Raw genomic sequence first — 144,179 nt, 5'->3', positions numbered from 1 at the left:
TGGGAAAGGTATAAGGAGTCATTCGAGGGCATGCAGGGAGATTGTAGCCAGGTGGGGGCTGGTCTCTTCTCCCAGGGAACCCTCAACAGTACAAGAGGATACAATAGATTGGAATGGAATTGAATAGAATAGAATTAACCAGGTGGGAAAAGACCTTTGAGATCATCAAGTCCAACCTATCACCCAACACCATCTAATTAACTAAACCATGGTCCCAAGCACCCCATCCAGTCCAGGGGAGGTGGTGGAGTTGCTATCATTGGAGGTGTTTAGGAGGAGAATGGATGGGGTGCTTGGTGCCATGGTGTAGTTGATTAGATGGTGTTGGATGATAGGTTGGACTTGATGATCTTAAGATCTCTTCCAACCTGGTTTATTATTCTATTCTATTCTATTCTATTCCTATTCTATTCTATTCTATTCTATTCTATTCTATTCTATTCTATTCTATTCTATTCTATTCTATTCTATTCTATTCTATAGCTCCATCTTAACTTTGCCACTAATTTGGTATAGTTAGGTCACTTACACTCTCCATTCTCCTGCCCATAGAGAGATGACAATTCTAATGACTGCATTATTACATAAATACTGAAAGATTTAATGAGCTAATGTTTTCCCAACACAAGAAGTATGTGAAGTACTCAGCAAATGCTGAATCTTACCACCAGTGCTGGAACAGCAGTGAATAACCACAGTGCCAGCACTCCCAGCTAGTGAAGAAACAGTAAAAAGCTGTTTCATCAGAGACAGAACCAAAATTAAAATGTGTTCAATCTTTACAAGCCAGTTATGGTATCACAATTCTGTATTTCATAGTTTCATAGTTTCATAGTTTCATAGTTTCATTCAGGGTTGGAAGAGACCACAAGGATCATCTAGTTCCAACCCCCCTGCCATGGGCAGGGACACCCCACACTAGATCAGGCTGGACAGAGCCTCATCCAGCCTGCTCTTAAACACCTCCAGGGACGGGGCTTCAGAACCCAGACACTGTGGAAGCACACAAGCTATTTGCTGCTTTTCATAATCAATACAATAACCCCTTCAACTCTACAAACACATCTTGTTGCTCCTACTGGTTCTTCACATGCAACTTGCTGTGAAGCTTTTTAAAATCTCTATGCCAGAAACAATGAATGAGTTTGGATGCCCTGTGGAGGAGAGTTTTACAGGCTCGGTTGATAAAGGCTGTGCTTCAGCCTAAACTGGTTTTCCATGGCAGATTAACAACTGAAAGCTACCAAAAAATAACTCAAATAGTAATAAAGTAACTTCATTTAGCCTGGGATGAGTTATACTTCAAGGATCTGGCCATAAACTAAAAGGAAGCTTGCCAGGGGAGGTTATCCTCAGGAGCTCCCTGTCTTACAAAAGCCAGTAAAATCACAATGAGTTCCTCTGTTAAACCCTACTTCCAGCTCAGGAGTTCCTTTATTTCACAACAGCTCTGGAAAAATGAGACCAAGAGCATCAGCCTCAGCTGCAAAGGTATTTTAACAAAGGTATTTTACCTACCCGGATCCATGTTGAGTATTTCCGTTTGTGTACTGTGCTTAAGGTAGCTCAAGACCCAGCTACAGTTCACAAACACTTTTTCAAAGCCATCTGAGTCAATGTGTTTGCCAAAGAGCACTGCCTGACTAACTAACATCAAGATCCTCTTCAGCAATACAAATCTTGGGAAGAATAGGCTTTGTGTCTTGCCCAAGACTTTGCTCTGATTGCCAGCAGCCTAAACTCATAGCATAGCAAGGACCAGCAGCTAGTCTTGTCCTTGTAAGTATCCAAAACATTTTCCTAACTTTACTCATTGCATTGATCCCATTAAGATCAGGCTGTTCACATCAGTAAGCATACACATTTGGTCAATGAAAAGCTTGTAAGATTATGTCCTGCACTAGAATTTGCAAAACAGCACTGCAGCCAGAATGTGCAGCTCTTTGCCACCACTGCTACTCATCCACTTTACCAGATAACCTTTGCTTGCAGCGCTTGTACCTGTACTCCAGTTTGAATTAAGTTTGTGCATCATTAACATTCCTATGGCTGAAATCCCTCGTGCATTTTCAGTGATTAATAAATAAGTAAATAAATAAACATAAGCATTAGCTGGAGAAAGGACATTGAAATTCTTGAACATGTCCAGAGAAGGGCAATGAGGCTGGGGAGAGGCCTTGAGCACAAGCCCTATGAAGAGAGGCTGAGGAAGCTGGGATTGTTTAGCCTGGAGAAGAGGAGGCTCAGGGGAGACCTTCTTGCTCTCTACAACTACCTGAAGGGAGGTTGTAGCCAGGTGAGGGTTGGTCTCTTCTCCCAGGTAAGCAGCACCAGAACAAGAGGACACAGTCTCAAACTCCAACACATCTAATGCTTGCACACACTTTTTGATATCCCAGACCTGGCCTCCACTCCCTAAGTACTTCCTCTTCTCCCTTCTTCACCTGGACACGTTCTTTCACCTCCAAAATAAGTATGCATGCAGACATTACCTTTCTTCTTTATACCCCATCATAATACACAGGTCTCCATTAAGGTGGTAAATGATGGCAGGTGTCACAGGAAGGAGTCTAAGACATGGTCAGAAATAGATGATAGTGCTCCTCTGCTGCCAGAGTATAGCCCGTGCCTATTGTGTGGGTTCACAGTATCACTTAGGTTGGAAAGGACCTCGAGGATCATCGAGTCCAACCTGACACCGCAGACCCCATGACTAGACCATGGCACCAAGTGCCACGTCCAATCTCCCCTTGAACGCCTCCAGGGTCGATGACTCAACCACCTCCCTGGGCAACCCATTCCAATGCCGAATGACTCGCTCGGTGAAGAACTTCCTCCTCACCTCGAGTCTGAACCTCCCCTGGCGCAGCTTGAGACTGTGTCCCCTTGTTCTGGTGCTGGTTGCCTGGGAGAAGAGGCCAACTCCCTCCTGGCTACAACCACCCTTCAGGTAGTTGTAGAGGGCAATAAGGTCACCCCTGAGCCTCCTCTTCTCCAGGCTAAACAATCCCAGCTCCCTCAGCCTCTCCTCATAGGGCTTGTGTTCAAGGCCTCTCACCAGCCTTGTTGCCCGTCTCTGGACACGCTCAAGTGTCTCAATGTCCTTCTTAAACTGAGGAGCCCAGAACTGGACACAGTACTCAAGGTGCGGCCTAACCAGAGCAGAGTACAGGGGCACTATGACCTCCCTGCTCCTGCTGGCCACACTATTCCTAATGCAGGCCAGAATGCTATTGGCCCTCCTGGCCACCTGAGCACACTGCTGGCTCATATTCAGGTGGCTGTCGATCAGCACACCCAGGTCCCTCTCTGTCTGGGAGCTCTCCAGCCACTCCGACCCCAGCCTATAGCTCTGCATGGGATTGCCATAGCCAAAGTGCAGCACTCGGCACTTGGACTTGTTGAAAGCCATCCCATTGGACTCTGCCCATCTTTCCAGTCGGGTTGTTGTCACTAAGAGCCACTTGATGCCATGGTTTAGTTGATCAGATGGTGTTGGGCGATAGGTTGGACTTGATGATCTCAAAGGTCATTTTCAACCTGGTTAATTCTATTTCATTCTAAGGACCCCAGTGGAATAATATTTTTTTCTTATTACTCACTTTATTATACCATTTAATTTCATTAGGTTTATAGATGTCATAGAAAAATAGAATGCTAAGTGTAGATGAGAAAAAATCTATGGTACCTCCACAAAGTCTATCCTTTCAGCATCGCTTTCAGGAACCACATTTTTCTGATTATACAACCACCCTCCCATATGCAATATGATGAGACCAAGCCCAGTATGGTAACATCAAGGAATTAATCTGCTCCCATCTTTTCTGCTACCAGTTTAGGAAAGTTGCTGGAAGGTGTCCAGAGAAGGGCAACAAAGCTGGGGAGGGGTTTGGGGCACAAACCCTATGAGGAGAGGCTGAGGGAACTGGGGGTGCTTAGCCTGGAGAGGAGGAGGCTCAGGGGAGACCTTCTTGCTGTCTACAACTCCCTGAAGGGAGATTTTAGCCAGGTGGGGTTTGGTCTCTTCTCCCAGGCAAGCAGCATCAGAACAAGAGGACACAGTCTCAAGCTGTGCCAGGGGAGGTTTAGGCTGGATGTTAGGAAGAAGCTCTTCATAGAAAGAGAGATTGGCCATTGGAATGTGTTGCCCAGGGAGGTGGTGCAGTCACCATCACTGGAGGTGTTTAGGAAGAGACTGGATGGGGTGCTTGGTGCCATGGTTGAGTTGAGTAGATGGTGTTGGATGATAGGTTGGACTTGATGATCTTGAAGGTATTTTCTAACCTGGTTAATTCTATTCTATTGTATTGTATTCTAAGGTCATTTACTTAAATGCAACTTTGGAATACAAGTATTTTGACCTCAAGTGCTTTGAGCCATCTGCAGGCAATGTCCTCACAGGATCAGGTGAGTATAGCCCCATTTCCACAATGACATGATGAACAGTATTATTTGATCTCAGTCTTTTAATCTTTTCTAATGCTTTTGTGTCTTTTGTCTACTCCTCCTGTTACCTGGTGTGCAGTGTGCTCCTTAAGAGATCCATGATGCATTGTCTCTCAGAAATAGCAATTAATTATTAAACCTGTCTCTATAACAGCCTTCCAGGTGTTGAGACAATCTGTAAGATAAGCGCTGATGTTTATCTCTGTAACACAGCACGACTGGGTGAAACGTGGAAGCCAAACTGCTGCCAAGTCATTTTATGCTTTTATTTTTAGGAATTGCCTTACAGTGAAAAGTGGCCTTAAAAAAAAAAAAAAAAAGGGTAGAGTTGATCTGTGGTCAAATCCTCCCCTTTGTTCACTTTTGTGCAGGTGTGTGTCACCATGCAAAACCTCATGCTTATTTTCGTATTGCACTTATTACCTCTGCTGTGTAAGCTGTCAGGGGCCAGAAAATTTGCACCAGACTTAGATCCATTGCCTGCCGTTTGCAGGCTAGTTGATTTCTTGTAGGATTGCACATGCCCACACACCTTTAAGGTTGTCCTTGGGAGGGGGTTGGGGTGGGCACTTTTCTGCTACATATTAATGCACCTTCCTTATGAATTGTTTGCTCTCTAATGAGTTGTGAATAAACTTGCTATGTTTCTTTCTGGCACTTAACTTAGGGTTCCTCTCTGTTCCAGCTAGCTGCCTACTTGCTCTCCACTAGACAAATTAAATCAACCAGTGTGTTCAACAGGAAAGGCAAGAGTCAGTGAAGGGAACAGCAGGTTCTGCAGAGGCAGGACTATTCACCAGCTCCTTTACTTTATGTATCTGTAAGGCGTTGGTCATTTGGAAACAATTCTGCAATAGACAAATGTGAGAATTATTAGCTGAAACTGTCATGAATCAAACATATGCTCAGCTTCTAGAAAACCTGCTCTTCTTCCTCTACCTGCAGTAAGAGCAGGAGATGGCAGGCTTTGCAACTTTCTCAATTTTCTAGCTCTCTGTTGGCACAGCTACCTTGTTTCAGGAGGTTTTTTCCCCCTTGGCTAAGCCTTGTGCCTTATGGCCCGTGATGGGTTTCAAGCGAATTACAGTTTGCAAAGTCAGCTTTTTTTTAGGCTTCAGACTCTGAAACTGACTCATGTAAACTGAAAGACCCTGAACATACAGAGCAAATTCTCTTTCATATTTCTCAACTGTCACATGATCATTAGTTATAAATAGAACAGAATTAACCAGGTTGGAAAAGGCACTGTCTAATCAACTGAACCATGGCACCAAGCACCCCATCCAGTCTCTTCCTAAACACTTCCAGTGATGGTGACTCCACCACCTCCCTGGGCAGCACATTCCAATGGCCAATCACTCTTTCTGGGAAGAACTTCTTCCCTCATCCAGATCATCAATAAAGATATTGAACAGGATGGGGCCCAGCACTGGTCCCTGGGGGACACCACTAGTGCCTGGCTGCCAGCTGGATGTGGCACCATTCACCACCACTCTCTGGGCTCAGCCCTCCAGCCAGTTCCTAACCCAGTACAGAGTGCTGCTGTCCAAGCCAGGGGCTGACAGCTTGGCCAGGAGTTTGCTGTGGGGGATGGTGTCAAAGGCCTTGCTGAAGTCCAGGCAGACTACATCCACAGCCTGCCCCATATCCACCAGGCAGTCACCTGATCATAGAAGGTGACCAGGATGGTCATATAAATAACAAATGCCACATGACTTGCAAAATACATAGCCAACCTATTTAAGAATGCTCAGTGCTCATGAGAAGCTCAAAGTATTTTCAATCTCTATAACTGCTTTCAGCCCTTGACTAAAGGACTACCTATAGGAAGGAAGGAGAAAGGTAAATACCATACATTATAGTCTTAAATGTGAAGATGAAAGAGGAAATAAGCCAAAGGCAGATCTCAGACAAGATCCTAGGAGGAATGATGATGCAGCAGCCATCGTGGTTGCAGTGCTTTGCAGAAAGGCTGTGCTTGCTAGCTGCTGATTGCCAGGCATTGAGCAGGATTATTCCCTGCCAACTCCATTTGGTCCACAGCTCTGTTCTCAGCCCCCAGGAAAGGTAGGAGGAGGCAGTACAGGTCCTCCTGCTTCCCAGATGAGTCCCACTGCTTACTGCCATGCAAGTCTGCAACGCAGGCAGAGCATACGTAGCTTGGCTCTATGAAAACATAACATGACTCTTCTTCACCAGTTCACTAAATCAACATGTTTCAGAGTCTGCTAGGGCAGTTCAGGCTGAAAAATATTCTTTGGAAGGGATGAGTTTATATAGAATAGAATAGAATAGAATAGAATAGAATAGAATAGAATAGAATAGAATAGAATAGAATAGACCAGACCAGGTTGGAAGAGACCTTCCAGATCATTGCATCCAACACCACCCAACCAACTAAATGATACAACCAAGCACCCTGACAAGTCTCCTCCTGAACACCTCCAGTGATGGTGACCCCACCACCTCCCCAGGCAGCACATTCCAATAGCCAATTACTCTCTCTGTGTAGAACTTCCTCCTAACCTCCAGCCTCCCCTGGTGCAGCCTGAGACTGTGTCCTCTTGTTCTGGTACTGGTTGCCTGGGAGAAGAGACCAACCTCTGCCTGTCTACAACCCCCCTTCAGGTAGTTGTAGAGAGCAATAAGGTCACCCCTGAGACTCCTCTTCTCCAGGCTAAGCAGCCCCAGCTCCCTCAGTCTCTCCTCATAGGGCTTGTGTTCCAAGCCCCTCCCCAACTTTGTTACCCTTATCTGAACACGCTCTGGCAAGTCAACATCCTTCCTAAACTGAGGGGCCCAGAACTGGACACAGGACTCAAGGTGTGGCCTAACCAGTGCAGTATACAGGGGCAGAATGACCTCCCTGCTCCTGCTGGCCATACTGTTCCTGATGCAGGCCAGGATGCCATCAGCCCTCCTGGCTGCCTGGGCACACTGCAGGCTCATGTTCAGCCTACCATCAACCAGCACCCCCAGGTCCCTCTCTGCCTGGCCGCTCTCCAGCCACTCTGACCCCAGCCTGTAGCACTGCATGGGGTTGTTGTGGCCAATGTGCAGAACCTGGCACTTGGATGTGTTCAATCTCATGCCATTGGAGTCTGCCCATCTGTCCAGCCTGTTGAGGTCCCTCTGCAGAGCCTCTCTACCCTCCAGCAGATCAACTCCTGCCCCCAGCTTGGTGTCATCAGCAAATTTACTGATGATGGACTCAACGCCCTCTTCTTCTTTGAGGATGTTTATTTATTATTGCTTTACTAATAAATTAGGCTTTTCCTGTGATCCGCAAGATATCAATATTGCATGTGCTCATGGACCCAAAGCACATATACTGAGCACTGTGTATTTTAAACAGCTAGTGTTTTGTTAACAACAACTAAACAAGCCAGGGAGCAGCCTGAACTTCCAAGTAAAATCAGAGCACAAAAAGGTTAATTGGTAAAGTGTCACAGGAGCCATTCTGCAGTGAGCATTTATGATTTACAAGTGGAGTAGTTATGGAGTGCTGATTATACTGAGTACTTCAAAATTTTAATGCACCAAACCATTATTTATCACTGCTTTAGCATCCAAACCCCTCCCATCTTAAATATAGCAACATGTAATCAGACTTCTTTAAAAGGCCTATCTCTCCCAGGGAAAGCATTAATATTACAAATGACACCACAGATATCTATGAAGGATAGGGGGGAACAATTCACCTCTTCCTCCCTCATTATATACTTCCCATAGCTATTTGCCTGGAGCTGTTTGCCCATTTGCCTGTGCTGCCCTCTGGTTTACATCGTCCTCTTCCTATGAGGAAAACAGGACCCACAGCATGGGGACCCTGAGGTTGTCCCCCAAGCATAAAGTTCCTCTGATGTCCCTATGTACCTTTTTCGCCCAGCATGCTCTTTGGACAACACCTTTACCAAAATGGGAGGTGCTGGTATTGAGCAAGCTCCCACCAACCACATGTGCCCAGTACCAAGGACATACCACCCCACACAGAGGGTCCCCACACAGCCAGGGAAAGCTCCTGCAGGAGCAAGACTCGGAGCTTGGCTCAGAGTCTGCTGAAAAAGGTATGCTAGATATTCTATTGTGTGTTTAAATGGTATTTATAGGCACCATCAATCACACAGGCCCTAAACGCATTAAATCGAGATTCATTTAAAGACCAGCGTTCTCCCATTAGAAAAATGAAATCATTGTAGTCCTCACCTAAATCTCATGGATTCAAATAGGTCTCTGATTCTCAGCAGGGCTTGGTTGATGCTCAGCCTCAGACCCCACAGAAGTGGGACACAGGCAGCAGGAAGCGAGCTGAGCTCAACCTTTTGTGTTACAAAGGACAGACCTCACAGCACCCATTTGTTCATAAAACCAAGATCCAGTGGAACAACATCACTGCAGAGATAACACAGAACAAGCTACAGCCAGCCCCCAACCCGCAGAACGGGTAAAAATCAAAACAGAGCACATAAGCACAGCCCCATCTCCAAAGCAAAGAGAACTGACCTCCTGCACCACCCTTAAACTCTAACTCCCCCTGTGTCTCTGACCATAATTGGGCACAGCTGGGCTCCCTCTGCTTGCCTCTAGCCACGAGAAAGTCTGAAGCACCAAACAGAAAACATATGTGAACTACAGACCTTGCTAAATGAACTCTAAGCAGCATTTTTCATTCCTGATGTGGTGGCATTTTAAGCAACATTAGATTGTTTGTAGTGGTGCAGTTTCATGGGCAAACACTTGCTCCGTGGTCATCTGAAGATAATTTATGTAGCTATAGCAGATGTCCTACAGCCCAGCACACAGGGATAGCAGCAAGCAGTGCTGGCATTCTGAGGTACAGTAGTCAGTGGATATTATCTTGTTACCTTGATTTTGAGTTTTTAGCTTAAAATTAGTCATTTTAGTACACAGAGTAACCTATGTTTGGGTTTCCCTGGCTACTCATGCTTTTATTTGCATTTGCTCATTCATCAGAGCTGCTTGAAGAGTAAACACAACCCATTCTCAACCAAAGAAGCATTTCACATTCTCAGTTTACTAGAGAAATGGGGCTAGAATAGAATAGAATAAACCAGGTTGGAAGAGACCTCAAAGATGATCAAGTCCAACCTATCATCCAACACCATCTAATCAACTAAACCATGGCACCAAGTGCAACATCCAGTCTCTTCTTAAACACCTCCAGTGATGATGACTCCACCACCTCCCTGGGCAGCACATTCCAATGCACAATCACTCTTTCTGGGAAGAGCTTCTTCCTAACAGCCAGCCTAAACCTCCCCTGGAGCAGCTTGAGACTGTGTCCTCTTGTTCTGCTGCTAGGTGCCTGGGAGAAGAGACCAACCCCCACCTGGTTACAACCTCCCTTCAGGGAGTTGCAGACAGCAATAAGGTCTCCCCTGAGCCTCCTCTTCTCCAGGCTAAGCACCCCCAGCTCCCTCAGCCTCTCCTCACAGGGCTGTGCTCCAAACCCCTCCCCAGCTTTGTTGCCCTTCTCTGGACACCTTCCAGCAACTCAACATCTTTCCTAAACTGAGGGGCCCAGAGCTGGACACAGGACTCAAGGTGTGGCCTAACCAATGCTGAGTCCAGGGGCACAATGACTTCCCTACTCCTGCTGGCCACACTGTTCCTGATGCAGGCCAGGATGCCATTGGCCTTCTTGGCCACCTGGGCGCTCTGCTGCCTCATGTTCAGCCTACTATCAACCAGTACCCCCAGGTCCCTTTCTGCCTGGATGCTCTCCAGCCATTCTGACCCCATCCTGTAGCACTGAATGGGGTTGTTGTGGCCAATGTGTGGAACCTGGCACCTGGATGCATTCAGTCTCATGCCCTTGGACTCTGCCCATCTGTCCAGCCTGTCAAGGTCCCTCTGCAGAGCTCTCCTACCCTCTAACAGCAGAAATGAAGCAGAAGTTAGTGTGACTTGTTGAAGAAATGCTGCTGCTTATTCTCTACATAACTAACCTCCAAGGGCAAAGGAGTGAGAAGCACCACATGGGCTGCCAATTTGCTTTATGCATGCAAAACCTCCACTGCAAGTTTCAGCAATCTCTGCACCTCTCGTGCAACAGGGCAGGTTAGTAGTTTGTGTAGTTTGTGTTTTCTTTATTACTGTAATTTGGTCCTATACCTCATAGCACCACTGCTCCTACCCCCCACCTTTTTGTTGTTAACTGGTCTGCAGAAAGTCAGACACAGGCAGCTTTCTTCTACAAACAAATCCAGTTAGCTAAGATTCTACATAGATTAATGTTTAAGAGATGCCTGGATGGAAATCCTTTAGGTTAGAGAGTTCCATTTCAAAATTATATGAACAAACAGCTCATTGAATTTGGGGACTATCTGGTAGAGACCACCAGGTAGTTAGTCCTTTATTATCACCCTTGGAAAAGGGAGGGCCAGATAAGCTAGGATATGACCCACTACCAGCAAGGACAGGTATTTAGGTCACTGTGTCATAGGGAAAGATTCAGAGCAGAACCTGAGCAGCAACCTGCATGCAGTGCCCCAGATCAAAGGAAAAAATTGGGACACCTTCAAAAAGGTCTCTGGCCACGGATCAAGGAACAGCAAGCAGGTCCAAAGGCAAATATTGCGCTCAGCCTTTTTCTCCCTCTGGATGGACAGATGGCTGTCTTGGCTGCTGTTAGGAGAAAGCTGATGAAAAAAACCTTTGATGAAGAATTCCTAGGATTTTGTAGGGCCAAAAATAGGGAGGGCAAACAGGTGCAGAGGGCATGCAGACAGCTGCATGTACAGCCATAAATGACTTTGTTTGGTTCTACTCTCATATCTTTTCATCCAGAAAAAGAGTCAAAGAAAGGAGAAGAGAACAAAGATTTCTCTTCTAAGGCATAAAACACAAATGAGGCAGACAGCAGTGTGGATGCAAAGGTTTCAGACATTCATATCTGGGACTGGGTTAGGAGAGATCTGAATCCAGCTTCATCAGGGTGAGTCATCTGCTCGTCTGCAGCTCCAGTTGAATAGCTGCTATAGCTCTTGCAAATAAAAGTTGTCAGCTCATAAATGCCAATAAAGTGGGCACTGTAGACTTAGAATAATTGCATGAGATCATCCTGGAGGAGCAGCTACCCAGTAGGAGTCAGTAAGGGTCAGAAATGCTGTCAGTCACTTCACCACTGCTTTCTAGTGATGACTATTTAGACCCATGTGTCTCCACCAAGGCACCGTGGTTGTCACCTGCCAGGCCAGTGATTATATGGTGTCACAGAGCTATAATATGTGAATGTTTCCATGGACTATGAGGTAGGCATTTCAGGACATCCTGTTTCAAGTAAGTGTTGTGTGGTAGTTTTAGGCTATGCCTTTAAAATTTAGTTGCAGGTTTCAAGCAGAAAAGTAGAAAAATATAAATAAATCACTGTTGGGTGTAAAAAGGAAAACAAAAGATTATTCTAAACAAATTCATTGGATGAAAGTCTGGGATAAGAGAAGCTGTATCATAACAATTCTTGGTTAGGCCACACCTTGAGTCCTGTGTCCAGTTCTGGGCCCCTCAATTTAAGAAGGACATTAAGACTCTCGAATGTGTCCAGAGAAGGGCAATGAGGCTGGGGAGAGGCCTTGAGCACAGCCCTATGAGGAGAGGCTGAGGGAGCTGGGGTTGCTTAGCCTGGAGAAGAGGAGGCTCAGAGGAGACCTTCTTGCTGTCTACAGCTACCTGAAGGAAGGTTGTAGCCAGGAGGGGATTGGTCTCTTCTCCCAGGCAGCCAACACCAGAACAAGAGGACACAGTCTCATACTGTGCCAGGGGAAGTTTAGGCTGAAGGTGAAGAGAAAGTTCTTCCTAGAGAGAGTTGTTTGCCATTGAAATGTGCTGCCCAGGGAGGTAGTGGAGTCACCATCCCTGGAGGTGTTAAAAAAGGGATTGGACATGGCACTTGGTGCCATGGTTTAGTAGTCATGAGGTGTTGGGTGATAGGTTGGACTTGATGATTTTTCAGGTCTTTTCTAACCTTATTGATTCTATGATTCAGATTTCACTTCAATTCCCATTTCTTTTCCCTTCTCTTCTGACCTTGGCTGGTTTGCTTCACCCTGGAGATAACGGTGCTTCTGGCTGGCCTTGCGATACACTAACACTGCTTTCTCTCAGCTTCTCTTTGTCTCTGGTACAGGGGGGGTTGGGAGGTTTGGGGTGGCACAGGGGGCAGTGCAGCAGCTTCCCTGGTCTTTTGGACCAAGGGGGTTTTCATGTTGTTTGCTAATTGTAAATGTCTGTATAATATTGTAAATCCTGTATATTTTGTGCATAGGTCTATTCTATTCTATTCTATTCTATTCTATTCTATTCTATTCTATTCTATTCTATTCTATTCTATTCTATTCTATTCATTGCATTCCATTGTAGAATGTAGGTTTTGCTTGCAAATACAGCTTCATTTGCTTCTAAATGAGTTAGTCTGGCTGAAGTTAATGCTGGGGGAAACTTCAACCCACCACACTGTTGATGTATTAACAGCTCGCTTCAATGGAGTCCTCAACTGCTCCTGAGGTTACTTAGTCCTGCAGAAAAATCAAATAAGAAACCACCTGAGCTCTCTGAACTATGGCTTGGATACCACAGGGTGCCACAAATCCCACAGAAGTGGCAAGGGCTCAGCCAAGCAGTAGCAGCTGCTTTGGATGCTAGCAACCCACATTTTGGCAACCTTTGATGTAAACAGCATGAATATTGGGGAAGAATTGTAATGCTGCAAACGTCACCATTACACCAGGGCTTCTGCCATCGTCAGAACAGTATTATTGTACCCAGTACATCTGCCACTACCAGCCCTGAGCTACACAGAATAGAATGGAATTTAATGCAGTAGAGTAGAGTAGAGTAGAGTAGAGTAGAGTAGAGTAGAGTAGAGTAGAGTAGAATAGAATAGAATAGAATAGAATAGAATAGAATAGAATAGAATAGAATAGAATAGAATAGAATAGAATAGAATAGGACCAGACCAGACCAGGTTGGAAAAGACCTTTGAGATCATCAAGTCCAACCTATCACCCAACACCATCTAATCGACTAAACCATAGCACCAAGCTCCCCATCCAGTCTCTTCCTAAACACCTCCAGTGATGGTGACTCCACCACCTCGCTGGGCAGCACATTCCAATGGCCAATCACTCTTTCTGTGAAGAACTTCTTCCCAATATCCAGCCTAAACCTCCCCTGGTGCAGCTCAAGACTGTGTCCTCTTGTTCTGGTGCTGCTTGGTTGTGAGAAGAGATTAACCCCCACCTGGCTACAACTTCCCTTCAGGTAGTTGTAGACAGCAATAAGGTCTCCCCTGAGCCTCCTCTTCTCCAGGCTAAGCACCCCCAGCCCCCTCAGCCTCTCCTCATAGGGCTGTGCTCCAAACCCCTCCCCAGCTTTGTTGCCCTTCTCTGGACACCTTCCAGCAACTCAACATCTTTCCTAAACTGGGGGGCCCAGAACTGGACACAGGACTCAAGGTGTGGCCTAACCAGTGTTGAGTCCAGGGGCACAATGACTTCCCTGCTCCTGCTGGCCACACTGTTCCTGATCCAGGTCAGGATGCCATTCCAAGAAGTCCTCCAAAATTTGCAAAATATGAGTTTCTGTGGAGCCATTGCTGTTTTTTTACTGGCATGCATTAACTCTAATTGGTTATTGTTTTCCTGTCCAACTCTAACCAGTAGAGCAATATCCAACAAGGGTGTGCTGGAGAATGGTATCCCATTATATCAAGAAGAATATATTTATAATGACAAAAGATTGAGGTCACTAAATGAAAGTGTTTTTCATACTGGAGGGATTAATATGAGACACCAGCAGAAGGTTGGTGAACACCATTTGGGGCCTGCAATAGAAGCACTGCAGGAAGAGCTATCTCATCAAATCTCCTCTAGTGAGCAGTGAACATTATGAGAATATTAGATCAGGGCCACTGTGGTCATTTTGAGCAATTTTGTATTTTAAAATGGCTGAGAAAATAGCAGGTTGAGAGAGAGCAGGAGAACAAAACCAGGGTTCCAGTATTAGCAAGTTTTAGCCTGGAGAAGAGGAAGCTCAGGGGAGACCTTACTGATGTCTACAACTACCTGAAGGGAGGTTGTAGCCAGGAGGGGGTTGGTCTCTTCTCCCAAGCAACCAGCAACAGAACAAGAGGACACAGTCTCAAGCTGCACCAGGGGAAGTTTAGACTGGAAGTGAGGAGAAAGTTCTTCACAGAGAGAGTTGTTAGCCATTGGAATGTGCTGCCCAGGGAGGTGGTGGAGTCACCATCCCTGGAGGTGCTCAAGAGGGGATTGGACGTGGCACTTGGTGCCATGGTGTAGTTAGTCATGAGGTGATAGGTTGGACTTGATGATCTCTGAGGTCTTTTCCAACCTTATTTATTTTATGACTCTAAGTAAAATTTTGAACTGAAGTGATGATTATATCTTGAATTTCTCAATATTCAGTGCCAGTTTCTACAGCCCTTGCTTCTGCAACTCTGTAATTACAGGGAAACTGATATTCTTGTTTGAAAGTAAAAGATGCTTCCAGGCTTGAAAGTTTTAAAAACATTAACCAACCACTCCGTACTAAAAACAACAACAACAAAAGCAAATAAAACCCCCACATCAAACTAATTATTAAACCCCATCAACCTCTTAGGTTTTCCATCAGCTTATGATATGTGGTGGTCTGACTTGAGCTGATAGCTTCTCATCTGGAGAAAATTTAGGTTTCTTGACAGGGGGGTGACTAAGAGGGAGTATCTGTTTTTAAAAGATAAGAGTAAAATATGGTGGCTGTGTGGTTAGTAGGAAGGAATAGCTGTAGCTTTCATGATGGGGTTTGGGTTGTTTGGGGGTTTTTTGGTCAGTTTTCTGTTGGGGTTTTTTGTTGGTTTTGTTGTTGTTTGTTCACATTTGGTTTGTTTTGCTTTTTTTTTGTGAGAGATGGAAGTAGGGGAAAGATTAAAAGTGGATCCTAGCTAAATCTTTAATGACTATCTTTACACTTGTTCCTTATCTCTTGTGTTTCTTAGACACCTCTATAGAATAGAATAGAATAGAATAGAATAGAATAGAATAGAATAGAATAGAATAGAATAGAATAGAATAGAATAGCATTAACCAGGTTGGGCTCATAGGGCTTGTGCTCCAACCCCCTCACCACCTTTGATGCCCTTCTCTGGATACGTTCCATCATGTCAACATCTTTCCTAAACTGGACACAGGACTCAAGGTGTGGCCTAACCAGTGCTGAGTCCAGGGGCACAATGACTTCCCTGCTCCTGCTGGCCACACTGTTCCTGATCCAGGCCAGGATGCCATTGGCCTTCTTGGACACCCGGGCACACTGCTGCCTCATGTTCAGCCTACTATCAACCAGTACCCCCAAGTCCCTTTCTGCCTGGCTGCTCTCCAGCCACTCCAACGCCAGTCTGTAGCACTGCATGGTTTCAAATGTCTGGGAAATGCATCACTGCCTGGAATATGTATACACATGTATATATGTGTCTGTACATATGTGTGTTTTAAATACCTGGAAGCCTTTAGCCACCTAAGGCACTGTAAGAAGCAGCAGCCACAACATGCAGGAGTTACAAAATAAGAACGTAGCTGCCATAAATCCATCTCTAATCTGCCTTTAGTTACACAGGCGAGTGAGGCCTGAACGCTGAGACAGCTCCGTGCTGCAGTGTGCTCCAGCGAGCACAGAGGAAGCAGCGGGACCTGATGACACAGGACTGTACAGTACAGAGGGTGAAGTGAAGGCTATAATTAGGAAACCACTTTATTGTGAAGCAGGCAGTCAAATGAAAGCAGCTGATGGAACCAGCTGACTGCATCCATATTGACAATTGCCTGCTAGCTTCATTAGCATCTGTCATCTTTACCCCTCCCCCACCCCAGCACATCTCTGAATGTACAGAGTAAGATAACCTCTCTTTGCACCCTAAAGACCAAAATGCTTAGTTAAATTGCTTCACTGAGGTCCGCTCAAATTAGTGAGTTATGTTGGCCACCGTGATGGGGGAGAATTCCACCTCTGGACACATCTATGGCAAACAGCCAAGAAATGATGATTGCATCCTGCTCTTGCTTCAAGCATGCTCCCTCATGCGTGAAGGGTATAAAGAAAATGGAGAAAATGCAGCTAGACAGGAGTAGATCCAGACAAGTGGACTAGGCTCAAGCCCAGCAGAAAGTTAAATGGCAATAAATGCAAGACACTTGCACAGAACTATTCTTCTCAGAGCTTAAAATACTCTTATATAGGACAGTGATTTCAGCACTCCTGGTTCTTGTGAGAAGGAATCAAAGTCCAACAACCTGTTGTCCAGCCAGAAAGACTGGAGTAGAGAAAGAGAACAAGATGCTCCTTCAAGGTCTGGCACAGAAACAGAAAACAAGTCTGCTAATTTTTAGTGCTTAATTCTAAAAAAATGTAGCTTACATGCCTAAAAAAGTCCTTTGAAGTGTCTAATCCATCTCTCTTTCATGCCTGGTACTCTGTACCACTTTCCCCTCCTGGGGTATTTTGCACAATTTGGCTTGGAGAAGCTAATAGCCTCTCTGGGTATGCTGACTGGACTAGCCCCTTGCTTTTCAGCTTGGCTCTTAATGCAAGCAGACATACATGTAGGAAGAAGCTTGCCCTTTTCTGCCCTTCATGTACCTAGTCTGAGCCTACAGGATTTCTGATCTCCAGGGCTCTCTGCCTAGCAGCCTGTAAAAGCATTCCAAATTTACTACTCTTTTAACTAGCAAAGAAAATAAATCTTTCTTGCCATAGATGCTAATGTCTGTGTCCTTAGAAATTCAAAGCAAGGCTGCAGAGAGAGAAACATTCCCCATGTGATGATTGAAGCACCAGTTCATGAAGGGTGATGTCAGCACATGCTTTCAGAATGGCAGAGCACTTTGCATTTATCCTGTCCTTGTTTGTGCTCCATCTGGATGGTCTCCAGTGGAAAAAGGAGAAGCTAATGCCTTTCTAATACGCTTGTGGATTCCTTCAGTTTCACACAGGGAGCAGGCTCTGAAGCATCTAACTTTTGCTTGCCCAGTTCAAGAAGATAAAAGAAACTGAGGGCTGCTGGTGTTTGCATCCAAACTAATTTATAACTAGAATGTCATAGCAAATAGTCAGTTGGGGCAGTTCCAAGGAGCTCAAAGGAGAGCAGAAGGCTAAATACTATCATCTTGTGATTTGGTAATTTGCAGAGGTGACCCTGTTTCTCATCAAGTGAATTCATTCCAGCTCATAATTGCTCTCATATAAAATCACAATAGCTCAAACCCCACAACTGCTGCATGAGTAAGATACAGGGTCCTGCTAAAAATTTTCTGATGGGAAGACACGCAGGGTCCCCAGCTCCATAGTACTGTTTGCAGGTTAGAGGATAAGCAGGGCCACTACTAGGCTTCCTGCTGCAGCAGATCTCCTTTCCTGGGATGGAGCAGCACATGGAGTGCCACACTCTTCCCCTTTCCACAATCCCTCATCCTCTTGCAGCAATAGCACTGCTAGTTAGGTCAAGCAAAACAATTTAGTGAAGGTGTGAGCTATAAGCATCCCAGTGTAGATGCTGGCTCCTGGGAGGCAGCCTTGTGTGGAAAAAAGACCTTTCCCCCCACCTCCTTTTTCTCTAAGTCCTGGATGTTAGAGTCAGTAGGAAAAGCTTAACCCATCAGTATGGTCACACATATGCCACAACTGCTACCGTAACTATATTGCAGGGTTTATCACAGAAGATGGCTACTGATGGTTTGGTACACATTGGTACTGTTGAGCAGTGTGGATGACAACTCTGTGTAGTGGTGGTTTTGGTCTGTAGTCATTCTCATAGTTACTTGGTACAAACTGCTCATGTTGATCAATACAGGAGTGAGCTCTGCAAGGACTTGATGATCTTTGAGGTCTTTTTCAACCTTACTGATTCTATGATTCTACGAAGCTGCCCCTTGAGCACTGAAGTAACTTTGAACATACTGGAACCATTCAAAAGCAACAGCTTTTCTTTCTTCCCAGACTTGCTCATGGTTTTGAGCTACTTCCCATTTGAAAAATTGTCTAAAAAAATATTAAGGGTTCCAAATCAGTGATATTTTTCAACTACATCTTTTCAAATTTAAATCAAAAGGCAGACATCCCACCCTTCTGAATATTCTGAAACTGAATAATCTTTGAAATAGCTTAACAGTCCTTCAAAATCACATCCTGAAACAAAGAATTTCACTGCAGGTCTGCTTTCCCCCCGTCATTTCTCTTCCACCAAGAAAAAAATTAAATAAAAGCAAACAGACCGATGATGCAAGAAAAAAATAATACAATTTGGGCAACACAATCTCTTCTCCATGGGATTTTTTTTTCCAGTGTTCTAAAGGACATGCTTTCACCATGTAAACAAATCTGAGATCAGATTCCCCCAAATCCTGACTTTTCCTAGTCTAAGCAGTGCGCAAGGATCCCTTCAGAGCTAGACAAGGAGAGAGTGCAACCTGCAGCTTTGCATCTCACAGGCTGGAGGCGGAACCTGGCAAGCTAATTACTGGGTGTGGGTAATGCAAGTGGGAGCATGATGGGAGAGTAGTGAATTTCTCTCTCCTCTCCATTCCCCACCCTGTGATAATCAGCCTGGGCCTCTGCCAAAGCCCTGTTGAAGGCTCGGTGCCCCTGTGTGGATGCAGACCACCAGGGCAGACGATCGTCAGTGACCCACACACTGCAGAGCTTGCTGCTCCCCACCACTCTCTCCCCACTCACACAGGCTGCCAGCGTTTTGCTGCATTTGCATTCATGCTAAGGCAAAATAACAGGCGTAAAGTTGGCACAGTTACCAGTCTAGCTATATTAGCAATGGAGTGATAAGTTGTGTAGTAGTTACACAACTGGGCTGTGTCTGTGGAGCCAGGACTTCTGGGTTTAATTTCCTGCTCAGTCACTGACTCATCACGTAGCTTGGGGCACATCACTTCGTCTCTCTGCACATAAATTTCATCATCTGTGGAGGGGGATAACATGACTACCTCACAGGAATGGTAGGACACACAGATTACCCTCATAAATACTGGTAAAATGCTTCAGCAAAGGCATTGAGTATTTCGTTACTGAGTAAGTAACAGCCAGGGGAATGCCCTAATTGCCAGGCTTGTTTACTTACCTTGCAACAGAGATCTCTGGCTGCAGTACCAAAAGGATGTCTGAGGTAGAGGAAAGGGTGAAGAGGTTGTTTGACTAGTGTAGCAGGAAAAGGTCAGTTCATGCCACAAAAGGTGATAAATGTTATGCCAAATGCTGCAGGCATTTGTGTCATTTTCAGCCTAGATGCACAAAAAGCTTCTGCAGGTGACAGTGACACAGATGACACAGATGACACAGATGTCTAATCCTGTTAAGTATGGTCAGCAAAGTCCCATGTAATTTCTTGGGAATACATGGTCAACTCTGCTTTTGGATGTAAAAAGCATTTAGGTACCTGAAGCTCTGTTTTTTCACCTTTCCTGAGGTGTTATCTTCTTGCCTGTGGTGAGCACCTGTTCTCCACTTGAGGCTGTCTGGAGTTCATGATTTAGGTGTACCAAGCACCTTCAGTCCCCAGAGAGTCTGGAAGGAATACTCAGGGATGTTATATGATTCATATAATCCCTTGGTTTTGCTATGGGATGTTAAAGCTGTACCCCAGGCTGCAGAGACTCTGTTGCAGTCGAGTGAGCTTTCTGAGGGTCCCAGCATCTGCACTGAAGTAATAAAAGAAGGCTGCTGAGAAAGCTAACCAGGCAGCAAGTCTTAGAAACTCTCTGAAGATGCACCCTTGATTTCTGTTGGCCAATCTACTCCAGCTTTGTCCTCCACATTTATTCCTAACTCCTGTGTTTTACTTTGAACTGAAAGCTGATACAGAGGATGACTATTGGCAGCCTGTCAGCAGGGAAGTCATTGTGCCCCTGGACTCAGCACTGGTTAGGCCACGCCTTGAGTACTGTGTCCAGTTCTGGGCCCCTCAGTTTAGGAAAGATGTTGAGTTGCTGGAACGAGTCCAGAGAAGGGCAACAAAGCTGGGGAGGGGTTTGGAGCACAGCCCTGTGAGGAGAGGCTGAGGGAGCTGGGGTTGCTTAGCCTGGAGAAGAGGAGGCTCGGAGGAGACCTTATTGCTGTATACAGCTACCTGAAGGGAGGTTGCAGCCAGGTGGGGTTGGTGTGTTCCCCCAGGCAACCAGCACCAGAACAAGAGGACACAGTCTCAAGCTGCGCCAGGGGAGGTTTAGGCTGGCTGTTAGGAAGAAATTCTTCTGAGAAAGAGTGATTGGCCATTGGAATGTGCTGCCCAGGGAGGTGGTGGAGTCACCATTGCTGGAGGTATTTAAGAGGAGGCTGGATGAGGCACTTGGTGCCATGGTTTAGTTGATTAGGAGGTGTTGGATGATAGGTTGGACTCGATGATCTCTGAGGTGTTTTCCAACTTGGTTAATTCTATTTTATTCTAAATTCTATTCAACCTGGTAAGTGCAGGCAAAGCCCTGGTGGGTGGAGAGCTGCTGAACTGGCCCGTTCCTGTGACTTTAACAGAAGGTACTGACGGCAATACTGAGTCAGTGCTTGAGCACAGAACTACTGTCTGCCTCATCTACCCACTTTGAAGCCTTTACACAACATTTTTTTTCTGAAATGTCCAAGCCCAACTTCCCTGCTGTTGTTACATTGAATCACTGCTGAGCAGGCCTGGCTGCTGTTTTCCTTGGGGATTATCTCCAGTCATAACCTACGCCCATTGGGGCCCTCGGATGATGCTCCCAGTCACTTAAGCATGGCAAATGGTAGCTATAAGGCTTTCCTTCACTTCTGGTTTTTCACACTAAGAGGATTTTTTTTTTAAATCCTTGATGGTTATGAGACAGACATGTAAAGGTATCAGGTCACTTTCCTTCTTCACAGCCGTAATAATGTTACACCAAAGAGAAAGCGCTCTGAGATGTTTGGAAGCAGCTGATTTCTCCAGCTGAAAAAAATCACTCCAGGGTCATTCCACAGATCGATGGCAGGAATTCCTGATTGCCTTTCTCTGAACTATGTCCCTGCACTACCTCTAGTGAAAAGGGGCTATTAAGTCCTTCTTGTAAGGAAGACCTGGAAACCACATGCATCCTGTCCTGAAGGGACAAGCCCCAAAACATGCTCTAACCCAAACAAGGGGCTAGGCACCTGCGAATGTGCAAACCTGGATATTTCCTGGCCCATTTTCCAGATGATCCAGGTAAACCTGTAGCACGTGTAATTAACCTTGTAACACACCTGTGAACTGTGTGTGCCCCTAGCCATGTTGGAAAAGCTAAAAGCCATCTTTACCCTCATGTCCCAGCTGGCTCAGAACAAAATTTAGCTAAGTGAGACGTCTAGCTGTTCTAACACAAAGTGCTGCCATGAAACCCGAGACGCACTCTTCCCCATCTCTATGTAAGACAAACTTGACATGAAAAACTGCAGGTTTTGCAGCTGTAACCTATGGTTTAGGACCCCCACCCCATTTCCTGCATGCACACGTGATATACAAAGATAAATCAGCACTGAACTACTGTGTTGAGTTCCCTTTGCAATACCCAATACTCATGAAAGGCTCTGCACGAAATATCTTTTTATTCCTGCCCAAGCCTAGACCTGTATGAGCAGTGGCTAATCCATGCTCCTAGGTGGAAAGAAGACTCTCAAGAACAACATTTCAGAATGAGAGGATATTGTGAGCCCTCAAGATCCACCAGGATATTTGCTCAGGTTCCTCACTTGTGAGGCTAATATGTTATAATGTGTAAGGTAAAGATGTTATTAAATGGGCTGGAATACAGTAAATCTTGTATCCTGCATTGCAGGTATGAGGCTATGCTTCCTTCCAATTACTGAGCTTAATAAATGCCAGCAGTTGGGATATCAGGTAGATAGTTAATGACCCACCATGAAGACAGGGACAGAAAGACAGCAGTGATGCACTGCACTGGAACAAGATGCAGATGCTTCTTTTTTGCATTTCAAATATATTCCCACTTGGGGCTGCATTCAGAGCTCCCAGACACATCTGTGGATAAGATTTAGGCAAATAAGAATCTTACTAGTAATAGCTCAAACTTTGAATGCAGATCAAGGGAGAGGTAAGTGCAGCTGCAGCCTCTGAAACCTGACTATACAACTTGCATTTTACCCACCTCTTCTTTTCTTACCAAGGACAATGACAGGAGTGAAGCCTGAATACCCAGGTGCCCAGGTGGTCAAAAAGGCCAATGGTATTCTGGCCTGTATCAGGAATAGTGTGGCCAGTAGGAGCAGGGAGGTCATTGTGCCCCTGGACTCAGCACTGGTTAGGCCACACCTTGAGTCCTGTGTCCAGTTCTGGGCTCCTCAGTTTGGGAAAGATGTTGAGTTGCTGGAAGGCGTCCAGAGAAGGGCAACAAAGCTGGGGAGGGGTTTGGAGCACAGCCCTGTGAGGAGAGGCTGAGGGAGCTGGGATTGTTTAGCCTGGAGAAGAGGAGGCTCAGGGGTGACCTCATTGCCCTCTACAGCTACCTGAAGGGTGGTTGTAGCCAGGAGGGGGTTGGCCTCTTCTCCCAGGCAACCAGCACCAGAACAAGGGGACACAGTCTCAAGCTGCACCAGGGGAGGTTCAGACTCGAGGTGAGGAGGAAGTTCTTCACCGAGCAAGTCATTCGGCATTGGAACCGGTTGCCCAGGGAGGTGGTTGAGTCATCGACCCTGGAGGCGTTCAAGGGGAGATTGGACGTGGCACTTGGTGCCATGGTCTAGTCATGGGGTCTGTGTTGATAGGTTGGACTCGATGATCCCCGAGGTCCTTTCCAACCTAAGTGATACTGTGATACTGTGATGCTTAGCCTGGAGAAGAGGAGAGGCTCAGGGGAGACCTTCTTGCTGTCTACAACTCCCTGAAGGGAGGTTGTAGTCATGTGAGGAGTTTCTTCTCCCAGGCAACATGTGTCAGAACAAGAGGACACAGTCTCAAGCTGTGCCAGGGGAGGTTTAGGCTGGATGTTAGGAAGAAATTCTTCTGAGAAAGAGTGATTGTGCATTGGAATGTGCTGCCCAGGGAGGTGGTGGAGTCACCAGCACTGGAGGTCTTTAAGAGAAGACTTGATGGGGTGCTTGGTGCCGCAATTTTTTTTATTAGATGGTGTTGGGTGATAGGTTGGACTTGTGATCTCTGAGGTCTTTTCCAACCTGGTTTATTCTATTCTGTTCTATTCTATTCTATTCTATTCTACCATGTATGTGAATGAGTAGATTTAGGAACCACAAAACACTTTATTCCTTGAAGTGTTTTAATTTTCTGTGCATTTGCATTTCTGAAGTAAAAATGTAGTATGCCTTTGTGACAGTTTAGGCTGTGCCTTTAAGCTAGGAGCTACAGCTGGGGTAAAAAGGAAAACAAAAGATTGTTCTAAACAACCGCTTAGACGTGAAATGTACCCTAGCAATATCCCACATTCTTGTCTCACTCCATCTTTTTCTGCTGTCATGCATGCTGCTCCTGGACAGAGAGACCTCTTATCATCTAATGACCTTGAGATAAGCATACTGACTTCTTAACAACACTTTGAGCTAACTAAAAACCCCTCCAATATTTCTCCTTTTCTCTTTTCTTCTAATTAGCCAGAGGGAAAAAGGAGGGAGAGGTTGGGGGGAGAGCAAGTTGGAATCCTCCTGTTCAAGGAGGATTTCTGTGCTGTTTGCTCTTTTGTAAAACACTTGTACCATATTTTAAATAGTGTATATTTTGTGTATATTCATTGCATTCCATTAGTGCTTGTAAAGTACAGCTTCTTCATTTGCTTCTCCAACTGACTTCATCTGAGCTGTTGCTTGATGTGGGTGGGTTAAACCATCACAGCCTCACTCACAAAAGAAGTTACATCAGTGCAAACCCCACTTCAGATTCAATACAATAAAAAAATTGCAGTGTTTGACATAGGAAATAAGGAAGATCTTGGAAAACAAGATCACAAAGAAGCTGTGCATTATCTCCTGTAGTAGTAGGTTGTATGAATTGACCCACAAGTATAAAACAAGGCATGTTGAATTTCCAGGATCAATGTCCTTGAACCCCTAATGAGAATTTTGAAACCAAAATTTGCAAATCCTTCCTTGGAGAACAGCACTGGAGACTCCAGTCTGGGAGATCTGAACATGCCACAGGGCCTGTGAGAAGGGTTCAGTCAGGCTAGGTTGCCAATCAGGTACCTCATTTTTCTTTAGACCCCCTATTGCATGCTAGCAAAGAAATTCTTCTTCACAGAGTTGTTCTAGAACCAGCTGCTGCACAGAGGTGGGCAGGGGGACACAGGACTGCCCTGGGCTGTTTAGCCCTGGAGAAGAAGTGATGGACCTGGCCCTGCCCAACATCTACTCCCAGACAGCTGGAGCCTGCAGTTGAAGGCAGTGGAGAAGAAGATGTAGTCATTCTAGCTGTGCTGCCCCTCACTGCACCAGGGATGTCAAATGGATGACAGTCCAGGTTGCTCTGAAGTTGGCTTAAAGATGTTTCCATGACATTATATTTTCCTGCATAGAATGACCATAGCATCTTCATCTTAACAGTCTGCCTGGAATCTACCTTGAAACTGCAGCTGTTCTTTATCTCACCTTGCTATTGGGGAATACCAGGTCACAATCATGGACTTGTGTCTAACATTTTATATACAGTTTTAAAGTAAAGAGGGCAGATGTACAGCTAAGGTACCAAGATGAATGAACAAATTTCCTCATTTCATGCAAGCAACTGACATCCTGAAAAATATTAATGAAATGGAGAATTGTGCCCTAGAATAAAAAAGCTTTAATAGTTTGAACTTCATCCTCCACTGGACTGATCTGCAGAGGCTAATGCTGTATTACATTTCTGATCAGATTATTTGTCCCGAAAGTCCCTGGCTGACCAAGAAGCTTCATTTGTAGCCAACAGGTGGTTTGTTTTTTTGCATTCTGCTGCTCTTTGCATCACAACAGAGAGCAGCCTCTCCAGAGACAGGTGTTTGTTCCATTTGCTTTATAGAGCTGTCTCTTTAGTGTTGTTTTCTGTGTTATGTGGGTGCCTCTTGGCTCTTCTTCCTGACACAAGCCAGATGAATAAAGAACCCACCAGGACTCCAGCTACTGCAGCCACAATGACAGCCCAATAAGGGACTGAAGGTTCAGTTTTCTCCAAGTTGAGATATGAATTTCTGAATCCACTGTTTCTCAGTGTGGAAAGAAATGGTTTCTCCTACAAAGGGAGAGCAAAGGTTTTAGGACAACGAACCACATGGAAGGCAACATTTAGTCAATATCCCATTGTCCCTCCCCAGAGAAAAGCTGTCAATCTTTAGATAGACTATCAACTGTTTCTGCCTTCTGTCTATCTTAGCTCAAACTCTTTGCTGCCCCATTGCCTGAAAGTTCCTAAAACAAGCAAACAAAAAAAACCCCACCCCTAAAGTAAGCATCTCAGAGACTGATGGCATCATCTTCAAATTTGTTTGTTACTGACAATCAAATGGAAATACACAGACACATTAAAACTGGCTTAGAGGAGATCTTTTCTACTGCAGTGAGGAGAATGTTTTTTTTTTCATTACAATTTAAGTAGCTTTTCCTGTGTGACAAAACCAAGAGTATATTTAGCTATTTAAAGCCTTCACAAAGGTAATCCTTTAAAGAATTTTTCCCAATAAGAAGAAAGGAGAAAAATCAAAGTAGTAGATGAAGAGTGTGGACATCTTGGCCCTTACTTACTGGGTTTGGACACTTGAGTTTTGATCTGTCGCGGGTAAAGTTGTTGTAAGTCTGTTTTTCTCCGACCGGCTCCAGCTGAAGAAGGCAAAAGCATGGTGAACATAATGATAGGTTTTTTTTTTTCCTCCTCAGAATCTCCTGACTTAGATAATTACACCTTTTTGTTCATTCTTTTGGTGATTGCAATAATGAAGAAACGTGGTTGAAGATGCACCACAGGAAAGTTTTCAAATGTTTTAACACTCCTGAACTGAAGACACTGAGACTCTGATGTACTGTCTGCAGAAAAACTGTCAGGACACAAGGAGCAGGAGAAGCCTTTCCTTATCTTGCACTGAGTGGAGGCGAAAATAGCTCTGAATACCACATACTTTGAATATTCTGCTAAAACAAAGTGGTTCACTATATATCCAGTTCTCCCCTATACACATCCCAAATGAGAGTATAAACCACAAAGAGAGAGAACCCACATGACAGATGTTAGTCATGTTACTTAGCACGATACTGAAAGAAAGGTGCTTAGGTGTCACAGTGATGGAATTGACTTCAGAAATTATGCAGAGTTACAGAGACAGGATGAGACGGTGCCAACCTTTGCAGTCTTCACTCAGACAAGAAATTCTGGGAGGTTTAGCTGAGGCTAAGTTCACAAGGTTGCAAGAAGTGAGTTAAATGCAGCTTTTCACACTATCAGTTGTCACCTACGTTGTGGCAGCTGACCATAAGCTCACCCTGAGTCCATTTCAAGCTCAATATACATGCAGGCTAACGACACAGCATTTGTGGTTGGCTGGAGGGCACATCCCATCAGTTACCATAGGTAGGCTAACAAGCAGAGGCTTGCTCAGTTATGTCACCTGAAGTGTTCACAACTGTGTATGGACATGCCTGAAACAATGACTTCAGGACTAGCCCACAGAGACTCACAGAACTGTCATCCAACGCTTCTGGGAATTCAGTGCAGAGGAGAGCAGGTGTTTCTGCTCTTGTCTATGTATGCATTTACTGTCCTCAAGTGATTAAAGTGTCAGCTGCGTTGGGGAGAAAGGGAGAAATGATGCCACAGCAAGCCCAACACAACACAGAGAAAACAAATCCCATTCCTAAGATTCCCATACGGAAAAACTGAGTTTCTTTAGTTCTGTTAAAAACAAAACAAAACAAAACTAAAAGAAAATAAATAAACCCAGACCAAATCAAAACAAAAAAAAAAACAAATAAACCCAGACCAAACCAAAACAAATCCAAACAAACCAAACCAACACAACACAACACAACAAGGGGGAAGAGGAGGCTGTATCACCTTTGGAAGGAGGGGAAGGCTTCTCGAGGTATGTTCAAGGAAGCTGTTAGATTATGTAGGAATAAAATTAGGGAGGCTAAGGCCCAGCTGGAACTGAAGCTGGCCACCTCAGTCAAAGACAATAAAAAGCATTTTTATAAATATATTAACAATAAGAAGAAGGGCAGGAAGAACCTGAACTCCCTGGTGGACCTGGAGGGGAACACAGTTACTGAGGATGAGGATAAAGCTGAGGTCCTGAACACCTTCTTTGCCTCTTTGCCTCAGTCTTTGCCTCAGTGTTTAACAGCAAGGCAGGAGTTCAGGACGAGTGGTCTCCGGAGCTGGGCGTTGGGGTCGGGGAGCAGAGTAATACCCTGGAAATCCATGAGGAGTTAGTTCGGGACCTGCTGAGCCACTTGGATATCCACAAGTCCATGGGACCAGATGGGATCCATCCTAGGGTGCTGAGAGAGCTGGCGGATGTGCTAGCTAGGCCACTCTCCATCATTTTCCTCCAGTCCTGGCTCACCGCTGAGGTCCCAGATGACTGGAAATGGGCCAACATGGTCCCCATCCACAAGAAGGGTCGGATGGAGGAACCTGGAAACTACAGGCCGGTCAGCCTGACCTCAGTGCCAGGGAAAGTGATGGAGCAGATTATCCTGGCAGCAATAACTGCGCACCTGAAGGATGGCCAAGGGCTCAGGTCCAGCCAACATGGATTCAGGAAGGGCAGATCCTGCCTCTCCAACCTGATCTCTTTCTATGATCAGGTGACCCGCCTGGTGGATGTGGGGAGGCCTGTGGATGTGGTCTACCTAGACTTCAGCAAGGCCTTTGACACCGTCCCCCACAGCAAACTGCTGACTAAGCTGTCAGCCTGTGGATTGGACCACTACACTCTGTGCTGGGTTAGGAACTGGCTGGAGGGCCGGGCCCAGAGAGTGGTCGTGAACGGTGCCACATCCAGCTGGAGGCCAGTCACCAGTGGTGTCCCCCAGGGATCAGTGCTGGGCCCTGTCCTCTTCAACATATTCGTTGATGATCTGGATGAAGGGGTAGAGTCAGTCATCAGCAAGTTTGCAGATGACACAAAGTTAGGGGCAGATGTTAGTCAATTAGAGGGTAGAAAGGCTCTGCAGAGGGACCTCGACCGACTGGTCAGATGGGCAGAGTCCAATGGGATGGCATTCAACAAGTCCAAGTGCCGAGTGCTGCACTTTGGCTATGGCAATCCCATGCAGAGCTATAGGCTGGGGTCGGAGTGGCTGGAGAGCTGCCAGACAGAGAGGGACCTGGGTGTGCTGATCGACAGCCACCTGAATATGAGCCAGCAGTGTGCCCAGGTGGCCAGGAGGGCCAATAGCATTCTGGCCTGCATTAGGAATAGTGTGGCCAGCAGGAGCAGGGAGGTCATAGTGCCCCTGTACTCTGCTCTGGTTAGGCCACACCTTGAGTACTGTGTCCAGTTCTGGGCTCCTCAGTTTAAGAAGGACATTGAGACACTTGAGCGTGTCCAGAGAAGGGCAACAAGGCTGGTGAGAGGCCTTGAACACAAGCCCTATGAGGAGAGGCTGAGGGAGCTGGGATTGTTTAGCCTGGAGAAGAGGAGGCTCAGGGGTGACCTCATTGCCCTCTACAACTACCTGAGGGGTGGTTGTAGCCAGGAGGGAGTTGGCCTCTTCTCCCAGGCAACCAGCACCAGAACAAGAGGACACAGTCTCAAGCTGCGCCAGGGGAGGTTCAGACTCGAGGTGAGGAGGAAGTTCTTCACCGAGCGAGTCATTCGGCATTGGAACCGGTTGCCCAGGGAGGTGGTTGAGTCATCGACCCTGGAGGCGTTCAAGGGGAGATTGGACGTGGCACTTGGTGCCATGGTCTAGTCATGGGGTCTGCGGTGTCAGGTTGGACTCGATGATCCTCAAGGTCCTTTCCAACCTAAGTGATACTGTGATACTGTAACACAACAAAGCAGAGACTGAAAAATTAAAAGAGAAAGATGAACCATGGCAAAATGTGATTAGGGAAGGGAAGAAAGCTAACAAGTGGAAAGATGATGAGAAACAAAACAGAATGCCAAGTTTTGCTGACTGTTTTGGGGTGCTGCTGGACTCATAGGAGTCCTGATCCCCGTGCCTGCCCACCAGCTAATGTTGTAAAGACTGAATTTGGTAGTTTTATTGCATCTTAAAAGGAATAGCTCAAATTCTGATGTGGTTATTTGCATGATGTGTGGCTGCACACATCTTATTTGTAGATAATTGTAACAGTCCCTGTGCCAGGGCTCTCGATAAGGAGCCTGGCACACAGCCCAGACAAGGGATGCTAAGGTGCAGAAATCTGTAGCCAACTGCCCTTGCTTCATCTCTTTGTGCTCTGTTCCTCAGAGGCATTAGCTTCTGATCTTCGAAAACGACAGTATCTGCATGTTCATGAGCATGCAGGGCAACTTCTGGAAGAAACACACAGCTTCTCCAGAGTATGTGGCAAGCATGGAGGCAGTACACAAGCTCAACACGCTGGCTGTGTGCTCGTCTTCTGGGGCAGGGTACTGATGAAGTGAATTTGGGACTAGTGGGGCACCCTTAGGACCACAGAATCCTCTGACTTCAGAGGGCAGGAGCATGCTTTTCTTTGCATGTAGGTAAACAAAAAAAGGGCAAAGAACACCATGGTGAGGGAAAGGCTCCTTAAGCCATTGCCATCCCTCCATACCCATGCAGTGGCCAGGCACAGGCTGGCCCTTTACGTGTGCTGAGAAGAATCCATGTCATTTGGCTGTAAGCCTCCAGCCTGCTGAGCTTTTCAGGGAATGGGAAAACAATACAGCCTTACAGTAAGCTTGCACGGCCTCACCATACATGGACTGAAAGTAAAAACCAGAGTTGTCTTATAAGAAACAGATTTAAATAGTAAACAGTAAAATCTTCAGCTGGCATTGACCAGCAGCTCTCTGTGGAAGGGAACAGTTGGGCACTGCAGCAGTAAGAACATGATCTCTGCCACCTGAGTAGAAAGCTTTGTGTCGCGTAGGAAATGAGTGACAGTCTGGACAGAATAAAACTCTGGTGGTATAGAAAAAGGACTGATGATGATTCAGGAATGAGTAGTGGCCAAAAGGAACACCACATGGCAGCAGAACACAAATTTAAGGCTACCATATGTCCAGGTATTGTCGCCTTTTCTTCTTGGAACCTCAGCAATGCTCAGTTTGAATGTTTTCTACATTTGCCTGGGGTTTCCGGGCCACCACCAGCCCTGTTTCAGCTACCGCACAATGAACCCTACCAGACTGCTGTCATCTGGAGTCCCAGACAACAAAGCCTGTTGGAAAGCAGGCAGGTTTGGCATGCATGCACAAATCGGTTACCCAGAGCATGTGCATGCATTGTACATCTTCTGCTTTCTCTAACACTTGACCTACAGCTCATACGCTATACTGAGCAACTGCACAGCTTTCTGCCTTGCATCTCCCAGGGCTTTTGCTCCAGTTCATTCTGGAGAATCATGAGGTCCTCACTTTGCTCAAAACTTTATTTATGCTGAAAAGAAATTCCCCTCCATTTATGCCTGTTCATTCTACAAACCAGGACACAGGATAGCTGCTGTCACAATGTGTGTGGGCACCTGTGTCTATGAGACAGGAGAGGGAAAGATTGCTGTGGCATGAAAATACCACAGACTTCCTTGCACCATGGGGAACACAACAGTTCTGAAAGCAGCTGTGGCTTTGCAGTTATCAAGTCCAGCATGTGTCTCTTTTCACAGAATCACAGAATCAACAAGGTTGGAAGAGACCTCAAAGATCATGAAGTCCAACCTGTCACCCAACACCTCAAGACTACTAGACCATGGCACCAAGTGCCACATCTAATCCCCTCTTGAACACCTCCAGGGATGGTGACTCCACCATCTCCCTGGGCAGCACATTCCAATGGACAACAACTCCTCTGGGAAGAACTTTCTCCTCACCTCCAGCCTAAACCTCCCCTGGCACAGCTTGAGACTGTGTCCTCTTGTTCTGGTGCTGGTTGCCTGGGAGAAGAGACCAATCTCCACCTGGCTACAACCTCCCTTCAGGGAGTTGTAGAGAGCAATAAGGTCTCCCCTGAGCCTCCTCTTCTCCAGGCTAAACAACCCCAGCTCCCTCAGCCTCTCCTCACAGGGTTGTGCTTGAGGCCTCTCACCAGCCTCATTGCCCTTCTCAGGATATGTTCAAGAGTCTCAATGTTACAGACTTCCAGCACTATTCAAAAGCTATCATTTCCCCTACAACTACAGAAGGAATGTGACTGCAAGCAGAGGCATCATAGGTATGACTTCAGCCCCCCCCATTTCTGTAGTGACTCTGCTAGAATTGCTAGAGTGGGTGGTACAACATGTCCGCAATATTAATGGCAGAAAGAATAGATCACATGCAGTTTTGCCTTATAAATCTAACAGAATTCACTGAAGAAGGCAAGCTCATTCCAGATTGGCTGGAGAGCAGCCAGGCAGGAAGGGACCTGGGGGTACTGGTCGATGGTAGGCTGAACATGAGCCTGCAGTGTGCCCAGGCAGCCAAGAGAGCCAATGGTATCCTGGCCTGGATCAGGAACAGTGTGGCCTGCAGGAGCAGGGAAGCCATTGTGCCCTGTACTCAGCACTGATTAGGCCACACCTTGAGTCCTGTGTCCAGTTCTGGGCCCCCTCAGTTTAGGAAAGATGTTGAGTGTTGGAAGGTGTCCAGAGAAGGGCAACAAAGCTGGGGAGTGGCCTTAAGCACAAGTCCTATGAGGAGAGGCTGAGGGAGTTGGGGTTGCTCAGCCTGGAAAAGAGGAGGTTCAGGGGAGACCTTATGGCTGTCTACAACTACCTGAAGAGAGGTTGTAGCCCAGGTGGGGGCTGGTCTCTTCTCCCAGGCAACCAGCATCAGAATAAGAGGACACAGTCTCAAGCTGTGCCAGGGGAGGTTTAGGGTGCTTGGTTGCATGGTTTTGTTGATTAGGTGGTGTCAGATGATAGATTGATTAGACTTGATGATCTCAAAGGTCTCTTCCAACCTGGTTAATCCTCTCCTCTCCTCTTCCTCTCCTCTCTCCTCTCCTCTCCTCTCCCTCCTCTCCTCTCCCTCTCCTCTCCTCTCCTCTCTCCTCTCCTCTCCTCTCCTCTCCTCTCCTCTCCTCTCCGAACCTCTCTCTCCTCCTCTCCGAACCTCTCCGAACCTCTCCTCTCCCTCCTCTCCCTCTCCTCCTCTCCTCTCCTCTCCTCTCTCTCCTCTCCTCTCCTCTCCTCTCCTCTCCTCTCCTCTCCTCTCCTCTCCTCTCCCCCTTCTCTCCCCCTTCTCTCCCCCCTTCTCTCCCCTTCTCTCTCCCCTTCTCTCCCTCTTCTCTCCCCTTCTCTCCCCTTCTCTCCCCTTCTCTCCCCTTCTCTCCCCCTTCTCTTCTCTTCTCTTCTCTTCTCTTCTCTTCTTCTTCTTCTTCTCTTCTCTTTCCTCTTCTCTTCTCTTCTCTTCTCTCTCTCTCTTCTCTTCTCTCTTCTCTTCTCTTCTCTTCTCTTTCTCTTCTCTTCTCTCTCTTCTCTTCTCTTCTCTTCTTCTCTTCTCTTCCTCTTCTCTTCTCTTCTCTTCTCTTCTCTACACATTTTCAGGAAACCTACATGACTGAAAGTTTAACTGTGCTAGCTTTTTTCCTTCTTTATTGACCAAGTTATTGACCAAATGAGAAGGGACATTTTTATTTTTGAATGAGCAAAAGTCTTGCACTGTTTTATGCAACGTGATCACATCAGTTTGTGTCCCTAAGCAATGCAGACTAGAAGGGCCTCAAGAGTTGAGAAGCTTCCCCCCTCTCTTTTCAGGATATCAGTTTTATATATTGTTTGTTGTTTTGTTTTAGACATCTTGCTCATGATCTTTCCTAGAGACTGCTACCATAAACACAGAGAGGTCTAAGTCATAACCACTTACCATATTATTCCAGAGAGCCATGGCCATCTCAGCATATCCTCTTAGACTGAAATGAAAGCAGTCTGCAGCAAAGAAACTCAGGTCTGGGTTGCCATTCTGTATAAAAGCAAAAAAGTATTTCTCAGCACAATTTAAACTTTCAGATCTGTAATGTTTTATCGTATAATGCACTGCCTTCAGCATACCCACCTCACAATTCTGGTATCTCTCTAAAGGCTACACATGTGCTTATATTTTGACAATGGAAATAAACTCAGATACTCCTAACTGAATACAGAGTACAGAATTAACCAGGTTGGAAAAGAGCTTTGAGATCGAGTCCAACTTATTACCCAACACCATCTAATCAACTAAACCATGGCACCACGTACCTTATCCAGTCTCTTCCTAAACACCAACCTCATGAGGTTCAACAAGACCAAGTGAAGGGTCCTGCATCTGGGTCGAGGCAATCCCAGGCACAAATACAGGCTGGGCAGTGACTGGCTGGAAAGCAGCCCTGAGGAGAGAGACTTGGGGGTGCTGGTGGACAAAAAGCTCAACATGAGCTCTCAGTGTGCACTAGCAGCCCGCAAAGCCAGTCAGATCCTGGGCTGCAACAGGAGAAGTGTGGCCAGCAGGTCAAGGGAGGTGATCCTCCCCCTCTACTCAGCCCTGGTGAGACCCCACCTGGAGTACTGCGTCCAGTTCTGGAGCCCCTAGTACAAGAGGGATATGGATGTGCTGGAAGGTGTCCAGAGAAGGGCCACGAGGATGATCGGAGGGCTGGAGCACCATCTCCTATGAGGACAGACTGAAGGAGTTGGGGCTGTTCAGTCTGCAGAAGAGAAGGCTCCGAGGTGACCTAATTGTGGCCTTCCAGTATCTGAAGGGGGCCTACAGGAAGGCTGGGGAGGGACTTCTCAGGATCTCAGGTAGTGATAGGACTAGGGGGAATGGAATGAAGCTGGAGGTGGGGAGATTCAGGCTGGATGTGAGGAGGAAGTTCTTCCCCATGAGAGTGGTGAAGTCCTGGAATAGGTTGTCCGGGGAGGTGGTTGAGGCCCCGTCCCTGGAGGTGTTTAAGCCCAGGCTGGACGAGGCTCTGGCCAGCCTGATCTAACGTGGGGTGTCCCTGCCCATGGCAGGGGGGTTGGAACTAGATGATCCTTGTGGTCCCTTCCAACCCTGAGTGATACTATGAAACTATGATACCTCCAGAGATGGTGACTCCACCACCTCCCTGGGCAGCACATTCCAATGGCCAGTCTCTCTTTCTGGGAAGAACTTCTTCCTAATAGCCAGCCTAAACCTCCCCTGGCACAGCTTGAGATTGTGTCCTCTTGTTCTGGTGCTGGTTGCCTGGGAGAAGAGACCAACCCCCAACCTGGCTACAGCCTCCCTTCAGGTAGTTGTAGACAGCAGTAAGGTCACCCCTGAGCCTCCTCTTCTCCAGGCTAAGCAACCCCAGCTCCCTCAGCCTCTCCTCACAGGGCTGTGCTCCAAACCCCTCCCCAGCTTCGTTCCCCTTCTCTGGACACATTCTAGCAACTCAACATCTTTCCTAAACTGAGGGGCCCAAACTGTGGAGTGAATAGTGCATCCTGGGACCTTTTGTGTAATGCAGCCTGCTCAACCTCACACAGCAATTCTAGTAACAAACCTAAATTTATCATTAAACTAACAAATCACATCTCTTATGTGAACTCTACCACTGATCCTCACTCCATCTTGCAAAGAATTGATAGAAAATGGTTTGCTTATTCTGGCTTATAAAACTTCCACAGCTCAGAGTCACAACATTTCAGGGGTTGAAATTTTGCTGCTTTTTCAGGCAGGGCTACTAATTGTGGGCTTATATAGTTGTCACAAATGTCTTTCACAGGGAAAAAAATTCCTCCTCAGTATGGCAACCATTCCTTGGGCTTGAAAGCTGACAGAACAGAATGGGAGCGATATGGCAAAATAATCAGTATTGTGCAAAACCTCATGGTTTTGATTAGCATTCACCCTGATTAAATGTACAGCATACACAATGCTAAGATGGCTAGAAGTCTGCTTCCTGTTTTCAAGCTGTGATGAACCATGCATGCAAGCATTGGTCTACATGCGAAGGAAACGTAGGCATACTCCAGCACCTCAATTAGAAAAATATTGGGGTGAATACCAACGAAGCCCACAAACAGGAGAAGCAAGAGGGGAACGTACAAGCAGCTTAGATGAAACCAGAAGGTGCTTAGGTCTAATGTGTGCACACTACAAACGATTCCTAAAGCCATTCTGAGTCACAGACAGCACAGTCTTTCCTGTCTTCTCCTCTGTCACTCTCCTTGCAACACGCTGTGCTGCTAGACTGTGCGAGGAGAAGAAAACACAGTCCTTCTGACATGGGTCTTACTGCCTTAAAGAATTCAGGGCACCCTGGTCTTTGTGTAATGGGAAAGGAGAAGAGGACTTACGCTATCCAGAGGCAACAAAGTGTTGCGGAAAAATGGCTGAATGACAACTGCGAAGTCCTCCCGCTCTTCGTACTGACCGCTGTAGATAAGCTGCATAGCTTCAGCCTGTACGGAGTTGGATGGTTGGGAACAGGAAAGTTACTTACAAGGTTCATCTTAGAATGTTTGTCAGCTATCAAAAACATGCATATTAAACTTCTTTCAAGGTAGGCAGCCATAAGTCACCAGTATAAATCCAGTTGAGTAGTTGTGACAGTCTCAGGCTATGCCTTTAAAATGTAGCTGTAGTTCTTTGAGCAGGACAGTGAAGAAGTACAAACAAATCCACAGTTGGGTGTAAAAAGGAAAACAAGAGATTATTCTAAACTAGTTTCATTGGTCAGATGTGAGATGTACCCCCAGCAATATCTCACATTCCACTTCATTCATTTCTTCCCTTTTTCTTCTGACTGCTGGCTGCTTCGCTGGAAGGATTTATCCAACAACCTTGAGATCACAATAAGATTGAAGTTTACAGAGAATTGTTTTCTAAGGAATAAGATCAACACCTTTAAAAGGGACAAATAAGCTCAGAAGGCCAATCTGAGACTGAAGTGCACTTTCTTTTTTCAGAAAGATATGCTTGAAGTAAAACAAACATTAACAAATCACCTTCCACTTCTGAAAATTACGCCAATGGACATTCATAGAGATAACAGAAACTTATCCTTGTGACTGGCCAGCGTATGGATATAAATGTTAATGTTGCTAATAACATCTCAAAACATTCCTAACCTCACTTTCATAGTTAAGGAAATTGGCCCCCTGCATAGGTTTATACAAGCATCTTCCAACATGCATTTCTTTTGGCATCATCGCGTTCATCGAACAACATCCGCTGCCCAGAGCCAGTGTAGAGTAGAGTAGAGTAGAGTAGAATAGAGTAGAGTAGAGTAGAGTAGAGTAGAATAGAATAGAATAGAATAGAATAGAATAGAATAGAATAGAATAGAATAGAATAGAATAGAATAGAAATTGTCAAGGAGCCATAGAAAGAGGAGTATGTCAGACAGTCAGCAGTTTTTTGATAACTTACCTTGCTGCAGATCACGGATTAAGTCAAAGAACATGATAGTTTGAGAGTAAACTTTGAGCATCATAGAATAGAATAGAATTAACCAGGTTGGAAAAGACCTTCGAGATCAAATCCAACCTATCATCCAACACCATCCAATCAACTAAACCATGGCAACAAGTGCCTCATCCAGGCTCTTCCTAAACACCTCCAGGGATGGTGAATAGAAGACTGGACAGCATAATGTGAACTTACACAGTGATTCCTGTATTCACAGGATGGAATGATGGGAAAACCTTCTGCTCCAATAGCTGTTTATAGCCTTCGTTAAATTTGAGTGAATCTTATGCTTGAGGCTATGAAAAGTTACTCTCAGCGAGCTGACCCATGGTAAGCTATCAATGTGCACATTCTCAGGCCACAGCAAAAGAAAGGAGCATCAGCTTGGTTTAGTTCATTTTCTCTGCTAAGAGTAACCATGAAACAGCTGACGCAAGGTAATTTGCCGCCCTTGCAGTGACATGACATGTTAATTCCTGTGAGCTATTCATTGGATTCATAATGGACAAAGACATATCAACAGAACAGCTGTCATCAGTAACTCCTTTTCAGCTGTCAAAACAGCAACTGGAAACAAAACCTGCCCCAGTCTGCCTCCAGGTCACAACTTAGGTCAAATCATAAAGCCACATGGAAAGGCTTGCACTGCTGCCCACTGGTTAGCTAGCTGCAGTTTTAGTTACACTGGAGCCACACTCTTTCCCAGTCATATGGTCTCTGTCCTGCTGAGGATATCCATAAGACCAAGGGCAGCAAAGAAAGCAGTATCAAAAGACTCAGGTGACAATAGCCAGTTACAGAATCAAGGTATTTATTACCTGAAAATCTCTGTTAACTCTCTTAATTTCTTGTAGTTCGGAAGAATTTTCCTCAGGGTTTAAGACACATGGGCAAACATTCCTTCAATGAAAGAAATGTCAAATTAGAAGCCAACCTGGAGTAGCCTATACAGTTCCTCAGCAACATGTGTCTGCTTCAAGAAGCTCAGGATAGGTACTCAAAGCTCACACCCCCAAAGACAGCCATCTCATTGGCTTAGTAATAGATACTTAAATAAATTCTTATTGACTTAGTTTTTAGCTGGTTTAGTTTTCCACATGAATGCCTGCCATACCTCGTAATAACTGCAAGATCCAAACTCAGGTAAAACACAAAAGTGTTTAGTATGCCGCACTTTAGCAGGAAGTCACACGTTAGAATAAAGATCTCCAAACTCCTATACCTAGGCTTACAGAAGATTTTCAGAAACCCAGGGGTTCAAAGATAGAAAGGACAAATTGTTTATGTATTCTGACTCCTTAGATCACTGCGGTTTAGTCTGTTACCCCCACGTCAAGCAGTAATAAACTGTGCTGAAACTCACAACTAATACTAAAATGCATCCTCCAGGAAATGTGCTTGACATGAATATGAAGACATCAAGCAAGATGGTCAATTCCTTATTTCCCCTTCTGGTACATTCCAGCAGTGAATTGCTTCTATTACTTAAAAATTGTGCCTAGTTTCATTTGAGTTTATTAGCTTCCAACTACTGGTTTGTTACACCTATCTCTGCTAGACTAAAGAGCCTGTTTATGTCCATCCTGACTCCTGTAAAGGTACTGATGCTTTTTACAACAAGTCCCTCAAATCTTTAGCTAGGATTCTCATCTCCATTAGGTGCAAAAAGCAGTTCCTGATTGGGCATTCTGCTTTATGCATCCCATCCTGCATCACAGGTAATGCAGCACTGAATACATGGAAAAGTGTCACGTATGTCAGCCCGTGCTGCAGAGCACTCAGTGGCCGGGGTCAAAAAAAGGCCTTGAAGTTCGGTAGTACATTAATTATATGGTAGTACATTAATTATATGTTCTGTGACATGCTGCATCAGAACTGAGAAGAAACATGATGACTCTGCTATCTACAAGTGCATGCCTTCTAGGTAAAGTATTGGAAGAAGTAATAGGAAGTTAATGGGAACTAGGGCATCAGTTAAAGGCTGCAACAAAAGTAGCTTGGAAAGCTCAGTGAGGATGTCCTTCTGTAGAAGCAATTTAGGTTGATCCAAAAAACCCAGGACTTTAAAAGCAAAGACCTTTTTTTCCTCACTTACTTTAGTTTCAAAGCACACTCTGAAGAGCTTGCTGCTATCTGACGCAGTCCAGACATATCTAGTATGTCCACCATGTTGACAAAGACTCTTGGGAGCTGCAAGGATTATAACAATCAGACATATCAAATCACAGAACGTGATACAGCTACAAAGTGAGAAAAAGATGTGATCCATAGGTCAGGGAGTCTAGTGCAAACCTCACCGACTACAGCCAATGGCATGTGCAAGGACGACGTGTAAAGGGAGAAGGAGGGAGACATACAGTGGCTGTCAGCCAAAAAATTCCTGGCAGCTAGCATGAACACTGCTTCATTCCCTGGGCCATTTTCCATTTTCTCTAGGGCAAATGAAAATCTGTATAGTTGCCTTAGCCATCAAAACTGGCACTAGGATTGTGCTATGTTTGGTCCACAGCAAAAAAACCTGTGAAACACAGAGTTTTCCTGAAACTGCAGCCCACTGTCTCAGGGTAGAATAGAATAGAATAGAATTAACCAGGTTGGAAGAGACATTTGAGATCATCGAGCCCAACCTATCACCCAACACCATCTAATCAACTCAACCATGGCTGCAAGCACCCCATCCAGTCTCTTCCTAAACACCTCTAGTGATAGTGACTCCACCACCTCCCTGGGCAGAACATTCCAGTGGCCAATCTCTCTTTCTGTGAAGAGCTTCTTCCTAACAGCCATCCTAAACCTCCCCTGGTGCAGCTTGAGACTGTGTCCTCTTGTTCTGGTGCTGGTTGCCTGGGAGAAGAGACCAACCCCCTCCTGCCTACAACCTCCCTTCTGGGAGTTCTAGAGAGCAATAAGGTCTCCCCTGAGCCTCCTCTTCTCCAGGCTAAGCAACCCCAGCTCCCTCAGCCTCTCCTCACAGGGCTGTGCCCCAAACCCCTCCCCAACTTCATTGCCCTTCTCTGGACATGTTCCAGCAACTCAACATCTTTCCTAAACTGAGGGGCCCAGAACTGGACACAGGACTCAAGATGTGGCCTAACCAGTGCTGAGCCCAGGGGCACAATGACCTCCCTGCTCCTGCTGGCCACACTATTCCTGATACAGGCCAGGATGCCATTGGCCTTCTTTGCTGCCTGAGCACACTGCTGGCTCATGTTCAACCTACTATCAACCAGTACCTCCAGATCCCTTTCTGCCTGGCTGCTCTCCAGCCACTCTGACCCCAGTCTGTAGCACTGCATGGGGTTGTTGTGGTAAATGTGTAGAATAGCTCATAGAATAACAATAGCTCACAGAATTGTTGAAATGCAGTGCTGAGGAGCAGTCCAACTCCAGCTAATTCAAAGATGACCTTGCACAAAACAGAATCCCTTACAGTCCGTCAGAGGTGAGAAAAACATTGGTGTGCTTGCCAGGAACATAGCTTTAAGGGTATCTTCAAAGCTTACCTCCTCATAGAAAATATCCAGCATGTCCTGAAGGTGCTTTACATACTTCTGCACTGAATAGTTTTCCTGTGTAATTTTAAATAAATAAATAGGATCAGCCTTCTTTCAGGACCTAAGTTGAACTCTTCCATCTGAACAAAGAAGTCCATAGACTCTGGTTGCAAGGCAGTCCAAGAAAAGACATACTGACTCAGTGCTCTTTTTCTCTTTGTCAGCAAGTATATTTTTCATATCAAGAGGTTTATTGCCACATGCACACAGGTTATATAGTGCTCATGTTTCTGTGTCACTAGCATACCCCTTTAATGTCCATAGAAAATCCCCAAGATATATGATAGCTCTTGGCAGAATCTTTGCCTGACAAATGCCTACATAAATCACATTTTTTTTATTTCAGATTGTCTTTTATGGGACCCAGACCAGACTGGTTTGCCTTATAAACACAGTAATAGCTTGTTTTTCTAAACTGACAGTGCAGGGAAATTGATGTGGAGGCTGTCAGGCCACACAAACCCCAGAGGCAAAACAGTTACATGAACGTAGTTATAGAGGTGTAGCTGTCAGGGCAGAGGCTCTAGGGAGGAGCCTCTAAAGGAAAATGAGCAAAACTGAGAACAGTTCCTTGTCATTTCAACAAGATGAGGTCCAGACTTCCAGCCTGTGCCACAGGAGCCCTTTTGGACAAGATAACTACTGACAGCTGAAGACATCTTTTTCACTATAAATTGATGTTCTTTCTGTAAGTGTCATTCTGAAGCAAGAATTAGGCATCCTCAGTAATTATTTCTTGGAGATGCTTTCCAGAACAAAGTTTCTCTTGTGCCCCCATAACAACATACCTAAGACATCATGCTGTTTTGATTGCTTCATCCTGTTAAACTGGGAGATCTCTTTGGTTTATCCTTGGTGATCTCTTTAATATGGTTCCTAAATAATGCATTACTGCAGAGCTACAGTGTTCCAATATTAAAAGCTGTGCACTTGTTTCTGATACAACACAGATGAAAGGAACAGGACTTCTAAGTGCTTTTTAAACAGAGGAACTTTGGCTCAGAGAGAGAGAAAGGTTAAATTTCCAGGGCTGGCCTCTTGCCAAGTGCCTGGATAAGCATACCTAATTTGGAGATACAAACCTTGTCCAAACAGTACTGGCATAGGTCGTTGCCTCCAATGAGGACAGTGATCAGCTTCCAATCTTCCTTGAAATTAATTTCCTAGTGGCACATAAAATTAACAGATTGCAGCATCCACTGCTTAAGCATGCAGAGGTAACGCTCACAAATGGGGTTAAAAGGGTTACAGACAGCATAGCAGACTAGAAAAAAAAGGCATGCTGAGTTAAGCTGGCAAAAGGAAAGCATCTGTCCAGGGGGGAAATGTGAACTGTTTGATATTCTGGTTGCAATTCACCTTGACTTTTGTATGGAAATCCACTGCAGCACACAAGATCTGTCAGGGTAGCCAAGCATGGAAATGTCTCTGTGGCAGCAAGGGTCCCTAAATAAATGTCAGCTTCAGAGCGGGGTAGGACAGGAGAGATTTACCAGCTGCAGCTGAACACTGCAGGCAGTGTGAGAATGAAGCAGTGTGGGAGTGGATGCTGGAGTGACTCAGGGAGCTGTGGAACTGGAATTACTGGGCATCCCTGCCAGATGGGTGAGTGTTACCCTATGGCCAGAAGGGGCAAACGGTGCCCCAGGAAACAGACAGCTGGATTAACATAGAAGAGTCCGGGAGGCTGGTGACTTCACTGAGCTCATATAAGGGCAGCTGCAGCACCCACGTCACCGCAGGCTAACAATAGGAGCTGCTGAGAGCTGGATCTCATCAAAACATTTTGTAACATTCAGTACAAAGAAAAGAATCAAAGGCAGCTATTTTTAGTGTGGTGCATTTACATAACAAACATCTGTAAAAGGATCCCACAAATAGAGGAAGGGCCTGGGAATCACCCACAGGTCTGAATTCTCCTTAACCAGCACTTTGCTCAGAAAGCCTTTCACAAAGAGGAAAAGAGACAGGAACTTCCCCGTTTTCTTCTTTTGAAATTCATAAAAAGCAGTGAATAAAACAAAGCTCTAGAGCCATGGACTATGTTATTGAAGAGCTGTGCCAGCTGCTTTTACTCTGCCAAATGATGGTTAATGCAGAGTAACTGACAGTGGGGTTGGCATGCAGCATCCACCCAGAGAGCTGGCATGGAGAGACACATGCTTTGACAAATCCTGCTTATTCAGTACCTTCCCTTTCCATTCAGCCTCAGCCAAGGAGCACTGGGCACTCCCATTCCTTTACAATTCCCTGAACCAACAGCTCACACCCAAACAGTCATCCACTCAAATTCAGCCCACACTTGGAGCAGTGCAGCCTTGTTTTTCTCCCATATTTCCTCTCCCCACCCCAAATGACAGCAGCTGAATTAATAAATTAGTAATTAATGAATATTAATAAATACATATTAATGAATAACTATTAATAAATATATTGTTGACTAAACTGATGGACTTTTATCAGTGAGTCACCCTTTTGGACCTCTTTGTAGCCCTCAGCGGAGCAGGCAAAGAAATCTGGTTCACAATACTAGATTGCCTACTAATTCCCTAAAAGCTTGTGGCATGTCAGTAATTCACCCAACCCCTGGATTAATCTGGACACCAATTAATCACTTGCATGTTCAAAATCAGAGTTTCAGAGGGCCTAATCTCCTGGGAAGGCTTCAGTCATCCCTCTTCCCAGTACTGTCATTTCCCAGACCTGAGAGTGAGATTCACCTTGGTTACCAGGTGCCTGCTCCAGTGTCTTTACACTCAGATTTTCTGACCTCCATTCTGAATGCTGCTGCTTAACTAGGAAGTCCTGTGATCCCTCTCAAAACCTTCAGATCTCTCCTCTTCCTCACTACCATCCTTAGAGTTCCTGGCCACACTGCCTGCATGGATTCATACAGGCAAATTAATCCCTGGCACATTCATACTGGGAAGCACACCAGAGGCAAGGACACCAACTCTTTTTTTCCACCAGCAAAGCATTCTTCACTACTTAAGCACCACATTAATTAAAGTCATCTCCCAGTGACCACAGGAGTACTCAAGGGGTGGTCCAGGTTCTACTTACCGAGCTGCTTCTCATTAGCTCCACCAATTTATGTGCTTGGACTGTCATATTGCTGTAGAGGGAGGACAGAAGCATTTTAGAACAGAACAGAACAGAACAGAACAGAACAGAACAGAACAGAACAGAACAGAATAGAATAGAATAGAATAGAATAGAATAGAATAGAATAGAATAGAATAGAATAGAATAGAATAGAATAGACCAGGTTGGAAAAGACCTTTGAGATCATCGAGTCCAACCTATCACCCAACAACATCTCATCAACTAAACCATGGCACCAAGCACCCCATCCAGTCTCTTCCTAAACACCTCCAGTGATGGTGACTCCACCACCTCCCTGTGCAGCACATTCTAATGGCAAATCACTCTTTCTGTGAAGAACAACTTCTTAGATGCACTCTCTCAAAGTGTATTCTTGATCTCCCACTCCTCATTTCAGGGAATTTTAGGATCAATAGAAATCAGTAGATGAAAAGCAATGCCTCAAAAGGACAAGGAAGGACCAAGATCAGCAGCAGTTCCAAAATGTGATCTAAAAGTGCTCCAGCTAGGATGGCTGCCAAGTGGCAGGCAACTGGGATGATTTTTTCCCATGTCAGAGTTAGCTTAACTGTGTTTTGTTTGGGGAAAAATCACTAATACCCAGATGCACAGAGATATTTAGTTGCATAACTCCCTCAGAAATCTAGTGAGGGAGTTAGGTGCTTACACAGAAGCTGGGCACCTAACCAGCCTCCCTGATCTGGCCTTAAATTCCCACAGCTTGTCTTATGGCTGGAAGGTACTGCTTACGTTGTGGAACTGCCAGGCTGGGGAGCCTCAGTCCAGCTCTGAGCAGCATTCAACACCTACAGGCCAAAGCATAAACCACACTGAGACACCAGCTGGAAACTTGAGCTCTTGATATACTAGAAAAAGACTGTAATTGAGCTAATGAGCCCTGCCTCTCTCCAACACCTACACATATGCAGTTACATTATTTGAACTCCCAGAACCTATACTGGTCACCCTGAGTCTTTGGTCAAGGCACCCATCAAGTACTTAGTAGCTACACAAGCTTTGCTAGCTATCCTGAAAACCAATTACAACCCAAATTTAATGACTGTTACAGCAGTCACAGAATGTCTTGGGAACAAATCCCATGAGTATCCACAGAGCAGGCACAGCATATGTAATACAAATTCTTAAACATTTTGGTTCTTAACAGACTAGTACAGTTTTTTATTCATGAGGAGAAAGGAATTAATTCCCAGCTGCATCCTTCTATGTATTGCAAACACCAATCTTTTTAAATGCTATTAAGGTAGCAGTGGGCTTCTATTTGTTAGTTTGAGGCACATTTCCCAGAAATCAAGAAGAAAAAAATGAAAGATGCTCCTGCTGCCTTTTTTTTTTTCCATTTCAGATATGGCCTGACCATGAATCAGAGCCTTGTATGCTAAAGGCTGGACAGAAAAAAATACTGGTGGAATTAGAAGCATAACTAAGACATTGGCTCAGAAATTCTGGGCAGGAGGAAGAAAGGGAAGGATAATGGAAGGAAGTTTATCTCTAACTTAGAAAGCAATACAAATAAATTCCCCAAATACTGCATTAAAGAAAGCAACAAATCACAGAAACATACTCACTACAAGTAGGCCTTCAGTACTACTTTAACCTTAGCATGCCCTTCAAAGAACATCTGCCAATCCATTAGTTCTCACCCCTCTCTCCTCTCTCAGATGTGACTGTGCTTACCGTGCTGTGGCCCCTCCTTCTGCAACGTTGAATCCAGCTGTTTCCCTAGAGCTGCCAGTGGAGAAGCCAAAGAGGTTTGGACTGAATGTTTTCAGGATATCTTAAAAGAAATAACACAATGTTTAACCATCCACAGTACAACCAGCAGCATTGTCTCTTGCAGAAGCACAAGTCAACTGAGTGGTGAGAATATCGACCTATCTTTTCACCATGACCTTATAGACTAGACTAGACTAGAATAGAATTAACCAGGTTGGAAAAGACCTTTGAGATCATCAAGCCCAACCTATCACCCAACACCATCTAATCAACTAAACCATGGCACCAAGCATCCCATCCAGTCTCTTCCTAAACACCTCCAGTGATGGTGACTCCACCACCTCCCCGGGAAATACATTCCAATGGCCAATCACTCTTTCTCAGAAGAATTTCTTCCTAACATCCCACCTAAACCTCCCCTGGCACAGCTTGAGACTGTGTCCTCTTATTCTGGTGCTGGTTGCATGGGAGAAGAGACCAACCCCCACCTGGCTACAACCTCCCTTCAGGGAGTTGTAGACAGCAAGAAGGTCTCCCCTGAGCCTCTCCTCTTCTCCAGGCTAAGCAACTCCAGCTCCCTCAGCCTCTCCTCATAGGGCTGTGCTCCACACCCCTCCCCAGCTTTGTTGCCCTTCTCTGGACACCTTCCAGCAAGTCAACATCTTTCCTAAACTGAGGAGCCCAGAACTGGACACAGGACTCAAGGTGTGGCCTAACCAGTGCTGAGTACAGGGCACAATGACTTCCCTGCTCCTGCTGGCCACACTGTTCCTGATATAGGCCAGGATGCCATTTGCCTTCTTGGTCACCTGGGCACACTGCTGGCTCATGTTCAGCCTACTGTCAACCAGTATCCCCAGGTCCCTTTCTGCCTGGCTGCTCTTCAGCCACTCTGACCCCAGCCTGTAGCACTGCATGGGGATGTTGTGGTCAATGTGTAGAACCCGGCACTCAGGCATACGTGCGGTGGAGAACCTAGTTACTGTCCAAATTTGAGCCCTACAATTATTTTTCCTCAAGCCCTTGAGGAGTCAGTACCTGGCAGCCTGAAAGATGTGCAGGTCCCAGGCTGCTCACTGATCTTGAATTTAAGTGCCAGAGTAATCATGGTTACTTTCCTTCATTATCAGGAGCAGTTGCTCCAGATAAGGCCCTCTGCCTCCTGCTCTTCCAGCTATCCATCAAGACAGTATTTATCACAAAGAAGTAAATTTTATTCATTTTTCTAGGTTTCAGCAAAACCTCCAGCAAGGAAGCATGATGCCTGAAGGCTGCTATTGTTGCTGTGTCTGTAGTGCTGTCTGAAACCTCTTGATAGAATCTCATTTATAATGCATAAATGAAATGTGCCTTGTATTTTTCTTTAAACACGGTGATGTGCATGGTACAAGACAAAAACATATCAGATTTTATTCCCAACAATGTCAGATATTGTCAGACTGCTCCACAGCATGGATCACATACAAATAGATGAACCATTGTGAACCAAGTCCTACCAGTTTATAGTCACACTGACCATTTAGTGGTTTCTATGGCAACTACAGGCACCAATTACATGAGGACAAGAAATTGACCTTTTTTTAGTTTTCTTTTCAGTGCAAGTGGCAACTTGAAATGATCAGAAGGAACCACAGCCTTGTCAGCAGTCCTAGCTAGATGGACCACTAATTGTTTCATAACCCTTCATTTGCCCACAGTCATTACAGTCAGTCACCAGAAAGTACAGAATGAAATAAGGGAGGAGCAGGTCAGCCATGAACTTCTGTCACCTTCAGCACATTTATTCCTAATCACATCAGTCAAAAGGACAACACAATCACATGCAGATCCCATGATGTGGACAGGCTGAATCAACTTTACAGCTAGTCAAGTCAGTCTGGGTTTCAGCTGTGACTCACATGCTGAAATCCTCAGTAGATAGGCATCCTTCACTGTTCACAAGGAAAGCATAACCATTTCCAGATGCTTCCTAGCATCCACCTAGGCTGCTTTCAGAGTAATACTCACCTTTCATTTTCCTCTGAAAAATAGAGAAAAATACTCACTGGGTAAAGTAGTGTGGGTCTCCAGGGTCACATCACCTCCAATACTACAAAGGGAAAGAACAAAATCACTAAAGAAAGTTAATCCTGCAACCATCTGTCTTATTGTCACCATATGTTGCTGTAGCATCTCGGGAAGGGGAAAAAAGAAGACTACAAAGAGGACTTAAGAGATAAACCACAAGAATTCAGGGAAAGTATTGAAAGTAGATTTCAGTACTCCCACATCACATTAAATCAAGCAGGGCATCAGCTGAGATAGAAGCTATGCCTCCAGACTGGAAATAGAAGCTGGGCTGCCCATCATGGAAAGGCATATTTCCTCACCAGCACTGCTCCATGTGGCACTGGTGTGCAGTAATGCATAGATGAGAGACTATTAAATGCTCATTAATCACCTATGTAGGGTTCTACAATGCTGATTATGAAAAGAGCCTCTGCCTCTATCATTCAAAACTTGACAGTGTTAACAGCCAATACATTCATATATCACTTCTGGCTGCTCCTCCTGAAACTATCTACACCTGCAGATAGGTACAAGGGGAGAAGGAAGGATGAAGACAAGAATGTATACACGCACACAGGTTTATCCAACATACTTCTGCCCATGCAAAGCAGGCAGTTTCCTTCCATTCTAGCATGGATATTGAGGTTCACATCCACTCTGACATTCTTTCATTGTCCACTTCACAACAGCAAAGATGTTTGGGGCATCTTACTTGAGTACTCATGCAGTGCTCTCATCATGTTCATGAAACCCACACTCACTCAGACCGTCTAACATTAAACACTGCTTTAGGTAATCACAGCAACAGCAACATTTTGAATAAATTCCAGAGAGACTAGCAAGAGGCTGAGAGAATAATTCAGAAATGAATAATCCAGTGCTGTCAGATACACAGGACCATGCTTGTAACAGTCAGGTCTCATTTTAAAAAAGGCAACAAAACCCCTACAAAAACAGCCACTACCCTCCTTCTGCAGCCCATCCCATCCCCACCCCCCCCATCCCACCCCCACCAAGGATCACTTCCTTTTTTAACCATTCCTGACTCTTCCGATTGGCAAGCAATACTTGCTCGCAGCATCCTACCCCTGCATTTAGATACTGAAGTATGTAACTACACAATCAGGTGACCCACACTTTCAACTGTGTCTGTGGAGAGAACAAAAAGGGGAGAAAACAAACCCAGAAAACCTACAACATCATCATCAACACAGCAAAAAGAGAGAAAATCAAAACTGAGAGTTTTCACCTCCAGGAAAGTCCCCTCAATTCACTCTGTAGGTCATTTGGTATGGCTCCTAATGCAGTCTGGAAAGGATGAAAAATATAATGTATGAAATACTAGATAAAAAAAGGACTCTAAGTTTAGGCAAGACAGCTATCGTGGTTGGAAAATGCTGCAGCATTTTGCTAACTTTACTCTGCATTTAGCCAAGCTTTTGCAGTTATCTCAGTGTTATCATAAATGGTCCATGTCCACATTCACCACCATGCACTGGCCTCTGGGCAGACCCCCATCTCTCACGTTTCAATCCACAGGCTTCTCCTTCTATACAAAAGCATCTCACAGCATAATGCAGAGGATCAGAGAAAGTACAATCCAGTCAGAACACATCAGGCTCTCAGTTCAAAGAATCATAGAGTCAAATAAGGTTGGAAAAGACTTCAGAAATCATCAAGTCCAACCTATCACCCAACACCTCATGACTACTAAACCATGGCACCATGCACCCCATCCAGTCTCTTCCTAAACACCTCCAGTGGTGATGACTCCACCATCTCCCTGGGCAGCACATTCCAACGGCAAATCACTCTTTCTATGAAGAACTTCTTCCTAACATCCAGCCTAAACCTCCCCTGGTGCAGCTTGAGACTGTGTCCTCTTGTTCTGGTGCTGGTAGCATGGGAGAAGAGACCAACCCCATCCTGCCTACAACCTCCCTTCAGGGAGTTGTAGAGAGCAATAAGGTCTCCCCTGAGCCTCCTCTTCTCCAGGCTAAGCAACCACAGCTCACAGGGACCTCTAGCAAGGTCAGCACCCTGACTTTGCATTCAGGACAGCAATAGTGAAAATAAATCCTCATGCAGCTTTATAGTTTCTTAGTAGTTTCACTTAATTTCGTATTCTTCATAAATCTATGGTATCAGTTCAGCCCTAAACACTGGCTGCATTCAGGGCTCTCATGGGAAATACCAGGAGGAAAATCAATGCCTCAGTGGACCAAGACAGATCTTTGCTGCTGCAGCCCTTCTGTGTCAGGGATGGTTAGGCAGTGTCAAGTCTCCACTGCTGCTGACTGTACAGCCCTTTGTGTGTGTGTATGTGTATGTAAGTGTGGCAAATACTCTGCCACTTTTTCTACCTGCCCCTAGCAATAAATCTTTTAACAAAATCCCCAACCACATCTTGCTGTGGTTATGGCAACTGATAGGAATTGCATGAATAATGGCAGTGTTGAAAACGGCCTTGCTCAGCACTTGAGACAGGGACTTCAAGCATAAGAGCCTGACCTTTATGACTAGGGCTCTGTGAGACATTTTTGTCCACTAAGAGATTCTACATTTTAAAAACAAGAGGTGTGTGCTATTGTACAAGTCCAGCACTAGATGTGAGGGACAAAATCAAGCAATTAATTTCAAGAGTTATGGTAATGGATAGGAGAGAGACTTGTGGGTTATTACTGAGGTCTTCTAGGAAAAGCTGCAAGTTCAGCAGTGGGGGAGAAAGCCAGGATTACATCAGGTCAAGAAAAATCAGCTTTGGAGGTGAAATGCACACCTGCCTGTAAACAAGCCTGATCACATAAGGGCTTCAGGCTGTCCAGCTCTCTCTGAACCCTTCAGGAGCTGAAGCTGCTGGAATGAGCACTAGTTTGGTTCATGAGTTAAAATTCATGAGAACTGTTGACACGAATGTTTGCTTTCATCCCATGCCAGAACAATTCTGCAGTGCTGTGTAATTCTGGAACTTTTTCTCAGAAAACCTCAGTTCAGGCCTGCAGAATTCCCTGCTATTCTTTTTCTGTGCTTTCTCTTCTCAGTTTGCATTTCTTGGTACACAAAATGCATCAATTCAACTGGAAGATGCCTAAACCAGGAACCAACATTTAAAAGCAAAAATCTGAAATACAGAAGTACCAGAATTATCTCATCTTGCAATCAATTATTTCCAAAGGACTTTTCATCAATGTCTAAAATTACATGAAAGATGACAATTTCATCATCTTGGGTTTAGTCAGAAAAGATTATTCCTGTAAGGTGGACATTTCTCTTTTCAAAAATACTTGAATAAGCTGTGTGCTCCTGTTTCTTTCTGGCCTGAACAGAAAGGGACCTGGGGGTACTGATTGACAGCTGATTGAACATGAGCCAACAGTGTGCCCAGGTGGCCAAGAAGGCCAATGGCATCCTGGCCTGCATCAGGAACAGTGTGGCCAGCAGGAGCAGGGAAGTCACTGTGCCCCTGGAGTCAGCACTGGTTAGGCCACCCCTTGAGTCCTGTGTCCAGTTCTGGGACCCTTGATTTAAGAAGGACATTGAGACACTTGAACGTGTCCAGAGAAGGGCAATAAGGCTGGGGAGAGGCCTTGAGCACAGCCCTGTGAGGAGAGGCTGAGGGAGCTGGGGCTGTTTAGCCTGGAGAAGAGGAGGCTCAGGGGTGACCTTACTGATCTCTACAACTCCCTGAAGGGAGGTTGTAGCCAGGTGGAGGTTGGTCTCTTCCCCCAGGCAACCAGCACCAGAACAAGAGGACACAGTCTCAAGCTGTGCCAGGGGAAGTTTAGGCTGGAGGTGAGGAGAAAGTTCTTCCCAGAGAGAGTTGTTAGTCATTGGAATGTGCTGCCCAGGGAGGTGGTGGAGTCACCGTGCCTGGAGGTGTTCAAGAGGGGATTGGACGTGGCACTTGGTGCCATGGTTTAGTTAGTCATGAGGTGTTGGGTGACAGGTTGGACTTGATGATCTCTGAGGTCTTTTCCAACCTTATTGATTCTATGATCCTATGATAAGTTGGATTACACAATTCCCAGTATCACTCATATCTCTTCAGGCTATTTTTTTGCAAAGGGACACGGGTAGATGAGGTATGGGGTTTTTGTCAAGCCAAAACAATTTGCTTTCTATGTGATGATACCTGACACAACCACATCTAAGCAGAATTTGACAATTGCTCTTCTCATTCTCAGAGCAAGAGAGATACAGCAGTACTTACAGTCAGGGAATCTCCCAGTGCCCCTATGACCTTGATGTCAGCAGGTTGTAGCTGATGTACTAAAAAACAGTAGGAGCAAAACAAGCAAGATTATTGACAATTGACACAAAACAATGTTTAACAGAATAAACATACAAGTTTTTAGTCCCAAACTGATGGCATTTTTACAGACTTTTAGGGAGAATGAGCCTCAAGTTCTATGTCAGTTAGGCAGAAGACATAACCTCTTGCCTTTGCTTGCAACAGTGTACTCAACCAACATGGAAATAAATGGAATTTAAAGCATCTTAGGAACAAAAAAAGTAAAAACAGAGTAGATATCATTAGGCACACATTCAATCTCTGTTAAACTAATTTTGTGGTTTGGGTTGTGACCAATAATCCCTGTTAGCAATCTCCCCATAAAACCTTCCAACAACACACAGTGTTCCTATTGTGCTGCTTATCAGAGTAGGCTCACCAGGTAGGTTTAACTTGCTGAGCCACTAAGCTATGTAAATGATTTTAATCTGCCATGTTGCTGAAGACAATAGTTATGCTCACATTTATCCACAGAGGACACATCTGCTGCGATATAGAACTTACTGTGTATGGCAAGACAAACTTTCTTCCTCTGCTACTAAATATATGTCAGCCTTTATTGTTTATTCTCCTTCTAGGATGTACACTTTTAAGACCTTGCTGTTTTTAAAAACAAAATGTGAAATCTTTCCTGTTTGTGATTTTAGCTTGAAACCTCTTTCTCACCTGATATTGGGACATGACTGGATGGAGCCCATTCAGAACATGACAGGTCACTGCCCCAGTTCTGAAATGGCAAATTATAAAAGCATTCACCTTAAGGTTAGAAGATAATACAGTATTCATATAAGATCTATTTGTACAGTCAAGGGCAAATCCAAGTGAAGACACAGATCCTAGTTTACTGCCTGCATATCTCAACAGTCCTTTCCTCTTTGTGAAATGCTGTCCAAACATCAATTACTTTTGGTGACATGTTTGTGCCAAAGCATAAAACTTTTACAACAGCAAAACTTTTCACCTAGCAGTAGTGCTTACAACAAAGTTCCATAAGGAGGATTATTTTCTATCTTCCTCTACAGCCTGGAGGTTTTGTCCATGACCTAGAAGGAGGAGTCCCCAGGTCTCTCTATCTGAAAAACCCAACAACAAAATCCTCTGCCAAGTTATGATATTATATTAAGGAATTTTATTATTATTTCCCAGATACCTTGCTAAAATCCTATTATTTCCCTGGAAAGCCAAAGAAGGGCTTGCTTTCACTGAACATAATATCTGAAAAGGAATTCTGAAGCTTCAAAAGATTCAGTAAAGAGAACTGTTATCTTCTAAATAATTGGACTTTACCATACATTTGCAGGTGATAAAATGGCTATATTGTTTAACCAAGCAGCTGAAGAAATCAAGTCAATCACCCATCATGGAACAACTAGGTTCACTAGCAAAGACAGCTGATGAATGTGCCACCCATGCATTTTTGGTAGTGTGCAACAGTATTAGCTAAGAAGACAGTGAGGGGAAAATTGCGATTGTTGTAAGGGGCAGTTCCTGCAACAGCAAAGATATTTGCTAATGCTAATCTAAAAGTCAGCTCTCCTTGGAGTGGGAGGTTAGACAGAAGGTGTCCTAAGGTCCCTTCCAACCCCAATTATTCTATAATTGCACAATTCTACCATTCAGAGAAAACCAACATGGACCAGTGGTCTTCAGAAACATGGTTAGTGGTAAAAAAACATTCAGATAAATTGCTCTGCTCTTAAAAATGGTATGATAGGCTTTACTATCAGACACTAGTACTCACACCTGTACTCAGCGCTGCTTAGGCCATCCCTTGAGTCCTGTGTCCAGTTCTGGGCCGCTCAGTTTAGGAAAGATGTTGAGTTGCTGGAATGTGTCCATAGAAGGGCTACAAAGCTGGGGAGGGGTTTGGAGCACAGCCCTGTGAGGAGAGGCTGAGGGAGCTGGGGTTGTTTAGCCTGGAGAAGAGGAGGCTCAGGGGAGACCTTATTGCTCTCTACAACTCCCTGAAGGGAGGTTGTAGGCAGGAGGGGGTTGGTCTCTTCTCCCAGGCAACCAGCACCAGAACAAGAGGACACAGTCTCAAACTGTGCCAGGAGAGGTTTAGGATGGATGTTAGGAAGAAGTTCTTCATAGAAAAAGAGATTGGCCATTGGAATGTGCTGCCCAGGGAGGTGGTGGAGTCACCATCACTGGAAGTGTTAAAAAAAGAGACTGGGTGAGGCACTTGGTGCCATGGTTTAGTTGATTAGATGGTGTTGGGTGATAGATTGGACACGATGATCTCGAAGGTCTTTCCCAACCTGGTTAATTCTATTCTATTCTATTCTATTCTATTCTATTCTATTCTATTCTATTCTATTCTATTCTATTCTATTCTATTCTATTCTATTCTACCTAGTTAAAGCCTGATTGCATAGGCTAGAAAGGACAGCTGCTCTTATTTTTACATTACAGAGGAAACTGTTCTTTTACTGTCTCTGCTGTTTCTTTCCTTTACCCTATCACTCCAAAAGCTGCTGCTGATGAGATTGAGTGAAAGTGTATGGATTACCTATTAAAACTCTAGCTCTACAGATAAAAATCTCATTTTAGTGTTGCAAACTGTGTCTTGCTGAAAAAATAACAGCTGTTGTTCTTTGTCACCCTCAAGGCTCACAGAGATTTTTTATGCTTTGCCTAAGCATGAGGACCCCTCAGAATGCTGAACTAACTCAGCCCATCCCCAGTCACAATTTGTAGGTCTGCAACCATTTGTCAAGAGCAAATAACTGCTTCATTTCTTCAAGTCCTACATAAAGTCTGCTTCTGCAGTTTACTTAATCTATCTTGTGGTTGTTGCTCAGTCACAATGGAAAGTGAATGCCTTTGGAAATGGGTTTCCCATCTCCTCCTTTGTATCTGGCCATGTAGCCAATATGTAAAGGTGACTGCCCTCTATAGGTTAAACCTACTTCAGTGCACAGAAACGTGATTCAGGGGAGACTATGTAAACATTCCTCATATGATTTGGGGTTCAGGATTCTAAGCTATCTTTTCCCTATTGTCAGGAACTTGTTATCTGATTAAGTGATGCATCCTAGATGACTTACTGTTGGTGCAACTATATCAAGTCTGTGCTCAAGTAACGCAACTAATTTTGCTTGGCTTTTAGGAAGAGATTACACAGGAAAGATGCAATGCAAGGCTTTCCTTTCTAAAAACTGGTAATAGTTTACCTCACCCCTAAATTCAGGATGAACTATCACCAGATACAGCTCTTTATAGCTCACCTAAAATGCAGCAAAACCTACAATTACCTCTATTGGTTCATCAGTGGGCTCCACAGGCAGATATGTTTGGTTGCTGTTCTTGTTTGTTCCCAGGAATGGATTGTTCTTGAGAAAGAGGAATACAAAAGCAAGATAAATTAGACAATAAATATATATCACAGACAATACCTTATTGCCAAGAAAGTGATTGCCTAAGATACAAAATGGAGATCTAGATTTTGAAACCATGCTCCTTCCTTAAAATTCAGAAGTAAGATTTGTGCTTAGCACCTTAGGGCTAAAATTGCATATGCCAGATCCCAACTGCAGTTTACCATTAGCCTCTCCTAACCTTCCACAAATTACTTAGAATTTATTACACATTTAGCCCTTTCAAAAGGCACTGTTGTAAAGTCTAGAGAAACCTGGGCAAATATTCCCATGTCAGCAGAGGTGAAATGAAAGATTCAATACTGAAAGGGTCACTTCTTCCCTCCAAGAGAGGCTGTATAAATTGCATGGGTATTTTTGTCCCATACTAATCCAACATGCATTTAGAAGGTATGCAGAATGTATAAGCTAAAAAAATTCATCAGGAAGCCCACTTGTCACATTTAAGACTAATTCCAATATCTGCAAGAGGAAGTCTTATGAAGCACTAAAATCAGAAGGCATATGGCCCATCCACAAGAAGGGCTGGATGCAGCAACCTAGAAACTCCAGGCCTGTCAGTTTGACCTCAGTGGCAGGGAAAATTATGGAGCAGATCATCTTGGGGGCAATCACTGCATACATGAAGGATGGCCAAGCGATCAGGCCCAGCCAGCCTGGATTCAGGAAGGGCAGATCCTGCCTGACCAACCTGATCTCCTTCTATGATCAGGTGACTGCCTCGTGGATGTGGGGCAGGTTGTGGATGTAGTCTGCCTGGACTTCAGCAAGGCCTTTGACACCGTCCCCCACTGCAAACTCCTGGCCAAGCTGTCAGCCCCTGGCTTGGACAGCAGCACTCTGAGCTTGGTTAGGAACTGGCTGGATGGCCGAGCCCAGAGAGTGGTGGTGAATGGTGCCGCAGCCAGCTGGCAGCCAGGCATTAGTGGTGTCCCCCAGGGATCAGTGCTGGGTCTCATCCTGTTCAGTATCTTTATTGATGATCTGGATGGGGGTATTGAGCCCTGAATCAGTAAGACAGCAGATGACTCCAAGCTGGGGGCAGGTGTTGATCCATTAGAGGGTAGAAGGGCTCTCCAGAGGGACCTTGACAGGCTGTACAGATGCGCAGAGTCCAACATGACGGCATTTAACAAGTCCAAGTGCCAGGTGCTGCACTTTGGTCACAACAACCCCATGTAGTGCTACAGGCTGGGGTCAGAGTGGCTGGAGAGCAGCCAGGCAGAAAGGGACCTGAGGGTACTGGTTGACAGTAGGCTGAACACGAGCCAGCAGTGTGCCCAGGTGGCCAAGAAGGCCAATGGCATCCTGGCCTGCATCAGGAACAGTGTGGCCAGCAGGAGCAGGGAAGTCACTGTGCCCCTGGAGTCAGCACTGGTTAGGCCACCCCTTGAGTCCTGTGTCCAGTTCTGGGACCCTTGATTTAAGAAGGACATTGAGACACTTGAACGTGTCCAGAGAAGGGCAATAAGGCTGGGGAGAGGCCTCAAGCACAAGCCCTATGAGGAGAGGCTGAGGGAGCTGGGGTTGCTTAGCCTGGAGAAGAGGGTCTCAGGGGAGCATTAATCTTATTAATCCTATGATTCTATGATATTGTATGGTATTTAATTGATCAGCAGACTCCCTGATGGGCCCTTACAATCTGGCACACCTGGTGCTTTCATAGACATGACTACTTGCAGTAGGATTTTAAAACTGTAGTAAACTGTGAAAAGAATAAATGGAATTTGTGGGTGTCAGAATCTGACAGCATTTACTACTCTCTTTAGTAACACAGAAGGTGAAATTCCCTGGAAACAATCTATTTTCTCCTTTGTAGCACTGTTTCATAGCTTTTACCTCAGAGCTTTCTGAGCAGGGAAAGCTACTGGTACTTAAATCAATGACTGTTTCAAAGCACAGTGGACTGAAAACAATGGCCACATACTGTTTACAAGGGACAAACATTTTCTACTTCTACTTCTCAAAAGCAGCATCTTTGAATAGGCCTGGACAAAAAGATATAAAATCCACATTACTTGGCACTGAAGATGTTGCTAAGTTAATTTAAGGCACCTAAAAATAATGTGGGTAAAGTGAAGTAGGATCAATGTAAGTGAATCTGAGGATTTATAAAGCAGGCTGATTAATAACTCAGCAAATCTTCCTTTTCTGACAGGATGGACACATGATATGAACTTGAATGACTGTTTCCAGATCTGAGGGTACAGCTCAGCTCCCTGGTCTGTTCTGTTCTTTGGCCTCCTTGTTGAAACTGCTTAAGAAAGGGAGTCGGTTATTGCTGACTGCAGTAGTCATTTCCATGTACAGATACCTAGCAACAGTATTGCACGTTCAGCAGCTTGTTTTGTAACTGTAGAAGCATCTTCAAAAAAGTCTGAAGTCTCTGTTATAGACCAGGCCTGGAAAGCCAGTCTAGCACTAATTCAAGAGATAAGTGATATTGAGGGATTTTAGAGCTTCTCTGGTGCCCAAACCCAGTCATTTTTGAGGAGAAAATTAATGCAACATATTCTGTTCTTTGCTGCTTCAGCTTATCTCTAGTTCATGACCAAAACACAAAGCCTGCTACATCATAAACCACCCAAATCAGTGTGCTGTCAATCAATATTTATGGCATGGTAAAAGGCCATCGGAGCAGGTATATGAGAGTACCTTCTTGTTGGGAGGTAAGCAGAGAACAAAAGTTTTCAGTAAATTTGTTTCAGACATACCAAGCCCCTGCTCCCTGCAGCAAGCACAAACATATGGTGGAGTCACCATCATTGGAGGAGTTTAGGAAGAGACTGGATGGAGAGCTTGGTGCCATGGTTTAGTTGATTAGATGGTGTTGGGTGATAGGCTGGACCCAATGATCTCAAAAGGTCTTTTCCAACCTGGTCTATTCTATTCTATTCTATTCTGTTCTGTTCTGTTCTGTTCTATTCACAACCACCTGACACCCAGCTTCTGCAATGTGGGTAATATTTACCTGAGTTGGACAGTCAAGGACAATGTCAGCCATGAAATCAAATGAGTCAGTTTTCTGCCCTACAGGCTGTAGCTAGAAAGGAAGACAAAACACCCTGTTTTGTAATCATGCTGGATCATCTTACAATTTGCGTAACATTTCTAATCCAAGTAATCTAACTTCCAAATTCATATGAAATTGCTTATATTTATAGGCCTTGAGTTACCCAAGACGGAAAAGCATCTACTTCTCACAAAGAACATAGCAGTTGTGTAACAAACCAGCAATGACAGCAAGAAGCTTTAAATGGGAGTGGAAAGCTAGACTGGATCGGTTTAAACTCTTGGAAGGTTTTGGCAGGCACACAAAGTTCCTTGGAACTTTGCCAGAAGACAAGTTCATAAACTCTTCTCTTGCAAAAAAGACAAGACACTGAGAGTCCCCCTCAGTTTTTATAACTAAGCTGCAAGATGGTATCTGCAAACAAAAGGCTATTTATGCATAGAAGATTAACCCAACTTTACTTAGAGGTATTGCCTGATGATTGCTAGGGATCATGTCTGAATTTAAGGCATTGCACCGAAGTATAAAGAAGTTACCATCCAAGATCTGAGATACCACCTCTGACTGCTTGTATACTCCTATTACACCACAATGTTAAGTAAAATGAGTGTGCTTCAGCAATTTTTAAAAGCATGCTTTTATTGAGTTTTACCCATTTCCAAAGAGAGTAAAATTAAAAGGTGCTTTAATTCCCAGTGAGGCATTCACAGCATATGGATTTAAAGCAAACTACTAAGCAATGCATGTTAAATTGATGCATGCTGTTACAATTCTCTGTTTGGTGGTCTCCCACATCAGCTCGCAGAAATATCATCCTGATTGAATGCTATTCTGCCTCTCATGACAATGGGTGGAGTACACTTAAAATTGCTCAGCTGAAACAGTGAATGGCTGTGATCATACACTAATAGTACTTCTCTCCTCCCCACACACTTTAAGAAGCAAGAAATTCTAGACTGAGAGCAGAGCTTAAAATCTGAGGGTATCCAACCAGTAAAGGAGAAACAAACACAGGGTCCATTACAGGAATTATTTCAATGGTGGTCAGGTCTAGGTAAAAACCACATTATACACAGAGCCTGTCACCTTACCATAGCATTCCAAAGAGCCTTGGCAAGCTGAGAATGTCCTTTCTGACTTGGATGTAAGCAGTCAGGTGAAAAGTAGGAGATATCTGGATGTCCATCCTACAAAGGAAAGTGTAAAGGCCACATAAGTGCAGAAGAATCCACATAGCTCCAACCTGGGGATGCTGAGGCCAAATCAGAGCCAGTAATGGAAGGTTCATGATACTTGTTCTTGCTGCTCCAATGTGGAAAATCATGATTAGATAATATCTATAGCGATATATAGTGGACCCCATCAGGTTCATGAGCTACCAGAATCACTTAACTAGAGATGCTCAGGTAAATCCAAGGGCAGCTCCACCTAGAAGCAGCAAACCCACCATTTTCAATTATGTATCTCCCTTCAGATTCTGCAACAAAGAAGGATAACTCCTGTCAGCATATCACCAGCACCGGCACTACAGGCACCACTATGCTGTGCAGTACCTTTGCTTGGTAACAAGCAAGTTAAGAATATTTTTATCAGAAAGAAGAGAGCCCATCTACTTTTTTTTTTTTTTTTTTTTTTGCAGTTATTTCAGTTCTGTGATTGAAAGGAGCATGAAGCAAATAAGCATTTGAGTGAAGGCAGCCAGACTGATTGAGTGCACCAGCACAGTCTCTTTTCTGAGGAAGACTCTGCTTTCATACAGATACTGGAAAATCTGAAGGAAGTGGAGTTTGGAAACCTAAATATCTTGGCTTATTGAGGTAAAAAACAGTTTAGTTCACCAATGATTGGAATAACATTGTTTTGGACAGAGCAATCATTCCTCAAACCTTGAGCAGGTTTTGATTCAGTGTGTTTGGGGTGGAGGACTGCTCCAAAACTTTGCATCTATACCTGATCTTTTGCCAATTTTGAGGCAGAGTTTTCTGTTCAGGTCCATCTGAATGTTGTGTGAAACAGCAAGGGAAAAAAGCATCCTGAACTTGCTCGAAATCTGAACTAAGTCTTGTGAAAGTGTTAAAAAGTTTAGAAATATTCTGCTTCTTTTATTTCTGTGTTTCTTACCTCAGTACCAAAACCCCTAGTGGTCACTTTTGACAGGAACTATCTCCCCAGACGAAACCGAAATAAAACCAAATGACAAAACAGTGTGTGTGTGGGGGGGGTGTGTGTGTAAATAAATAAATAAATAAATAAACAAACAACAACCAAACAAACTCCAAAAAAATCAAAGCCTGATTTTCCTGGGTGGCTGTAAGCTGGTTTCCCAAATTCATCTGTACTATATCAGCATCAGAACACTTCAAACCTATTGCTAGCTCTTTCCGCCATCCTCAGGATCATTCCAGTTCAAGTGTACCAAAATAATCTCTGCTCAATATTTGGCCTGATCTGCATTTATTTCCAGGTGAGATGAAGGAGTGCAAATGTGTGTGGAAATGGAGTTTTGGGTTCAGAAGTTTGTGTCAATTCCTAGGTTTATAGTTTATTACGACCTACTGAAATACGATTGCCAATAACAGGAAAAAAGGCTCACTACATAAAACTGCTACTTCCCCCAGATTATATGTCAGAATTCTACTCCATGATTCTGTGATATGTAAACTCCTCTTTCTGTCATACACAGGAGAATGAGTTATGGGACATGAAGGCAGAGGTGATGTTGTAGTCTCCAGTAAGCAACACAGCAATGTTGCTTTAAGAACTGTAATTTAATATCTCTGACTTATTAATCTTGTTATATTTCCAGAAAGACAAATATTTATGTACCCTTGAGAATATACACAAACCAACCTCTTCACTTCAGTTTTGATTCGTTTTTCCAAAACAGGAATCAATACTGAGAGCACAACATGCATAACAAGGAGTTTCTATTCATATGGAGGCATCTATTGTACAATACCAAAAAGCAACAAGTTCTAGTAAGAAAAACACAGAACAAACTGAAACTGCTTTGCATATAGTCTTTATAGGCCAGATAGCCACACTTAGGCCTTTGCATGCAGAAGTCTCTTTGGATCATACCTGACCAACAGGAGTATTGACATTTTGGAAAAACGGCTGGATGACGACTGTGAAATCTTCACGAGTGTCATATCTGCCAGACTCCACTAGTCTCTGAATGCCAAGCTGCAAGAAACAAAAGCTCAACCACCAACAATCCATCAGCTCTTCATCTGAACTAAGGGGCTTCAGTGTTTTGACTTCTCTTTTTCCTTTTTCTTTTTTTTAAGATCCCGAGAATCAGAAGGAAATTTCTGTTTCTTAAATGGCCGCGGATGTTGGCAAAAGCTTTGCAAAGTGTCTGAGAAGGCTGGAACACAATGCTACAACTACCTGTGAGGAGTAGGATTTTGGTGACTAAACTCCCACCTATCCATCTACACTCGAAAACAAATTTTTCTCAAGAGCTTTACTGATGGTCTTGGTGATGTGGTGTTATGGATAGCTTCTGATTAGAATAGAATAGAATTAACCAGGTTGGAAAAGACCTTCAAGATCATCATGTCCAACCCATCACCATTTAATCAACTAAACCATGGCACCAAGTGCCTCATCCAGTCTCTTTTTAAACACTTCTAGTGATGGTGACTCCACCACCTCCCTGGGCAGCACATTCCAATGGCCAATCACTCTTTCTGGGAAGAACTTCCTAGCATCCATCCTAAACCTCCCCTGGTGCAGCTTGAGACTGTGTCTTCTTGTTCTGGTGCTGGTTGCATAGGAAAAGAGACCAACCCCCACCTGGCTACAGCCTCCCTTCAGGTAGCTGTAGATAGCAATAAGGTCTTCCCTGAGCTGCTTCTTCTCCAGGCTAAGCAACCCCAGCTCCCTCAGCCTCTCCTCATAGGGCTTGTGCTCCAAACCCCTCCCCAGCTTTGTTGCTCTTCTCTGGACATGTTCCAGCAACTCAAAATCTTTCCTAAACTGAGGGGCCCAGAACTGGACACAGGACTCAAGCCTGCTTAGCTCGCAATGCCCATTTGGATAAAATTTTATAGTAATACGTTGGCTGGGAAATATGTTGGCTAGGTAATCAAGAGCCCACTTCAACTGGAAATAAAGTAACCGCACCAATCTTTGTAAACATACCTGGTAAGCTTTGATGGCTTCCCTCACCATAGTTAACTCCAGTGAGTTGTCTTCTCCTGTGAGAACAGAACTACACAGATAACTGTGGGAAAGATTAGAGGAGAAAACAGAGAGTTAGAGATCTGAGATTGCAAAATTCACCCTTTAGCACCCAGTGCCCTCATTGCATGGGAATAACAAGGAAATCTATGCAGTTGTGTTTCTGTGAAAATGCCTTATCCTTGTCATCATTCATTATTTCATAGAAACAATTAATTGTTCGTTATTTCATAGACACAGAATCAATAAGGTTGGAAAAGACCTCAAAGATCATCGAGTCCAACCTGTCACCCAACACCTCATGACTACTAAACCATGGCACCAAGTGCCACATCCAATCCCCTCTTGAACACATTCAGGGACGGTGACTCCACCACCTCCCTGGGCAGCACATTCCAATGGTGAACAACTCTCTCTGTGAAGAGCTTTCTCCTCACCTCCAGCCTAAACTTCACGCCCTGGTGCAGCTCAAGACTGTGTCCTCTTGTTCTGGTGCTGGTTGCCTGGGAGAAGAGACCAATCCCCGCCCATCTACAACCTCCCTTCAGGTAGCTGTAGACAGCAATAAGGTCTACCCTGAGCCTCCTCTTCTCCAGGCTAAGCAACCCCAGCTCCCTCAGCCTCTCCTCACAGGGCTGTGCTCGAGGCCTCTCCCCAGCCTCGTTGCCCTTCTCTGGACACGTTCAAGAGTCTCAATGTCCTTCTTAAATTGAAGGGCCCAGAACTGGACACAGCACTCAAGGTGTGGCCTAACCAGTGCTGAGTCCAGGGGCAGAATGACTTCCCTGCTCCTGCCGGCCACACTATTCCTGATGCAAGCCAACCTTAGTCTCCTTTTCTGCCTCAAGTAAATGGTACTACTCTAAATTAGTTTAGTTTCACCCCCAGGCATCAAATTGATACACACTGCATTATGATAGTTTGTCCCATTCATTTCAGCCTGGTATGCAAAGGCCCTGCAGCCTAACAGAGGTGAATGTCAATCCTTCTTGAACTCAAAACCAGATCTTTGAAATGTACTGGCTGTATGACCTCTCAGCTGATACTTCGCAATGAACAATTCCTTTTGCTTTCTCAGACACAGAATGTGTCCCTATCAGAGGACCAGGAAAGAATGTAGATTACTCACTGCAATAAAGTGTCTGAAACAGGAGGAATTTATCTGCACTGTAAATGCTTCACATTCCCTCTAAAGGCCTGAAAATCCAAATGCTTGTAGACCTTGAGGAGCCCTGTATCGATATGTTTAACCCAAGCTCAGTGAGGGGTACATTATCACAGGAAACCTTACAGTTCTAGACATGGATGAAACACAGCATTTAGGTCAAAGTCAAGAGAAGGCTTAAGCAGAGTGATGTCAGCACTGCAAGGGATGTCTGTAGGACTTTGAACATCGGTTCAAATGATGGTAAGCACATGGGATAAGAATAAACTTTATCATTGTGAAGGGTAAACTCCGATACAAAAGGAAGTCAAAAGAAGCCTTACTCTGCCATGTAAGTTGGGCACTGAGTTTGACTATCCATGAACAACTCTCTCAGAACAAGGAGGTTCATCACATCAATTACACTCACTAGAGCTTTTGGAACCTGAAAGGTAAGTCAGACTTCAGTTTAGAAGCAACTAGTTACACAGTGCACAGTGGATTGATTTTGCCCCCAGATCCAGCTGTTTGACATCCCTCACATCCCTCTCCTTTCTTAATTGCTCAAAGTAAAAAAAAAAAAAAAAAAAGAAAGAAGAGTCCCCTCAGATTCCCACAAATAAGCTTTTGATTTATATCTTGCACCAAGGTCCAGTGTTACCTGTCTGTAATTATTCCAGACTGCATCTCACTACTTTCAGACAAGACAAAAGAAAATTATTTAGTATAAGTCAATGGGATATATTTGGTACCAGAATGGGGAAAACAAATCCCACCCAAATCAAATGAATGGAAGAGCAGCTAGCACCAGTAGCCACATGCAAGTATGAGCTAGATTGTCAGAAAAATTTCACAGCACTTACCTCCTGGTGCAGAATATCAAGAGTTTCTTGAATTCTTCTGGTGAAATTCACATCTGAGTAGTGATCCTGACAAAAAAAAGAAGAGATTACTGCTAAATGGAGATACAAAGCATTTTGGTTGGGAGACTGAAGAGTCACACCAATTCACGTCTTTTTCTGCCATACAACACTGGTCAGTAAAATGTTCATGCTTCTTTCTAGAGACCAGGGATATCAAGTAATCTAAGGTGTAGAAGGACTCAGTGAAGCATGTAAGGATGTAGGGAGGAATGTAATCTAAATGCAAGCAGCCATAGGTATACTCACAGCCAGCTGATAAACTCTCACAAAATTAGGTGAAATTATTGCTAGTCAAGGTCACGGCTATAAATAGAGCTATAAAACTTGGCAGTAACAGCAAAGATGCCTAGTGAGGCCCCTGCAGAAGCAGTAAATTTTCTCAAGCACAAGGGGTTGCAGGAGAATTGAACATGATTACAAGAAGTTAGCATATCAAAGGCAAGAAAGGAAGAGCTGGCAGAGAAAGGTGGCATCTTCTTGCCACCTGCCCACTCAACTGTCATCTCCTTATGGCAGCCCTAAAGGCTTCTCCACAATCCAGAGAAGTATAAAATCCAAAAGATACTGAGCATTGCAGCAACTTCCCTCATACATACCTCACCTATTCCTAGCACCTCCCAACACTGTGTTACGGGGTGATGATAATTGCAAGATTGCGCTAGTGGTAGTTTGAAGCTGCGTAATTCTTTCTTGGATGTCTAAAAAGGCTATGCTCACAGCAGAGCAGTTACCACACCAGAGGAGCTAAGGCTTTCTTCCTTCCACTTTTTGCTCATGATCAAATGACAATAGCAAAGACAAGGGCTCTTACCCTGGAGTAAGCCAGAAAGAACACACCCATCCTCCTTGCTGGTAACTGTTTTTCTATCAGGGCACTGCCAGCAGCTACCATCAAAACATATAGCAGAGAATAGAATGGAATGGAATGGAATGGAATGGGAATAGAATAGAATAGAATAGAATAGAATAGAATAGAATAGAATAGAATAGAATAGAATAGAATAGAATAGAATAGAATAGAATAGAATAGAATAGAATAGAATAGAATAGAATAGAATAGAATAGAATAGAATAGAATAGAATAGAATAGAATAGAATAGAATAGAATAGAATAGAATAGAATAATAAACCAGGTTGGAAGAGACCTTCGAGATCATTGAGTCCAACCCATCATCCAACACCATCTTATCAACTAAACCATGGCACCAAGCACCCCGTCAAGTCTCCTCTTAAACACCTCCAGTGATAGCGACTCCACCACCTCTCATGGTATCTCTGTGAAGGCTCCAGGGATCCATGGATTCCTCTCAGTATGTTTCTGACATCACAGTTTAAGTTAATCAGTTCTACTACTCACAGGGTCCTTGCAATAGTTGCACAGATCATTGCCTCCAATATGGATTGTTATGAGCTTCCAGTCAGCACTGAAGTCAATTCTCTGTGCAATAAAGAAGAAAATAATGAGCCTGGATTTCTCTGACACTGTGATATAGAAATGATTGTCATTGCAGGTAGATCTAGCATGTGATGCAACATCTATTTCCTTTCATATTGTAAGAATTAAGGAGTCCCAGACAACTTACAGGATCAGTTTTCATTAATCTCAGGAGATTTCTTGCTTGGGCTGGTAAGTGCCTGTGAATAAGGACAACTAGTGAGTGAAAGAAACATCATTATGGAAAGATCAACGTTAATGATATACAGACATATTAAATCAAGTTGTCAGATATCAAGAGAGCTGAATGAGGAGACAGAGCAATCCTCCTGTTGCCATAATCAAAGTACAGGTTCACATCTTTGTGGAAAGTCAACATCAAATTTAATCCAAATACTGATTTTACTCAAGTTTGGTAATTAATCTGGACCTCTAAGTTTAGCTTCTACTACAGTCCACTTAGCACCTAAAACAGCTGAAAATCCAGACAGAGCAACATGTTTGTAATCAGATGACCTATTTAGAACTAGACTGCTATCAATCTATTCCTTGTGGACTAAACCATAGAAATCCCAAGTCCCAGATGACCTCCTGAGTGATGTTTGTGCATGTACCACAGCTCATCCCCCTGCAAAGCCAAAGTGTTTCAAGATTCACCGTGCACGTTCCTCATTTCCATAGCCTGCACCCAGAGTCCATACTTAATTTTCAGTTCAAGATCTCTATGTACACTTCTTTTCCAGGGTAATTAAAGATCCAAGTAACTTTCAAGTTTACTCAGACAAGATGACAGCATTGCTGTTTTCCAATGGCAAACTGAGCACTTCCTCTCTTTTGTACATGCATATATATATATACATAGCTGTGTGTATGTAAACCACCATGAATTGCTTGTTAGCTAGGTAGAACACCTCAACCTTGTTTGACTGCCCTGCCATGCTGATCCTCAAATATGCATAGAAAAGTGAATGTGTTTGGAAAGATTTGGCCTTCCAGGCATCTCTGTAATATGACATGAGCTGCATCTGCCTTCAGGCTCTTGTTAGAACCACTTTCTTGTCTATCATTTCTGGAAACACACAAGCTGACATTAATAAGTGCAACACTTGCTTTACATGACAAACAGAGCTTAGCTCTCTTCAAAACATTGTGGAGAGCAGGAGATGTCTCTGACAAATCCAAACCAAATACTGATCTAACACTAATGTGAAAATATTTACTGGGGAATGAGTCCCATCACACACTATCCACTGTTGCCCTTGTTCAATGTCATAACCTACCTACTTATATGCCAAAGCTATGACAAGTGGTCATGATTTCCTTCTGCTGGAAAACTGTAAGCTAGGGTATTGACTTCAATACTGATTCAGTGGAAAATAACATTTTTTGAGCTAGCAGTCTGTGACCCCTTCAATTCGTCATGCAGTCACTGGTGTTCTGATGCATCCTGAGCCAAGGCAGTTGTTCACTGCAGTGAATGAAGCAGTTCCAATAATCAACCATCCTGCTGTGGGTTGGTTGTGATCTCCACCAAATTCAGATCTTGGATCAGCAGAAACAGTTTGTTAATGGAAAATACAGATATTCACAGTTCCTCTCACTGATTTTTCTCTTCTCAGCCTTAAATTCCTAACCTCCTTTTTTTTTCAAGTGATATCAGAGATCTTAGAAAGCCTTTGCTTCAACAACATGCTTCACATATATCCTTAACTGCAGCATACTGTGGAAATTAATGAGTATAGGCTTAGGAACACTTTGTTGAATGAGACCTGCATGCTACATTGCCATCAAGTTCACTAAAAGGTTCATCAAAGCAGCTACTGATTTGTTTTTAAGAAACTCTTACACTTGGTTTCCAAAAGCTGGTGAGGTTGCCAAACTACCCAATTTTGGAAAGGCCTCAGCACCTCTAAAAGGCTGTTTCCAGATTAGGACCTGAAATTAAGACTGGTTATGAAATACTGGAGTAGCTGGTGAATTTTTTTGCCCTCTGAACCACAGAAAAATGGTGTTTCAGGCTGATGAAGAAAAAAATTCTGGATTGTATCATTAGCCATTGGAATGTGCTGCCTAGGGAGGTGGTGGAGTTACCGTCCCTGGGGGTGTTCAAAAAGGGATAGGATGTGGCACTTGGTGCCATGGTTTAGTAGTCATGAGGTGTTGGGTGATAGGTTGGACTTGATGATCTTTGAGATCTTAATAGAATAATAATAGAATAAACCAGGTTGGAAGAGACCTTCAAGATCATTGCATCCAACCCATCAACCAATCCAACCCACCTAAACAACTAAACCAGGTACCAAGCGCCCCATCAAGTCTCCTCCTGAACACCTCCAATGACGGTGAGTCCACTACCTCCCTGGGCAGCCCATTCCAATGGGCAATCACTCTCTCTGTGTAGAACTTCTTCCTGACATCCAGCCTAAACCTCCCCTGGAGCAGCTTCAGATTGTGTCCTCTTGTTCTGGTGCTGGTTGCCTGGGAGAAGAGACCAACCCCCACCTGTCTACAACCTCCCTTCAGGCAGTTGTAGAGAGCAATAAGGTCTCCCCTGAGACTCCTCTTCTCCAGGCTAAACAACCCCAGCTCCCTCAGCCTCTCCTCATAGGGCATGATCACTTCCCTGGTCCTGTCTCAGCAACTCATTGCCCGTCTTGTAGTGAGGAGCCAAAACTGAATGCAGTACACAAGGTGTGGCCTCACTAGTGATTAGGAGAAACAAGGGTCCTCCTTGTCACACTCTTCCTGATACAGGCCAGGATGCTGTTGGCCTTTTTGGCCACACGAGCACACTGCTGGCTCATTCATCTGGCTGATCAACACCCTCAGGTCTTTTTTTGCTGGACAGCTTTCCAGCCAGTTTTCCCCAACCTTATTGATTCTATGATTCTATGATCATTCCAGGTCTAACTACCTAAAGCAAGGGAAACATTTCCTTATATTGCAATACATTTCAATATTAAACTAGGATGCACACAGCTTATCAGATGCATAAAGAGAGAGAATTTGACAGAAGAGAACCCCAAAAGCAGCATTTCAAAGTTCAGTGATATTAATGGAGTAGTTCAGAGAACTTTACTTTTGCACACCTTTCTACAATGAGTTATGAGACAGTGAAGCAGAAGAGTACCAGAAACCTGGGGTAACTGCATCTCCTTGCTGAGTGTTTACAAAACACACTGCAGAACACAGATTGCTCTGCTTCATGTTTATCCTATCCAGTGGCTTGCATGGAAGAGAGAACACTAATTGATATAGATGAAGGAGATAGTTTCATAGTTTCATAGTTTCATGTTTCATTCAGGGTTGGAAGGGACCACAAGGATCATATAGTTCCAACCCCCCTGCCATGGGCAGGGACACCCTACACTAGATCAGGCTGGCCAGAGCCTCATCCAGCCTGCTCTTAAACACCCCCAGGGACGGGGCCTTGACCACCTCCCTGGACAACCCATTCCAGGGCTTCACCACTCTCATGGTGAAGAACCTCCTCCTAACATTTAGCCTGAATCTCCCCACCTCCAGCTTCATTCCAATCCCCCTAGTCCTATCACTACCTGAGATCCTGATATTTTCATGAGACTAACATGCACCAACTCATTTCATACAGCTAACAAACTGCTTTCAGTCATACTGATGACTTAAATCTAGAAAACTCTTGCAGGGCAGCCAGGTGATCAGGCCCAGTCAGCGTGGGTTCATGAAGGGCAGATCCTGCTTGACAAACCCTGTCTCCTTCTATGACAAGGTGAGCTGCTAAGTCGAGTAAGGAAAAGCCGTGGATGTTGTTTAGCTGGACTTCAGTAAAGCAATTGACAAAAAACGGCTGCTAATGGCTTGGATGGGTGGAGACTTCAGTGGGTATAATACTGGCTGGATGGCAAGACCCAGGAGCAGTGGTGAACGGTATTAAAGTTACTTGGTTACAGGAGGTGTTCTCGAGGGCTTGGTTTTGGGGCCAGTTCTCTTTAATATCTTTATTAGTGATCTGGCTGAGGGGATTGAGTGTACTCTCAGTAAGGCTGCAGATGACACCAAGATGAGCAGAAGTGCTGATATGTTCGTGAGTAGGAAGCCTCTACGAAGCAACTTGGTCAGGATTGATAGGCCAAAGACAATTGTATGAGATTCAAGAAGGCTAAATGCCAGGTCCTCACTTTGATCACAACAACCCCATCCAATGCCACATGCTTGGGGAAAACTGGCTGGAAAGCTGTCCAGCAAAAAAAGACCTGAGGGTGTTGATCAGCCAGATGAATGAGCCAGCAGTGTGCTCGTGTGGCCAAAAAGGCCAACAGCATCCTGGCCTGTATCAGGAAGAGTGTGACAAGGAGGACCCTTGTCTCTCCTAATCACTAGTGAGGCCACACCTTGTGTACTGCATTCAGTTTTGGCTCCTCACTACAAGACGGGCAATGAGTTGCTGAGACAGGACCAGGGAAGTGATCATGCCCTGTACTAAGCACTGTTGAGGCCACACTTCAAGTCCTGTGTTCAGTTTTGTGGCCCTCATACAAAAAATACCCATTGAGGTCCTGGAGCAGGTCCAGAGAAACGCAAATTAAGCTGGTGAAGGGTCTGGAGAACAGGTCTTATGAGGATTAGCTGAGGGAACTGAAGTTGTTTAGTCTGGAGAACAGGAGGCTGAGGGGAGATCTCAATCTTCACATCTGCCTGAAAGGATGGTTGTAGCACAGTGAGTGTTTGTCACTTCTCCCCAGTAACAAGTGATAGGACAAGAACAAATGACCTCAAGTTGCACCAGGGGAGGTTTGGATTGAATCTTAGAAGAAACTTTTTCACTGAAAGGGTTATCAAATGCTGGAATAGGTTCTTCAGGAAGATGGTTGAATCACCATCCCTGGAGGTGTTTAAAAGATGAATAGATGTGGTACTAAGGGACATGGTTCAGCACCAGCCTTGGCAGAATCAGAAAATGGTTAGACTTGATGATCTTAAAGGTCTTTGCTCAACCAAAATGATTCTATGATTTTAGGTGGTGGCGTATCCTGTTTGAAGTCCTCCCATTATTCCAAAAAGCCTGTTTAGGATTTAGGTGATACAAACTACAAGACAGACCCCTATCTCATTCTTTCCTATAACAAGCAAAAGCTTAAATTAGTCTGGATGTGTATTACATATAGAAGTATGTTAACACTCTCATGAATGGATGAGTCAGAGCCATAATCCTTGCACATGTTTCTGACATACATTCAGTCATCACTATAAAACTATATCCCTTCTTTCAGATATGGGGGGACTATAAAATACATTAGGGCATCTAGTATACTACTTCTGACAGGAAATCCAAGCAGTTTCTGAGACAGCTAGTTTGAGTCAGAATTACAGAAGGACCATGGAAAAACAATGAAAGTACCTGAAAAATCCTAACAATCTTTGCTTAGATACAGCAAATTATCATCTCAGCTTCTGCACTTCACTTCCAAGACCTCTTTGGAAAGTAAAAGAAGCATTTTTCTTCAAACAAACAAACTAAGGTCCAAGTAATATCACCTAACAATGTCAAATCCAAGTACGGTCTGCCAGAACCCGTGCCCAAACTTTGACTGTATTTCAGCAGCCATCTGTTTTGTTAATTCAACAGCACTGAGTCCTACAATAAGAAGCCAGGGATTTCTGCAATAAGCAGCATAGCAAAGCTCAACTCATACAGCCCTCCAGGTGGGACTATAAGCAAAGAGCCAAATTCAGATGACTGCTAGACATTATAATTCCTATTTGTATTGGCAAAACTAGTTGCAATTGCACCCAGTCTGCTATGCATTGAGCACCGTATATGACCATCAGCAATTCTTTCTTCAGATTAAAGGTTGTGGCTAGTTTTTGTCCTCCCTCTTAACCACTCTCTCTGGCTTCTCCAGAAGCCTGAGGCCAGAATCCAGGAAGATTTCATCTAGTGTTTCTCCTAGTATCAATTTGTCAATTCACTACATGCTCATTTTCTGAAAATATCCATGCTCTCAGAGATTTATTAACAGATAAACAGATAAATGAGTGGATGTTGAAAATGAAAGGTAAAATCCACCACTACCAAACAGTTTCTGCTAGCATCTTGTTTGTGGATTTCATAATGAGGGCTGTTGGCTTCATTTGAAAGTTCATCTACGAAATAAGCCCATACATTCAACATGTTTGAGCCAATTTTCAGCTCTGACTAGACTGGGTTTGTTTGCTGTTCAGAGCAAGTTGTGACAGCACATGAGACAGTTGAAAGGTAATTAGATGTAGTATCCATCGTCTACAAATGTAAAACAAAAAGCTACATACTCAGCCTGTGCTCCAGGAACTGCCTGGTTAAGGAATGCATTTGAATCATTCTCACTCCCAATGCCGGTTGAGTACCCCACGAGCATAGTATTGAACTCTCGAAAGATGTCTGAAAAAGAAAGATGGCAATAAAAGGAAAATTACTACATCTGACCTCTGCCTACAGGAGCTAGCACACACCAGCACTGTCACAGCTCTGCTCTGACAGCCCAGCACAGCTGCTGCAGCCTCCAGTCAACTAGATGTATCCACCAAGCAGTAGCAATAGGGATCATCAGCTGACAGTGGCTTAGACAGCAGAATACTTGCTGTGTCCTGCACTGTCACCACTGGATAAAATGAGCACAACTAGGGACTACTGTGTGCAGTTATCTATCATGTTGTAGTGATTAAAGCCCAAACCAAAATCCAGTCATTCGATGGTGACTTTGTGAAGCAAACCTGAAGGAGGCTTCAGCTCAGCAGGAGCTTGTTTTCAGCTAGAGGATGAATCTGCTTCGCAGCTGTGCAAAATCTCATACTACGGACAAATATGAAGAAGAAAGCCTCAGATGCATGGCTCTGATGAAATCCCACCACAGTGTCCATTACCTTCATAGCAGCTTACAAAAGGAAGTTGACAGCTGTGAAAATGGTCACAGTATATACTGTACATGCTACTTTAATCTGAAACACTGAGTTTAACCACATTTTAATGAAGACTTTGTCAAATGTGACAGCATCCAGTGAGTGAGTAGCTTATTCTGATTATATTCTTGTTACATTCTATTCATAATGATGAGTAACAGAAGGACTGGCCCTCTTCAGAGGGAAGCTTATTGTTACAGCTGATCCAAGTTGTATTTTGAGTGGTTTGACATTAACAATAGACTGAGCTATGAGAAGTTGCATGTTTCAATGAAGAGAAAGAAAATAATTCTTCCCTTTGGATTACATGTATGGGTAGTCAGCTTTATTTACCAGAGAGGTCTGCTGTGTGCAAACATTTGGTTTTGGAAAAAGCCCTAGTGGAATAGATATTAAAGGCAAATGTATGGATATAGCAATCTTATTTAGAAATAAGACTCCACAGAGCTTTGAAAGAAGAGGGCAAAGGGGCGGGGGGATTTCTGCCTGTTTCTCATCTTCACTGCTGAAGGCAACTTTTTATTCATTAGTCCTACAATACTGTTTTTTCTTGTTGCTTACTTAAAGCAGCTGTGAGATGCTTAAGAGCTTTCTGTAAACATATCAGAAATCAGCCTATTCCCTCTCTTCAGTCTTGCCAATTAGATTTAGCAAAGCATTTACTTACTAGGTAGAGTTGTCACATTCTCTAATGATGCATCTCCTCCAATACTAAAATGAGAAAGAAAAATCCCAGTCACTCATCCCTTAGCTGGACACAGACAATGAGCCAAGTGAAAAACTACCACACATCAGCTTTCTGAAGCTGAAAGCCCCAAAACACATAAAAGAGAAGAATATTCTCTGCAGGAGAGAACACACATCTCTTCATCACCTTGGCTGAAGACTCACCTCCAGGACAGTCCCCGGTATGTGGTGTTCAAATCCAGGAGATTATCTGAGGCAATTGCTGTACCGGCCTAGACATTATTTTTCATTAATCAAATGAAATCAAAACACAATAACCAGTACAACAGTAATTCATACATAATAATTTTATTTACTTTCAAAACCGTCTCTTTGAAGGCTTTAGAAAGCATCTGGCTTTCCCCTGACCTTCTTACTGAAGAATAAACATTATCAAGCATTAAGAAACATGAATACCTTTCATAATTATTTACAAGCACGATATTGTAAATGACACACAAAATATATGATGGAGCCATGGAACAAAGGCTTTGTTCTCATGGGTCTAGATTAGCTGAGTAACTAATTTAGGGTTGCATTGTTGCATCTCAAACACACAAAAACTTACTAATTATGAGAACTGAGCTATATGAACTCAACAGAAACAAACAAGTGTTTCAGAAGGAAGCACCATAATACCCTTATATCCATTTGAAGGAAGCACCATAATACCTTCATATCCATTTGAAAAGTATTGTGCTAAGAGACTTAGCAGTACAACAGCAAGGAGGAAAGCACTCTCTAAACTCAGACTGAAGAAAGAGGCGAGCTTGCAAACATCTCCTCCCCCCTGCTAAAACACTACCAGGATTGAGAAGCAAAGTGTCTGCCAGCTATGTTACTATAGTTTCATGCTAAATTAGGGTACAGGGTAGTACTTCAGAACAGCACAAGACCAGACTATTTGCTGCTACCTCAGATTAAACCACAACACTACATTTTCTTCTATGTATAAGCTTTCTTGAATGTGTTCAGCATAACTATGCATGGGTCACATGAAGCTCTGAGACAGCAATGCTCCACTGTGCTTTCTATGACAGCAGATCTTGTTCTCAGTTTCTACAGACTACACTTAGAAACAGAAACGTCTGCAGGGTTCTGGACATTATAATATGGCAACCAGCGCTATACACAGGCTATCTTTTATTTGTCAATGCTGCAGGCTTTCATACACATGCCTCTATTTCAGTATCCTCCTGCATGTAGGAGTTTCAGCAACATGCCTGCTGGAGAGTTGTAAAGGCTTCGTGGTTTGTGCACTCAATGTCTTTGTTGTCAACTAAACCATGGTACCAAGTGCCTCATCCAGTCTCCTCTTAAACACCTCCAGTGATGGTGTCTCCACCACCTCCCTGGGCAGCACATTCCAACAGCCAGATTGATTTCTGACAGAAATCATCCTCTGCAGGACTACCTGCAGAAGGGTCAGACTCAGAGAAACCTATGTTCCAATTATGTCTTTCTACCCAGTGTTCTGTCTTTCCTTTGAGCTGGCTGTAGAATTTCAGTCTTTGACCAGTATGAACACCCTAGGCAGAAAGACATAATTGGAATATAGGATGTCTGGATCTTGGGACGTATTACTTCTAGACTACCTAACAAAGTCATAGCCAGCAAGAACTACTCCTTAATAAGGAAATACTGTGATGGAATAGAATAGAATAGAATAGAATAGAATAGAATAGAATAGAATAGAATAGACCAGACCGGGTTGGAAGAGACCTTCAAGATCATCGCGTCCAACCTATCATCCAACACCACTTAATCAACTAAACCATGCAACCAAGCACCCTGTCAAGTCTCCTCCTGAACACCTCCAATAATGGTGATTCCACCACCTCCCCGAGCAGCCCATTCCAATGGGCAATCACTCTCTCTGTGTAGAACTTCTTCCTAACCCCCAGCCTAAACCTCCCCTGGTGCAGCTTCAGACTGTGTCCTCTTGCTCTGGTGCTGGTTGCCTGGGAGAAGAGACCAAATTCCACCTGTCTACAACCTCCCTTCAGATAGTTGTAGAGAGCAATAAGGTCTCCCCTGAGCCTCCTCTTCTCCTGGCTAAATAAGCCATAACTTAAGAAAGGCACAAAAAAAAAAAAAAAAAAGACTAAGTATATTCTGAAATAGATAAAGCCAGAGGGCTCTCACCCCTGCACATTCTTATCTCATTAATGCTAGAATGAATAAGATGTTGTTATCCCACTTAGTCACACTCTGTTGCTGAAAGAGCTGAGTCAAAAGAACAGGTTCACCAGTCTGCCCCTTTTCAGAAAGTAGTTAGGTTACTTCGAAAGTAACTTAACAATTCTATGATGTCCCATTAGTTTCAGCAGCACCTGATCTCTTCTGTCTCAAATTCAGCAGATATTTAAACAACTCTTTAAAGGATTTGCCTGTGTTTTTGCCTGAGTTCAAAAGCATGTGAATACGTGCGTGGGGGGAACAGAGTGCTGAAGAACTGACACCTTCTTTCTTGTTCTAGCTGCTATATCTATTCTTATCCAAGAATGATTAGATCTTTGCTTCTAGGTACAACAGCTATTTCCCCTTCACTGGAGCAGGCACATGTTTGTAGTTTTACCAAGAGAATATTAAAAACACTATCATCTTACCGTTAAAGAATCCCCAAGGGCTGCTATAACTTGCACATCAGCTGGCTTTAGGGAATGCACTGCAATGGAATGAAACACAGTTAAACTGGAACAGGAAACAGCTATTCTTTTTCACCACTGTACAGGTGAAACATGCCATTGCTCATTCTGATGTGCAGATATAATCATAGAATCATAGAATCAACAAGGTTGGAAAAGACCTCAGAGATCATCAAGTCCAACCTGTCAGCCAACACCTCACAACTAACTAAACCATGGCATCAAGTGTCACAATCAATCCCTCCTTGAACACCTCCAGGGACAGTTACTCCACCACCTCCCTGGGCAGTACATTCCAATAGCCAATCACTCTTTCTGTGAAGAACTTTCTCCTCACCTCAAGCCTAAACTTCCCCTGGCACAGCTTGAGACTGTGTCCTCTTGTTCTGGTGCTGGTTGCCTGGGAGAAGAGATCAACCCCCTCCTGTCTACAACCTCCCTTCAGGCAGTTGATTTTGAACTACCCAGATGATGAAAGAGGAGCTTTTACAGCTCATCTCCTGTGCTTGTAGCAGTCGCATTTGCATATTTTTTAATGTCTCAAAGGCTAAATCTGCTACTGATAAGACAGAAGAGCAAGGAGTAAATAACAGTAAGTTGCCAGCAATATCCAGCACCATGATGGAGGTTAAACAATTTAGTATCAGGCAAATCACAAACACTATATCAAAGATGTAAGAAGGCAGGAAGAAGGGCTAAGAAGACAACATGAAGTTATTTGAAAAGCTGAATACAGTTATGTTCTAGACTAACATGCATGAACCCATGATTTTCAGTTTTCTTTCCCAACATTTAGGTGTCATCACTTAAAGGCCATGACAGCCCGTGAATTTAGGGTTTATCATGAGATATTTGGAAGTTCTTCACTAAAAATGAGCTAAGTGGAGCTCCTCAGTCAGAATGTGCAATAGTATGGCATAACTAAGCAGCTGCTGAAAAACATGACATTTTTCTGAGTAGTAACTTTCACAGTCCAGGAATCATTTCAGCAAAAGCAACATCTCATTTTGAAGCACAGTTGAAGATAATTCAGCTTATTAACATAAAGCAGGCAAGGATACCTGAAGTTGCAGGAGGGGAGGATGGAGACCTGTCTTCACATAGCAGCTGGCTTCCATAATTCTAAAAAGAAGAAAGCTGAATAGCATTTGGCTAGCAAACCCAGCCAGTAGTAATTACAATCTTCTAGAGGGCAAGTGGATAAGCCAGAGCCTGTTTAGCATGTAATAAATAAGCCAGACAGGTCTTAGCTGCACAATTCAACAGTCATATTCAGTACTGCCCAGATTAGAGTAGCCTCCTGTACTGGTAAACATGCTGTCTGGGCACGTGTTCTTACAGGTGTTTCTAGATGCATTTTGCCTAACTCAGGGAGTGCTTCCCAATTCTGTGCCATGTACTTCACCTCCCAAACTTCTTTGGCCAAAGACTGATTTCACCTGTGGTTCATATGGTTACCATACAGGAACAGATGCAGCAGAGTAACAGTGGGATGGTGATGTTGACACTTACTAGAGTTTGGCTGGGGTATGTGTAATTACTGTTCTTATATGTCCTCAGGAATGGCTCAGTCTACAAAACAAGGCAATATGAGTCAATGCAAAGCATCAGAAGAATATATGGAAATTTTCATTCCCCAGCCTTTAGCTCTCAGATGTCTGCAGATGATTAGCAGCTTGACACAAATGAATTCCAGGGATTAAAAACGAAAAGCTATGCCCTTTTAAAACCCCATAGAGTATCAGTGTAAACCTGGGATGATACTTTTTACACAGCCAGAATTCACAGAACGTGCCCTGAGCCCTGCTGTGTGTGATTAACAAGAAGCTTGTGGTCCCACAGAAGAGCAGACCCAAGCACCTCTGCAGAGCTGTGCTGGCTGGTGTCACTGTTGCTTTGTTTCCCTCACTGAAGCTGTCATTCAGTGTGAATGTTCCTGACTGGGTAAGCCAAAAATCCTTTTCTTCCTTCTCTGCTAACCATGACATGCGACTGTCAGGCAGCTAACTACTAGGACAGCCTTGCCCTCTATCTCATGGGGGAGCACTCATGTTACTGCTGGAGACAGTGTCATGAACTGTGTGGGGAAAAGCCAGACTCTCCTGACCTAGACAGCCCTCCAGGCAAAGAGAATGGGAATGGAATGGAATGGAATGGAATGGAATGGAATGGAATGGAATGGAATGGAATGGAATAGAATAGAATAGAATAGAATAGAATAGAATAGAATAGAATAGAATAGAATAGAATAGAATAGAATAGAATAGAATAAACCAGGTTGGAAAGGACCTTTGAGATCACCAAGTCCAACCTATCACCCAACACCATCTAATCAACTAAACCATGGCACCAAGCACCCCATCCAGTCTCTTCCTAAACACCTCCAGTGATGGTGACTCCACCACCTCCCTGGGCAGCACATTCTAATGGCCAATCACTCTTTCTGTGAAGAATTTCCTCCTAACATCCAGCCTAAACCTCCCTTGGGAAGGCTGAGGGAGACTCCCAACCACTCATAGCACCTCCCCATAAATACAGACACCCTTGTAACTTACTTCACTTGGACATTTGAGAACAATCTCATCTTCCATTTGCTGATTATCTGTCTTCTCTCCTAAAGGTTCCAGCTGGGGGAAAAATGGGAGGTGCATAGAAGAAAAATGAATGAGCATCAGAGAGCAACAGGTAATGCCATGCCACCAGCCACTGGAAACCACCTCTGCAGCACAGCAAGACAACTGCAATGCATTTCACCTGTGCTGGCAGCTGCCTCCACACACTACTTATTTGTGTGCTGAAGAGGATAATTCCCATACAACATGAACAATGTGTCAGGCAGGCATCATCTCCCTGAGGGAAGTCCCAGCAACCCCAAGATTTAACATAAGTTAAGATTTAGTGGTTTGATATGACTGGTTTAACAGTTCAGGTGACCTTTCTTCACATGATCACTCTTTCCCTTTGTAAACACAAACAAGGCTTCAGAAGAGATACAGCTAGTATCATCCTGAGGCAGAGTATGTTACAGTATCACAGTATCACTTAGGTTGGAAAGGACCTCGAGGATCATCGAGTCCACCCTGACACCACAGACCCCATGACTAGACCATGGCACCAAGTGCCACGTCCAATCTCCCCTTGAACGCCTCCAGGGTCGATGACTCAACCACCTCCCTGGGCAACCCGTCCCAATGACGAATGACTCGCTCGGTGAAGAACTTCCTCCTCACCTCGAGTCTGAACCTCCCCTGGCGCAGCTTGAGACTGTGTCCCCTTGTTCTGGTGCTGGTTGCCTGGGAGAAGAGGCCAACTCCCTCCTGGCTACAACCACCCTTCAGGTAGTTGTAGAGGGCAATAAGGTCACCCCTGAGCCTCCTCTTCTCCAGGCTAAACAATCCCAGCTCCCTCAGCCTCTCCTCATAGGGCTTGTGTTCAAGGCCTCTCACCAGCCTTGTTGCCCTTCTCTGGACACGCTCAAGTGTCTCAATGTCCTTCTTAAACTGAGGAGCCCAGAACTGGACACAGTACTCAAGGTGCGGCCTAACCAGAGCAGAGTACAGGGGCACTATGACCTCCCTGCTCCTGCTGGCCACACTATTCCTAATGCAGGCCAGAATGCTATTGGCCCTCCTGGCCACCTGGGCACACTGCTGGCTCATATTCAGGTGGCTGTCGATCAGCACACCCAGGTCCCTCTCTGTTTGGGAGCTCTCCAGCCACTCCGACCCCAGCCTATAGCTCTGCATGGGATTGCCGTAGCCAAAGTGCAGCACTCGGCACTTGGACTTGTTGAAAGCCATCCCATTGGACTCTGCCCATCTGTCCAGTCGGTCGAGGTCCCTCTGCAGAGCCTTTCTACCCTCTAATTGACTAACATCTGCCCCTAACTTTGTGTCATCTGCAAACTTGCTGATGACTGACTCTACCCCTTCATCCAGATCATCAACGAATATGTTGAAGAGGATAGGGCCCAGCACTGATCCCTGGGGGACACCACTGGTGACTGGCCTCCAGCTGGATGCGGCACCGTTCACGATCACTCTCTGGGCCCGGCCCTCCAGCCAGTTCCTAACCCAGCACAGAGTGTAGTGGTCCAAGGACATGACATGTTGCCAAGGACATGATATGGGGGGACAAGGAGTGACAAATATACCCTTTTAAATCTTACCATATTGTTCCACAAAGCACGTGCAGCCTGGGAATGTGTCTTCTGGCCGAAGTGGAAACAATCTGGGGCAAAATAGGAATTGTCTGGCAACCCCTCCTAGAGAAAAAGATGGGTGCTGTGACAGAGGCACAGCAACTAGCTGTGTATAGAGATCTGTCTCTTCCAGAAAGATAGCCTGGCTGACAAGCTGACTTAAAATTGAAGCAGCTGCAAAGGCCTCCAAGGCCAAGAGAATTAAACAAGGCCAGAGAATGCTAGTAACTTGGAACAAAGAAGCTTTTTAATAGAGGATTTCCAAAGTAATATGAAATACAGATCACTAAAACTCTGGAACAGAATACTTGGGCACAGATACTGATGATATTCCTTATTTCCCTAAGATTCAGACATTACATTCTTTTGAAGCATGTGGGTTTCATACTAAAAGTCATTTATCAAAGTACTGGAAGGGACTTTGTGATGTATGGAGGATAACAGGTGAGCATTCCCTGGTGAATCATAGAACATTCCAGGTTGGAAGGGACCCCCAAAGTTCATCTAGTTCAAGTCCCCCTGCAGTCAGCAGGGACATCCCTGACTAGACCAGGCTGCTCAGAGCCTGATGAGCCTCACCTCTCTGTGCAACCACCCACTTTGAACTTTGTCATATGTGGTTGGTTGATTGCACTGGAGTCAACTCAGCACCCCAAATCATGACGTCATGGTCTATATTCTTGTTGCCCAATAACTTCAATTTATTCCATAAGCATTTTCTGCAATATCAGATGCTAATTCAACTGCATATAATAATTATTAGGCCAAAGAACTGCTGGTCACATTCACAGACAAAAGAATTTTGAAAAGCCAGTGGAATTGTACCAGAATTTAATGTAGAGTGCTCTTTTGGTTTGTTTGGTTTTTACCTCTGTCCTTGGAATGCTTGCATTCATCAGAAATGGTTGCATAACCACCGTGAAATCATCTGTAGTGTCATACCTGCCGCTTTCCACTAACTGGCGGGTTCTCTCCTAAGGAGTTAAGACAAGTTGTCAGCATTCCTTCTTTTACTTTCAGTAGATCAACCTGCTTTGTCCATTTAAACCTCACCCAGATGTTCCCCCCTCCCTTGTACAGAAACACAGACTTGGGAATGGCTTCCATCTCACACCAGGCAGTCAGAGCAGCTGTCTTTTCGAGACATCATCCTGGACTTCTTTGCTGAGAGGCAGCCTGGACAGCCTAACTGACATGGGCAGGCAACCTGCTCAGTAATTAAACTGTCAGAAATATGTTCTTCCAGATCCACCAAAGCATTTTTGGTATGGCTGACATGTCAACAAAACAGGGCAACAAAGCTGGTGAGGGGTTGGGAGCACAAGCCTTATGAGGAGAGGCTGAGGGAGCTGGGGTTGCTTAGCCTGCAGAAGAGGAGGAGGCTCAGGGGAGACCTTCTTTCTCTCTACAACTACCTGACGGAGGTTGTAGCCAGGTAGGGGTTGGTCTATTCTCCCAGGCAAGCAGCACCAGAACAAGAGGACACAGTCTCAAGCTGCACCAGGGGAAGTTTAGGCTGGAGGTGAGGAGAAAGTTCTTCATAGAAAGAGTAATCAGCCATTGAGATGTGCTGCCCAGGGAGGTGGTGGAGTCACCTTCCCTGGACATGTCTAAGAAGGGACTGGATGAGGCACTTGGTGCCATGGTTTAATTGATTTGATGGTGTTGTGTGATAGTTTGGACTCAATGATCTCAAAGGTCTTTTCCAACCTGGTCAATTCTATTCCAATCTATTCTATTCTATTCTATTCTATCCTATCCTATCCTATCCTAACGATGCTCAAAGTTTACTCTCAAGTTATCATTTTCTTTGGCTTAATCGGTGAGCAGCAACAAAGGAAGTTATCAAAAACCTGCTGTCTGACATACCCCTCCTGCTATGGCTCCTTAACCGTTTTTCATCTTCTCTGCTCTTTTGTTTTGTAGTGAATCAGAATTCTAAAGAGGCTCTCCAGCCTACCCCCATCTCCCCCTCACCTTTTTATTAAAAAAATAAACTTCACAACTATGAATATGCCATAAAATGATTATGAAGTGTCCCCCACCTCCTAATATTAGACCCTCTGTGGTCCCTTAATCAACCACAGGATGAGATCAAATGTAGCAAATGCCTGTAACAAAAGCCACATGCCTTACCTGGTACCTTCTGTTAAAGTAGACCAACTTCTTCAGGTCACTGGAATTTTCCTGGGGGTTTATGACACAAGGACACAGCAACCTGTGGGATGAGAGCACGGTATTGAGATCTGCACCTCTTTTTATCCCCCATTCATGAGCTAACAAGCTGCAGGGTTAAAAGTTCTTCGGAGAGTGATTTCTCTGAAAGGTTGCTCAATGGGAGCATTAGCTCTCATTTCTGAGTTTCTATACATCTCTGATTCTTGAGCAGAAAATTCATGAACATTCATGAACATAAAGTAAGGAAATGCAAGCAAAAACCATACTAGATGCCCACAGCAAGGTTTTGGCAGCAGGAGTGGCCACTGTGAGGAGAGGCTGGGGCTGCCTGTGGTGGATACAGCCAGTTCCAGCCAGCTTCAAAGAACCAATGACATGACACAGCTAAGCCTATCAGCCAAGATGGTGGTACCTCTGTGGATGCCTGTTTAAGAAAAAGCAGAAAACACAAGAGAAGAGGAGGAGAGAACAGTGGGAATGAGGAGGAGGTACTCCATAGCAGAGCAGACACTCCGTTGAACGGAGCATCATGTGGATGAGCACATATTGGTGCAGGCTCATCTCTGAGGGACACTGACTAGGACACAGAATAGGAACAAGAAGAAAGGAGTAGCTGAGAGGTACCCATGTCTCACTGAAGAAACTGAGGGTACACTGTGGCATTAACAGTGAGAGAGAGAGAGGTGCCTGATATGAAGCTGAAGCTGGGAATGAGGGAGGAGAGGTTCTTCAACTGTCAAACTTTTTTGTTTGTTTGTTTTCCACTACCTGAAATAGCAATTAAGTATTTCTTCTAGTGGACAGTACATTCATTTAAGTTCCCCATTTGCTCTGTCTGCAGTGCTATGTGCTAAGTGATTTCCCTGTGTTTATTTTGACTTACAGGTTTTTCTTGTTCACGTTCTTCTCTGGGTGGGGTGAATGAGCAGCTGTGTAGATGCATGGCTGCCAACTGAGGCTCACTCACCACAAAAACTGTTTGTAAGTACACCTGTGAATATCGTTTCCTTCAGCAGAACTATTCCAGCATCCTTCAAGACAGAGTTCACACAAATTCATTCTAACCAACTAAAAGGGTCACAATGTGCAGGATATTACACACGGAGGATGACAGAGCACCAAAACAAACAGCAAGACTGATGCTGGCATCTTTATCATTAAAGAGACTTTCCAAACATAGCCATTTAAAGTTTCTGTGAAGCCATGTTGGCAACCTTTATCTCTCTCTGAGATTTTCTTCCTTTAGCATATGAATCTTTTCTCCCGGAGGGGCCCTCTTCCTAGGCATGCCTCATTATTACCTAACAAATCCTAATGGGAAAAAGAGCTCTTAAAAAAAATCCTGTCAAGATCACAGTAAGGCATATCTGAGAGGTGTCTTAGAGAAATACCCTCTGTAGAGATGCTGTTGGTATGAATACACAGATCCCTACCACCTCCAAGCTTGTCTTAATGGAAAACAAATAACAAGATTTTACTTCTACAGCACATCCAAATGAAAGGCAACACAAACCTAAACTGTGCTTTCAGAAGTGTTTCAATAACATAAGCAAGGCAAAATTAAAGAAGACCTGCTTCTAGGTTATTTGCTACTCTCAGAAACAAAAAGACATGCTGTCAATACCAAAAGCCTCCTTCAGGTCCTTCTTCAATTCAGTAGCATGGCATTTATTATCCCATACAAGTTCTGCTTAGTGCCCTGTAAACTGGGCTTGATATCAGACAAGCAAATGTTAAATTCAGCATGGCAGCAGAAACGATGGGAGGAGGTTACAGGTATCTTGAGATTATCTAATCATAAAGGCTTTACTAACTGTCCTTGTCCAATGATTAAGCTCTTGAGACGCACATGTACTCTACCCAGTAACCTTTGTTAAAAAGAAGAACCACAACTGATTAGCAAAAAAAGCCATCAGTCTGACTTTAAAATTTAATTTTCCACTGACAGCCATCAGAGAGACCTTAAATCAGAGTGAGAGGGTTGCATCTATGTTCCTCCTGTAAAAAACACCTTCAATAGCTGCTTATATTCACAGGACAGGGTTGTTCTTGTCCATCTATTCAGAGAAGCATAGATTTGATTTTCTGAAACCAAGCAAGTCCTGCCAGAAGCATGTCTGGGGGGACATATTGGTCCCTACTCGAGTCACTAGAAGCTCACTGAGGCACAAACCTGCCACCTCAGTGGCAGATTCATGCTGACCTGGGAGGATTGTTGAGCCACAAGGCAAAAGGTAGCGTGAATAAACATCCCAGACCTCTATGTCAGAGACTAACAAAAACTAAAACCAATAATCAGCAATGAAATTGCAGAGATTGGAAACTACAGAAGCAAGAGGGAGTTTTAAGCCTGCAGGAAGTTAAATGTGTATATAACTCTAATTAATGTGACCAACTAAGAAAACTCTGTGTCTTAATGTCTTCTCTGGTGTTTACCCAAAGAGTGTGTACAGCTGAGCAATTTCTGCCCTGGCTTGAACTCCAGTCAGTGTAAGGGACGAGTCATTAAAATGTCACCTCCACAAAAAGGTAGTGGCAGGGCTCAAATGCAGGGAAAGTGACAGACAGGTACTTCTAAATGCTGTGTGATTGCCCATTGGAATGGGCTGCCCAGAGAGGTGGTGGAGTCACCATCATTGAAGGTGTTCAGGAGGAGACTGGATGGGGTGCTTGCTTGCATGGTTTAGTTGATTAAGTGGTGTTGGATGATGGGCTGGACGCGATGATCTTGAAGGTCTCTTTGAACCTGGTCTATTCTATTCTATTCTCTACTCTATTCTATTCTACATATGCATACACAGGGGAAGGTGATTGGTGGTCTGAAATACAAGAATGTTTTCTGTTTAAGAAAACAAAGGTTTTCCAAGAAGACCTCGCAGCCTTCTGCAAACAACAGTGAGAGCTGTGACATAAATCATTATCAAACCTCATAATCAGCTTTGGGCAGGTATTGCTTGAGGCGTGCAGCTCCCGGAGGCTTGCTATGGAAAGAATTGTCACCAGGTTCACAAATGCCCGTGGAACCTGCCAAGAGAATAAGCAAACCCATAGCTAGTGCCCAAAGAACAGAGTGCCATCCTTGCCCCGATGCAGCCACATCAGCTGCAGCCTGCTGATTCAGGCAGCACACATTATTTATAAGTGTCGAGGGTTGGAAGGGAAAGGCCGGGCCTTGTCCTCCCCCCGGAAAGTGAAGGAAAAAACCTCACAGCCGGATTAGCAAAGGAGGGGGTGCTGTATATTTACAAAGCAGTTTAGGGAACACAGGGAAATATATACAGAATTTACAGTATTTACAATATATACAGAAATATACGACGAAGTCACACAGAAATGAGGGTGCCCTCCTCTGTTGAGGGGGGCTCCCCTCCTCTGCTCCCCCTTCTCTCCCCCTTTCCCCAGAGAGGGTTACAAAGAGAGAAAAAGAGAAAAAACAGTTGTAAATTGGAAAGCAGTTAATACAGGCCTTGCAGTTTATGAGTTTCAAGGTCAAGCCTGGCTGAAAGCCCAGAAAACTGCAAGCTGCAAGCCACCAAAGGAGGGGGAAGACAGACTGACCAGAAAACTGCTGTACTCCCAGTTCAGAAGGTGCTTCCCCCAATCTACCAATGAAATTAGTTTAGATCCGTCTTTCGTTTACAAACATCCTACCACAATATTCCCTTTCTTAAGGGGACAGCCTCAAATGGTCACAATAAGAGAGGTGTTCAAAGTACTTTCTCAATTAATTAATCCCACACACATACAATACTAAATTACAGCACCTGTCTGCTCTGCCTAGCTCTATTTTAACTGCTGAAAAAGATGTCTTCAAAAACAGTGCAGACAAGTCATTACAGACCTCAGTGCAGCTCAGACATCTAACTCTTTGAATACTCTCATCATGCTCAACCTCATTTAGAGTATCAGAATCTCTCTTTCAATGGTGACCAAAAACACAACTTATTTGCAGTATAATGAATGAGCAAAACATTTCCTAGCCATTGAATGCCATATGTTTGTTCACATCTGTTACAGTGCTTTTTACATTATTTGTCCATAGCACATCAGCTAGAACTGAGCACATCTTTATTTCATCATTAAAATAATGCTCCAGACCTTCCTGCCTCTCAAAAGGATTTTCCTGCAAGTAAGCATCTCTGCATACAGCAGAGATGCACAGATGAAAGCAAGGAAAGAAATTCTTCATCAATAATCAGTGACTGCTTTACAAACTGAATGTGATCCCCATACCCACATACCAGAGAAGTTTGGATTACCTCTCTGTGAAGTATGTCCAAAGCTATCTGTATATTGTAGGTGTAATTTTCAGGAGAGAGGTGTACCTGTTGAAGCAAGAGGGTTGAATTTTATTTTCAATTTGCTCAAGCAGAACAGCAGTGACTAGCTAGAGTCACTCATAGCAGCACACAGGTTTCTGACTCAAGAGGAAGAGAGTCTTAGGCAAAGCTATCCTGTCTCTGCTTTTCTTCTTTCCTGTCACAGCTGTGTCACTTGCAAGAAAAGCTCTAGCAGCCACTGGATGCAAGCGAATGAGAAAGTTCAGGGGGCATTATCAAATATCACAGCCTCCTCCATCTCAGGCTTGCTTAGGCTGGTTTTATAACTAACTCACTAACAACTCACTAACAGGGACAATCTTTGGGAGAGATCACTTTGTCTGAAAGTAAGTTTGTTTCTGCTGTGTGGACTATGTGGAATATTAGCAACAAGCCTCCCATATGTTCCTTACCTGCCATGAATAATAAGTGGTAAAGCTTAGTCTTTTATCTGGGAATGAAGCCTCAGGGGTGAAACTCCCCTGCTCCATTTGAGTAGTTTAAACCCTTTAATTTGTTTCAAGTAATCCAGCTTTTATTTCTTCACTTGTGGAGCTAATCAACAGTCAGACAAACTTCCTGTGAGAAATACCTGCCTTATTTTCAGACTTATTTTCTTTTAATTTCATTTCAAGTAGAAGTTCATTGAGAGCCCCACTGGCCCACTCCACAAAGCTAAACAGCTTAGTTTCCTAACTTATTTCCTAAATCACAGCTCACCAAGAACACTGTGGTTACCACTGTTTGTAGCTTTGCAACATGCAGGTAGAGTCATTGTGATCTTAGGCGTAGACATGCTATCTCTTTGACACTCGCACTCGTGTGTGACTGCTGTTTTGTGTCTGGGTCAGGTGAGGAGAGAGGAATGGTTTATTTCTCTATCCTTCTTGTATAACTATCTTACAGTAGAGCTCAGCTGTTTTTTGTGGTATGAAATGAATCACTCTCTGCTGCTTGTAAGTAAGGAAAACTCAACACTAAGCAAGGAATTTGCTACACCTCCTCTTTACAGATACACACCAAAGGCTGCATTACAGTATGTGTGTGTATACATAAATATATAATATGCATACATAACATATACTAAGTTATACATAAATATGTCAGCATGACCTGCAAGTAGAACCATTCACACAGCACTGAAACTGATAAGTGTGCACCAGGTAAGACTTAGGAGTATGACTGTGCACCAAGGCTTTAAAGATGATCAAAATCCCTTGACCTTTTATCTACAGGTGAAGTGAGTAAATAATGGAAAGATATCTTAGTCAACAGTAAAACAAAGTGGCTACAACTATGCAATTTAGGGATGCTCCAAAGATATCATCTCATTTATCATAACTTCAGGTTGAACAACCTGAAGGTCTCAGCACAGTTACATTCCAGAGCTGCACAAATAATACCTATCTTATTTCAGTCTCACCCACCCAGTTCTACCTTCTCACCCACTGGAATGCACAGAGACCTCATGCCCAGGCTGGCCCAGCTCATGCTGCAGGAAGCAGGGGACTTACTGGATTGTTGCAGAAATCACATAGGTCATTTCCTCCTATGAAAAGTGTTATAAGCTTCCAGTCTGTCTGCATATTGATTCTCTGCACATAGGAGGAGATGGAAGTTATTAAACAAACAAAACAAACAAAGAAAAAGAAGAGGGGAAAGGCAGACAAAATACTCAACACAAATTTAACATTTCTCAGGGTACCTGGCTACAGTTCTCTATGCAACCAGAACAAACATTAATTTGTAGTCATGACTGAGAATGTAAAAGTTAGCATGACCTAGATAAGGTTCAGAATATTGGTAGCAGCACAAAGAAATGGTTTGCTTCAGAAAACTATTGCTCAAAATCCATCTGTGCACTTTTCTAGGTAATATCTTGTGTATGCACTAAGTGACACCTCCTGCAGTCCTCGGAATGTATCTTCGTTGCAAAAATGATGGTATATGTTTCACTGTGTCATAAATAATGCTGCTGGAAAACCCTGGAGGGCAATATATTTCACTCTTGCTGTGAGGCAAACTGGGAAACATAGAGGGGCAATGTTAACACTATCTAACAATACTGGTAAAAAATTATAGCACCTCTACCTCTGGAAGAATTTTGTAAAAGCCTAGATAATACAAAGTAATTACGCTTTACTGAACTAGTAAACACACACCTTCTTAGCTTTGAGGAAAGGCTCCAACATGCTCAGTACCATGTTGCTGATTTACTCAACAACCTAATGCTTTAATTTATGTGCAAAACACCACTAAGATGCTCCAAAGATGCACTGTGTCCAGTTCTGGGCCCTTCCATTTAAGAAGGACATTGAGACTCTTGAACATGCCCAGAGAAGGGCAACAAGGCTGGGGAAAGGCCGCAAGCATAAGCCCTACAAGGAGAGGCTGAGGGAGCTGGGGTTGCTTAGCCTGGAGAAGAGGAGGCTCAGGAGAGACCTTATTGCTCTCTACACCTACCTGAAGGCAGGTTGTAGACAGGTGGGGGTGTCTAGCATGGGGGCGACTAGCAACAGAACAAGAGGACACAATCTCAAGCTGTGCCAGGGGAGGTTTAGGTTTGAGGTGAGGAGAAAGTTCTTCACAGAGAGAGTTTTTGGCCATTGGAATGTACTGCCTAGGGAGGTGGTGGATTCACCTTCGCTGGAGGTGTTCAAGAGGGGATTGGACATGGCACTTGGTGCCACGGTTTAGTAGCCATGAGGTGTTGGGTAACAGGTTGGACTTGATGATCTTTGAGGTCTCTTCCAACCTTATTGATTCTATGATTCTATGACTATGAAAAGTAGGAATAATACATCAGCCTCAAGTGGTGTACAGACATCTGTCTTCAAGGCAGAATAAAACATATCCCAGCTGGTAAACACACTGTTCAGTAGTTTTGCCTCAAAATGTACTAATCCAAATTAAAAGGGGGGGGTGGTGGTGGTGGGTATTTTCCTTCTGCACTAAACAGGTGTTTTAAGTAGGGAAAAAAAATAAGTCGAAGATATATAGCCTTTAATATGAATACTCTTTCCAGTTAGAAAGAAGCTTAATAGTGAAATAAAAGCTATTTGCATTCGTTCCTGTTATGTGATGTTTTGAAGATGACCAGTATGACAAAATAGTACTTAGAAGACTTAGTGGTTTCCATGAAAGCCATCCAACTCCTTCACTGTTAGCTGCTAGCCCTTTTAATCTCTTGTCAGATACAGCCAGAGTAACAACTCGTGAACCAAAAAGGAAGGTACTGCAAATATTTTTGCCAGTTTGTATGTACCAGAGTATTTATAGAAGATATTCATGCAGAGTTATCTGAAAGGCTTTTTGGCTGCTTTCCAAATGCACAGTTGGAAAGCCAAAACAACGTTGCGTATCTGAGGCCACTGATTGCATAGCACCTTTGTCAAATTACGAACAGCAAACATTCAAAGCAGTAGGTTGAGGTGAAAATTATGCAAGCAATCCTCATCCTAGTATTTGTTTTACAGACCATTAATCAAATATTTCCTAACAACAAATGTGGAAGTAAAAAAAAACCTGCTGAGTAGGTGGAAACAAGGGACTAAATTGCTTTTAAAGAAAACAAGCCCTTTCCTCACTTCACATGTTCACTCCACATGATTTACCACCTGGAAAGCTTGCCCTTAACATCCCAGCATGTATTCTTACTGCTGGAAAAAACATGTGCTTACAAGACAGCTGCCTGTATCACAGCAAAATCCTAGCAGAGAAGAACAAATTGTCATCTTACAGGACGATGTAGACTGGGAGGGAAAGCAACAGCACTTGTAGTAAAATTAGAAGACTACAGTTATCTGTGTTTGATAGTAACCATCACATGCTGGTATAAATTATATAAGACAAAGCTATAAATTCTTTCATACTGACTCACACTGCACTGGGGAATATTACATATTACACTGCTGTATCCACAGCTTTAATGTTAGGCTGCTGGTCTGCTAGAAAAACTCATGATGCCACACAACTTCATCTTTCTGAAAGCACTAATAACAAACTCACAGTATCATTCCTCATTAGTTCCACTAGTCTTCTAGCCTGGGCAGGAACATGCCTAAAAGGAAAAATAAAATCAAAGAAGTAAATTAATAAAAATTAATAAGGAATCATTCACAGAGCAGAAATCTAAGAAGAAAGCTGATGAATGGGCATCACTCACATAGTGACCGAAAAACACCTGAAGAAGTCCAGTTTTCATTGAATGAGAGGTATGATACTTAAAAAAAAAAAAAAGATGTATTTCGAAACAATGGCAGGGAGGGAGGGGAGGGAAATGAGAAAACAATTAGCAACCCATCTGAAACCAGGACAGCATCTAACAGAGCGCTTGGTCACTTTGCAAGCATACTTCTACAAACCACATCGAAAATGCACTGTGCTACCATGAAGTAAACACACTCTGCTCCTTCCCAACATCAGACAGATGCTATTGATACAAAAATGCCGTTGAAGCTTTTGTGCATGCATCAATGTTATTACATGGCCTCAAGCCACTGATGTATGTCTCCTGAGATCTGTTCTCAAGAGAAAAAGATAGAATACAAATTTCACTGAAGACTGAGCATAGTGGTCTCTAGGTAATTCCCAGTTCTGCCAGAGACTGACCATAAGCAATTCAGTTTTCTCTTAGTGTCTCTACATGAACTTCTGGTTCTACAGACAAGAGGTTTTAAATACACCTGATATAAAATAAGGATTCCCCACCTCCCACCCCCCACCCCCCCCGCCTCACAATACGGATGTGAAGCTTTCTGAGTAGTGCTTGTAAAGCACTTTGATCCTTCTTGGTTGAAAATGTTAGAGAAACCATTGCTGTGGCTGCTAATTTATTTGACATGTATTAAAGACGTCGCAAAGTCCCCATTACATTTCTTGGTCCTCTGTCAAATGGCCCCAGCACAAGCCTGACCTCAGTGCCAGGCAAGATCATGGAACAGGTCATCCTGAGTGCATTAACACAGCACTTAGAGCATGGCCAAGGGATCAGGCTCAGCCAGCATGGATTTAGGAAAGGCAGGTCCTGCCTGACCAACCTGATCTCCTTCTACGAGCAGGTGACCCGCCTGGTGGATGTGGGGAGGCCTGTGGATGTAGTTTACCTGGACTTCAGCAAGGCCTTTGACACCGTCCCCCATAGCAAACTCCTGGCCAAGCTGTCAGCCCATGGCTTGGACAGCAGCACTCTGAGCTGGGTTAGGAACTGGCTGGATGGCCAAGCCCAGAGAGTGGTGGTGAATGGTGTCACATCCAGCTGGCAGCCAGTCAGTAGTGGAGTCCCCCAGGGATCAGTGCTGGGCCCCATCCTCTTTAACATCTTTATTGATGATCTGGATGAGGGCATTGAGTCTATCATCAGTAAATTTGCTGATGACACCAAGCTGGGGACAGGAGTTGATCTGCTAGAGGGTAGAGAGGCTTTGCAGAGAGACCTCGACAGGCTGGACAGATGGGCAGAATCCAACGGCATGAGATTGAACACATCCAAGTGCCGGGTTCTGCACATTGGCCACAACAACCCCATGCAGTGCTACAGGCTGGGGTCAGAGTGGCTGGAGAGCAGCCAGGCAGAGAGGGACCTGGGGGTGCTGGTTGATGGTAGGATGAACATGAGCCTGCAGTGTGCCCAGGCAGCCAGGAGGGCCAATGGCATCCTGGCCTGCATTAAGAACAGTGTGGCCAGCAGGAGCAGGGAGGTCATTCTGCCCCTGTACACTGCACTGGTTAGGCCACACCTCGAGTCCTGTGTCCAGTTCTGGGCCCCTCAGTTTAGGAAGGATGTTGACTTGCTGGAACGAGTCCAGAGAAGGGCAACAAAGTTAGTGAGGGGCTTGGAACACAAGCCCTATGAGGAGAGGCTGAGGGAGCTGGGGCTGCTTAGCCTGGAGAGGAGGAGACTCAGGGGTGACCTTATTGCTCTCTACAACTACCTGAAGGGGGGTTGTAAACCGGCAGAGGTTGGTCTCTTCTCCCAGGCAGCCAGCACCAGAACAAGAGGACACAGTCCCAGGCTGCACCAGGGGAAGTTCAGGCTGGAGGTCAGGAGGAAGTTTTACACAGAGAGAGAGATTGCCCATTGGAATGTGCTGCCCAGGGAGGTGGTGGAGTCACCGTCACTGGAGGTGTTCAGGAGGAGACTTGACAGGGTGCTTGGTTACATGGGTTAGTTGATTAGGTGGTGTTGGGTGATAGGTTGGACGTGATGATCTTGAAGGTCTCTTCCAACCTGGTTTATTCTATTCTATTCTAAACCCAGACAGACCCTCATGTGTCTAGACATGCTCCCCCACTCTCCTCTCCTTCCTGCAAAAAGTCATGGTAACACAGGAAAAGGAACAAAGGGGACAGGACCATGCGTGTCTGGTAAACAACTCTTCTTCTGGGGTAAGGACACATTTACTGGCCATGCCTTTTATGGCCACAGCCTGGCAGAACCCCTTTTCATCGGGTAGCTGTGTGCTGGCTTCAGTTGCCCTATTGGTACAATTGAATCTCAGGCAAGATATATACACAGGCCTATTTCTAGTTGCCTTGCCTTGCCTTGCTTGAATCTGCTTGGACCTATCTGGCTTGATGTTTCCTTAAGTTGCCCCTGCTTCGAGTTGCCCACTCCAGAGCCTGGAATAAAGCCACAAGCCTACACACTGCAAGCTAGAGAAGCCATGAACCTTGGAGCTGGAGCCAAGCCTTGCTTCCCCTTGCAACCAGAATTTTGCTGTGCCTCAGTTTACGCAGGACAAAGCAAGCGCCCATCATGAAGAGCACATCGTACAGCCTGCCATCCTGCTGGAGCCAGACCAGCCACCGACAACTGCGTGGCATCTCTTGCTGCCAGCCTGCCATGCCAGCACCGCATGAGAGTCCCCCAAAGCCTCAACAGCCAATACACAGCAGCAGCACTCCCCACTTGGGTGAAATCAGCTGTGAGCAATTAATTCATTGCCTCTTCACCTTACCACTTCTTATTGAGTCTCCCCTCTGCTGTGGTTGAGCACCTTGAGTACTGTGTCCAGTTCTGAGCCCCTCCATTTAAGAAGGATATTGAGACTCTTGAACATGTCCAGAGAAGGGCAACGAGGCTGGGGAGAGGCCTCAAGCACAGCCCTGTGAGGAGAGGCTGATGGAGCTGGGGTTGCTTAGCCTGGAGAAGAGGACATTCAGGGGAGACCTTATTGCTCAGTGTTGGGTGACAGGTTGGACTTGATGATCTTTGAGGTCTTTTCCAACCTTATCGATTCTATGATTCAATGATTTCGCTCCTGGGGATTCTCTCTTCCCGTGTCATTTCCTCCCAGTTTGCATGAAAGTGTTAAAGTTGCTATATTTGCCTAAATACTCTACATTCCCACTGTAAATAGACATTCTAACTGTACATTGAACCTATTTAATATGTTTTGGCAATTTTTCATTTTAATTAAAAGTTATTAATATTTTTATTAATTTCCATATTTGCCATATCATTTATAAATTAAATACATTTCCATAACACCCTCACACTAGAGAAAAGCAAAAGAAATATATTTGGGCTTGCCTATCAGCCCTCTTGCACTCCTGCCAAAGGCCAGGGTTTGGGCCTTGTTAGCTAGAACTGATTTTTCAAGAAAAAAAATCAACTTTCTATTAAAATTAAAGGCATTTTTCTCTTACTCTGCACGATTCCCTGCCACAGCTTGATTGAGAGCAGCATTATCTGTAGTCTCCTTTCCAGTGCCAATAGAATACCCTATCAGGGATGGGTTGAACTCGCGAAGAATGTCTGCAGAAAAAGACAGCACCCTGAAATGTTGCTCTTAGTAAAGGACCATTAAAAATCTTTAAGAGATACTTATAAAAAATTAACCCTGAAATATAATAAACATGGGGATTTGCTACCATACAAATATTTTCTTGCCTTCAAGATTTCTGAACTGTATGTATTCTGATACCTCATGAAATATGATCATCTTGGCTAGCAACATCATTAATTTGAGCAGGGAGGTCATTGTGCCCCTGGACTCAGCACTGGTTAGGCCACACCTTGAGTCCTGTGTCCAGTTCTGGGCTCCTCAATTCAAGAAGGACATTGAGACTCCTGAACATGTCCAGAGAAAGGCAACAAGGTTGGGGAGAGGTCTTGAGCACAAGCCCTGTGAGGAGAAGCTGAGGGAGCTGGGGGTGTTTAGCCTGGAGAAGAGGAGGCTCAGGGGAGACCTTCTTGCTGTCTACAACTACCTGAAGTGAGGTTGTAGCCAGGTGGAGGTTCATCTCTTCTCCCGGGCAGCCAGCATCAGAACAAGAGGACACAGTCTCAAACAAACAGGGAAGTTTAGGCTTGAGGTGAGGAGAAAGTTTTTCCCAGAAAGAGTCATTGGCCATTGGAATGTGCTGCCCAGGGAGGTGGTGGAGTCATCGTCCCTGGAGGTGTTCAAGAGGGGATTGAACGTGGCACTTGAAGCCATGGTTTAGTCGTCATGAGGTGTTGGTTGACAGGTTTGACTTGATGATCTCTGAGGTCTTTTCCAACCTTATTGATTCTGTGATTCTGCCTGGTAAGTGCGGCCTAGTAACCCTATGCTCAGGCAGAAGACTCTCATGCTGCCACACACAGATGGGTTGGAATCAAATCCTTTCCCCAGATGTATTAACCTCAAAGACCTAAGATTCCTTGCTCCATCTTAGTTTACACACCAGTCTCACAAACGCCAAAGATCTAAAATTCTCTGACCTCTAAAAGCATGTAAAACTCTGATCTTGTGGCATGATTCTGCTTCCACTTAAAGCAGCTTTCCCATAGAGTCAAAATAGTTTCTGTAGGCTATAATCCAAGATCTTTGATTTGTCTGCCCCCCAACACATTTTGGACTGAACTACAGCCAACAGAAGAATACTGAAACAGCCAGACCCTAGGAATTACAAAATACATAGTTAAGTCATGCACAGAAAATTACAGCCTGGTTGTTATGCAACTTTTACTCAGCACTGGTCATTGAATGCAAAGGAATTGATTCTGTCATGCTGCAAATTGTAAATCTATCTTTGTGTCTTCTTTTATAGTAACAGCTGATTTAATAAACACCTCCAGATATCTACCAGTTTTATGGGAAAACGCACTTACTTGCTAGTGTCGTGACTGTGCTTATGTTTTCATCTCCTCCAACACTGTTAAAACAAAGAGAAAATTGTTTCAAGCTATGTTGGACTTGGTAAAGCAGTGGACTAAGTAAGAGAGCTCCCCCCTACGGGGTTTCTACACATGTGCACAATGTTCTCTGATGACTTGGAATCTCTGTGTGCATACCGATACGGTCACGAAGTCACCGACTGTCATAATCACAGCAGCCACATTAAGAGCCCTGTACACTAATTGCCCTTTCAGGTCTCTTATGCATTTTGGCATGTGTTCAAACCTATGTGAAAGAAATGAGAGGGTTTTCTAAGCTGCCATCTCTGCTGCTGTCATCCCTATTAAAATATTTATTACTTCCTTTTTTAATTAACAAATACTTTGTATCCATAACAACCAGTTCTAAAAGCAATATATTTCAGAGGGATAATTATGCTCAATACCTTTCATGTCCCATTTCACTCAGCTGGAAGAATGCCTCTAGATTTCATTTCATGCTGTAGAAAATGCTAGTAAACCTTTACCCCAGAAATATCAGTAGATTATTATCAAAATATAAAGTGTTAGACTTTGAATACTTCTATAGTATCCTTTTAATATGAAATACAGTACTTCTAAGGACCCTAGTATCTGTTTAAATTTCTTACAGAGCTGCAGTAGTTCAGATGTGTAAATAATGATGAATAGAAGATCAGCCTGACAGGTTTGGTGCTAAGTAATACAGATGCAGAATAACAACTGAACATGACTGTGTTACTTCAGAGTGGCTTTTTGTGCTGATTAATAAGATGCTGTAGATATAAAAGTCTGTAGCAACTGGTAATTGATAAACCATTCTTCATGATGTAAACAACGCTGGGAAAGGATCAAGGAAACAGATACTGTGTATGAAACAGCAACAGCAAGAAATGGGTGGCACAGGCCACAGCCGGGAAGTGCACACAAGATATAGAAAGAGCAGGAGCAGAAACGCAGAACGCACAATGCTGATCCGATCCAGAATACCCCTTTGCAATAGCTGGAACTGTGAGAGACCATTTTAACAAGGACTCTTAGTTTCATCAGAATATCCAGGTCTTATACAGCCATGCCACAAAATACATCAGCCACTAGTTTAAATGTCTTATTTATCATGAATTAATGTACAAACATGTGCTTCTGTGCAATATGTGAAGTCAAATTCACTTTCCTATAGCCTCCTGTAGAAAAAAACAACTGTACACATCAAAAGCCAAGATTATTTAGAGGTGTTGGGAGACAGGTTGGACTTGATGATCTCTGAGGTCTTTTCCAACCTTATTGATTCTATGATTCTATGATTTGTTCCCTCCCACTGAGCAAGAATTATTTACCTCCAAGAAACACCTCGGTATTGAGTCAGGACATCAAGAACATCATAGGGTCTGGATGCTGCCCCATTACCTGCCTGGAAGCAGAAAACGAGTTCACCTTCAGAAAATATTTGCTACAGCAGCTAATTTCCTGAGTGATCCTACTGAAAATAATTAAAGAGGATGCTAATGAAGAAAGCTATGTCATCTTCCCAAAAAATAACAGATCCTTGATCTCAAGTGGGTCAAGGACTGAGCGTATTTTAAACCCTCTTCTATCAACTTCTTGATTAGATCAAGTGGGTGAAAAATTGGTTGAGAATGTTCAAAATATTCACCTAATTCTAAATTTACATACAGGGATGAACGTGATAGCAATGGCCCTGAATGAATAACTCATTAAGTGATCCACACATTAAAAAGTGCTGTGGTGATTTTCTTGGTTTGTTTCCCCAAGAAAGAAGACCACAAGGAATCAATGTGGTAATATTAGCACAGAATGCACAAGAAACATGAAGTGTGATATGAGTAGTGGAGCAGTCATCACTGGCTGGAGAATCACAGCCAGTTTAAGAGCTGTGTTCACACAGTTCCAGGAAGAGTGTTTAAAAGAATTCTCAAGACGAGTTACTTGGCACACCTGATTATCTGTTGCCATTGACTCAGATACTTAGTCAGTATAAATGGACATGGCTTTATAGAGTTTGGTTTTATCTCATGTGTATTTATCATATAATCTGTATACACAAAATTCGTTGCAGAATTTGTTCCTTCTGTTTACACTGCTTGCTTACTGCTTTGAAGGCCAATACCTGGAAGCTGCCTAGAATCAATGAAGAAATACAAGTGTTGCAAGTCCACTCTCGCAGGCCAATTTCATTGCTGCACAATCTAATCTTGAAGCTCTTCTTTATGTGGCACCCTTGTGGACTTTAAATGGCAGCTGTGCACTCAGGTCAAACTCGTGATCTGACAACCCGTCAGTCAAGGCAGAATGCGGAAAAGAACACGTGGAAAATGTTTGGCTCAACAGGGTGTAGCTGTGGGTATCCTATTACTTGGGTTAAAAATTCAGAAATGCTTTTTCAATAGTTGCTTTAACAATGGTTATCCAGTGACCTTTACTTACTGTGATTGAATCTCCCAGGGCAGCAATCACACGAATATCTGCAGGTTTCAAATTGTGAACTAGGAAAGAAAATATAAAAGTGTTGTAAGGGAAAGAGGAAAGAAAGGAAACTTAAACTGTAAACATTTTTACTTAGAATAAGCACAAAGCAGTGCAAAGGCAGTATTTTAATCCTTATGGTGATATCAAGTCAGATCAATGGACACTGACAGGCATCAAATCATAGAATCAATAAGGTTGGAAAAGACCTCAGAGATCATCAAGTCCAACCTGTCACCCAACACCTCATGACTACTAAACCATGGCACCAAGTGCCACGTCCAGTCCCCTCTTGAACACCTCCAGGGACAGTGACTCTCTCTGTGAAGAACTTTCTCCTCACCTTGAACCTAAACCTCCCCTGGCACAGCTTGAGACTGTGTTCTGGTGCTGATTGCCTGGGAGAAGAGACCAACCCCCACCTGGCTACAACCTCTCTTCAGGTAGTTGTAGACAGCAAGAAGGTCTGCCCTGAGCCTCCTCTTCTCCAGGCTAAGCAACCCCAGCTCCCTCAGCCTCTCCTCACAGGCCTGTGCTCCAAACCCCTCCCCAGTCTCGTTGCCCTTCTCTGGACACGTTCAAGTGTCTCAATGAGAAATAATTCTTGGTACTATAGATTGGGCATTATCTACAGCAACAAAGGAGACAGTAAGATTTCAGTCTTGGATTAGTGCTTTCTCTGATTCCTCTTAACCAGTGGCAATGACTGAAAAGCAGGCAGAGCTCTGGTGTCAGCATGGAGACAAAATTTGGGGACCATTGCAATTTCTGAGGGAAGACAAAACCCACCTGGTGATAGATTCCACATGCCTTTTACAGCCTAGACTGCACTGACAAGACCCCTATTCCATGCATGCAGTGTTTCACAGCCTCTGAAACTGAAGTACCTTACTACCCCCTGTCTTTTCCACCATACCTGCCTTGTATATGGAATCTGCAGTTGCATAAGCTTTCCCCATCCTTGAGGAAGAGCTTGCATATTGCTATACAACTACTTATGTTGTTCCAAAAAGATCTTTAAAGCTGAAGCAGAGTGCACTCCTTCAAAGAAAAGTATACCTTTCCTTACTAACCTCAGTGCCTCTTCCTTTCTGTAGCTCTACAATAAAATCACATAGTGCAATACCTGAAACTGGAATGGTATCAGAGGGATCCCGGTCAAAACAGGGAATATTTGTTCCATAACTTCTCTCCTGCAGAGACAGATAAGTCAAGACTTCTCATCTGACTCTGGTTATAATCAAGCATTTATGTCTCAGAGCATTAGATTAACAGATCTCCCACAAACTTTACATACATCTACCAAACTCAGCCTGTCCTCAGGCTGCACCTACAACTGCCCTTTGAAGGCAGACACAAGCTGTCTGCTCAGAAGTTGCATGGCCATGTAAGTGCAGTACAGCTTTTGCCTGCCAGTGGGGCCAGCTATCTCATACTCCATGCCATGCTCCGTTCAGCTATGCAAGATGTTGTGCACCTATCCCTGCAAAACCATACCCAGCACAAACCCATACCTTTGTCATCAAGTTGTGAGCCTGCCTTCTCCTCTACATGCAGCCAGGGATTTGCCTTCCTGACTCTTTTGGTTAGCATCCTACTGATGGAAATATTCCCAAATTCTACTGTTAATGAAGGGTGGTTGCCACTATGCCAGAGCAGGCCATCACACAGGACCCAAGGATATGTGTTTGTCCCAAATCTCTCTGCAGAACTCTTGAAGCTGGCTAATTTACCTAAGGAAAAGACCCTTGTGTTTCTTGTCCCATTCCTCCACTTTGGGTTATTATTTAAAAAAACCCACAAACCACAAACATAACACAGTTATGTGTCTTCTTGCCTCCTACACCATAGCTACCGACAAAAAACAGAGTAGTAGGTACCATTGCCCCATGTGTGGTGGGTTGAAGTTTCCCCCAGCATTTAAAGGCATAGTCTAAAAGCACCACACCATGCAATAGGGCACCCTAGGTAACTACAGAACAGATGGCATTGTATTAAAATGAGAGGAGAAACATGTGTTATTATTCCAATGATGTACAGGCCATTATGAGTGCAGATGTGGTCTAGACACTGTTCTGGGTCATGAAAACGGGCATTATCTTGTCCCTCAGTAGCTGCTAGGAAGAACCAAGTTCTGTTCAGAATCAGAGTGCTATGACAAAAAAAAAAACAAAACACCATAACATGTCTGTTTATCCCCACATATCTAATCTGCAATCACCTCACAGAAAAAAAACAAAGGTAAGAGAATCCATTGTTCTTCAGTTTTCCTATGATGTAAATGAGATTAAACCAGACCCACTCAGTGGTGTCATGCTGATCTGACCTAATTTCTTCTATGGTAGGAATAAATGGTCCCATTTTCCCTGTCTTCTTATCCCAGGGAATTAACATTTTTATCCAGATGGTTAAAATGGGTCCTTAACAATGAAGGCTTGGCAGAACACATTTATCATAAATCATACTCTACAAAACCCACCAAGAAGCAAATGTGCTATTAAACAATTGAGTATTTAGTCAGGCATGTCGCTAAAGATCTGGAACTTTGCATTTAGTTTTCCAAAGGTAACACTGTTTAATTAGGCTACAACACACTCACACCCACCTGCCCCCCGCCCTGGAATGCACTCAATCCACATGATGCAAACAATCCTGCTATACCTGAGATGTTTCTCTGGTGCTTGATGGCTCTGGGGATGATGAGTAGTTACTGTTTCCATATGTAAACAGATATGGGCTTTCCTGCAGCGTGAAGAGAGTGTGTTTACTAATGCTAGTGGAAACAGTCAGCTGATGTTAGTATCTCCTGGCTATATTGCAGAAGTTAATAAGATCTTTACAGTATTAATTTTTTGAATGAACATTGCACTAGTGAAGTAAACCAGGTTAGACCTGAAAATTAAGTCCTGGTATGCTCTAGGCACAGCACCACATCCTACCTTAAACTTAACATCAAACAAGACACATAATTCACTTTCTTTGATGTTTTAATTGCTGTTCAGTGAAGGTTCTGGATGCCAATAATACTTTATCACTATCAAATTACTGAAATCAGGCCTTAGATGAAAAGGTATTCAAGAACCTGCTCTCTGAACCTGAGATGTGCAGACTCTGAAGATACTACTGGGCTACTGATAGCTCCAGGGACTACGATAATTAACAGAAGACAGTCAAAACACTGAAAAGCTGAATTATATAAAATCCATGGGTTCAATTTTATCAATTCAAGTTAGCTAGTTGTGTTTTGAATAAAAAAGCATCTTATACAATAAGACAACTTATTTTTGTCAAAAGTACTTTCTCTTCAGTTTCTTCTTTATAAAATAAAGAAACTGCATCAATGAACCTGAACAATGCTAATTTCTTAACAGTATCTTAGACAAATGCACATTCCCAAGAGCTTCAGAAAATGAGAACAGCATTTGAAAACCTGGAAATTCTACAGAGAGTAAAGAAAATCTCACAAAAATATGGAAACCCTTTCACCTGAGATGGACACCGGATCTGGAGAGTCTTTGTGGCACTGTAAGGCTGCTTCCGTCCAACTGGCTCCATCTGGAAAGGGAGAGAAGAAAGGAGTTGTACATGTGCTGTGTGGGGCAGATAAGGGAGAGTAACAGCAACTCAAAGGCTCCACAGGTAATGTTTTTTAAAAATAGGTATTCTAAAACTTATTTTACTTATGCAAACTGTTATCCACAAATAACTACCACACGTGTACCTATAAAAGGAAGAGACTGAAAACAATGCCTCTCACACGCTCAGCCTGTCATCCCACTATTGTTAAAATAACCATCCACACATCCCATGCTCTGTAACAGCTTTGTCAATGATCTGGATGAGGGGATTGAGTCCATCATCAGTAAATTTGCAGATGATACCAAGCTGGGGGCAGGTGGTGACCTGGTAGAGGATAGGAAAGCTCTGAAGAGGGACCTTGAAAGGCTGGACAGATGGGCAGAGTTCAATGGCATGAGATTTAACACATCTAAGTGCTGGGTTCTACACACTGGCTACAACAACCCCATGCAGTGCTACAGGCTGGGGTTAGAGTGGCTGGAGAGTGGCCAGGTAGAAAGGGACCTGGGGGTACTGGTTGATAGTAGGCTGAACATGAGCCAGCAGTGTGCCAAGGTGGCCAAAAAGGCCAATGGCATCCTGGCCTGCATCAGAAATAGTGTGGACAGCAGCTGCAGGGAAGTCATTGTGCCCCTGTACTCAGCACTGGTTAGGCCACACCTTGAGTCTTGTGTCCGGTTCTGGGCCCCTCAGTTTAGGAAAGATGTTGAGTTGCTGGAACATGTCCAGAGAAGGGCAATAAAGCTGGGGAGGGGTTTGGAGCACAGCTCTATGAGGAGAGGCTGAGGGAGCTGAGGTTGCTTAGCCTGGAGAAGAGGAGGCTCAAGGGAGACCTTATTTCTCTCTACAACTAGCTGAAGGGAGGTTGTAGCCAGGTGGGGGTTGGTCTCTTCTCCCAGGCAAGCTGTGACAGAACAAGAGGACACAGTCTCAAGCTGTGCCAGGGGAGGTTTAGGCTGGATGTTAGGAAGAAGTTCTTCACCGAGAGAGTGATTGGCCATTGGAATGGGCAGCCTGGGGAGGTGGTGGAGTCACCATGACTGGAGGTGTTTAGGAAGAGACTGGATGTCGCACTTGGTGCCATGGTTTAGTTGATTAGATGGTGTTGGATGATAGGTTGGACTCGATCTCAAAGGTCTTTTCCAACTTGGTTAATTCTATTCTATTCTATTCTATTCTTTTCTATTCTATTCTTTTCATTGTGCTTTTGGGTATGATAAGTGTTTTTCCCACAAGGCACTGATCTCATACCACAGCATCCAACTGCAAGCCATCAAGTCACTGTTTATCAGTGAAATCACAGTAACTGTAGACATGCTCCAGTAGAGCATAGTTTAAACCACCCTGATGATTAGTTCTTCCCCCTTATGGTATGCAGTTTTAACTTTACTGCAATTTGCAAGCCAAGTTTATTCCTCAGCTGGATTGAGTAAGAGAAAATAAAAGTGGATTGCCACAGCTCAGCTGCCAGGTAAATGACTCCCTGCAGCAGTCTGTCCATCCTCCCAGATCTCATCCGCCATATTTTTTACCTTCTCCCAGGCTGTGAAACCATGCTCATGAATACCTGAGAAAGGCATGCTTGGGAGTTTACAGTTTAGTTTTCATAAAAGATATATAGGAAATATACAAGGCTTTGGTATGGGAGGAAAAGCACCTTTGAGTAGACTGAAACTTTGAAGTAAAAGCAATATAACTGAAACTCCTTGGAAAACTGAAAATCTTCCATTTGGAGATTTATGTTGCATTAACTTCTTCCCTTCTGTTATATGAATATCATATAATCCCTCTGCTGCAAGTTCATTTTGCAGCAGTCAGAAAGAAGGAAAATAATCAGAGAATGTTAGAGGCTGGACGGGACCTCGAAAGATCATCTAGTCCAACACCCCTGCCAGAGCAGGATCACCTATACCAGATCACACAGGAATGGGTTTTGATTATCTCCTGAGAGGGAGACTCCACGACCCCCCTGTCACCCTCACAGTGAAAAAAATTTTCCTCACGTTTCCATGTAACTTCCTGTGCCTCAACTTCCACCTATTGCCCCTTGTTCTGTCATGGGGCATCAACAAAAACAGCCTGACTCCATCCTCTTGGTACTAACCCTTTACATATTTATAAACATTAATGAGGTCACCCCTCAGCCTCCTCCTCTCCAAGCTAAAGAGCCCCAGCTCCCTCAGCCCCTCCTCATAAGAGAGGTGTTCCACTCCCTTAACCATTTTTGTGGCTCTGCACTGGACTCTTTCAAGCAATTCCCTGTCCTTCCTGAAATGAGGGGCCCAGAACTGGACACAATATTCCAGATGCAGCCTCCCCAGGGCAGAGTAGAGGGGGAGGAGAACCTCTCTCAACCTACTAACCACAGCCCTTCTAATGCACCCCAGAATGACATTGGCCTTTTGGGCCACAAGAGCACATTGCAGGCTCATAGTCAACCTTCCATCCACTAGGACCCCCCAGGTCCTTTTTCCCTTCACTGCTCTCCAGCAGGTCAGTCCCCAACCTGTACTGGTGCATGGGATTGTTCTTAGTAGTTGCAAGACTCTACACTTGCCCTTGTTGGACTTCATTCAATTTCTACCTGCCCATCTCTCCAGCCTGTTTGAGTCTCACTGAATGGCAGCACAATCTTCTGGTGTGTCCCCTTAAGAAAGGGAATATGGTGGTCGGATATTTGTAAACAAAAAGATGGATCTAAACTAATTTCATTGGTAGATTGGGAGGAAGTACCTTCTGAACTGGGAGTGCAGCAAAGTATCCTGGGCATTCCTGCACTTTTCTAGTCAGTCTGTCTTCCCCCTCCTTCGGTAGCAGCAGCTTGCTGTTTCTGGCTTGACCTTGAAACTGATAAACTGCAAGGCCTGTATTAACTGCTTTCCAATTAACACATAGCTGCTTCTAACTTTTTTTCTCTTTTCTCTCTTTCTAACCCTCTCTGGGGAAAGGGGGAGAGAAGGGGGAGCAGAGGTGGGGAACCCCCTCAGCAGAGGGGGAAACTCTCATTTCTGTGCTGCTTTGTTGTATATTTCTGTATATACTGTAAATATTGTAAATTTCTGTATATTCCCCTGCATATCCTATATTGCTTTGTAAATATACAGCAACCACTGCTTTGGTAATTCAGCTGTGAGTTTTTTTTCCTTCACTTTCCGGGGGTAGGAGAAGGCGCTGGCCTTTCCCTTCCAACCCTATGACAGTCAACCACTCCACCCAGTTTTGCATCATCAGCAAACCTGCTGACAGTGCACTCTGTGCCCTCATCCAGGTCGTTGACCCAGTACTGACCCCTGAGGAACACCACTAGATATAGGCCGCCAACTAGACTCCATCCCATTGACCACAACTCTCTCACTTCTTTCCTTCAACCATTTCACATCCACCTCACTGCCTGATGACCCAGACCACATTTCCTCAGTTTAGCTGCAAGAATGCTGTGGGAGACATACCCCAAAAGATGCCTTTTTGGTGATTACCAGCCCTGCTAAGAAAATTCTACTAAAACAAAGAGGAAGCGGGAAAGCAGAGGGCAAAAGGAGTTGTGAAGAGACTACCATTCCAGTAGTTTTCCTTTAACCTAATAGCAAGATGTAGTTTTGCCACATTTTGCTCTTCTTTCATATCATCTAGGTTGCCCCCTCACTAAAGGAAGCGCCTCACACTGAGGAAAAATACTGAAATAAAGCAAAGGTAGTATGTTTCCTTTATGACAGTTCTCTGTTTCTGGTAGCTCCCTTGCTCCCTAGCATGCTCACGGCCTGAGTCTGGGTAGCTAGCCCTAATGTAGCCATCCTTAAAAGTACCACTTCGTTTTACTTACAGTTTTTCCCCCCTGTTGTTTCCATAAAACGTTTCTAGTAGTTAAAGTGACAAAAATAGCGTAATACACCAAAGAATGTGATGCTCAAAGACACAGCCCAGGAGGCCAAATAAAGTCTGTGCAGAAAAGGGTTAGGGACAGAAAAGTGAAGTGGAAGAAAGAAGGCTCTTTCTGATGACAAAAGCTGCAAATAAAAAATATTCTCTGAAGGGACAGAAGGGATTTGTGACAGTCCAAGTGTAAGAATATGAGAGGGCAGAAAAGAGACAGTGCACAGTTGACTGAGGGTGTCTGTATGAGTTACTAAACTTGAGAAGGTAAATCCTGGCCCTCTCCCCTTCTGTAGTACCTGGATTTGGAGGAGGCAACATGTCTATTTCATACTGGGGATGATGATGTCATAAAGAATATTCAGTATTCCTACTACTGGATTCTGCATAAAATGAAGTCTTAAAAAGCCAAACAGTAAGAGACTATAGGGACAAAAAAAAACCAACAGACAAAACCCACCTCAACAACAACAAAAAGAAAACAAAAGCCCAAAACAAAAAAGGCCACAGGAAAACAGAGAAGGACATCTCTCAGACTTGGAGACCAGTTTCCTACTAATAAGCCTCAGAAAAGAGTTTATTCCAGGTTGATCTATTGTCACATTTAGACAGATATCAGAATTTGAACAATTTGGTTCAGTCGTCCCTGACAATTCCTGCTGGAGAGGCACAAAAGGAGCTGGCACACTGCTGGTACTGCGGTCCCGTCTCCAGGCAGAAGCATTCATTTCCTGCACTATCTGCAAACTCACTCTGCATTTCAGTTTAAAAATCTGCTGCTGCCACAACCATGCTAAGCAGATGTAAATGACAACTTCTCACAGCAAATTGGATGTCCATACTTTGTGCAGTTGCTCCAAAATAGCCTCAATTGGTTACTATCTGAGGATAATATGCAAATTGCTTTCTACTGCCATACAGATCATGTTTAAGTGACAGTAATTGTATGATATAGGTAAACAGTTTCACCGTTGATGGGGACAGGCAGCTCAAGTAACAGTTTCTTTACAGAGAAGTGCCAGAAACAATGTTTAATTCACAGTTCAAGAATCTGACTTTCAGTCTTTGCCTATCTGAGTAGTGAAAGTTACTGTCCAGTAAGAGATGTATCTTATCATGGCATATATTGTACGATAGAAGAACTGAGACAGGACCTCTAATATCAACACAGATAAGAGGAAAGTAGATAGCTGGATTGTTCCAAGGTTAAGAGTTTCAAGGGTTGATGAATTTTTAACTCTTTGGCTTTTGCCAATTAACTATGGTCCTACTAACTTTAACTAAAAGATAGTATCAGTGGTATAGACAGTGAGATTGAGTGCACCCTCAGCAATTTGCAGATGACATCATGATGAATAGTACAGCTGGCATGCTTGAGGGGTGAGATAGCATCCAGAGAAACGTGGACAAGCGTGAGAAGTCGGCCCAAGTGAAATTCATGAGGTTCAATAAGCCCAAGATGCCCAATCTCTGTAAACATTCAAAGTCAGATTGGATAGAGCTCTGGGCAATCTGAGCTAGTTGAGGATATCCCTGCATGTGGGTTAGACTAGATGACCTTTAAACCTTCATTTCAACCTCAACTATTCTGCAATACTACGATCTTATATTAAACTGGCTCCATGATTTTTTCATCTGATTGAATAACAGTCTCCTCCTGCAAATCCTGCTTCATGGAATGGAATGGAATGGAATGGAATGGAATGGAATGGAACGGAACAGAACAGGTTGGAAGAGAACTTCGAGATCATCACGTCCAACCTATCACCCAACACCATCTAAGCAACTAAACCATGGCAGCAAGCACCCCATCAAGTCTCCTCCTAAACACCTCCAGTGATGGTGACTCCACCACCTCCCTGGGCAGAACATTCCCATGGCCAACCACTCTATGAATAATTTCTTCCTAACATCCAGCCTAAACCTCCCCTGGTGCAGCTTGAGACTGTGCCCTTTTGTTCTGGTGCTGGTTGCCTGGGAAAAAAAGATAATCACCAGGACTACAACAGTATTACCTCTGCCAGAATTAGCATAAAAGAAAAAAAAAAAAAAAAGAACATGCCAACCTGTATGGATTTGTTTTTAAATGTGGTTTACTAAAAGGTGGTTGCAGTATAGACTTTTTCCCCCCTTCATGCTTAGGGTAATTTGGAAAGACACAGGAGCAGTAGGTACTCTCAAATTAAAATCTTATTAACATGTGGACTGCAAAACAAGCAAAAAAAATGTCTTTTATCTCTAACCTAACTTAATTGGCTATTGCAGATTGTTTTTAATTGAGAAAAAAATATTATAAGTGTTATAAGAAGGTTATTAGAAAAGAAAATTTAAAAAATGGAAGTTTCTAATTCAGAATGAATAGTAAAATCAAAACCTAATCCAAAATCACTGCTATCAGGGCTTATCCAAACATAGCAGGGAGGTCATTCTGCCCCTGTACTCAGTAATGATTTGGCCACCTTGAGTTCTGTGTCCAGTTCTGGGCCCCTCAGTTTAGGAAAGATGTTGAGTTGCTGGAAGGTGTCCAGAGAAGGGCAATGAGGCTGGGGAGAGGCCTCAAGCACAAGCCCTATGAGGAGAGGCTGAGAGAACTGAGTTTGCTTAGCCTGGAGAAGAGGAGGCTCAGGGGAGACCTTATTGCTGTCTACAACTACATGAGGGGAGGTTGTAGCCAGGTGGGGGTTGGTCTCTTCTCCCAGGCAGCCAGTACCAGAACAAGAGGACACAGTCTCAAGCTGCACCAGGGGAGGTTTAGGCTGGATGTTAGGAAGAAGTTCTTCACCGAGAGAGTGATTGGCCATAAGAATGTGCTGCCCAGGGAGGTGGTGGAGTCACCATCACTGGAGGGGTTTAGGAAGAGACTGGATGGGGTGCTTGGTGCCATGGTTTAGTTGATTAGATGGTGTTGGATCACACACACAGTATCACACAGTATCACTTAGGTTGGAAAGGACCTCGAGGATCATCGAGTCCAACCTATCAACACAGACCCCCATGACTAGACCATGGCACCAAGTGCCACGTCCAGTCTCCTCTTGAACACCTCCAGGGACGATGATTCAACCACCTCCCTGGGCAACCCGTTCCAATGACGAATGACTCGCTCGGTGAAGAACTTCCTCCTCACCTCCAGTTGGATGGTAAGTTGGACTTGATGATCTCAAAGGTCTTTTTCAACCCGGTTAATTCTTTTCTAATTCTATTCTGTTCTAATAATATGTACTAAGCAGTAGCATCCCACTCGGCTAAGTCCAAAAGCAAATGCCTTCTTTTTATCTCATTCATCTTTGCATCTCCCATTTCTCCAGCTGATTGTCAATTTTAAAGTTCAAACCCCCCCAGCTGTACACGCATCAAGTCTGCAAAAGGAAACAGCCTTCTACAGAACTGGCCATAATGTTCAAGTTCTAGTCAGTCACATAAAACATGTTTCTTTCAGATGTCCTCTCTCACCAATTAGAAGGCATTATTTGCTGGCTTTCCTCACCTGGGCAGGACATCCAACTCTTGGCGATGCAATAGGAGCTTCACAAGGCTATTTATCACCTTTTTATTATGAACAACAGCAGCAGAAGAATGGTGGTTAAGGAGGAGACAATGTTATGAGACCCTTAGTAAAGAGGAGGGATAGATAGAGAACAGAATAGAAAGAAGAGCAAAATTTCTCTAATTTCAGTTTAAGATGAGCTTGAGTTGTCACTGTGACACAGAGAGGTAACACTAGCAAAAGAAGGGTCCCTGAGACTTCCCAAAGGGCTACTTTGGAAACCTTTATAAAAAAACACTTAGTAGTAAGTAGCAGCCACAGCACAACAAAATACATGTCTTGGGAGTACAGGGCATTTAACATTACTCAAGAGCAGTCTCTCTGCACAGCTGAGGATAGCAGTCATGAAATGCTCCTCTCCTAAAATTCTTCTTTCCTTTGCATCTTTGCTGCTCAAAGTCTGGCCCATGGAGTTACTACTAAGCACCTATATTAAGTCTAGCAAGAAACAGTTCCTGTGGTACTGCTCACCATGTTGTTCCAGAGGCTCAAAGCCATGGAAATATAGACTTCTTCCAGAGTTTCCCCTTGTGTCTTTGATGTGGTATTGAAACCATCCCTGCCCTGAAAGAGAAAGCATTTCAAGCATGAGAAAACATGTAAGAGAAAAGAAAGATACTGAGCCACAAAAGGTCTCAGTCTATAAAATAATATTAACATCCACAATAATATCAATCTCTGGTACTCTAATTAAACCACTTGTTACTGATCTGAGTTACTGTTGGTGTGTCATGACAGAACATATGCTGTTCTTGTGATTGCTGTAGCTACCACTGTAAAGCAGCAGTGAAGAAACCACACAGGTCAAGACTAGACCAACAACAAAGCATGATCATGATAGTACCACACATGAGATTAGGGAGACACTCAGATGTGACCCCATGAATGTTTTGAATAAACAACACTTCCTCTAGCTAACACTTGCATGCCTTTAAAAAGTGGAAGCATGCAGAATTTGTCAAAGCATATCATGCTTATTTTAAAATGAAATTAACTGCTGGAAGCATTTGAAGGATTACACACGGTGACCTGCAGGTGTAACACAAAACAGGAGAGTCCATCTGTGACATAAGATGGCACTCAAGGCACTAACAGAGCAATTTACTAAAGGAAAAAAAAAAAGTAATGCCATGAAAATTAAAAGTTTTCCATTTGCATAGGGACTAGCCATCAACACAACAAGCCTAACATAAGAAAACCCAGCAGCAAAGAAAAGATTTTGAAACATAGATCTCACCCTTCCTGGGAGACAAATTTCTCCCAGTTCACAGTGTTCTGATACTGAATGTGGGGGGATCAAGGGAATTACAACAAATTAAAGGAGCTATTAGGATGTCCAGAAAGCATAAAATAATTATCCAGGAAGTAATATTTTCCCTCTTCATTGCCAGGTCTCAGACAATCTTGACCTTTGAACTTCCATGTAAAGAAAATTTATGGCAAAATCATGTCTGGCATCACATAAAATCCCATCTATATTCTTTCCCCATTGGTTGCATTAGATAGAAAAGCTAGACAAAATTAATTTCCAGATTACATTAATGTCATTGCAGGGAGGTAACTCTGCTTTCTAATGCAGTTGACAAAACTTTTGTCTTTTTCCCCGTCACCCATTTTTGAATACTTCTTGTTACCAGCTTTTTGCCTTTGTTGGCAAACACACAAGAGTATAATCAGGGATGAGTATGTAGATGACTACAAAGATACAGAAAAATTTCCAGACACTTGTGACCGAATCTACAGAGATGCCATGACTTGATTTCTCTAGAAACACTGTGTTCTCAAACCACAGAATCTCCAATGTTGTTTGAAGCAAGCTCCATTCTCAGGACCTCTGTGTTTGAAGCTGAGGTGTGTTCTGCATGTGCCTGACCACCTTTGTCTTCTAGCACTACAAACAGTCTAGACAGGAAAAAGTCCTCTGAACGTTGCATGCAATCTCAACAGACAGAACCCATAAAGAATGGCGCAACTCAAGTTTACTTACCAGCCTGAGCAGCAGATTACTTTCTTGGAGAGAAGGCTGAACAACGACAGTGAAGTCATTCTTTTGATCAAACCTCTCCAGTAGCTTTTCCCAAGCATCCTGAATAGACAACCACTTAATGAGATAAGTATTGTCAGGTAGAGTGTAATGTATCTATAGTTTGTTAGGGGTTAATGTGAACTAAGATTGTCTCCATTCCTAATAAACCACGATAATAAAATTCTGTAATCTGGAGCAGAGATAGTAATTTAATTAAACCTTTTCCACAATAATTGGAAATCTATTGTAGCTATGAGAAAGCTACACTGATTTCCCATAAGCTGCTTTGAAAGAGCAGCAAGCTTAGGAAAGCAGTTAAATGCCATGTTTATTGCTTCTCTGTCATGTTAAAAGAAATTCCAGCACAACTATCTTTGTATTAACAGAAAGTTTCCTCCTTCTAAATCATGTGACAGGTTACTCAACAAGATAATTGGATAATTTCTTTGATGAGCTATGACTAATTCTGGATTGACAGAAGCTGTACAGCCATTAGAAACTTCAGGAGATGCTAAGATCACTCAGGTATAGAAAGAGCATATCCCTGATGCTCCTGATATCATAATTGCTCAACTTCCTCACTGCTCTTCTTCCCTTAACTCCATAATTCAGTCCAGTCAGGAAAATGCATGGATGTGTGTAGTAATATGAGAGCCAAGCAACACAGAAGGTGTCATACCTGATAGGACCACCTCAATATGATATCACTGAATATGGAGTGTTCACCAAAACAGCTGCACTGATTACTGCAGACAAGAATGAAAAACATGAAAGATGTTATGAACTTTTGTAAACAAGGCAGAAAGTATTAACTTTAATAGGCCACTGATAAGTATATATTGAAGACTAAATTGTTGCATATGTTGAGAAAGCAATATGGAACATCATAATCTTTTATATAGGCAGTGGTATCTAATCCCACATGGAGACCTTTGGATTGCTTCTCAATTTGAAGGCCTATTCGGATTAAAAAAACATACAGGACTTGGACTGGCACAGGATATCAGAAGCTAGCAGCACGTTCAGGCTTAATATAGAGGCTACACTAGTTTTCAAGCATTTGCCTCTCCACAGTCACACAGCAAAGTTGAACACACTCAAAATACTTCCACAGGAACTTTTGCTTTAGTGTTTGGCAACATGACCTGCATCTAGAAATGTGGATGGAAGCTCAATGCTGCAAAATCTTATAAATTATAAAGGATGACCAGGCCCTGTATGGCCTTTCACCCAAATTTCTGACCTACAAGGTGTGATGGGTTATACCCATCCTGAAAGCAGGCATGGGGGAGGGCTTGTGAGAGCCTTGCTCTCCCTGGAGGGGGTTTTTCCCCTGGGGAACTGAGTTAGTCTGTTCCACTCCCCCTCCCTGTCCAGAAAGCCTATAAAAAGGAAGACACTGCAGCCATTACCTATTTTGGCTCCTGCCTTGCCTGGAATAGGGGACTGCTGCTGGCTTCCTGCTTCTCTGCCACGTGGTCAGGCCTGGTCCTCCTCCCTGCTACATCCACGCCTCTTTAAAGGACTTCAAAGGACTGGTTTTGCATATATATTTTTCCCCATCCATCCTTTTTCCTTACCCCTGTGAACCCTTCCTGTTATTGGGGATTTTATATACATACATATATATATATATATATATATATATATATGTATGTATGTATGTATGTATGTTTTTAAAAGAAAATTTTACCTCTCTACTTTCAAACCAACTCCAAATTATTTCTCAGTAGAATTGCTCCTTCCCTTTCTTTTTCTCTCAATTGGGAAAGAGGAGGGGGGAGTGGGGGAGGGATTCTCAGCCTTGCCCCCCCATCTGAGCTCTAAGATCCCAGCTAAGGCTCAAACTACCACACAAGGTGAGACGTGCACACTACATATATCTGCAGCTAGCTGGAGTACTCAGACCTCCCAAGGATGGAGAAAGGAACAGTATAAGACACATTTAAGATTAGTCTAGTTTTAGCAAAGATACACTCAGCAGAAAATGCTTGGATGGACAGGAATCTGAGAATCACTTCTTGTGGGGGTTGCAGATGTAAGCAGTAAGTACTTTTCAGAATCAGACTCTCTCTTTTACACAGAACTCCAGCTAAACCTACAAAATGGAAGTTTTCTACCATCCTCTACATGCCAGACTTCAATGCCTAAAGTTAGGTACTGACATGGAACTGGGAGCACCTGCCAGTATTCTCCTCTTAGACAGAGAATTTCTTCTTTTGTTATGAGCTTGTGTTTTCCTTCGAAAGCACAATTCAAAACAAGAACTTGCTAGCCAAACTCCAAGACCCTTATGTAGAAGACAGTCTGGGCGTGAGGTTAAGATGAACCTCGAGGTATATCAAACAGTGAAGTACAAGACTTGCAAACTGCTGGAACTATTTAGCCTGACAAACACAGTGGCAGAAGCATGGTGACAATGAGAAAGCATACCGCACTAAGTTAAGAAGGAGATATAAATATTCCTTCAAGGAAAAAAAGAAGAGATATATTTAATTTTAAATTTTTAAGGCCCTCAGTATATGGCAAAGCCCATATTCCTAAATTCATCTTTTCCACCTCTTACCTACCTGTCTCACATTTTCCTCCCTAGTACCTGCACAGGAGAAATAAGCTAGAATGCTCCATGCAGTCACTTTTCACAAGGAAAACTTCTCCTCTGCTTATACTTTGCTGTTAAACAGATAGTTAGAGAGCAGCCAGCTCCCTTCCTTCACTGATGGAACATCATCTAGGTTGTATACATGCAAAGCTTGTGAAACACTTCAGGATGATTATATTAGTACATATTTACCGGTTCACAGCCAGCTGAACATGAGCCAGCAGTGTGTCCAGGTGGACTAGAAGGCCAATGGCATCCTGGCCTGCATCAGAAATAGTGTGGACAGCAGCAGCAGGGAAGTCATTCTGCCCCTGTACTCAGCACTGGCTAGGACACACCTTGAGTCCTGTGTCCAGCTCTGGGCCCCTCAATATAAAAAGGACATTGAGACTCCTGAACGTGTCCAGAGAAGGGCAAAGAGGCTGGGGAGAGGTCTAGAGCACAAGCCCTACAAGGAGAGGCTGAGGGAGCTGGGGTTGCCTAGCCTGGAGAAGAGGAGGCTCAGGGGAAGCCTTATTGCTGTCTACAGCTACCTGAAGGGAGGTTGTAGCCAGGTGGGGGTTGGTCTCTTCTCCCAGGCAACCAGCACCAGAATAAGAGAACAGAGTCTCAAGCTGCACCAGGGGAAGTTTAGGCTGGAGGTGAGGAGAAAATTCTTCACAGAAAGAGTGACTGGCCATTGGAATGTGTTGCCCAGGGAGGTGGTGGAGTCACCGTCCCTGGATGTGTTCAGGAGGGGATTGGACATGGCACTTGGTGCCCTGGTTTAGTAGTCATGAGGTGTTGGGTGACAGGTTGGACTTGATGATCTCTGAGGTCTTTTCCAACCTTATTGATTCTGTGATACGGTGTCTTACACCTCAGGTACAGGGAAGAAAAAAATACTGTGGAGTAAAACAGAGTGTAATCTCATCAGCTGTAAACTACTCTATCATAACTGTCCACGTGCACACTCCTACCCTGTACCAAGTTGGGGCATCTATTCACAGGATCACAGGATGTTATGAAAGTGCCTAGGCTTACAGTTATTATAATGAACTGACAAGTTTGATATTCTCCATCCTCCCATACCCCTAAGCCTGAGGATTAGCTTTCACATGGCCTAACAATGTGCTGTAAGTCCATTTATTCCTTTGGTGAACACCAATACCTAGAAATTCAAACTTTTAAAGAGCCTTCAGAGACTTGACTCAATAGTTGCAGGGCAGAACTAGCACTGACAAAAGGGCAGAGGATAGGCAGACTGCAATGTTATAGTCATGATCACAGTACTGGGTCTAGCCAGGATAGGGTTAACTTTCTTCATAGCAGATCATGTGATGCTGTGTTTTGGATTTGTGGCTAAAACTGCTAATAACACACTAACGCTCTGGCTGATACTAAATAGTGCTTATACAGCATCAAGGCTTTCTCTGCGAGCTGCGAGGATGACAGCAAGCAGTGAGGCAACTGCACCAGCACCGGCTAACTCTGCTCTGCTGTGCTGTGGTCTTTACAGAGGAAAGAGGGCTCCCAGGGAGAGGAGGGAGAGGGAGAGGGAGAGGGAGAGGGAGAGGGAGAGGGAGAGGGAGAGGGAGAGGGAGAGGGAGAGGGAGAGGGAGAGGGAGAGGGAGAGGGAGAGGGAGAGGGAGAGGGAGAGGGAGAGGGAGAGGGAGAGGGAGAGGGAGAGGGAGAGGGAGAGGGAGAGGGAGACCCAACTCGACTCGGCATCTCTCGTGAGGGTGCCTGAGAGGGCAGCATGGCTGGGGGGGTTCCCGGAGAAGCCACGGGAGATTTAAACCTGGCGACACCAGCAGAGGCTCTCAGCCTGCGAGCTGTGAGGCAACAGCCACCTTGCTCCTTGGAACCCAGCGAGTGGGGTGCAAGAAGGAGGGGCTGCGGTCAGACAGGTGAGAGCAAGTGGCCATTGGTACAGGCAGGCTAACAGGCACAGGGAGAGCAAATAGAGACTGAGTGTACCCCAGGGGCTCCTTTTGAATTAGCTCAGTAGTTAGCACGAGCAGGGCATGTGGGCAGGACACAAGGTGCTTCAGTTTTACTGAAGGCATGATGGTGGCTACTTGGAGGAGGAAGACTCTGCTCTTTGCACCCACATCTGCTGGAGGGACAACACAGCTAGGTACCAGCATTCCAGGATGTTCCTGGAATGCATAGATGACAACTTCCTCCTCCAAATGGTACGGGAACCAACAAGAAAAGATGCTACGATGGACCTTGTTCTCACCAATAGAGAAGGGCTGGTGACCAATGTGAGGCTCAGGGATAACCTTGGGTGCAGCAACCATGAAGCAATAGAATTTAAGAACCTCAGGGCAACTAGGAGGACGTATCCCAAGTGTACAATCCTGGACTTTAGGCATGCAGACTTTGATCACTTCAGGGTTCTGCTGGCCAAAGTATCGTGGGACAAAACCCTAGAGGAAAGAGGGCCCCAGGACAGCTGGTCATTGTTCAAGGATCACATTCTTTGTGCCCAGGAGCAAAGTAGAAAGCAGGAAAGAATGCTAGAAGACCTACCTGGATGAGCAAGGAGTGCCTGGACATGCTGTCACACAAAAAGAAACTACAAGAAGTGGAAGAAAGGACAGCTAGAGGGGGGGCATATAAGGAGCAGCAAGAGATCTGGTTAGAAAAGCTAAAGCTCAGGTGGAATTAAATCTAGCCAGGGAGCTCAAGGGGAACAATAAAAAATTCTATAGGTATATTAATGGTAAAAAGAAGCCTGAGGAAGATGTGGCCCCCCTCAGAAAGGAAACAGGCAAGCTGGTGACAAGTGACATGGAGAAGGCTGAGGTCCTCAATGACTTCTTTACCTCAGTCTTCACTGGCAAAGGCTCCAGCCACACTCCCAGAATAATGGAAGATAATGGCAGGGACTGGAAGAAGGAACTGCCCATTGCAAATGAAGATCAGGTTTGTGACCATCTGAAAAACTTTAAATTGTTCAAGTCCATGGGACCCAATGAGTTACACCCAGGGGTGCTGAGGGAACAGGTGGATGAGGTAACTAAACTGCTCTCTGCTATATTCCAAAAGTCCTGTCAGTCCAGGGAGGTCCCCACTGACTGGAAAAGGGGAAACATAACTCCCATTGTCAAAAAGAGAAAGAAGAATGACCCAAGGAACTACAGGCCAGTCAGTCTCACCTCTGTGTCTGGTGAGACCATTGAGCAGATCCTCCTGGAGGAACTGCTGAGGCAGAAGAATAACAAAGAGTTGATTGGGTACAATCAGCACAGCTCCATCAAGGGCAAATCCTCCCTGACAAACCTGGTGGCCTTCTATGACAAGGTCACAACATCAAGAGATGAAGGCCAAGCAACTGACATAATTTACCTGGACCTGAGCAAAGTCTTTGACACTGTCCTGCACCACATCCTGGTCTCCAAGGTGGTGCAGTATGGTTTGAGGGATGGAACATTCAGTGGATAAAGAACTGGCTTGATGGCCACACCCAAAGAGTGGCTGTCAATGGCTCCATGTCCCAGTGGAGGCCAGGGACAAGCGGAGTCCCTCAGGGATCAGTCCTGGCACCAGTCTTGTTCAACATCTTTGTGGGTGCCATGGACAGTGGCATTGAGTGCACCCTCAGCAAGTTTGCTGATGACACCAAGCTGTGTGGTGCAGCAGACATGCTGGAGGGAAGGGATCCATCCAGAGGGTCCTTGACAGGCTGGAGAGGTGGACCCATGACAACCTCATGAGGTTCAACAAGACCAGGTGCTGGGTCCTGCATCTGGGTTGAGGCAATCCCAAGCACCAATATAGGCTGGGCAGGGACTGGCTTGAGAGCAGCCCTGAAGAAAAGGACTTGGGGATGCTGGTGGATCAGAAGCTCAACATGAGCCAGCAGCGTGCACTTGCAGCCCAGAAAGCAAATCATATCCTGGGCTGCATCACAAAAAGCATAGCCAGCAGTTCAAGGGAGGAGATTCTCCCTCTCTACTTCACTCTGGTGAGACCCCATCTGGAGTACTGTGTTGAGTTCTGGAGCCTCTATTACAGGAAGGATCTGGATGTGCTGGAACATGTCCAGAGAAGGGCCACAAGGATGATCAGAGGACTGGAGCACCTCTCCTATGAGGACAGACTGAGGGAGTTGGGGCTGTTCAGTCTGGAGAAGAGAAGGCTCCAAGGAGACCTTACTGTGGCCTTCCAGTATCTGAAGGGGGCTTACAAGAAAGCTGGGGAGGGACTTTTTAGGGTGTCAGACATGATAGGACTAGGGGGAATGGAACAAAAATTAGAAATGGGTGGATTAGATGTTAGGATTAAGTTTTTCACCATGAGGGTGGTGAGACACTGGCACAGGTTGCCCAGGGAGGTGGTAGAAACCCCTTCCCTGGCAGTTTTCAAGGCCAGGCTGGATGTGGCTCTGGGCAACCTGATCTAGTGTGAGGTGTCCCTGCCCATGGCAGGGGCATTGTAACTAGATGATCCTTGAGGTCCTTTCCACCCCTAACAGTTCTATGGTTCTGGTTTCTGTAGTGTAGTGGTTATCACGTTCGCCTCACACGCGAAAAGTCCCCGGTTCGAAACCGGGCAGAAACACCTCTGATTTTCTTGGCTACTTTTGGGTTGATTTCCAGCATTTTCCTTCCTTTTCCCCCCAGGCTGGGGTCTGGGGGTGATAAGCCAGAGCCAGAGGTGAAACCAGCAGCCCGGCTGAAGTGCATGTACACTAATGCACGAAGCATGGGCAACAAACAAGAGGAGCTGGAAGCCTTGCTGCAGCAGGAAAGTTATGATGTAGTTGCCATCACAGAGACGTGGTGGGACGACTCACATGACTAGAGTGCTGCAATTGATGGCTACAGGCTCTTCAGGAGAGACAGGCAAGGAAGAAGGGGTGGAGGGGTGGCCCTGTATGTCAGGGAGGCACTAGATGCCATTGAGACGGAGATTAGGGATGATCGGGTTGAGTGCCTGTGGGTAAGAATTAGAGGGAAGGCCAACAGGGCTGACATCCTGGTTGGAGCCTGTTATAGACCACCCAACCAGGAGAAGGATGTTGATGAGTCATTCTATAGGCAGCTTAAGGCTGTCTCAAGATCGCCTGACCTTGTTCTCATGGGTGACTTCAACTTGCCTGATATCTGCTGGGATCTTAACATAGCAGAGAAGTGGCAATCTAGGAGGTTCTTAGAATGCATGGAGGACAGCTTCTTATCCCAGGTGCTGCGAGAGCCTACCAGGGGCAAGGCTATGCTTGACCTCCTCTTCACCAATAGGGAAGGGTTGGTGGGTGATGTGGTGGTCGGAGGGTGCTTAGGGGCCAGTGACCACGAGATAATTGAATTCTCATTATTTGGTCAAGCTAGGAAGGGCAGCAAGAAGACCTCCACTCTGGATTTCCGGAGGGCGGACTTCAGGCTACTCAAGGAACTAATTCAGAGGGTTCCTTGGGATAAAGCCCTTAAAAACAAAGGGGTCCAGGAGAGCTGGTCCTACTTCAAGGAAGAACTGTTGAAGGCTCAGGGACAGGCTGTGCCAATGTGCCGGAAGATGAGCCGCCGGGGCAGACGGCCAGCCTGGATGGTTAAAGAACTTCTAATGGAACTAAGGGAAAAAAAGAGGGTGTATCACCTTTGGAAGAAAGGTGAGGCAACCCGTGAAAAATTGAAGGATGTTGCTAGGTCTTGCAGGAAGAAAATTAGGGAGGCAAAAGCGCATTTGGAGCTTAGTCTGGCCTCTGCTGTGAAGGACAACAAAAAGTCCTTCTATAAATACATTAATAGTAAGAGGAAGGGCAGAGACAACCTCCACTCCTTGGTGGACACGGAGGGGAACGTTGTGATAAGGGATGAGGAAAAGGCAGAGATACTTAACACCTTCTTTGCCTCAATTTTTACCAGCAGGACAGAATGTCTTCCAGACAGCTGGCCTGCAGAGCTGGCAGAAGGAGCCAGGGAGCAGCATAGTTTTCCGCTGTTCCAAAATGGGGTAGTTGGTGATCTGCTCAGCCGCCTGGATCCCCACAAGTCCATGGGACCAGATGGGATCCATCCTAGGGTGCTGAGGGAGCTGTCAGAGGAGCTGGCCAAGCCACTCTCCATCATTTTTCAGCAGTCCTGGCTCACTGGCGAGGTTCCAGAGGACTGGAAGCTGGCCAACGTGGTGCCCATCCATAAGAAGGGCCGGTTGGATGAGCCAGGGAATTACAGGCCTGTCAGCCTGACCTCAGTGCCAGGCAAGATCATGGAACAGGTCATCCTGAGTGCAATAACACAACACTTACAGGATGGCCAAGGGATCAGGCTCAGCCAACATGGATTTAGGAAGGGCAGGTCCTGCCTGACCAACCTGATCTCCTTCTATGATCAGGTGACCCGCCTGGTGGATGTGGGGAGGCCTGTGGATGTAGTTTACCTGGACCTCAGCAAGGCCTTTGACACAGTCCCCCATAGCAAACTCCTGGCCAAGCTGTCAGCCCATGGCTTGGACAGCAGCACTCTGAGCTGGGTTAGGAACTGGCTGGATGGCCGAACCCAGAGAGTGGTGGTGAATGGTGTCACATCCAGCTGGCAGCCAGTCAGTAGCGGAGTCCCCCAGGGATCAGTGCTGGGCCCCATCCTCTTTAACATCTTTATTGATGATCTGGATGAGGGCATTGAGTCTATCATCAGTAAATTTGCTGATGACACCAAGCTGGGGGCAGGTGTTGATCTGCTAGAGGGTAGAGAGGCTCTGCAGAGAGACCTCGACAGGCTGGACAGATGGGCAGAGTCCAACGGCATGAGATTTAACGCATCCAAGTGCCGGGTTCTGCACATTGGCCACAACAACCCCATGCAGTGCTACAGGCTGGGGTCAGAGTGGCTGGAGAGCAGCCAGGCAGAGAGGGACCTGGGGGTGCTGGTTGATGGTAGGATGAACATGAGCCTGCAGTGTGCCCAGGCAGCCAAGAGGGCCAATGGCATCCTGGCCTGCATTAAGAACAGTGTGGCCAGCAGGAGCAGGGAGGTCATTCTGCCCCTGTACACTGCACTGGTTAGGCCACACCTCGAGTACTGTGTCCAGTTCTGGGCCCCTCAGTTTAGGAAGGATGTTGACTTGCTGGAGCGAGTCCAGAGAAGGGCAACGAAGTTAGTGAGGGGCTTGGAACACAAGCCCTATGAGGAGAGACTGAGGGAGCTGGGGCTGCTTAGCCTGGAGAGGAGGAGACTCAGGGGTGACCTTATTGCTCTCTACAACTACCTGAAGGGAGGTTGTAAACAGGCAGAGGTTGGTCTCTTCTCCCAGGCAGCCAGCACCAGAACAAGAGGACACAGTCTCAGGCTGCGCCAGGGGAAGTTCAGGCTGGAGGTCAGGAGGAAGTTTTACACGGAGAGAGTGATTGCCCATTGGAATGGGCTGCCTGGGGAGGTGGTGGAGTCGCCGTCACTGGAGGTGTTCAGGAGGAGACTTGACAGGGTGCTTGGTTACATGGGTTAGTTGATTGGGTGGTGTTGGGTGATAGGTTGGACGCGATGATCTTGAAGGTCTCTTCCAACCTGGTTTATTCTATTCTATTCTATTCTTATTCTCTCCTCCTAACCTAGGATTTGAATACTTGCTCTCCAGCTTGGTAGGATTAAAAGTGCCTATAGCTGTGTAGTAAAAATATGCCTTGCAGAATTTATCAGAAACAAAGTGGAAACCTGAAATCTTTGACATACTGTTGTATTAAAGGCAGGAAAAGTGTTCAAAAGACTATCTCAGTTGCAAAGTCAGTACTTGTACACAGCTATGTGTCTGAACACTACTGTGAGACAGTGTTAAGAATTTAAAGGTATCTTAATTACCTGACATTATTGTGATCTTGGCATGCAAGAGAGGAAGTTGTGAGCTCAGTGAAATCCACCAGATTTACAAAGGCCTTGGGAACCTGAAGTAATAAAGTAAAAACAAAAAAATCATGTTTTATGTACAAGTAAAGATAAGCAAGTAACCATAATGCTAAATTGTGTCCACAGCTTGCCATGTGTTACTCTGAGCTGGGTTTCTGTCTGTATAAAACCAATGAGCTACATCTTTGCCAAGTCTGTCCTAAATCCTGATCTTATGCCTGCCCTCTGTAATTACATTGATTGTCATTCATGAAGTACTTTTGACCATGATTTCTTGGCTGAGACTCAGCAATTCATTTTACATAACCAAAGAGGCCACCAGCCAGCTAAACCAAATTTAAATGTACTAGGAACTATAATTTTTGGGGCAAATTACCAATGCAAAGCTGGGGATGAAATGTCCTGCACTCATGCATGCATCCTGCCTGGCCTGTCCCCCAAGTAGAAAGCAGCTTCCAGTGACATAATGATATTTCATTCTTACAAGTGAACATAAACAAATTCTGGAAATAATAGCAGAGAGAATCTGAAGAGAATATGTGGGTGGAACATCACCCATGCACAACATTTGTTGAAGTTAGTCTGAGAAAAACAAGTGGTTGTGGCCTGATGCAATCTGACAGTAGCAGGTTCAGAATATTCCTTAGGCCTTCAATCCAGCAAACCAAAATTCTTGGAATTTTGAAATACTATTTTGAAATGCTTTGGATTAACATTTAATAGTCTGCCTTAGCACTGATACATCTGCATCTAGTCTACTACTCATTAGTAGACTAAGACACAGTGCAGAGCATTTCCCAGAAACCATAAGCTCATTATTCTTAGCTCGCCCAGACAGAAAACCTTTAGAAATGCTGAGATCCTAAAATGAAACATAAAGGGAAAAGAGCCATTAGACATAATTTTAATTAGTGGTTTCCCTGGTCTGTATAAATCATCATCAGGTAGTCAGCAGCCTGCACACTGCCTAGGTAGCTCCAGAAGCCCTGTAATTAGATACCAGTTCTTTTCACAACAGCTCTGTTAAACATGAATGACTTTCAGACCTGTGCAGATGTACTCCACTTTTGACAGAAAACCTTCCAAAAAATGAAAGACTGAGTGGAATGTAATCTTGTGTTGCAAAATGAAGCAGTTACCTGTCTGTCCTTTCTGCTCGCATGCATAAAACCTATACTGACAGGTGGACCCAGTGGACTGAAGCATGAAACTGGTGTTCTAAGTCACTCAACAGTTGTAGAAGCCATAGTCCAGTCAAGAAGACTGGACAAAAAAAAACATCAGCAAAAGGATTCAGATATTCACAATTGATTAATGAGTCTTACCTCATTATACAAAAACTCCAAGACAGGTTTGAATTTTTCCAGGTTGTCCAATATGCAGTTCTTCTGTAAATGAGAAAATGTAAATGAGTAGAAAACTCAAAATTCACTGACAATGGCAAAGCCTTTGTTTTGAGCTGCGTACTGAAGGATTACCCATGACCATGATATTCTGAATTTAGCCTCACATGGAACTAGTCTTGCAATTTAACTGTAAGTAGATAAATTAAAATAGAAGAAAAGACAGGGATACAGATGAAGGTGGAAAAGAATTGTCTACTAAGGCATCTCAGGCTTGTGATCACAGATTTAGCACAGATGATTTCAAATACAAAATCCATCATGTGGCAGGAGCTTACATCAATGGATAGAATCATTCCAGCATCCTGGAACTAGCTTCTCCTTTGGTTCACTGTGGCAGAGAGTAGTTTGGGATAGTGTCTTAACTACCTGCCTTGATTGATAAACCGCCCAATGAAAAGCTTACCAGTAGTGTGGAGGCACAGGAAGAACATGGGTTTTCAGCACTAAAAAACACTGTGATAAGTTTCCAGTCATTCTGGAAGTCCATCATCTGGGAGGGAGAGGGGGTGGAAATAAATAAAATGAAGGAATAGGATAAGAAAAGACCTATTTTCTGCTTTCCTTTCTCAAAAAATATTTGCTATGACTTTGAATCAACAAGACCAAACAGCAGTCCGTGGCCCCCATCCTGGCCATTATGATCACTACCATTTGATAAACCATCCCACTTTTCCCTAGAGAAGACAGCAAATGGATGGATAGGCAGAAAATGGTGCAATTAAAGATGAAGGCACATCTATAAAAAACTCAGGATAGAGCTAGAAATTGCTGCTGCCTTTGGAGAGTGTTGAAGAAGATGGACATGAACAGCTTAGCATGGAGCTTTATGGTACCTCTTTTCATCACTGTTGGAGCTCCCTGACAGGATTAATAATAATAATAATAAAAACCTTCAATATCATCGTGTCCAACCCATCAACCAATCCAACCCACCTAATCAACTAAACCATGGCACCAAGCACCCCATCAAGTCTCCTCCTGAACACCTCCAGTGATGGTGACTCCACCACCTCCCCCGGCAGCCCATTTCAACGAGCAATCACTCTCTGTTCCTCAGCTACTAAGATTGGGTCAGACTAGTGGGATGAAGACTGAAGGAAATGTCTGAGCTACAGCCCTGCTCATCTGTGCTGTGTTTGTTAGGCAGTTTTCACCAATACTGGAGAGCATTGATTAAAACCACTCAGTTCCACAAAAAATTTATGCGAAATCCATGTACAAACAGTTGGATGGGCTCCCCGTAGTGCAAAGAGGCAAGAGGAGAATCGTCTTGGCAATTACATTTGCCCATTATGTAAAGGCCATTTTACAAAATAATATGCCTCAGAACTAGGAATAAAAGAAAAATGGATATGTAAAGCTCCAGAAAGGGATTTACAAAGCACTCAGTCATGAGCGATAATTTAAGCTCTCACCGGCACCAACCACTGACATCAGCCAAAGTAAATCTAGGTCTCTACTGTCCTTTTTGAAAATATGACCTAAAGGACTGAGAGGAAAAAGATGAGACAAATACTGAGAATTTGTTGGTTTCTCAGAAGCCCTGGCACAGTTACAAAGCATGTCTAGCAGAGGTCTCATCTCCTTAACCAACAGGAAACATACTGGCTTCCCTACCAAAATCTTTGGTTATTCATACAAATGTAAGCCCAGTATGAGACTTTTAAGAACAAAACACTAGACTTGAAAGGTACAGAATTAATTCTTATTTACAACAGAAAGGCCAAAGTCCATTAACCTCAAGAAACAGCTTTTTCTGTTTTGAAGAGGGGGGTTGAGTGCTGTTTAAAGTATTTAATAATATTTCCCCCTTTTTCTGGTTCAACACCTGTGATTTAAACAAACCTGATTCTCCTTCATGAGCTTCACTATTTCTTCTGCTTGATGCAGGAGGTCTCTGAAAAGCAGAAAGAAAAATAGAACCTGTGAAAGCTTCAGTAAAGCTTTGGCTGATTTTTACCATTAAATAAAACAACATTTGAGACTTCAGGTAGGATTAATACTTTCTCCTCTAAATGTGATAAGATTAGACACTTGTCTGTGCTATGCAGAGAGCCTGGGGCAATTAGCTCTTATTCAGGCATCTCACTTTCAGACAGGTGCACTTAGGAAAACTGCAGACAGCCTCTAATTCTACTTTGCCAAAAAATGTCTTTTGCAGCTAAAAAAAGGGAAACCTGATGTTAAGGTGATCCAGATCCCCAAGGACACAGTGGGCTTTTATCTCCTGTTTCCAAGAGGTGACAATTGAGCCACAGCACAGCGTATGTCCCTGGAGTGTCTGTGCAGCCTTTGCCAGTACTGAATGTATTTTGTGTCCAGCAAAGTGCTCCAGCATCAGAGGCATCCATCCTATACCTTGCCAGATGTAAATCAACTGCCCAGCCAAAACCCCTCAGACTTACATGGCTTGACTCTCCGATGTCACTCCCTTAGTGCCAGGCAGAGGAGGCTGGTGTAGGACCAATGGATTAAAACTGGTGATAAGAGCTGAATGACATACAAAGGTTAAGTGATTTCAGCATACAAGGGACTGCTACTCTGCCTTTTCACTACAAACATAACAGAACTAAACCATCCAGAAACTACTAAGTCTGAGCATCTCTTGGCAGGCACCAGAGTTACACCTGAATCCCTCTGCAGCTTCTGGCTGGCTTTGCTCCCCATCTTCAGAAGTGGAAGTTGAACATCTGAGTTTGCCTCCAGACTCGTGTCAGAAACCTCCATTTCCATCTCTTGTGTCAGCCACTAGAGGTGTAGGTGGATTTAGAAATGAAGCTACTAGGAAAGGCTTCCCAGAGACAGCACCCTGAAGCACAGAGAAGTTGTCAGGTTTTAAACCCTTTTTCACAGGGAAATGAAGGGGACGTTTAGACACTAAGAAGTTTTGGAGGGGAAGATCTCAGAGCTATCCACTACTCAACTCAGCATTTCAATGTACCTGAAGGTTTTACATGCCACACCCTTCAAGCAAGTCAAGACTGCCTTCAGAGCCAGCTGGAACCGGCAGATAGAATTCATATATGTGGTGTATCTATGGCAGCCTCAGTGTAAATCCTGACCACATGGCAGCAGAAAGAATACTGGACAGGCAAACCCAAGTTTTCATTGGGCTAGTGTGGGCAGCAAGCACACTCCAACAAGGACTGTGGTGTAGGTAGAAGTAGCAGCTTCAAAATCCCTGTTGGGCTGAAGGGCTGTTGGCAGCAGCCCTTTTTCATCACTATTTGTCTCCTCAGACTCTTTAAAGCTGGTATGGATAACCCACCCTGGCTGAATTCATGTTTCCCAAGTACACCATTCCTCCAGCTTCTCTTTTACCCCTGCAATTAGTTTGTGCTGCACCTGCTCTGCAACCCAGCAAAGCCCTGGAGCTCCTGCCAGCATGCCATTCAATAGGTCACCTGAATCCCAGTGTGCCAGCAAGACGCACCTGCTAAAGTTTCCACGCTCACGTCAAGAAGGCTCTTTCCTGTGCTGTAGAAAGAGAAGAGAAAACAGGAAGTTGCTGTTATTCCACTGCTTGAAGAAAAACTGTATTGCAGCACAGCCTCAATTTCTTATCAGCCATGCTACATCTGAGAGTGCTTATTAATGGTGATGGGATTAAAAGTAAGCGGTGTCTTTACAAAGGAAGAATTGTCTGAAGGGGGATTGGAAGAGGAAGAGGGGAACCAGGCTGTGATGAGTTACACCCATCCTGAAAGCAGCCGGGGGGGGAGGGCTTTTGAGAGCTTTGCCCTCCCTGGAGGGGGTTTTCCCCCTGGGAAACTGAGTTAGTCTGTTCCACTTCCCCTCCCTGTCCAGCAAGCCTATAAAAAGGAAGACACCACAACCATTAGCGCTGCTGGCTTCCTGCTCCTCTGCCATGTGGTCAGACCTGGTCCTCCTCCCTGCTACATCCACACCTCTACAAAGGACTGGTTTTGTATACATATTTTTCCCCATCCATCCTTGTTCCTTACCCTTGTGAACCTTTCCTGTTATTGATTTTTAGATACATATATATTGTTTAAAGAAAGTTTGTACCTCTCTGCTTCCCAACTGACTCCACATTATTTCTCAGTGGATTTGCTCCTTCCCTTCCTTTTTCTCTCGATCGGGAAAGAGGAGGGGGGAGCAGGGGAGGGATTCTCAGCCTTGCTCCCCCTCCCCCCCATCTGCGCTCTTAGGTCCCCGTTAAGGCTCAAACCACCACATAGGCAGGCCCCCTTATCCATATGCATAAACAACAAAGGAGCATCTGCAGGATATCCTTATCTGAAACTCAAGGTAAATCAGTGGGATTCTGTTACGAGGATGACAAGACACTGAACACAGCCTAAACTTTTGAACTTTCAGACAAGGGCACAGGCCTAATAGACTGCTAAATATTAACTTCTCCACCCAAAGTCGTGAAGAACCTAGTTTAAATGAACCTACAATGTATGTAGCAGGGGGGTTGCATGTGAAGGGGGGACATGTAATAGGTGGTCTGGGAAAGACTGTAAATCCTGAGTGCCCTAGCCAATAGGGGAAGGGAGAGAGAAATTCACAGCTGGGAAGTTAGGATAAAAGAGGAGTTGCAACTCCTGGCAAATTGAGAGACTCCACCAGGAATTGTCCTGTGGACCCTCCCTTTATTTGAATAAAGCCTTACTAAACTCCTATGTCTGTGTTGTGAACAGGAATTTCTAGGTAGAGAAAATTTTTCCTTACAACAGCAACTGCTGAAATTAAGAATGGATCCTTTCATTCCCTAAAACTGGCTTGTCATCAGTTGCTGCTGGGTAAGAACACAGTCGTATGTTTCATTTTTTTTCTGGCTCTGTACCCTCTGCATGTTGCAGTAATTGTGCTTGTGTACAAGTAAGGCAGGGGCCACAAAGGTTTCCACAAATATTATTAAAAAAATATTAGTCAACTAAAGTTTGTCTATGCAGGGCCAGATCCTCATCTGGAATGCTATGACTCAAAAGAGCTGCAGAGTCTTGTATTTACTAAATTTAGCTATTTGTTTACTCACTGATTTATATCTGCCATGGAGGCATGAAGGAAGAAAATCGGGTAAGGCTTGTCCATGAAGCAATAGGGACCATTCAAGCAGAGGACAGCAGATCTTTCTTTGCTTTGATAAATCTCTGTTTTCAGGTCTCTAACTAGGCAGTATGTAATACCTAGGATTCATCAGGTAGCAATCACAGAATTGTCAGGGTTAGAAGGTGCTTCAAGGATCATCTCATTACAATTACCCTGTCATGGGCAGGGACACCTCACACTAGATCAGGTTGCTCAGAGCCACATCCAGCCTGGCCTTGAAAACTGCCAGGGAAGGGGTTTCTACCACCTCCCTGGGCAACCTGTGCCAGTGTCTCACCACCCTCATGGTGAAAAACTTAATCCTAACATCTAATCTACCCATTTCTAATTTTGTTTCATTCTCCCTGAACAACCCCAACTCTCTCAACCTCTCTTTATAGGAGAAGTGCTCCAGCCCTCTGATCATCCTTGTGGCCCTTCCTGGGACATGCTCCAGCACATCCATATCTTTCTTGTAATAGAGGCTCCAGAATTGGACACAGTACTCCAGGTGGGATCTCATCAGAGTGGTGTAGAGGGAGTGAACCACCTCTCTCAGCCTGCTGGCCACAATTCTTTTGATACAGCCCAGGATCTGATTTGCTTTCTGGGCTGCAAGTGTGCACTGGTGGGTCATGTTGAGCTTCTCATGCACCAGCATCCCCAAGTCCTTTTCTTCAGGGCTGCTCTCAAGCCAGTCACTTCTCAGACTATATTGGTGCTTGGGATTGCCCCAACCCAGATGCAGGACCCTACACTTGGTCTTGTTGAACCTCATGAGGTTGTCATGGGTCCACCTCTCCAGCCTGTCAAGGACCCTCTGGATGGCCTCCCTTCCCTCCAGTGTGTCTGCTGCACCACACAGCTTGGTGTCATCAGCAAACTTGCTGAGGGTGCACTCAATGCCACTGTCCATGTCACCCACAAAGATGTTGAACAAGACTGGTCCCAGTGCTGATCCCTGAGGGACTCCGCTTGTCCCTGGCCTCCACTGGGACATGGAGCCATTGACAGCCACTCTGTGGGCGTGGCTGTCTTTAGCCACTAAGTGGTCCATCCCTCAAACCCATATTTTACCAGCTTGGAGATTCTTAATCAAGGCTGTTATAACCCTAAGGTAGTTCTATATCTTGCATAAATACAGATAATTTATGTTTACTAAGGATTGGGGGAAAGCCAGTGTCTCAAAATCCTTTACATTTTTCTCCTCCTAAGTATCATGACACATCAATGCTAACAGTTCACTGTTACCTTTGGAGTAAATGCTCATGATGTACACCAAATCCTTGTGCCTGTGAATAAACAATGAATAGTAGCATTAAGGGAAGGGTAAACTAGTGCTGCATATGCTGCATATGCTGCATATACTGTATTCCAATCCTGTTATAGAAAGATTTGCTTTCTACAAACTCTCTTACATTTTAGTGTAGTTATTTACAGATTTAAATTGTTTTTCCAGAGCTTCCTTATTACAGCATATTGTCATAGTCTGGTAATCCTTTCTCACTTACTGCTTTCATTACCCACAGCTAAAAATAAAATTTGGCTAGTTGAACTCAAATTGAGTCAAGTGAAATGCTGTTCTAAACCAAAATTCTCTGAGCTCACTCCATTTCAACAAGGAACGTGATCTGAAGTTGTTTAGATAATTTTCATGGATGGCACTCAGCCAGTATGGTGCCTGTTAAAAAAACCAACAACTTAGCATAAACAGAGAAATTTTGCTGATTACAGAGTGTCTGAGGAAGAGACAGTGACAGGGATGTTTGCTCTAGGAAAGCAGACATTCCTTAGGAGATCAATTATATACTTTTCTGTGGCACCATTCACGAGAAACAAAGACAGCGCACAACAAAGGCTTGCTCGAAAGGGGCACGCATCTGACACGGGTGAAGCACCTCTGCATTTAGGACAATTGTATTCCTCCAAAGAGGAGGGCAGTCACAAGGACCCCCAGAAATGCTGATTTCCTATGGAAAGATTTCAGCCCAAAGAAAAGTATGATGTCTTGAAGAATACCACCTCAAATTTGAAAGTTGTTTTCTGATAAGGGAGAATCTCTCCCATTTCCTTGCAGTTGTAGCCCCTCAATGGTTATCAATTTTTGCCCAGCTTGCATTTCATAGAATCATAGAATCCATAAGGTTGGAAAAGACCTCAGAGATCATCAAGTCCAACCTGTCACCCAACACCTCATGACTATAAACCATGGCACCAAGGGCCACATCCAATCTTTTTTTGAACACCTCCAGGGATGGTCACTCCACCACCTCCCTGGGCAGCACATTCCAATAGCCAACAACTCTCTCTGTGAAGAACTTTCTCCTCACCTCAAGCCTAAACTTCCCCCAGTGCAGCTTGAGACTGTGTCCTCTTGTTCTGGTGCTGGTTGCTTGGGAGAAGAGACCAACCCCCACCTGTCCACAACCTCCATTCAGGTAGGTGCAGAGAGCAATAAGGTCTCCCCTGAGCCTCCTCTTCCCCAGGCTAAACAACCCCAACTCCCTCAGCCTCTCCTCATAGGGTTTATTCTCAAGGCCTTTCCCCAGCCTGGTCGCCCTTCTCGGGACATGTTCAAGAGTTTCAATGTCCCTTGAATGTGTCTACATTTCCTCCAAGCTTGAGAATTGTGGTTAAATGCTTTTAACTGAGCCTCAAGTCCGTTTCAAATATTCATCCAAAATTGATTGTGTTAGAACAGGCAGGAGAAATTTACCCAATAATTTGTATGTCAAAATCATATCTTTGTGATTCTTCTAGATCATAGAATCATAGACCCATAGAATCAATGAGGTTGGAAAAGACCTCAAAGATCATCAAGTCCAACCTGTCACCCAACACCTCATGACTACTACACCGTGGTTTCAAGTGCCACATCCAATCCCTTTTTGAACACCTCCAGGAAAACAATCTCTAAAGAACACACTTCAACAGCATTAAAAGTTCTGCTGATTTCTCAACAATTTGTTCAGTTGTGGTCACCAAAAGGTAATCTTTTTTCCAGTTTGAATTTTCACAGCTCCTTCTTCCAGTTATTCGATCTGTTATGCTCATTGTTAAGAAAATCCAAGCTCTCTAATCAAATATCATGATTTCCTGCAAGAACAGTGTGATCACATTTCCTTCAGCACAAAGTCAGATGACTATTTTTAGATGCAGAGCATGCTGGAACACTGAACAGCAGGTATTTCCAGTCATTTTTAACCAGAAGCCTTTGATGCGTGTGGAAAGAATTGAGTCCTGCATGCCCTAACTGTGACCCCTAACTACATCATCAATTCACCTCACAAGGGAGGAAATAGGTCATACTCAGCACACTCCCTGCTTGTACTTACTCTTTGCAAACTTCCTATTGCAGTGACTATTTTAATGTCAGCTGGCCGCAGAGCATGAACTGCAGAAAAGTAAAAGATTTCAGGTTAAAAAATAACCAAAAGAGCAGTATCCTTGAAAGAAAATTACATTCACTAGCATGCTAAAACATCACAAAATTGATTAAAACATAAGGAGTCTGTACTGGATATTTTAACTGGCAGTTAAAAATCAGTCAAACATGGAAAAACTTTGTTCAGGTGTTCAGTAAATACTTGGGGTATTTAGGTGCACTAAAATGCTCAACCATCAAGCAAGATCACAAAACATTGCTGTAAATTATTTCAGTAACAGCAGCATCCTCAACTAACAGCTGAAGAAGCTAAGGTAGAAAAATAATTATGGATAGAACAAAAATCTAAGCAGTTTGTAAATCCTACCTCCACTTCAGACACAGCCCACATATATGCAACCCCTCAAACAGCTGGTTTATCCCCCAGCCCATTCTCAAATAATTCTGTGACGGAAAGCCTCTACAAGACTAATATCAAACACAAACCTGAAGATGAAGGGCTCTCAGATAACATCACCTGATCACATGGAAACTGGAAGCTTCTTAGAGCCTTTGACAGAAACAAACACGGTTGACTGGTTAGGTCTAACAAGGAAATTTGTGGAAGGAGGGGTCCTATGAGTTCCATTTTCACAAGTATCAAGCTCTTACTGATGAAGCAGCTAAAGAATACAGCTCTGCTAGAAATACAAGGGAATACAGATCTGTATAGCTGCATTTTAAAACCCACTCTTCCAAAACTTAACACTTTTTTCTCAGTTTTCTTACTAATTACCACAGAATGATGGCTAAGCAAACAACGAAATGTGCCGAACACAACCTGATCCATCCATTGCTGCCAGCAGTGATCACAAGGACATCTACTGCACACATCTTTATGTGCCAAGGGGCACCCAACAGACACAACAAAAAACCACATTTCCAAGATGCAGCAGGAAAGACAGAATGAACCAAATCTATGCACCAAAATTCCCAGGCGAGCATAGAAACTGCTAAAGAGGGGGGGGAAAGAAAGAGTAGCATTTGGGGCAAGAAAATGCATGAAGCAAGTCACTTGGAATAACAGACAGCTCACTATCAGTAGAAACACTCTTTAATGCCCATTAAATTTTGACGATACATACTGCCTAACATCTAGTACTTTAAATAGAGAGGAGAGAAAACCCCCCCAGGGTGACTTGCCTGGGTTTTCTCTCATCACTCTGCTACACATTGGCCACAACAACCCCATGCAGTGCTACAGGCTGGGGTCAGAATGTCTGGAGAGCAGCCAGGCAGAGAGGGACCTGAGGGGACTGGTTTACAGTAGGCAGAATGTGAGCCAGCAGTGTGTCTAGGTGACCAAGAAGGCAAATGGCATCCTAGCCTACATCACAAATAGTGTGGCCAGCATGAGCAGGGAAGTCATTCTGCCCTGGAAGTCATTCAGCACTGGTTAGGCCACACCTTGAGTCCTGTGTCCAGTTCTGGGCTCCTCAGTTTAGGAAAGATGTTGAGTTGCTGGAAGGTGTCCAGAGAAGGGCAACAAAGGTGAGGGGAGGTTTAGAGCACAGCCCTGTGAGGAGAGGCTGAGGGAGCCTGGGGAAGAGGAGGCTCAGGGGAGACCTTATTGCTGTCTACTACCACCTGGAAGGGAGGTTGTAGCCAGGTGGGGGTTGGTTTCTTCTCCCAGGCAACCAGCACCAGAACAAGAGGACACAGTCTCAAGCTGCACCAGGGGAGGTTTAGGATGGCTGTTAGGAAGAAGTTCTTCACAGAAAGAGAGACTCGCCATTGGAATGTGCTACCCAGGGAGGTGGTGGAGTCACCATGACTGGAGGTGTTTAGGAAGAGACTGGATTGGGTGCTTGGTGCCATGGTTTAGTTGATTAGATGGTGTTGGGTGGTAGGTTGGACTCAATGATCTCAAAGGTCTTTTCCAACCTTATTAATTCTATTCTATGCTAGTCTATTCTATTCTAATCATGATTTGCACAGGCAAGGATGTAATCTGTGTTGTGACAACAGCCACAACAGTCCCTATGCATCTCCTAGTCTCCTGTTGGGGGACCTTAACAGTGTGCATGCTTTCAACTATTACAGCAAAAGGAAAAGTTTAACTTTGTGTTTCAGTAAGAGCAACACAGCATCTAGGAACAAGTCTATGCACAGGATATGCAACTTAATAACAAATGTTGCTTGGAGAAATCTTTATTTCCTGATTACATACTGTAATCTTGCAGCTGCAATATCACATTGCTGAATTATTTGTTTTGCATTTATTCTTTGCACAATAGAACCATTTAGAGCACCAAGCTGTATTCTTTTCTAATTTTGCCTTGCCTCAGAGGAAACAACATCCAGAGGCAAGATCATAGAGTCATAGAATCAATAAGGTTGGAAAAGACCTTTGAGATCATCAAGTCCAACCTATCACCCAACACCTCATGACTAACTAAAGCATGGCTTCAAGTGTCACATCCAATCCCCTCTTCAACACCTCCAGAGATGGTGACTCCACCACCTCCCTGGGCAGCACATTCCAATGGCTAACAACTCTCTCTGGGAAGAACTTTCTCCTCACTTCCAGCCTAAACTTCCCCATGTGCAGCTTGAGACTGTGTCCTCTTGTTCTGGTGCTGGTTGCCTGGGAGAAGAGACCAACCTCCACCTGGCTACAACCTCCCTTCAGGTAGTTGTAGAGAGCAATGAGGTCTGCCCTGAGCCTCCTCTTCTCCAGGCTAAGCAACCCCAGCTCCCTCAGCTTCTCCTCATAGGACTTGTGGTTAAGACCGCTCCCCAGCCTCGTTGCCCTTCTCTGGACACGTTCAAGAGTCTCGATATCCTTCTTAATTTGAGGATCCCAGAACTGGACACAGGACTCAAGGTGTGGCCTAACCAGTGCTGAGTACAGGGGCACAATAGATACTGGGCGGGGGGGAAGAGAATCAGATAAAATTATACTTTACCTTTAGTTTTCCCTGTTCTTCCAGATGATCTGCATCACCTTAAAACATTAAAAGAATGAATTGTGTTATTTTATTACCTAGGTGGGCTGAAGACTTCAAGAGACTCAGTATACCTCAAACCACGAAATATTGAGAAACATCAGAATATCTGCTAAACCTTTCTCTTCTGCCCTTCTTTCCAGAAGTCAGGCTCATGTCAACAACCATCTATATTTTCTTAGCTTTAGCTACACTAGAATAAGTTTGAAATTATTATAAGCAAGTGAGATCTGTTGAAATTAGTGGAACATAATGAAATATACACACAGGTGATGAACTGCTTGTGGATGTCCTCAACCAACCTCATCCTCCACAAATCTTTTCTACCTGCTTTCCTCTTCAGCTCCTTTAATGTGTCACTGTGGATTTATTCTGTCTAACTTTAAAGTAATTTGGACATCTACGTGGTGGAACTCCTTAGAAAGGAGGAATTCACATTAATCTACATCTTCCACAGTCAGAAAGCAACATTGCACTGTTGTGATTTTGCCATAGTGATATAGAAACAGCTGCCATGTCTTCTTTTAGTAGAGAGTGTTGACAGATAAAACAGCCCATGGAGCCAGAAGTCAGGACTGTAGCTATTTCGGTAAGCATTCTCTTTCCTTGAGTATACATTTGGATTCCCTGAGCAAGCAATTACTAAATGCAATTCCCCAAGACCTTTCTTCCATGAATTTGCATTTTTTCCCCACACTTTTGGCTTCCAACCAAGTCCTGTGACAAAGGTGCTTTATAGTTTAATTACATGATAAAAAGAAAATTACTTTCTCTTTTGTTAATAACTTGACTTATTTCCTGGTTGTTCTTGTAAAGAGGAACAGTTTCCCCTCCCACAAAATTTTACCATTGTGCATTTCTGTATATCTTTGTCACATACCTATCCATCCTTCTTCTGGGCAGAAGAGCCAGACTATTTGATCTCACATAGTAGTTGTTTCATAACACTTAACACTCCTTTCATAGAATCATAGAATCAATAAAGTTGGAAAAGACCTTTGAGATCATCAAGTCCAACCTGCCACCCCACACCTCATGGCTACTAAACCATGGCACCAAGTGCCACATCCAATCCCCTCTTCCACACCTCCAGGGACAGTGACTCCACCATCTCCCTGGGCAACACATTCCAATGGCTAACAACTCTTTCTGTGAAGAACTTTCTCCTCACCTCCAGCCTAAACTTCCCCTGGCGCAGCTTGAGACTCTGTTCTCTTATTCTGGTGCTGGTTGCCTGGGAGAAGAGACCAACTCTCTCCTGTCTACAACGTTCCTTCAGGGAGTTGTAGACAGCAATAAGGTCTGCCCTGAGCCTCCTCTTCTCCAGGCTAAGCAACCCCAGCTCTCTCAGCCTCTCCTCACAAGGCTTGTGCTCGAGGCTTCTCCCCAGCCTCGTTGCCCTTCTCTGGACACATTCAACAGTCTCAATGTCCTTCTTAAATTGAGGGGCCCAGATCTGAACTTTTATTGTACTCTTAGGTTTTTCCACATCATTTTTTGAGATGAACATTCTAGCCAGCTGTTCAGATGCAGGTGAACTATGGACCTATACACAGCAGCAGCAATGTGTTTCCTATGTTGTTCTCTCCCTGACCCCTGAAATTGTTTGTCTCTGACTGTTGCTAACGCTGAGCTGATGTCTTCAGACAGCTAAGCTCTGTGTCTAATTTAGCATTCACTATAGCCTACACATAGCTGGAGTAAGTTTACCCCATATGTATTACTTCTGGGGTTTCATTCTGAGCATCCTGAATAATTTTATAAACTAGCATGCTCCTTTATTCAGATAACTTCTTAATATGTGTAGAGCCACATCTCAATGGCAAATCATAGAATGCTAGGGGCTGGAAGGACCTCAAAAGATCATCTAGTGTAACTGCCCCGCCAGAGACAGAATCACCTACACCAGATCACTCAGGAGTGCACTTAGGTGGGTTTTGAATATCTCCAGAGAGGGAGACTCCACAACCCCCCTGGGCAGCCTGTGCCAGTCTTCTGTCACCCCCACAGTGAAAATTTTTTTCCTCATGTTTACATGGAGCTTCCTGTGCCTCAACTTCCACACATTGCCCCTTGCTCTGTCATTGGGCATCACCAAGAAGAACCTGACTCCATCCTCTTGGCACTAACCCTTTACATATTTATAAATATTAATGAGCCCCTGTGACCGTTTGAGGCTGTCCCCTTTAGAAAAGGAATATGGTAGTCGGATGTTTGTAAACGAAAAGACGGATCTAAACTAATTTCATTGGTAGAGTGGGAGGAAGCACCTTCTGAACTGGGAGTGCAGCAGAGTATCATGGGCATTCCTGCACTTTTCTGGTCAGTCTGTCTTCCCTCCTTCGGTGGCTTTGCAGCTCACAGCATTCTGGGCTTTCGGCCAAGGCTTGACCTTGAAACTGATAAACTGCAAGGCCTGTATTAACTGCTTTCCAATTAACACATAACTGCTTCTAACATTTTTTTCTCTTTTCCCTCTTTCTAACCCTCTCTGGGGAAAGGGGGAGAGAAGGGGGAGCAGAGGTGGGGAACCCCCTCAGCAGAGGGGGTGAACTCTCATTTCTGTGCTGCTTCGTTGTATATTTTTGTATATATTGTAAATATTGTAAATTCTGTAAATTCCCTAAACTGCTTTGTAAATATATAGCAACCCTCCTTTGCTAATTCGGCTGGGAGTTTTGGGCTTTTTTTTCCCTTTCCAACTTTCTTTCCCTTTACTTTACAGGGGGGGGAGAGGAGGCTTTTTGGCCTTACCCTTCCAACCCTATGACAGACCCAGCTCTCTCAGTCTCTCTTCATAAGGGAGATGTTCCACTCACTTAATCATTTTTGTGGCTTTGCACTGGACTCTTTCAAGCAATTCCCTGAGGTCCTTCTTGAGATGAGGGGCCCAGAACAGGACACAATATTCCAAATGCAGCCCCAACAGGGCAGAGCAGAGTGGGAGGAGAACCTGCAGATCAATGTGAGCTTCTATGGGGTTTGATTTCCCCTCTTCTCACACTCCAGAATTTTGCAGTCTGATTCTTCATACCCCAGTTTTTAACCAGGGGCCCACAAAAGGTGCTCTCAATCTTATACTGTGACAGTTCACTTCTTTATGAGCTCTCGCTCAAAAGATTTGTAGAAATACAAATACACCCAAGCTGAATAATCATTCCATGGGCACATGCCCCTTTTTCATGGATTTTCTTCATCAGTTCCATGAGGAAACTCCTCTGTTATGTATTATTTACCCAAAGTCAGTGCAGCCTGTTCTTCATGTTGCTACCACAAATTTGCATGGTGCAGAAGACCACCTTACTGCTGTTGTATAACTACCACTCCAGTTCCCCAGATCCTCCTAAAATGCAGCCTGTTATAATACAGGCTTCACATTTGACATATTCAATTTTCAACACCAATAATGATTTAAAAATATATATAGTTTGCACCAATGTGTTCTTATTTCTTAGTTGGATCACTCCCCTGGGAGAATATCATCTAACCCTGGCAGTTCTTTTACTACTTGTTATCAATTTGTTCAAGGATTTGACTGTTTCCCCACTTGACCTCTGTGTTGAAAGGCTCTGAGTGCAAGGCCATTTTTAAGCTCTTGTGCAGAGTATATCAGGAGGGGAAAAAAAATTAATTTAGTTTGTCTTCAGCTTTTATACATCAGCCAGCCTATAGACTCCCTGTTCCAGACATATTTCAAAAGGGATTAATTAGTTTTTATTCCTTCAGCTATGATTCATTGTTTCCTCTCAGATTTATTTTTCACTTGGCTGTTTAAATTTTAACCTCTTTAGTTTTCTTAGTTTGCTTTGGATTTGTGTTTTTTCCTATGATTTTTGTGACTTCTGCTGCCCTCACTGTTGTAGTCATTCCCTTACTCCACCATTTAATGATTCTAGTTCGCATTTTTAATTTTCTTAACATCACTACCAAAAAAAAACCAACAAAAAAAGAGAAGTATTTTAAGCATTTTTTGTATCAGTTTTCCCAGAATTTGAAAGAAAGATTCTACTCCTTCCTCCCTTGCTGTTACAGTTAATCTGTTTTAGCTAACAATTCTTACAGGGTGCTAACAATTGATTATTTTGTTTTTCCTCAATAAGATAGGATCTCAGGTAGTGATAGGACTAGGGGGAATGGAAAGAAGCTGGAGGTGGGGAGATTCAGGCTGGATGTGAGGAGGAAGTTCTTCACCATGAGAGTGGTGAAGCCCTGGAATGGGTTGTCCAGGGAGGTGGTTGAGGCCCCACCCCCGGAGGTGTTTAAGCCCAGGCTGGATGAGGCTCTGGCCAGCCTGATCTAGTGTGGGGTGTCCCTGCCCATGGCAGGGGGGTTGGAACTATATGATCCTTGTGGTCCCTTCCAACCCTGACTGATTCTATGATTCTATATTCACAGGAATTGCAGTCACCATGCACATTTCCCCCTAAATTAAAAAGCTGAGATATGAGAATTTTTTCCTGTTTATTCAGGAACCAAAACCTCCTAACAGTTAGTTACTACAGCACCCTGTAAACCTCTGAAAAGACTTACTCTCACTGCCTACTGGTAAAGTAAAGCACTATTACTGTTCATCCTTACTTTCTTACAGGCAGAGAGCTAAAACACAGGGCCAGCAGAGCCAAACTATACAAAGCATTTTCAGTCCTACAGCACCTACAAAACTGGCACCTGGCACCAAATGTGGACTTCACAAATACAGCATAAGGAATAAAGGCCTACCCTGAAATTTGCAGAAATCCAGACAGCAATTACCTGAGTGCCAGGATGCTGCCTAAACCATTCCCACAGTCTTTTGTCATCGAAAAGGTTATCTTAGATATTAATTTGGAGAAAAACTCAAGTTCCTTCCTTGAACTTCTGCACCATTTGAGAGCAGATCTCAGTATTAGTCTAATTATCTGAGGATGTTTTTTTCTCATCAGGAAGCCTTGATGCCCAACTGAGATGCAGTCCACTCCCAGAAGCTTGCAAACCAATGCATCCAATCATCAAACATGCCCAAAACTACATGCAAAGTCACAGTTTTACTCAGTTTTCTTCATTGCTTCTAAGCCTCCTGTTATACACCCCCCTTGCAACAATTAGAAGCACAGGTTCCTAAATCCCCTGTAACTCAAATTATCAAAGAGGGTTTCAAAACTTACCTTCTGAGGAGAGCAACCAAAGAAACAACAGGCCTAACAGGGGCTTCATTGTGAGTGCCTCTATGAACTGATGGTCCTGTAGCACTGTCTATTAGACTTCAAGGCTGTGCAGAAATAAATTATCTTCTTTCCCTCCTTTATATTTTTATAAGTTAATAGCTCAGCAGTCATAAATTTTATTGGCCTCTTTACCTTTGGAAAGCAAAACAACAATGGTATTTTACTCGAAAGACATGTGCACCTCTGGTTTGCAAATCGCCCCATCCAAGGGTCAGAGGAGTTCAGAAGTGGTACAACTTCTCTCACTTGTTACGGGGCAGCTGGACACATTGCAGGGGGACTCTCAAAAAATGCAAGGACCGAGATCATGAGAGTCAGTTTCCAGCAGGGTCAAAGCTCTACCAGGTAATACCTTACACATTAATTTGCCCTTAGCCTGCCTCTACCAGGGAAGGAAGAAGCCTCTGTTCCTGAGGCAACAAGGGCAACTAAGCCTTATATAACAGCCCACATCCACCTAAAGAGGAAGGTTGTGTTCTTCCCCTTGCCACCTTCCCTGCCTCCACTCCTTGCCTGCTTTCAATGAGCTTCATGCTGTGCCTATCTTCCACTAACTCCAGAACCACCATCACCTTCCCCAAGATAATTTAATTCACTAAAACACAAAAAATATGTGTTTGGTTGGCTACCAGGGGAGTGTGAAGAACATCACACAGCTCAGAAGAGTATGGGAGAGTTGTGATCCCAGTAAGAAGGCCCTCCAGTCAGATAAGCAGCAAACCATGATGTAGTACAATGCACTACCTAGTGCTGTGACACCCTGTCCTAAAGTGAGACAATGAAAGGGTTGTGTTACCTCTCGTATGTCATCCAAGATCATAAAGTTCCTTGGTAGTGAGAGAAGAAGCAGAGACGTGCTGAGGGAAACCCTTGAGCACCACCAGTCTTGGCAGCAGGCATAGCTTCAGCCCATGAAAGGTAGGAAGTTCTCCTCATGTTGAATTTTCCTCCACCATGATGTACCTCACTGATGTTTGCTAAGACAGAGTGCTGGTAGACAAGCACCCTTATTCACCCCAGGTCTCCAAATCACTCACTAAAAAGTAGTTACAGTAGTCTGGTCACTTCTGCAGATTCAAACAGCACACAGAAATGTCAGGTAGACCATGATGTGACACTTGAAGCATAGTGGAGTCTTGCTGGCAGTTACAGCGTGAGGATCAAGCCTCTGGAGAGCAACCTGCTGTTCTAGCACAAAACACGAGAGTGCCCTTCGGTCTCTTCCAATCCCATTGACACCTAGATACAGCTCCTACATGAATAATGGGAAACTGCTTAAGTAAATAGCTTCAGATGTTTAAATAAGCCACTGACACACTGATCTCAGGCAGCCTAACCTTCATCCTTCAAAGAAGTGTTTATTTTGGCTTTCTGCTGTTTCCTGAGTGAAATTTTACATTCTTTAAAGGAACATGTTTGAGATAGATCTTAGGCTCACTTTGCTTCTCAAAAGACAGGACTTTAATATTAATTCTGAATGTAAACAGCTATTGTTCATAGTAACAGGCAAGAAAGAATCCACATTGACAAGGAAAAGCATTCTTTTACCTCCTGAGCCTCAAAACTCATCCCATTACAAACATACTACAGATCTCACCAGTACAAGGGGGGTGCTTACTTCAGACACAGAAGCATGGGCAAGTCTGAGAGGGACACACTCATTCAGGTCTCACAACCTGAAACACAATTAGACATGCAAACTCTTTTTGACCAGTAGGGTAATGAAAAATTAGAAGCCTACTCTATATCAGGACACACACCAGCTGGCAGATCCCTTGCCTAGGTTGAGCTGAAATTAAGATCCCAGGAACACCAGTAGGATGAGGGAGTTTCCAGGTGAGGCAGAGCCACCTGTCAGTCAAGGTGGCATCGCACAGTCTCAGGGTGGCTGGGAGTTACCTTTGGTGGGGTTTGTCATTGCATGCAAAGATTTGTGGCTGCTTCACTCTTCAACAGAAAGAAATTTGAGAAAAAGATTTCTTAATGAGAAGGATGTGTTTAAAATCCCAGAAGGCCCCTTCTGCACTGCACAACAAGCAAAACACGGAAAGGAATGTAGCATTAATTCACACATTTACCAGAAACCACAGCTCCAAGAGTAAGAGTTTAGCCTTTAGACCTTGTGATGTGCCTTAGAAGGGAAACAGTGTTAAACTGCAAGGTTTTTAAATCTTCTGTAAACACTCCTTCCAACCACCCAATCATCAAAGTAGCTAGCAGATTGAATAGCAAATAGCAAGTGCCAGAAAAGATCAGGGCAGCTTGCAAAAGGGAGAAGAGGAAGTTTTCTCAGAAGTTGTCAGAGACAAATTAAAGCTTTTGTGTCATCGCAAGAGCAAAGCTAGATGGATCTACACGAGGCATGGGTACCTCCAGAGCATGAGCCAGGCTTCAGCTGGTGCTGTTTAGGGATATATCACAATATCATGGTACATTAGAGGCCAAACGGGACCTCAAGAGATCATTGGGTCTAACCCCCCTGCCCAAGCAGGATCACTTAGAGTAGTCTGCACAGGAATGCATCCAGGTGGGTTTTGAAAGACTCCAGAGAAGGAGACTCCACAACCTCCCTGGGCAGCCTGTTCCAGTGCTCTGTCATCCTTATTGTGAAGAAGTTTCTCCTCCTGTTAAGGTGAAATCTTATCTTATGTCTTCCCTAAAATGCCTGCTGCTGCTCAGATGGGACAAGGAGTTAGGGGGACCTTGTAGCTAACTCTGCCTGAAGTGTGTGAGTTTCTTCTCACTTGCCCTGGACTCATAATACAATTCTTTGCATGGAGTTGGTGGTGAAAAACAAAAGTTTTGTACTTTAGTATGTTCTAAAAGGACCTATTTCACATGTCTAGGCCCAACAGTGCAAAAAAACAAAAACCAAACCAAACCAAACCAAAACAAAACAAAATAAAACCCACAAAAACACAAAGTCAGGCCCCAGTCACAGCTTTACAGGAAGCAACACCCAGGCAGATACTCAAACATGCATTAAAACACATTAGCCAAACTTCTTGGCCCATTGCTGCATTTTTAGGTGACTTATAATACACCTAGGGCTTCACCTCTCATCCCTGGTAGGGTAGATATAACTGGGAAAAGCAAGGGATTTTTCTATCTCATCTTTTAAGCTTCTTTGTTTGGTTTTCTTACTTGCTCACATAAACAGAACTCTTTCCTGCAATCCTTTTACTTACACATAGTGCTGAAAACTGGAAAATCTGCAAACCTATCTTGGTCTAGGACCAGCCCTTTAAAATACAAACAATGAATCTACAGCTGCACATTAAAAGAAAACACAAATAAAATAACATCAAAACAGACACACAAAAAACCATAGCACTCAATCACTCATAATTAAACCCAAGATGTTTGTCACAAGCACAACCTTTTACTAAGTTAGGGAAGTAGCTCACTCAGTTACTAACGAGTAGAGGCCATGTAGCAGAGGATGATGTAATTGCATACACAAAACTACCACATTACACCAGCACAGCAGAGGACTTACGGAAATACAAAGCAGATTTGTTCTGCATTTTATTTGAAGATATGGCCTGTCTGTTACTTGTCAGCACTTCAGCTGATCCTACTGCCTAGACAAGGCCATAGATCTTAAGTTTTAGATTTATCCCTGAATTGTTCCATCTATGAGGCACTGCCGCCCCGCCCCAACAGTGCTGTGTAACTGTCAGGAGGAAATCATACACAGCAGTGAGGCATTTCATGTTTCCTGGTAACATTGTGCCATTGTCTCCTGCTGCTGCACTTCAAGTGGCTGGTAAATTTAGCATACACTCTGGGCCTAAACAGCAGCTCTTCCTTCACTGGAGAGTTCAGGCATGCAGCAGAGTGTGAGGAGATGCAGTGAAGCCAAGGGCAGCCAGGGACATGGTCTACCGCACAGCAATTCTGCTGCGGCATGAAGCAGAGCTACGCAGCTTAAAGGAGGCTGCTACCACCTTCTGGAGAGAGTGCAAATACTCAAAGGAAAGCAAACCAAACCTTAATCCAGCCGTTTCGGGTGGGAGCTGTAAAGCACCATTCCACATATGGCCAGATTACTGAAAATAAACCAAAGGCCTTGTAATACCTGGTGCTCTCTTTAAAAGATCCCAAACTTGTGGGATTGCAGAGGAGGATCTAAATTGTTTCTAAGATGGCTTTCAAAAGGAAATATCTGTAAAAACAAGTGCAAACACAAAGCCTCAAACATTTTTCTAAGCTCATTTTTTTCTAAGCTCTTCTCTTGACTAGAGCACTGTACCCTTCACTTGGATATCTGGGATTGGCAGTGCTGCTATAGAGATAGG

The 144,179-nt window shown here is 44.2% G+C and overlaps 1 protein-coding gene and 1 non-coding gene across 3 annotated transcripts; one reads left to right on the top strand and one right to left on the bottom strand.

Annotated features, from left to right (window-relative positions):
* Nucleotides 1-23,607: 23,607 nt before the first annotated feature.
* PLB1 (phospholipase B1) lies at nucleotides 23,608-139,890 on the bottom strand. Of its 2 annotated transcripts, XM_068158823.1 has the most exons (58): nucleotides 139,819-139,890; nucleotides 134,636-134,673; nucleotides 132,174-132,237; nucleotides 131,638-131,696; nucleotides 129,554-129,594; nucleotides 126,678-126,721; nucleotides 125,650-125,734; nucleotides 125,090-125,141; nucleotides 123,648-123,734; nucleotides 123,164-123,226; nucleotides 121,794-121,876; nucleotides 112,087-112,153; nucleotides 111,369-111,467; nucleotides 109,853-109,945; nucleotides 101,872-101,940; nucleotides 101,047-101,127; nucleotides 99,512-99,578; nucleotides 98,347-98,405; nucleotides 97,239-97,312; nucleotides 95,878-95,921; nucleotides 94,431-94,539; nucleotides 90,789-90,840; nucleotides 88,295-88,375; nucleotides 86,721-86,786; nucleotides 85,388-85,485; nucleotides 82,420-82,501; nucleotides 81,153-81,257; nucleotides 80,251-80,346; nucleotides 78,638-78,709; nucleotides 77,595-77,654; nucleotides 77,144-77,204; nucleotides 76,044-76,102; nucleotides 73,600-73,667; nucleotides 73,376-73,419; nucleotides 72,082-72,190; nucleotides 65,942-65,993; nucleotides 65,716-65,796; nucleotides 64,299-64,364; nucleotides 63,780-63,880; nucleotides 62,253-62,334; nucleotides 61,185-61,289; nucleotides 59,195-59,290; nucleotides 58,062-58,133; nucleotides 54,968-55,045; nucleotides 52,377-52,437; nucleotides 51,630-51,688; nucleotides 48,669-48,727; nucleotides 47,416-47,459; nucleotides 45,332-45,431; nucleotides 43,595-43,646; nucleotides 41,614-41,694; nucleotides 40,481-40,546; nucleotides 39,073-39,167; nucleotides 37,796-37,877; nucleotides 35,864-35,968; nucleotides 33,426-33,521; nucleotides 26,194-26,268; nucleotides 23,608-25,684 (listed from the first exon to the last, which is right to left on the bottom strand). In XM_068158823.1, the coding sequence occupies exons 1-58, from the start codon at nucleotides 139,865-139,867 to the stop codon at nucleotides 25,469-25,471; spliced, it is 4,404 nt and encodes a 1,467-aa protein (XP_068014924.1). In that variant the 5' UTR covers nucleotides 139,868-139,890; the 3' UTR covers nucleotides 23,608-25,468. The 2 variants fall into 2 exon arrangements, with proteins under 2 accessions (XP_068014924.1, XP_068014925.1); XM_068158824.1 differs by lacking the exons at nucleotides 23,608-25,684; nucleotides 26,194-26,268; nucleotides 33,426-33,521; ... (2 more) ...; nucleotides 39,073-39,167; nucleotides 40,481-40,546 and adding an exon at nucleotides 41,413-41,467.
* Nucleotides 118,488-118,560, top strand: TRNAV-CAC (transfer RNA valine (anticodon CAC)). Its single transcript has one exon. It is a non-coding gene; the product is annotated as a tRNA-Val (tRNA).
* Nucleotides 139,891-144,179: the final 4,289 nt, after the last annotated feature.

This window comes from Melanerpes formicivorus, unplaced genomic scaffold, assembly GCF_026170545.1.
Source record: "Melanerpes formicivorus ecotype bairdi unplaced genomic scaffold, bMelFor1.0.p_v2 SCAF_43, whole genome shotgun sequence".
In the NCBI taxonomy this organism is placed as follows: Eukaryota; Metazoa; Chordata; class Aves; order Piciformes; family Picidae; genus Melanerpes; species Melanerpes formicivorus.
Note: the sequence above shows the minus strand (reverse complement) of the source record. Positions and strands in the feature narration are given on the sequence as shown.

Coding starts and splice junctions, on each gene's coding strand:
- PLB1 (XM_068158823.1), bottom strand. CDS start 139,867: ATGAAGCCCCTGTTAGGCCTGTTGTTTCTTTGGTTGCTCTCCTCAGAA. Junction 95,922..97,238: donor TACCGAGGTGTTTCTTGGAG/GTAAATAATTCT, acceptor TTGTTTTAACAG/TGTTGGAGGAGATGAAAACA. Junction 26,269..33,425: donor TGGCTCTCTGGAATAATATG/GTAAGTGGTTAT, acceptor TGCCTTCTTCAG/CTGGAGCCGGTCGGAGAAAA.